General features: G+C 39.3%; 1 protein-coding gene across 1 annotated transcript; it reads right to left on the bottom strand.

The window, feature by feature from the left end:
- Positions 1–42,241: 42,241 nt before the first annotated feature.
- Positions 42,242–125,386, bottom strand: insyn1 (inhibitory synaptic factor 1). The gene is made up of 2 exons (XM_081372374.1): positions 124,899–125,386; positions 42,242–43,019 (listed from the first exon to the last, which is right to left on the bottom strand). Exons 1-2 carry the CDS (start codon positions 125,040–125,042, stop codon positions 42,255–42,257), a joined length of 909 nt encoding a protein of 302 aa, XP_081228500.1. The 5' UTR covers positions 125,043–125,386; the 3' UTR covers positions 42,242–42,254.
- Positions 125,387–144,179: the final 18,793 nt, after the last annotated feature.

Below are 144,179 nucleotides of genomic sequence, written 5' to 3'. Positions count from 1 at the left end.
CTGTCTGGACGTGCATCACAGTGGGGGACGGCGGTGTGGGAAAATAAGGATCCATGCTGTTCCTCGTTCCAGTCACTCGCGGCTGAGATGAGGAGGGTGTTTGATCGAGCGGTGGCCGGAAGAGAAGCTGCACGTCAACTAGCTGATCTTCGCCAGGGAGACCTATCGGTTACCGACTACTCGATCGAGTTCCGCACCCTCGCCGCGGAGTGTAACTGGAACGAGGAGGCGCAGTGGGATAGATTCCTGCATGGGCTGGCTGACCGTATCCAGGGAGAAATTTACGCCCTGGATCTCCCTAAGGATCTTAATGGACTTATCGAGTTGGCCCTGCGGGTGGATGCTCGACTGCAGCGAGTGGAACAACATTCCCGCAGGACCTTGGTTCCAGAGGCCTTTCCAGCACTTCGAGCCAGTGGCAGCGATACGGTCAGTCCAACCTTCGATCACGAGCCCATGCAGGTGGGTAGAGCTCGGCTCTCCCGGGAGGAGAGAGAACGACGGAGATCCCGGGGCTTGTGCCTTTACTGCGGCGGAACTGGACATTTCATCAACACCTGCCCCGTAAAAGATCGAGCTCGGCAGTAAGCAGGAGGCTACTGTCGGGCGGGATCTCCACCAGCAAGACCTCCTCCACCCTCCTCCCGGTGAGACTGCAATGGGCAACCCGGTATTACAACGGTCATGCACTTCTGGATTCTGGGGCCGAGGGAAATTTCATGGACTTGTCATTAGCACGTAAGCTGCAGATTCCCATCATACCACTCACTAACCCGATTTCTGTCAATGCACTCAACGGACAAGAACTACCTGTCATTTCATTCACCACTGATTCATTGACACTCATAACCTCAGGCAACCACACTGAAGAACTGTCATTTCTACTCCTGGACTCTCCTCATGCTCCGGTGGTCCTCGGTCATCCCTGGCTCACCCAGCACAATCCCAGGGTTGACTGGGGCCACAATTCTGTGTCTGCGTGGAGCACTAAGTGTTATGCGTCTTGTTTAATGTCTGCTTGTTCTTCGGTGTCTAGTTCTGTTTTGCAGGAGGAGTCAGTGAATTTGTCTAACGTGCCCGCGGAGTACCTCGACCTGAAGGAAGTGTTCAGTAAGTCTCGGGCTGCTTCTCTTCCTCCGCATCGTCCCTATGACTGTGCTATAGATCTTATACCAGGTACGTCTCCGCCTAAGGGCAAGTTATACTCTCTTTCTGTTCCGGAGAGGGAGGCCATGGAGAAATACATTTCTGATTCTTTAGCCTCTGAATTCATTCGCCCTTCCTCTTCTCCGGCGGGGGCGGGGTTCTTCTTTGTTGGTAAGAAAGATGGATCTCTGCGACCGTGTATTGATTACCGAGGGTTGAACAACATCACGGTAAAGAATACTTATCCTTTGCCGTTGATGTCTTCAGCCTTCGAGCGGTTGCAGGGAGCCTCTGTCTTCACAAAGTTGGACTTACGCAATGCATATCATTTGGTTCGCATCAGGAAGGGGGATGAATGGAAAACTGCTTTTAACACCCCCAGGGGCCATTTTGAATATTTGGTCATGCCCTTCGGGCTGTCCAACTCCCCAGCAGTTTTCCAGGCACTCGTCAATGACGTGCTGAGAGATATGGTTGACCAGTTCATATATGTTTACCTGGATGACATATTGATTTTTTCATCTTCTCTCCAGGAACACGTTCAGCACGTCAGACGAGTGCTTCAGAGGTTGCTAGAGAATGGGCTTTTTGTCAAGGCGGAGAAATGCGCTTTTCATGCACAGTCTGTTCCTTTCTTAGGCTACATCATCTCATCTGAGGGAATACGCATGGACCCTGACAAGGTTAAGGCTGTGATGGATTGGCCAAGTCCAGATTCCCGTAAGGCCCTACAGAGGTTTCTGGGGTTTGCCAATTTCTATCGGCGTTTTATTCGCAATTTCAGCCAACTAGCCGCACCTCTGACTGCCTTGACCTCCCCCAGAATGACGTTCAGGTGGTCCGATACAGCCGAGGCTGTATTCGCTAACCTCAAGAGCCGCTTCAGTTCTGCTCCCATCCTGATTGCCCCTGATCCTTCACGTCAGTTCGTGGTGGAGGTCGACGCGTCAGAGGTGGGGGTAGGTGCAGTTCTATCCCAACGTTCTTCCTCAGATGACAAGATGCACCCTTGCGCGTTTTTGTCCCATCGTTTATCTCCTGCCGAACGTAACTATGACATTGGTAACAGAGAGTTGTTGGCAGTCAAGTTAGCACTGGAGGAGTGGCGCCATTGGTTAGAGGGTTCGGGGGTACCTTTTATCGTTTGGACCGATCATAAGAACCTGGAATATATTAGATCTGCCAAAAGACTCAACTCCAGGCAGGCTCGATGGGCACTTTTTTTCGGACGTTTTGACTTTGTTCTATCGTACCGCCCGGGTTCCAAGAACATCAAACCCGACTCTTTATCTCGTATTTTTGATCCATCCGAACGCCCGGTGACTCCCGAGTGTATTTTACCTGAGAAAGTAGTTATCTCCACACTCACATGGGAGGTCGAATCGAAGGTCAAGACGGCCTTAGAAGGGGTAATGCCTCCGCCCGGTTGCCCACCGAGTCGTTTATTTGTGCCAGAGGGGGTTCGGTCCGACGTTATTCGATGGGGTCACTGTTCCAGTGTAGCATGTCATCCAGGTGTTAATCGCACCAGCTTTTTGGTCAAGCAACGATTCTGGTGGCCATTAATGGCTCGTGACATTCGGAGTTTTGTTTTGGCTTGCTCGGTTTGTGCCACTGGTAAGACTTCCAATCGACCCCCAGAGGGATTACTCCAACCGCTGTCTGTCCCTTCGAGACCCTGGTCCCATATAGCGCTAGATTTTATAACCGCCCTCCCACCCTCCCAGGGTAAGACGGTCGTTTTGACCGTAGTGGACCGGTTCTCGAAGGCGGCTCATTTCATCCCCTTGCCCAAATTACCTTCAGCCAAGGAGACAGCGGTGGCTGTCATAGATCACGTCTTTCGGTTACATGGCATCCCGACTGATGTGGTTTCTGACAGAGGGTCCCAATTTGTGTCCAAATTTTGGCAGGAATTTTGTAGATTACTGGGTGCGACTGTCAGTCTGTCTTCGGGTTACCATCCCCAAAGCAATGGGCAAACCGAGAGGGCCAACCAAGATCTTGAGAGAGTGTTGCGATGTTTGGTGTCCAAGAATCCTTCCTCCTGGAGTCAGCAACTGTCATTGGTGGAGTACGCCCATAACTCGTTACCAGTGTCATCCACGGGCCTATCTCCGTTTCAGTGTAGCTTAGGGTACCAGCCACCAGTTTTTTCTAGCCTGGAATCCGAAGTCGCGGTCCCCTCCGCTCACGCCTTCGTCCAGAGGTGCGTCCACACATGGACCGGAGCCCGTGAGACTCTGCTCCAGGTGAGGGCACGCACCAAGGCCAAAGCCGATCGCCACCGGTCTAGGCCTCCCGTATACGTCGTGGGTCAAAGAGTGTGGCTTTCTACTAGAAATATTCCGCTCCGCTCCGTCTCTAATAAACTTGCTCCTAAATTCATTGGCCCATTCACTGTCACCAAAATCATTAGTCCGGTGACAGTCCGCCTCAAACTTCCTCCAGCGTACAGGAGAATTCATCCCGCCTTTCATGTCTCCAAATTAAAGCCTGTTTTTCGTTCTCATCTTAATCCGCCAGTCCCGGTTCCCCCACCGCCGCGACTCGTAGATGGGGAACCTACATATTCGGTAAAACGTATTCTGGACTCGAGAAGGAGGGGACGCGGATTTCAGTATCTGGTGGACTGGGAAGGTTACGGTCCTGAGGAGAGAAGTTGGGTTCCTGCGAGAGACATTCTGGATCACTCCCTTATTGATGATTACAATCAACAGGTAGGTCCTCCTGGGAGCGCCAGGGGGCGCTCCTAGGGGGAGGGGTAATGTCACGGTTCATGAATTCACTGACTCCTTCTCGCGCTGTGTTTGTGTTGTGTGTGTGGGCGTGGTCGCTGATCAGCCGCTGATTGTCATCAGCGCCAGCTGATTCTGATCAGCGATCTCTATTTAAGCTCATGGTCTTTCGTCTTGTGTTTGTCAGATCGTTGTGGGATTTTCCCTTGTGTAGTGAGTCTTCGTTTGGTGTTCCTGATTCCCGGTGTGGTGTTCCTGTCGAGTTCGTTCTGCCTGTCGTCTTCTGTGGATCCTGTTTCGTCTCTTCACTCTGCGGACTCGTTTGGTGTTCCTGTCATCGTCTTCAAGGATATCTTCTCACCTGTTTACACCACGGGATCCGGGTTGCCCATCTGCCATCCTGCGCTACCAGGGACCATCTACTGTGTGCTTAATATCTCTGACTACGTGTTCATTCAATAAACCTTATTCTTGCATTTGCATCTTCTGTCCTTATTTTACGTGACAATATAGCATTGCACTTGTGATTATAAGCACTAAGGGCCCTATTTTAATGATCTAAGCTCATAGTTAAAGCGCACGGCGCAAGTGCACTTAAAGCATGTCCGAATCCACTTTTGCTAGTTTAACGACGGGGAAAATGGTCGGCGCTCCCGGCGCATGGTCTAAAAGGGTGTCCCTATTCTCTTAATGAGTAATGGGTGTGTTTTGGGCATAACGTGAAATAAACCAATCAGAGTCTCGTCTCCCATTCCCTTTAAAAGCCAGGTGTGCTCGCGCCATGGCGGATTCGCTATTTACATGACGGAATTTGCAAGCGGAAAAACTGAATGCGTCTCCAGAACGCAAACGGATCTGCTTGTGCTCGAGGTAAAAGTGCGCAAGCAGAACATCTACGGGACAAGCCGGATTCCACCATATCTTTATGTACACAATAATAATCTTCTACATTGTAATCCTTTTATTTTACACATTTGTCATGTTTGTGTGCTGCTGTGTGTGTAATAAGCAGAGTGTACGTGCGTTGTGGACCCGCCTATAGGCACGCATTACTAACGTGCTCTTAAAATAACATATATATATATATATATATATATATATATATATATATATATATATATATATATATATATATATATATATATATATATATATATATATTGCGCCACTGACTTTAGACCAGGTTTCAGTTGGTCAATGGCTCAGTCTATTTCAGTTCCTCAAAATAGCAACGGTCCAACAATACTCCTGAACACACACCTGGTTCTCAGACCAGCAGCTCAGGGGCCACAGATGGGCGCAAATGCATTTGCTATTTAAACAACGTGGCGCAGGACGTGAAAATGAAAACTGCGTCGGGCTGAAACTAGCAAAACACACTTGCGTCGCGCTTGGCGCTGCATTGTGCCGGGTGTAAGATAGGGCCCTAAATATCATGGTTGCTTCAGCAAATGTGTTTTATCTCATCTTTGCTTTTGTCTACACTATCGGTTAGGTCTAAGGTCGAGTTTTGTGTAGGAACCTTGTATCGCCACTCACCGAACATTTCATTGCGGAAATGCCATGATACATACAACAACCGACATCATAAAACATTTCCAGATTCATGTTCATCTGTAAACTGAACACACTTTTAGCATCATTCACTGGACTTTTCACTTTGGAAGTGTTGCACAACGTTATCATTGCAGAAATGTCGTCACATGCACATTTTTCCATAAAGCATGGCCAAAACTAAATAAGATCAGGTGGACAAAGTCTTATGTACACCATTATAAAACATGATTTGTTACAGTTCAGAATGAGATCAGAAGTCTGAATGTAGTCAGTGAGGTAATGTCCATAATGCTATCAAGACTGCCAGTGCTGTGCTTCTATACATAAATAGATTAATGAACAGATTGGGAAGTGTAAAGGTTTTGGCAGTGACTGTAAGTTTGTCCCTCAATGATTTGCCAAGAAAAGACAAGGTTCGCAGTCTGTAAGTGACTTTCATTTATCTGACTTTTCCCAAAAGCGTCACATCAGACCCTTGTTTTGGCTCTTTTAACCCATTGGAGATCCGCGTCTTCATTATCGCCCTGATTACCTTCTCAAATGTTCTTCAGTGATCAAATATCTCTTTCGAGAATGGCAGACCCATATTCAAAATAATTATCTTACTGTGCCATTAAAGTGAGAGCTAAGCCCTTGATGAAGAACGTCTCGTAAGTAAAGATGATGTTCTTGCAGTGAATACACCTTTTCATACGCTACCTAACATAAAGGAAATTGATCTAATAGCTCCTCTATTATATCTGGAGTAATAAAGATCTGTTTTAGTTAGACGAAAGGCATAGCACAGTCATAGCAAGGCTTCTTTTTTAACCAATGTAGCATGAAATGTGCATGATATCTTTTCCGTCCTGGTGTGGCAAAGAGTATTCAATGTGTAAGGACTAAATGAAATCTGCGCTAACCAGTTCTTTGTAAAGTAACACACTGACTGCAAGTGTCAGATGCTGTTATGTGTTAGCTTCTCCTCAGCCATTAGTTCAGCTGGACCCGAGCTGGGAGGAACTGGCTCTAATGGGCTCGCATGGCATTATTCTCTCGTTGTTCTCCGTTGGAGTCGGGGCACAGATGCACAGCCAGACAGAAATTGCAACACTACGCCAAATACATATGGTGCCGTTGGAACATGGCGTTTTCAGGCCTGGACTCCCGCTAATTTTAATGAGATGAAAACACGCTCTTGCTTACAAATGCTTGTTCCTGTTAAACACTAATGTGCATGTGTTTGATTTGAAGTTGGTTTATAACCTATCGTGATGTACCATGCCATTTTGCCCACTGTATTAGAGAAAAAAAGAATGTTTTGCCACCATTCCCATTGAAAACGTAATATTTGAATGTTCTCTGGACGTTCAAAACGTCCAGCTTTTTAAATGTTCTATCAACGTTTTTTCTTGGTTATTCAAAAGGTAAGTGAACATTCCATTTTATCGTTTTGCAAAAATGATGTGTACGTTCCTTTTGAATGTTCTAACAAGTAGTAAAATGTTAGACTAATTTCCAACTAAATGTTTCAGGTAAAAACATTCCATGAACGATGTATAAAAAACGTTTTAACATTGTTAGACCAGATAACTTTCTATTAATGTTACTGGGATAATGTTTGTTCATAACTTTGAGAGAACCTTGCCAGCACGTTCTGAGAACATTCCCTGTTTGCTGGATGGCAATTTCGTATGAATTCGTACGATGTGATTTGTCCGAATTTTAGAAAAAAGTGAGCATGAAGTCCCACCCCTAAACCTAACCATCAGTGGTGCGTAAGCAAACCGCACAACAACGTACAAATCCAAAGTTCTGTCATGAAACTCCAGATGGCGAAGGCTGATAGTTCCTCAATTCAATCTGCTTGTAATCACATCATTCTCTATAGGGCACAGCTGATTGGTTCCTGCTGTATAAGTAGCCAATGAGATCACTGCTCAACCTTGGTCAGCTGTTGCTGTAGCTTCCCTCCCCAGCTCCACCTGTATAGATCTGCTATTATTATCTACCTGTATAGATAGCGTAATTCACGTACGCTATATTGTACAGCAGCAGAATCTCGTATATGCTCAAACAGTAGAGTGTTGGCGCTTGCAACGCCAAGGTCATGGGTTCGATTCCCAGGGAAAGCAAGAACTGAAAAGAATGTAAATCTGTACTTGAAAATGCAATGTAAGTCGCTTTGGATAAATGTGAATGTAAATGTCATGCATGTACTGACAATAACTGACAGCAGCATCAGCGTAGCAAATCTATTCAGTCAAGATCAAACATAGCAACACTGTCCATTTCATGCCAAACGCTCAATGACTTGTCATGACTGAGATTGTACAAATTCATACGAATTGGCCACTAATTTGGCAAAAAGTGAACTGGCTGCCATGAGATTGTGTTGAAACATTAGGAACAAATATTTTCGAAAATGAATGAGATTGCCCAGCTCTTCCAGCTACTTTGTGTTTGTCTTATTTGAAGGCGGTATATTTTTATCTAGCGGCAGCAGACTTTCTATGTTAAACTGATTTAATTAGACCATCTCTGATCCAGGAAGCGCATTGTTTGCTGCGGCTAATTCTCTCCACTTAATGCCTGTCTCTTTCGCCTGCGTCAGATCTCTAGCTCTCTAATACGCGAGTCTCCCCCGTTGGGTTTCTCATCATATTTGGTAGAGCACTCAATATGTTGTCTTGACCTTCTGCGTGTGGGCCCTCGACACAAATGGATCAGATCGCTCTGGCTAAAAGCAGGCTAATTCCAAACACCATTGCATTCGTAAAAGTTTAATGAAGCTAGTGAACTGTACAATGAGAGAATAATATGAAGCTCTCAGCGAATGGAGCGCGTGTGACACGCAGCGATAGCGCGGAGTGTGACGCACATGTTTGGATAAGCGTCTAGGTGCGGGGGTCTCAGAGTAGACCTGTGTTTGCTGATGAATAAACCATAAACCCCAGTCATACATCATCTTGTAAGACACGATCAATGCTGTCTTTTGCATGGGCCTGGCTTCTGAATATTTTATACCTATCAAAGTAGCCTGGAAAAAAAGTGATGACAGTGAGGAAAATCAAAGTATCTGACATCACAGTAATTTACTGTTAGAAATGAATGTGTGGTGATGATGAGAATCGCACTGAGACTTTAGAGGATGATGATCTCATTCACATCTGTGTGTTTGTGCATGCTGAAATGTATGATATCAATATGCTCATACATGGCTTTATACATCTTTAAAAACAACTAAACTCAAATTTAATATTTCTGTATTTGAATTGCACATAAAGTTCTCGTGCGTTTACCTTACTAAGTCAATATGTTTTAAAAATAAACGATTATTGCCACAACCTTTGTAAGGATAAGCGACCAAAGTCTCATTCGTCAATAAATTATGGAGAGACTTCTTAAAAAATGACCTTTTTAAAATCCAGATGGGACTAATCAAAACAGTAATTTGCATTGCATGTCTGGATATAATTATCATCAAATAAATTAAATATATTTAATTAATCTCATGTATTATAAATATGATCAAATCAACCTTTGAATTCCAATGAATATTCTATTAGCCCCAAAGGATTTGTAGACATTTATACCAGTCTGTAAAGTTGTCTGTATGCAGAAGGTGTATGCTGTCAATCATATTGTACAGCGTCTAATCAAATGTAAAAAGTGTACTTGTGCTCGAACCCCACTTTACATATGATAACTTATGAATATTAATGAGATCCCGTTGACATGGCAGTCGATTAAAAAAAAAAAAAATATATATATATATTTTTGATTATACGTTACCCAAGCTTTCTATTTTCTTTTAAGTCATGCTTTCATTCCAAGTTGTGACCTGGAAACAACGTTTTTCATCTTGCTCTTTTGGAACGGTTTCATGCGACAGGTTCAAAGTTTTGATCTTTTAAAACGTGTCATAAAACCGTCCATTAGTGTCCACAGGGAAATCAGCGATGATGCTTTTAACTATATCGATGCGCCAGTGGAGGCTGATCCCGCACAATTAGCATGATCTCGTATTACCAGCTGACATCATTACGATGAACACAGAAGAGAACGGAGACGCAAGCTCTTGAATGCTTGCATGATATAAGCATCTTCTTTCATGACAGTCTGTCTCAAGGTCATTGCAGCATTGTGTACAGTCCTGTCTCCTTCCAAGGCTGAGGGAAATTGAAAGCATTAGGAAAGCGTTCCTCACTCTGGAGGAAATAGGCTTAGTCTGCCGGCTGTCATCGCAGGCGAGCGCAGATTGACATTTAGGTTTATTTTGGAATGGAGCGAGTCTGAGGTTATCGCAGAGAATCCATTTAGTGCTTCTACTACACCTCACTTCAGTCTCAAACGCCAGCGCTGAGCAATATTCTTCAGTAAAGAGAAACAAAACAGCATGCAGTTGTCTCAGGTTTATTCTGGGCTGCTAGTGGAGGATTTCAAATGAGTGGTGTTGATGTCTGTTTGTTCTTCTGAATGGTGCACATACTGTATGTGCATATACTGTAAACGCTGTAAGAAATGATTTTTTTGACATGGTAAATGAAACAAAGATTATTGAAATATGTTTTAGTAGAAAAAAATAGCCATTATAGACAGACCTCTGTATGGCCTGTTTCCAAAGAAGTTTAAGTACACTTTAAGTGTAACTGTAGTAAACTAGTTTACAACTGTTGTTTAATGAGAAGTACATCAAAAGTAGACTGAAAGACTACAGTATGTGAAGAGTTCAGATGCAAAAGTGTTTTACTAAAAAAAAATGACTAACCCTAAAGTTTTGAACAGTATGGTTTCAGCTGAATTGTAAGATAAATAATCAGACTCTTTTTCCTTAGTGTAAAATGTACTATCAGAAGTCACTTTTTCTTTTTCTTTTTTCAATTGTGACATTAATATGTCACAGTGTGACTTCATAACTTGCAGATGTATTTATCTCTAATTCCCTAATGCGTTGCCATGGCGCGAAATGCAGATGGAGGGCAGGAAGTGATTTGCTACATTTAGGAAGCACTATAACAAACTCAAAATGCCTATGTTTTGCGTCGTTTATGGTTGCTCAAATCGATCAAACCGAGAAACCATGAGGAGTTTTTATCGTGTACCAAAAGTTCTTGTTCATAAGGGGGAAAAATGCAAGAAATTGACCGAAATGTGCAGTGATCACTTCGTCAAAGGTGAGTTAATACAACTTATGTGGCTATGTTTGTGTAACATACCAGTTTCCGAACTTTGTAAAGTCAAAGTAATTTTTTCTTCTTCTCTTTGAGTTTGTAAGTTACCCCTGTAACTGAAGACAAACACGTAACGTTAGCAAAGCTACCTACAAAGTGTTTTGAGGGTGCAGCCTTCAGTGCTTTAGTGGTGTTTCGGCAGACCTTTGAGAGTGGTTAACCTAATAACGTAAAGTAAACAGCTGTAAAAGTAATGTCGAGAAGCGCCGCAGCGTTGAATGGTTGTTAGGGTTAAAGTTATGGATTAATCCACAGGACAAAAAAGAAATGTCACTCACCTACTGACTGACTGTCGTTTGGGCGAAAACCAAATGACAGTCATTGTGGAGCATCTTGGTACCGAGATCATCGACCCAACCACTTACAAAACAGTTGTATGCCTCCATACTTTTGTATGCTTTCATTTGTTGTCTTGAGTAGAAGGATGTCTGTAAGACAAGGTAGTTGCTGATATCTGCCGCCTCGATGACAGGCAAATCTTTCAATTCAGTTGAAAAATCACTCCTCTTCATAACGCAAGGATCACATCCAACATACAGTATGTTTAGATTTTTTGTTTATATCTCTCTCTTGTAATAGCATCTAAAGTAGTACAGTACAGACTTTCCTCCATCTTGTCCATTCCGCTCTTCACTTCCTGCCCTCCATTTGAATTTTGCGCGTCTTGAACTTATTTTTTGTAAGGGAATTAGAGATAAATACATTTGCAAGTTAATGTTAATGTCACAATTGGAAAATAAAAAGTGACTGACTCTCTCACTCTCTAAGTGAGAGTCTGATTATTTATCTTACAATTCAGCTAAAACCATACTGTTCAAAACTTTAGGGTTAGTCATTTTTTTAAAAAGAATTTAATACTTTTATCCATCAAAATGTATCAAAAGTGACAGTAAAGGCATTTATAATGTTACAAAAGATTATATTTCAAATCAATGCTGCTCTTTTCACTTTTTGTTCATCTAAGAACCCTGATAATAACAGTAAAATAAAATATATGGCGTTTTCCACTGAAATCTGAAGCAGCAGCACAATGTCACGATTTAGAGAGAGAGAACCCAGGCGCAGAATGAACAGTGAGCAAACAGTTTATTATGGACAATTCGTACAGATGAGGATACTCAGAACACCACATTTAGCAGGCGGGCGACCAGGACATCAAACAACGGAGAGGATGAGTGGTGCGAATAATGTTGAGTGGAAGCCAAACGGGAACCAGAATGAAGATAACTCCAAACGATCTCAGAGGTTGTCAATTTCTGTGGAAACTTAATGCACACATGGAACACAGACAACACACCAAAACGAACCAGCAAAGACAAGAGGAAAAGCAGCACAATATAAAGGGACTAGAACACATAAGGATCAGGTGAGCACAATTAATGAAAGGGACCAAAGCACATGAGGATCAGGTGAGCACAATTAGTGAAATGAGGGCAAGACGAGAACTAAACAATGGGGCGAGGTAACAGTACAGTACAATACAAGTACAGGAGGCAGGACAAGAGGAGCACATGGCAAACACAAACAAAGACAGAGCCATGTGCTCAGACACAAAACCAACAAGGAAACATTAAACAATGACAAAACAGACAAGACAGTAAGAGCAGGATCCTGACACACAACTGTCTTCAACACTGATAATAATCATAAAAGTTTCTGGAGCATCAAATCATATTAGAGTGATTTCTGAAGGATCATGTGACACTGAAGACTGGAGTAATGATGCTGAAAATTCAGCTTTGATCACAGGAATAATTACACTTTACTAGATATTCACATAGAGAACATCTATTTTAAACTGTAATAATATTTCACACTTTTTATTTTATTTTTGATAAAGGTAAAAATAAAATCAGCCTTGGTTAGAAGAAGATACTTCTTTTAAAAACATTAACATTTCTTACCAGCCCTAAACTTTGGAACGGTTGCGTAATATTGCATTGCTTGTTAAAGTAACTTGCCAGTAACAGTTTTATATATTGGTCGAAGCCGTTTCGAACTCACAGTTACTCGTGAGAGAGACCCATGGTATCAGCATTGTGTCTCGGTGTGAGTTATAGTAAGCTCCAACTCTATTAACCGCTCCTCTTTTAGTTAATGAATTCCATTAGTATGCACTAAGGAAGAAAACAACAAGGCAATGTTTAATCAATTATAATCGCTTCATCACGTCAGCCTCGGCGCGGCTCTTGTTTGTGCGTTTGCACGTCCGTTTGTGCTACAAACCCATTTAGCTCTTAACACACTCCACAGTTGCTCAGATGCACCGTTTGCAACTTTCTCCGCTCGTCCTGAAGAAACGAGGCCATGCATCAGCAGCCGTGATGAATAGACTCGTGAAATTACAGCACAGCAATAAACAGGATTATCTTCACAGGAGATGCACGTGTTGTATGACTGTATGCATGGGAACATACAGCACTAAAGGGGTCATAACATAAGAAATATCATTTTCTTTTTCAGCCAAGATTAGGCCTGTGGCTATATTTAGTTGAATCTTTTTTGATTCACGTGATTGGCTCAAAATCATGGTTCCAATGAGCAAAGATGGCAGATTTGTAACTGCGTACGAACACCACTTTCATTCAAGAAAATTCAAGCTTTTCAATAAAAAAAAAACTCTCATGCTAAAGTGAACGCAAAAAATGAAACACATAGCCGTGTAATAACTGTAATTGTTTCTCCCTTGAGATCGACATCTTCATGGTGAATGCTGTTTGCACACATTTCTTTATTAGCGGTTGTATTTCCCTAATTTGTTGACAAGATTTTCCCTCGTGCTCGTATTCTGTGACTTGTGTAATGTACCAACAGGCCACCGTACCCCTACTGACTTTAATTATGTGCTTATTTAGCCGCAGCTGATGTAGAACAAAAGCGAGATGACACCAAACATCACAACCCATTTCCTTAAAATTATACACGCTTCTCTGCAACTAAAGGGATTTGCCTCACAATGGCAGAGATAAAAAGGATCCATTAATATTTTTTTTGCTAAGTTAATTAAAATCAAGAGGATTAAGCACAAGAAACACTTGTTGAGCTATAAACAGCAATCATATTCCAAAAGGCTGACTTATGGAGAGGCTTTACCATGAGCATAAAGCAAACTCTGAAAAATGAAAGTTTTTCAGTTTTTTTTTTTTGCCTTAGAAGAACCATTTTTTCTCTTAGTGTGAAGAACTTTTTCAAACTCTAAAGAACCTTTTTTTTCACTGTAAATTACCTCTGGTGGAATGAAAAGGTTCTATGCATTTTAAAGGTTCTTCATGGAACTATCAATGCCATTAAAGAACCTTTTTTGAAAGATTGCAGACTTATACAGATATACTGAAGTTGCAACACGTCTACTCATTATGTAAACTTCAGACATAGACCACAATGCAACATGACTATATGATGTCACAACAGCAACTCACAGTGCTTGCATTTACTTTACCCACACACGATTAAGGACTTAAAGGGACAATGTGTAGTTTTTTTAAGTATTTTATTGTCTAAAATCAATATTTGTATTAATAAATATGTCCTCAATGGTGTACAAATACCTTTGCCAGTGATCTGACTTATCCTCGTAAACGAAGAATTTATTATCTTTATATACATGGGACGGGTAGGTCCACGGAGGCTTCCATGTTGTTCCGCCATCTTGAAAAACTAATAGCAGAGAGGGACAAAAAGTACTAGGCCAACGCGTTTCCACAAAGCGTTTTCGTTCAGAGCCAGCGTCACGTGACTGAAACCAGCTGAACCGGACAAGAAGATTTGAGAGACGCTTGTCACTGCCCCGGCAAGTTTAAAAGGCTGCACTGCACGGTTATTTATAATGGAGGACCATACTTATGCTGAGTCACAGGACCGGAGATTGGAAAAAACAAGGGGTAATGTCGGGATAGCTTTTTCCAGGTGGAAAGAGTTGATGCAGGAGAAAGCTTTCAAAAGAGACGCTGAACTTGGCTGCTTTCTTCTCAACAGGTAAGTCAATGTTACGGTCTAAATTACAAGCTTTTTTTCATTGCTTGGTCGCTTCTCTGCCTTTGAAAACTTTCAATTCTATCAAACATCCGTTTGTTCGTTGTGTCAAGTTGCAGTTTGTTTGCAATAACAAACCTGTTCACTCGAAGGAAAACTCGATGAAGTGCTATTAGAAGACATCCTGTCATAGCTTTCATAACGGCTACCGTATAGCACTATTCGTTTGAATCTAAAATACAATTTCACCGCTAGATGGGAGAAATTCCTACACATTCTCCCTTAAAGGCGTTCCATTTAAACACATTGCAAGGGTTCCGGCACTCAACGAAAGCAATGACGAGTGAATGAGAAGGAGGGAAGTTTGCTAGGGAAGGAATCTCATTGGCTCTTGTGTGTCTGGTGACCGATGACGTCATGCTAATGTTTGAGCGTGTAATGAGATATGACTGTGTGTGTTCAGCGATTAAAGCCTAAAGTTCCAACGAAAGATATCGTATCCCAGACAGCAACATACAGTAGTGTCGGCCCAGATCCGGCCCACTTCTGGTACATGTGGATTCCACACGTCACATGGCTTCAGAAGACATGGAATGCAACACAAGTTGTTTTAATACTTTTTTTTTTTTTGTCAGTTTGTGCAATAAAGACCCGTGACTGTACGTTTATTTGCCTGTTTATTAGGGTAGGGGTGGGGTTAGGTGCTCCAATCTTCACCAAACTCGGTACACATGTGTATGAGTTCAATTTGGGGTCACAGTAAAAAAAATCACGAAGATTGAACACTAGGTGGCGTAAAAACATAAAACAGCCCTAGAGGTCTGTAAGAATTTTGAAATAAATTGGCCACAAGTTGGCGCTAACGAGTTTTACAACTCTGTTATCATGTGGTGTTACACAAATCAGCACAATATGCATATCATTTGATAGATCTCCTCATCCTGAACAACTTTGCCTCAAGAACCACTGCTGTCAATTAAACCATTCATTAAATATTCGTGAATATGTTAAAATCCGATCGGAACCAAACCAGTCTAGGACGATTCTGATTCTTTTACAAATGCATGCAAACAAATTAAATGTGTGTTGATGTAATGCACTGGGAAAATAACTGAAAGGAACTGAGCACCTTGGATGTTAAAAGCATCCATGTGCGTGGAGCTGGGAGTGAGAATGTGATGTGAACATGTGCATGGGTTTTCTTATCATGGTGTGGTCTTGTCTAAAATACACAGAGCAAGTGATTGGCAGTGAGATTATACACTGCAGTGGATGATGGTCGCATGATTGCCGTTTCAAAGGCATCGATCTGCTCTTTACTCAAAGACGAGGGTGGAGGAGGAGGAAGACGAGGGTGAACGCAGGGGCGGACTTTACCATTAGGCAAAGGTCGGCAATTGCCTTGGGCCCCAAGCTACCTAGGGGCCCCCAAAATGCCCCATTAATTTATGCTTAAGTTTTTTTTTTACATTTTTTTTTTAATTTTCGCAAATTATATATTTCTGAATCTCCATTTGCGAAAAATGGCATCAAATCATTAGTCGCAGAAAGGAGGGGGCCCCCCACCTCACTACATGGGACTATTCCATTATCTCACGCATCTGCGAAAGTGACAAGGCTGTATTGCGACAAAAAACTGACAGAGAAAAAGAAGTGATTGACAGAGTGTACAGAGAAGCCTAGTAGAGTAAAAATGAAGCGAAGCTACACAAGCGGTGCTGAAAAAAGGAGAAAAAATTGCAGAATAAGGTAACAAACTTTTTTGTGATGCCCGCTGACAATGACAACAACGATACAGGAAATACACAAACAGAGCAAGATGAGTCTAAACGTGAAAATGAAAAGTTTCGAAGTTACCCAAGCGTCTCAAATAAAAGAAAAAAAGACTCAGATACTGTAAGTAGGCTATTTGGGAAAGCTGCCAAAGATGACAAACTTTTTTATGGCTAGGAACAACAAACGTCCAACGCACAGAAAGATCGTGAAGCAAAGAGGACATGGAAACCGACAGACAAAACAGAGCAGTTTAAATTACTCAGGTCTCAGATTCTGTCAATTCTATTACGAAATAATAAATACCGTTTGGAGCTTGTAATGTGACGTGACCGATCCCTAGAGGCACGTGAACTGATCATCTTCGGTAATAACTTACCAAAATGTATTCCTTTATTCATAATATCGACCAATCAGTGTTTTTCAACCGCGGAAAGAGGTAAAACAGCTGGAGAACAATCGTCACATAACATTTAGCCTAACGTTCCTCAGGAAAGCCATTTAGTTACCATAATATAGGCTATAGCATGTTAGTTGACTAGAAAAATAAGATATAAAGAGTATTTAGCTAAATAGGGCCTATGTGTAGGCCTACTATATTACTTATTTAGTATATTGTTTACTTATAATTTAATTATAATAAAAAAGCATTGTTTAATTTTAGTTATTTTTAACCTTAAATAATACCAGCTGATATGGCTCTCTGTATGTTCACAGCATTATGTGAGTTTTTTTTTCTTGAGAAAAATTAACGCCTATCTTGTGTACCTAATATGTATCCAAATGAGTCAATATTGAATCAAATCACAAGAATTGAATCGAAATGGTGAAATTTGTCAAGCAAAAAAAAAAACAAAAAAAAAACAGAGCTTACAAGAAATTGTACCATGTAAACATTGTAACGTTTCTGTTTAGGAGTGAATACGTGTATGCAAGGTTTAAAGGGGAAGTTTTATTTCTCCTCTCCAACCTTTACCTGCCTATTCACCATTCAGTCTGTAAAAAAGAGATTTCGCTCTCTTTTAAAGGTGCAGTGTGTGATTTTTAGACGTCACAATAAGTCGATCTTCATAGAAGGGGGTTCCCGCGGTTATGTAGATATAAATGACTCATTCTAAGGTAATAAGAACATAACGGTTCATTAAGTAAGGTCTTTATACACCACTGAAAACATAGTTATGGATCTTATATTGCATTTCTGTCAATAGATCCTCAGAAATATGACACATTGCACCTTTAAAGATCGGATGGGGGGCCCATACATACCTTCGCCTTGGGCCCCCAATTTGCTAAATCCGCCACTGGGTGAACGTGACGTAGCTGTGCATCATCATCCTCCGTGACTCCACAGTTCGACAGGAGAAAGTGTGTGTGTGGGCGCGGGTGTGCGTCACGGCCAGAGTGTGAGGAATGCCTCGGAAATACTGTGCATTAATAACGACATATGAGAGAGAGAGAGAGAGAGAGAGAGAGAGAGAGAGAGAGAGAGAGAGAGAGAGAGAGAGAGAGAGAGAGCTCATACCTGCACAGGTTAGATAAGGTCTGAGTGACGCTGAATAGAAATTGCTGTGTGTGTTTCATGGGAACTCATGCTTTTTGGTTGAAGAAAACTGATATCTACTTTATCATATTCTAGCATATGTCAAGTCACATTCATTTATATGGCGCTTTATACAGATTTTTTCCAAGCAGCTTCACAGTAATGAACAGGAACATTACAGAATCAAACTTATATGAGGCAAATTCAAATTCGACTATACAGTACGTTATTCAGCTTATTTCAGTTTAATGTTGATTTAATTCAGTTCAATAACAGTGTCGATGTTGCAAAATTCTTCAATTATGAAACCAATTTGATTCAGCTAATAAGCAACAGTGTCAGTGTCGATTCAGGTCAAGTTTGGCTCCCATCTGATACTGTCAGTGCAGTCAAATCTATAATATTACTAAATATTAATAGGATTTTAAAGCCCATATGTGGCATCATCTTTGGTTATCATTTCTACATGTGGCTCATTACTGTGAAAATGTGTCTCATTCACACTTTATGTCATTTCGTTATGAACACTAAAACTGTTTTTATCCGCTTCTATGGTTATTTTGTATTGAGAACATTTTAAAACTGGCTCCATTTCAATTCATGAGTGGGAATTTGAATTAAACTGGAATCACCATAGATTTAGGAGATGGCAAATTTGTATGATATCATTAGACTTGGATTGTACAAAAATGAACAATGTATAAATGTCGGCTTTCGTTTAATTTGTCCACTTATTATGGAACATTTTGTATTTCTCTACTGGTGGAACATCATTGGCACATCCCACCGGCTGCACGAAAGCACAGCGAAGGGTTAAAAGTGTGTGTGTGGTGTGTGTGTGTGTGTGTGTGTGTGTGTGTGTGACAGAGTCGTTGGGGAAAACCAGCTCCTGCTGACTGATGCACTTAATTGATTTAGCATTTGTTAACACAATGAGACACGCCGATTTAGATGATCAACACAGTGTCTTTTTATTGGCATTTGTGCAATGAAGATACTTCCAACAGTTTGTTCTATCACTTTATAGCTCTATCTGTCTGTCCCTATCCATCCATCCATCCATCCATCCATCCATCCATCCATCCATCCATCCATCCATCCATCCATCCATCCATCCATCCATCCATAGCTCTATCTGTCTGTCCCTATCCATCCATCCATCCATCCATCCATCCATCCATCCATAGCTCTATCTGTCTGTCCCTATCCATCCATCCATCCATAGCTCTATCTGTCTGTCCCTATCCATCCATCCATCCATCCATCCATCCATCCATCCATCCATCCATCCATCCATCCATCCATCCATCCATCCATCCATCCATCCATCCATCCATCCATCCATCCATCCATCCATCCATCTATCCATCCATCCATCCATAGCTCTATCTGTCTGTCCCTATCCATCCATCCATCCATAGCTCTATCTGTCTGTCCCTATCCATCCATCCATCCATCCATTTATCCATCATCCATCCATCCATCCATCCATCCATCCATAGCTCTATCTGTCTCTCCCATCCATCCATCCATCCATAGCTCTATCTGTCTGTCCCTATCCATTCATCCATCCATAGCTCTATCTGTCTGTCCCTATCCATCCATCATCCATTCACCATCCATCCATCCATCCATCCATCCATCCATCCATCGCTCTAACTGTCTGTCCCTATCCATCCATCCATCCATCCATCCATCCATCCATTTATCCATCCATCCATCTATCCATCCATCCATCCATCCATCCATCCATCCATCCATCCATCCATCCATCCATCCATCCATCCATCCATCCATCCATCCATCCATCCATCCATCCATCCATCATTCTCTTATTCTCTCTGTCCAATTCATCCATCCATTGTTATATCTATCTTTCATTCAATCATTCTCTCTGTCCAATCTATCCATCCATCCATCGTTCTCTCTATCGCTCTATCATTGTCTCTGTCCAGTCCATCCATCCATTCATAGAATGATAAATATATCCTGTTTTTCTTGTATATCATTCTATCAATCCATGACAGCGAGAAGGTTTAAAGCACAGAAACACCGATGTGAAAGGCTGTCAGGTGAAGCGTCGGATGCGCTGATCTCCTGAGAGCAGAAGCGTCGGCCATGAGGAGAACACATGGGGAATTACACTCAGCCCTACCAACTAATTGCAAGTTAGCGAAGGACAAAAGAGGCATCTGTAAAACTTTTGGCAAATGCTGGAGTTTTAGATTAGACAATGAAACGAACAAAACAGCACATTATACCAGCGGAGATTATTAATGGTGTTTCGCATGGGCGCCTCTGAATACAGGATATTTAGCAGATTGTTATTTCACAGATGGATTTCACAGTTGCCTCTATAAGACTTGCAGTTGTGTAAATGTATACTATTTGTAGTCTCTGCTCTACGGGTAGGTGCTGGAATATATTAGCAGCACAACAAAGTTCATCATTATGTGTGTAATGCTCCATTACTTTCAAGTCAAGTTGGCATGTAGGCCAGGAACACAAGCTAGTGATCTGACACTGGGGTCTTATGAGTAATTCAGGGCTTGTGTTTGATCCGTATACGTGATTCACAACAAACAGCAGCATGCATGATCATGGCGCTCCAGTCCGGGCGAAGATAGAGCTTTAGTTGCTAAAATACACAGGGTTAATAAAACTCAATTCACACTTGTGAAGTAGGTGTTGCTCTCCGCCAAAGTGGGCTTCATTTTCTGCCTGTTTGGAAACAAAGCAGAAGGGTTTTGTTTTTCAGGCTCTCAAACCGTCTGCAAACAGACACTTCTAAATACATCATTAGTTATTTTGCGTTGACTAGTCCTCACCTCGCTCCTCAGCATGTAAGAGTGTCGACACAACATCATAATAGCAGAAGAGCCTCATCAGAGAAAGCTGTTCAAACAGACGCGAGACTATCATGAGCGAATGAAACACTCCTCAACACAGACGCGTACGCCTGCTCTTGACAATTCTTCTCAAAGCTTTTAATTAGCATCCTGACCACACACTTTGATGTACGTGTCTCTTCGCTGACAGAAAGCAGATCACTCACACAGGCTGGGTCAATCAAATCAAGCAGGGATGCGTTTCACAAAAGCATCGTTATCCAACTATGTTTGCAAGTTCCGTCATTATCAGCAGTTCAACGAGTCGGTGTTTCCCGAAACCATCGTTCCAACGAACATTCGCAAACAGCATCGCAGAGTTGTGTGTTTGAGCGACAGATCTCAACCTGTGGTTAGAAGAAGGGTCTCTAGTTTGCATGACATGTGGACTCAATAAATCCTGATCTTGAGCAAAATAAGCAAGCTGACATTCAGTACAACCTGTGTCTTTTATTTAGAATACATTTAAGGAGATTTAAAGTGTCGTTTTTGAAGAGTGCGCATGTGTGAACGAGCTCTAGTGTAAGAACGAGCCTATGAGTGAATCTGGAGATAAAGCAAAATGAAAAATGAGAAATAGTCCTCAGATGCCATGTCTGTAATTTACAGCAAAACATCTAGCATTAATTAGATCTGAAACAGATTCATTAAAAGTAGTTATTACTCCAACACCTGCGTGACGTCATTAACCAACGTGGCTGAACAACCAGTTTGCGACAATATGGTTTCGGGAAACAGTCGTGACTAGAGCTGGTTGATTTCTAGCTAGTAAAGCAGTGAGTTGCGTCTCTGTACGGGAAACACACTCCAGAATGTTAGTTGCATGTAAGTAGAGTTTAATCTCTGCAGCATGTTTCCTAAAACACCGTCATCCCTAGCATGGAAAAAAACTTGTGTATTTAACGAGAGCCTCGGACAACTTGTGTGCAACTTGCAGATCTTTGTCCTTGCTTTCAGTTTATTGCAGATAAAAGACACTCCATAAAATATAAATTCATTTCATCATTGCAAACACTTGTGAAAAAGAAGTGCGCTTAATTGTACTGAATTTGCACTTGTAGTGTAGTTTTACACTTAAAAAAACTACAAAAAATATAATATTAATGAAATAAAAAGCCACTTAAAGAGAGTACACTTTCACAACTGATATTTTTAAAAAGTGTACTTATTTCTAATAATGTCAAATTAATAGGTTTACTTTAAAGTACATTTTAAAATCATTGTAATCATAAATGCTTGTCAGTACATTCAGCACTGCCCTTTAACCATATTTCTATTCATAGAGTCCTATTTAAGTGGATAAAACAGCACTCTTAAATTATTGCATTTATTATAAATGTAAATTATAATACATTTTCATTTTGTTATAAATGGCATGCAATTAAGTGTCCAAAAACATTACATTCAGTTCACACTTAATAATAATAACTCTTTAAAATAATGACTCTTAAAAAAAAAAAAAAAAGTGTGCTAAAGTGTACTTCTTAATTGCAATGAGAATCAATGTACAGTATATTTGAGAAAAAGTGTTTCTTAAAAAAAAAAAAAAAACTGCCATGATGAGACAATTTTTGTAAGACAAGTTCTATGTGAAGTGTTCACCCAAAACAGCTTCCAACCTTGAATCACATGCAATGCAGTATTAATCTTTCATCATTTTCATTTAATTAATCTATATGAAGGTGAGTATCAGTATTTCTGAATCCATATCTTATCAAAACCCTCATTTCTTTTATTAAATTCAGAATGTTTAATAACCTCAATAAGATGATGTATTTTTTCTATTATTGGCTGCATTTTAATGGGAAGTCAAACTTTTTGACATATTGGAGAAGGTTTCTGCCTGAAGTTGTGGTCGCACTAGGCTTGGAGCATACAAGATATATCAAAAAAAGTAATGCGACTTTTTATCTCATAATTCTGACTTTTTTTCTCACAATTGCGAGTTTTCATCTCAGAATTGTGTGATATAAGGTCGCAACTGTGAGTTATAAAGTCAAAATTGATTGATATAAAGTCACAATTGCAAGTTATAAATTCAGAATTGCGTAATGTAAAGTCACAATTGCAAGTTATAAAGTCAGAATTGTGTGATATAAAGTCACAACTGATTGATCTAAAGTAGTGGTTCTCAACGGGGGCGGTACCGCCCCCCAGGGGGCGTTCAGAGAACAACGGGGGGCGTTGGAAGCAATAATTTTGAAAGGGGGGCGTTCAGGTGTTAATGGGGGGTTCACGAGTTTAAATATGTAACGCAAATTTTTGTTCATTACTTTTATTCATTTTAAGCATTTAGTAATTTAGTTGTAATAAACACTTTATTTAAGTGGGCTATTTAAAAAGTGTTAGGACTATGTTTTTGTTAAATTATGTTGTAAAACATATGCGCAGAGTGTGATATCATATTGTGTGTGCACGCGCATCAATGGTGTGCGTGAAAGAATACGTCAGCAGCGCTCAAAAAAAAACAAACAAAAAAAACAAACAACATTCGTCCGCACCCGCTCTACTCACCGCAAGTCCACCGTCAGTGTTATAGGTAGGCACTAGGCAGGTTTTTTTGTATTCATTTCTATTGCATTACGATTGAAAGCATTATCAATAATGTCAAAAATATGACGTGCAGTCAAGTTCGGGTACGTGTTTGCTGTGAGAGTTCTCACCGCGCGCGCTTGTTGTGATTCGCGGAGTTTTGACGAGTTGTATTTTGACGACTTGATATTATTTCTTATTCAAAAGTTTAGAATGCCTAACATTCTAAAATCTTCCAGTTTAAAGCGACATGTAGCCTATCGTTACTTTTGCAACGACTATTATTTTTCCAGTCATAGACCAGCGCTCAAGCACTGACTAGAATTCAGCGATGAGAAGAATCAGCATTCACGTGCTCAAAAATGTGTTTCGCGCTGACAGCAATGCGGTGGTGCCTAGAATCCAGCGCTGATAGAATCACGCAGCGGAGGAATGGAAAGTTGACAAGCCATTAAAAATTATTGACTTAAGAAACACTTAGATTTTTTCAAATATTTTCAATAAATCATGTTCCCATTCACTCTGGCGAAGAATTTTAAAATGAATTAAACTACATTCCATTTATAAGGTAAAACTTTTACATTTTTAGGCATTAACTAATTCCAATGCCTAATGCCAAAATGTTTTCTTGTTCACCGAGTAATTTACTGGTCAATCATTATTGTTAACTTGCAAGACAGTAAGGAGAAAATGACAATTTGATGGATAATTTAAATATATTCTGCAATTACATTTTTGGTAAATGTATTCATTCCGCCATCACATCTGAACGCGAAACGCTGCTTGGGTAGTTTCAAGATAAAAATAATTAATAATACAATAATAATTTAATTGTTCATATGTGTTTAATCTTGTTAGAAGATTTTTTTTTTACTGATTATGAAAACAAATTAATCACGACAAACCAAATTAATTGTAATTGTATTACCATTGATGAAAACAAGTTGATACAAGGTATTTTAGGCCTAATTCTAACATAATTTTTCATGAAAAATCATGATCGTATTTATTTATTTTTCGAAAGTAATGTTAATGTAAGCAGCTTCTTGCAATACTCTCCTAAATGCGTAATAAAACCTAAGTGCAAACATTACTGCTTTAATGACCGTCCTTTATTTTTCAGTGCATTTGTTTTACAATATATGGGATTAATATTATAACTATTATTATATAGTAGTGTAATGTAGACACAACTAAAAGAGGTTTGAATTTTTTCTTTGTTTAATTTGCACACTGAATATGGGTTGGCACTTTAATTTTGAACTCTCAAAGTGCACCAGATTTATTGAATTTAACACTAAAATGCACAAAATTTTCTTACGGGGGGGCATGCCCCCGAACCCCCCTAGAGGGACCGAGGTCCACTCACTACAGATTTACCAAAAATCCTGTGAGAAACACTGGTATGGTATTGCTATGCCAATGGAGTTTATAGCTTTTTTTTTTTTTTTTTTTTTTTTTTTTTTTTTTATGAATCACTGTGGAGTATAGTTCAATTGTATTAATAAAAAACAATTTTGCACTTATTTCATCTGTTAACTCTCACTCGTACCTGACTGCTCATTAGTTTACGGGTGGGGGGGCGTTCAGGGATTTTGATATTGGATAGGGGGCGCTGGACCAAAAAAGGTTGAGAACCACTGATCTAAAGTCACAATTGCAAGTTATAAAGCCAGAATTGTGAGATATAAACTTCCAATTGCGAGCAATAACCTTGCAATTCTGACTTTATAATGTAATTAGGAGATATAAAGTCAGAATTGCATGATATAAACTCACAATTTGTGAGATAAAAAGATTTATTCTGTGGTGGAAACAAGCTTCCATAGGTTTGTGTGCTTATGCATGCACAAAGTCTCTGTTTGTTCCCATAACACTGCATTAAAGTTCTACACGTGATGCATGTGCTAATTTGTGAAACGGACCGTACTCTGATGTAAAATATCCTACAAGGTGAAGTTAAGACGGTCATACGAGCGTGCATTGCAGTGTATCGCGTCTGACAGCATCTCTCACCACTGATCTCACACTCCAGAATGCTAATGATGAGGAATGGAGTAATACCACGGTGAGACGAGCAGGACCGGTGTAAACCTGGACCCCTCCAGAGCTCTGCTGCGTTCTGGACATATCCATAAAACGTATGAAAAATGATTTGGCTGTGACTAATTGCCTGTTTAGTGTCGTAGAAAGTTGTGAAACAGACCATTGGCTTTTAAAACCTAAGTGAGGAACGGGATTAATTATGCAGAAATAGGCCATAGCCATAGTTCATAAGAAGAATATATATATGGGACAAAAGACGGATGGATGGAGGTTTATAGGAAGGTTATGAGCCACCTTCTGGGAAAAGAAGTACACTTTAGCATATTTTTAAAAATTATTTATTACGGAATTAAGTGTTTTATGAACCTTTGATTGCATTCAGTTTACAATTAAATAAAAATGTGTTATAGTTTATTTTGACATTAAATGCAATTAGTTGAACTTTAGAGTGCTTTTTCACTCACTTAAGTTATGATATTTACATGTAATTGCATAATTCTTTTGTCATTGAAAACTGTATTAAAGTTACTGCCGAATGTGACAAGGATTTATGGTAAACTAAAATATACTTTAATGGCATCCTTATTGAATCTTAAATGTCATGTATTTGATATATTAGTATTTACACATTTGTAATGATGAAGTTGCAATTTAGAACATTTAAAATATATCAACTTTAAATATCAAACAACACACTAGAGCTGAAATTATAATCAAGTGCTTCACATGTGTCAACATGTCAAAATAATGTTCACGACAAAACATTATTAAAGCACGATCATTTAAAATGAACTTTAAAGTAAACTTTTAATTTAACATTATTTTAAATTGCATTTTTTACTGATGTTTAGGTGTGTTATTAAAAGTCAGTGTGCTCTCTTATTTCGTCAATATATTATATGCAACCACAGTTTTATATATATATTAAGTTCAAATGCATTCAGTGCAATTAACCCTTTTTAATTGCATGGCATATTTGCTATTTATGTGTCTTTTTCCACAAAGGAAATATTGATTATACTGATAGAAAAATGACTTTTGGTTTAAATCATTTAAATATTGATAGAAAAGCTCATTGTCATCGTTGGGCCATTGTGAGCGATCACAGTCTTTGCTCTCTATTAAGAGCGGACAGATTTGTGGACCTGTGGACTTTTTTAAAGGACTGCTAGTAGTCCTGCACTAAAGTTCATTTTTAGCTCTCCACTTCTTCACGATGACAGAATCTTGGCATGCGCTTTTATGAATAGAACTGAAGTACTTTCCAACCGGCCAATAAACCGGGATCCCAAGCACGGCGTTAGGAAGAAACTCAGCAGCAATTCCACGGACACTCGAACGGATGCTCTCGAGCCTCAGGAGTGATTGAACAACAGGACGTCCAGGGAATCATTATTGCCTGATTTTTGAGAGTGTGTGGGACATGAAATAATATTGATTGAGTCTTCTCAACACGTGGCCTTGACTCAGACAGTAAGACTGTGATGGCGGCTCTTGAGTCGAGAGGTCAGGAGATGAGTCTTCATACTGACACTTCAGCCGAACTGTAAATATAAACCATCAAATCATGAAGAAAACTTCTGGAGTGATCATACTGGATCATACTGGACCATACTGGACCATACTGGATCATACACTCCATTTCATTTGTTCCCAAATTCCATTTTATTTTTCTTGGTTTACTTTTTTTTTTTTTTTTTTTTTTGATTCCAAATGCATGAATTCATTAAGCTTTAACAATTTAATTAATAATTTGTCATTTTTACAATAATAGGATCCTATGAACTTTTTTTGTCCAGAAATTCTGTGCTGTCTGCTTACATTTTTGTGGATTCTGTGCTTGTTTATTATCAAAAACATTTAACTTATTATTAGTTTTACTTTGAGAAGTACATTGTACTGTACGATAGAAATGTATTTCTGTAATAATTTAAATCAAACTTTTATTTTGGCATTTGAGTTTCTGTGTATATATTTGACAACAATTTTATCAAACGAAATTGTTATACAGTAAATTCTATTTTTATGACGAGATGTTTTCTGCACTGTGGGAAATCATAAAAGGACCATAAAAGTTTAACCCCTTTAAAGGGGTCATATAATATTTTTGTACAAGCTAATATGATTCTTTAGGGTCTAAATTAAAAGTTTGTAATATACTTTAATGCGTACACCGTTTGTAACACAATAACACAATAACCAGAGCCAGTCTACGGACATTCTCTGACAATGACAATAACCATAACGCGTCGTTCATTATAAACGTGGGATTATGAATTATATTGATAACGTTGTACATAGAAAACATGCCGTAATGTCCCCTGAGTGTAAAAATAGCCACATTCATCGTGAAGCGTGCAAGCTATTTGCAAAGATTAATATAAAGATTAATATAAAGGTCAATAAAACGTTACACTCACTTGTTCTTCTGGAGGTGCAGCAGGAACACGAATAGTTGGTACTGATCCTTTTTTCAGGAGCAGCTTCTTAGCAAATAACCAGCTTTATACTGACCCTCGTTTGTAAAGCAGCCTGCTGAAATAATTCGCGCAAACATGAAAGCATTGACGTTGATCGTGGGGAATATTCCCTTCGAAAACAAACTCAGCCACTGCGTCTTCAGCGGTTCGGATTTAGGGACATCAACAACATGACTGCTGTGTTCATTATTACACCCAAGAACAGAACACCACAATCGAGACGCCATTCTACTCAGCACTCCAGCTATCAGCAATGAACGCTATGATTGACAGCTCGCTCACGAGGGTGCGAGGGCGGGTCTGTGTTTGAAACACTGCTGTCAATCAGCCATCGTGGGAGGGGCGTCGATTTTGTGACGTCACAATATCGAACAGCTTGATTTGAGATAGGAGGAAACATATAAGAAGATAAAAAAAAAACACTGGATGGATTTTTATCATTTTATGCTGGTTGTGTACAGGCACTGCCAACACACATTTCAGTACAATCAACTTGTAAAAGTGCATGTACCATTATATGACCCCTTTAAGACTGAACTGCATACTGGATACAGGTTTGCTATTAAACAGTATGCACATTAACAATTATCAATAGCAATATTTTACAATATACATATATGTGGGCAAGAGTATGTGCTTATTAGGCTATACATGCAAAACAGGAGAATGATGGACTAGACAAAAAAAAAAAAAAAAGGCCAAAGGATTTCAGCAACTAAAGTAATTTGAACTAGATTAGCTTGAAAATTATTTGCTCCTGCTGAAAATCCACCGCAGGAAACGTGGGAGGATCTCGCTGATTAAACAAATTCATAGTATGGAATATAGTTCACCACATACTTTCAGGCTCATAATTAACCTGTGCCAGCGCTCAACGCCTTCCAATATCACAGCCTTTTCTTTTAGTCAGATACCAGAAAAACAACAACAGGAAACACGCACACGCACACACACACACACACACACACACACACACACACACACACACACACACACACACACACGTCTATCTGTCTTATATATGTATGTCTGTCTCTCTCTGTAACGTTTAGCAGATGAAGGAAGATAAGAAACACTGGATATGATCAAAATGAAGTTTACAGGTGACTCACATGAAGAACAGCTTTAGACAAAAACTGACAAAGAACTGAACAGAACAGGGAGTAAAAATACACAGAGTGAAATGAGATCTATCTGTCTGTCTGTCTGTCTGTCTGTCTGTCTTAGTGTGTGATACATTAACCAATAGATTTGATCTGTGCTATCAATATAATTATCTTTAAAAAAACAATCAATCAACAAAAAACAAAAATTAAAAATAAATAAATCTATAAATCTAAATCTATCTGTCTGTCCAGATGTTTCTGGCTCTCTGTATCTCTTATTTACATGTTGAAGTGATCTGTCAGCGAAAGCGAGCCCTGCTGACCCTCACCTGTGATTGCCACTGAAGTGCTGACAAGCTGACAAACTCATATACGCTTAAAAGGAAAATAATAACGTTGTGTTTTTCTTTCAACCTTATTGTGCTCTGTCAGAAAAGTGGTTTGCTAGACACATCTAGCATTAGATTTTTTCCCAAACCAACAGCTTTCCAAGCAAAAAGTGTTTCTATTCAGAGACTGTGCTTCAAGTGACCTCAATTCCCAGAAGCGAAGAGCATGAATTGACTCATTGTCATTGTGTTTGAGTCTTATTTTTTTTTTTAATCTTTGCAGCTAAATCATGCGGTATAGATTTAAGATATAGAGATTAATTTACCTGAGCTTGTCTTTCACATGTCCTTGCAATCTTTTCTGATTTTTTCTGAAGGACATCTGCCATTTTCTGATCAGCAGACTTATTATCAGTCACATAAAATCATACGAGCATTTGAGTGAAGTTTTGTTTGACCTCGTGTCCCTCTGTAGTGTTGGCAGTCACACTGTATACGTCAAACCAAGTATCTCATTACCTTTTAGTCTGGTTCAGAACCTCAAATGCTGTTGCTGGAGGGAAATCAATCAGTTACAGGGGATCATATTCCACATTGCAAGTTTCTAGCAGATTCACAATTAATGCGTTTATTGAATGTTGTCATAAACTGTATCATAATATCTACAAATATGAATTATTGTTTTAACCGGTTCTGTCAATTAAATCTTAATTTTAAATTTTAAATAAAATATTTTGCACGAAAAAGTTTTGATTATAAGCACCACTATTTTGATTTTTACATATAATTATATAAGTATGATGTTATATGTTATATGATGTTATGATATAAATTGCTATTAACACTACATGCTCTTGTTTTGCACAAGCACCAACATTTGCTCAATATGAGTGATCAAGCTGATATTATTTACATCTTCCTCAATCTCTGCATGTAGGGTTAAGTAGAATAATAAAAAAAAAATCTGTACTTTTTATACACATAAGACCATAACTAGAGCTAGAAGGAGCCTTATTTTTACATCATGCCAGCCACCATTTATTCCAGTTCCTACTGAACAGATGAATGAATGATCTTAAATATGTGAGTATTTGGTGGACTGAGTGAGATTAAGCTAATGATACATACTGTTTTACATGATGTGTAGCCGATCTCGAGACTATTCTTTGAGGGCCTCAATCTTGTCTTGGTCTCGACCGCATTTGTACTTGGTCTTGTCTCTCTCTCAGAACAAGAGGACTCCGGATTTTTTTATTTCAAGACCGGTCAAGACCACAACAGCAGGATGCATTGATACACTATAACTTTTTTTGTATTTGACAAAATATAAATAATGAGTCAGTACATCATCAGTACTTCTTCCACCATGTGTTTTTGTCTAACAAAATGAGAGAGAAAGGTTGACATGGAGCCGCTAAATCTCCAGCCTCCGGAGAATCACCCATTTTAAACAAACGCTGAACAGAGGAGAGTCTGCTGGAGAAAAGAGAACGAGACAGAGCTCATAATAAAACAAGAATCAACATCAGCTTGGCTTTTCAGAGATGACGAGAACTGAGGGATTTGAAATGTTGTAAGAGCGACATGGAGATAATGGTGATTACTCAACAGGACAGTAAAGTCTTGGTCTCAACACACACTGGTCTTGGTCTTGTCTTGCCTTGGTCTCAACACTCACTGGTCTTGTCTTGCCTTGGTCTCAACACACACTGGTCTTGGTCTTGCCTTGGTCTCAACACACGCTGGTCTTGGTCTTGTCTTGGTCTCAACACACGCTGGTCTTGGTCTTGTCTTGGTCTCAACACACGCTGGTCTTGGTCTTGTCTTGGTCTCAACACACGCTGGTCTTGGTCTTGCCTTGGTCTCAACACTCACTGGTCTTGGTCTTGCCTTGGTCTCAACACACGCTGGTCTTGGTCTTGTCTTGGTCTCAACACACGCTGGTCTTGGTCTTGTCTTGGTCTCAACACACGCTGGTCTTGGTCTTGCCTTGGTCTCAACACACACTGGTCTTGGTCTTGCCTTGGTCTCAACACACGCTGGTCTTGGTCTTGTCTTGGTCTCAACACACGCTGGTCTTGGTCTTGTCTTGGTCTCAACACACGCTGGTCTTGGTCTTGTCTTGGTCTCAACACACACTGGTCTTTGTTTTTGTCTTGGTCTCAACACACCCTGGTTTGGGTTTTGTTTTTGTTTTGGTCTCAACACACACTGGTCCTGGTTTTGTCTTGGTCTCTACACACAAATAAAACAAAACCAAAAATAAATAAAACAACCACCATCAGAGGCCTGACACACACACATCTTAACAGCTAACACTGACTGAAAAGTCTATACTTTTCTTACACAGAACAACCTCCTGGACAACAACCAGTCTGGTTTCAAAAGCGGCCACTCAGACTGCCCTGCTCTCGGTCACTGAAGCTCTGAGACAGGCAAGAGCAGCCTCCAAATCCTCAGTTCTCATCTTGCTGGATCTGCTGCGTTTGACACAGTTGACCACCAGATCCTTCTATCAATCCTAAAGACGAAGGGCATCTCAAGTACAGCACTCCAGTGGTTCAGGTCTTCCCTCTTAGCAGATCCTTTAATGTGTTGTGAAAATGTCTCCCATCATCTATCTACTGGAGTGCCTCAGGGCTCAGTGCTGGGACCGCTTCTCTTCTCCATCTACATCTCATCACTGGGATCTGTCATTCAGGAACATGGCTTTTCCCATCACTGTCAAGCTGACGACACACAACTCTACCTCTCATTCCAGCTGGATGATCTGATGGCAGGTGATCACATCTCAGCTTTCCTGACTGACATTTCTTGCTGGATGAAGGACCACCACCTTCAACTAAATATTGTGAAGACAGAGCTACTTGTAATCCCGGCCAACCCAACACTGCACCACAACTTCTCCATTCAGCTATACTAGGCTCACCAACCATAACTCCATCCAGGACAGCCAGGAACCTTGGAGTTGTGATTGATGATCAACTGAACTTCACAGACCACATTACTAGAATTGCCCTGTCCTGCAGATTTGCCTTATATAACATTAGGAGGATCAGGCCCTTCCTATGGGAGCTACACAACACCTTGTCCAAGCACTTGCTCTTTCCAGACTGGACTATTGTAATGCTCTCTTGGCAGGCCTTCCAGCATCCCTGTCAGACTTCTGCTACTGATCCAGATGCTGCAGCTAGTCAAAACCAAGACACACGCTGGTCTTGCCTTGGTCTCAACACACACTGGTCTTGCCTTGGTCTCAACACACACTGGTCTTGTTCTTGCCTTGGTCTCAACACACACTGGTCTTGGTCTTGCCTTGGTCTCAACACACACTGGTCTTGGTCTTGCCTTGGTCTCAACACACGCTGGTCTTGTTCTTGCCTTGGTCTCAACACACACTGGTCTTGGTCTTGCCTTGGTCTCAACACTCACTGGTCTTGGTCTTGCCTTGGTCTCAACACACGCTGGTCTTGGTCTTGCCTTGGTCTCAACACACACTGGTCTTGGTCTTGCCTTGGTCTCAACACACACTGGTCTTGGTTTTGTTTTGGTCACAACACACACTGGTCTTGGTCTTGCCTTGATCTCAACACACACTGGTCTTGGTCATGCCTTGGTCTCAACACACACTGGTCTTGGTTTTGTTTTGGTCTCAACACACACTGGTCTTGGTCTTGCCTTGGTCTCAACACACACTGGTCTTGGTTTTGTTTTGGTCTCAACACACACTGGTCTTGGTCTTGCCTTGGTCTCGACACACACTGGTCTTGGTCTTGCCTTGGTCTCAACACACACTTGTCTTGGTCTTGCCTTGGTCTCAACACACGCTGGTCTTGTTCTTGCCTTGGTCTCAACACACACTGGTCTTGGTCTTGCCTTGGTCTCAACACTCACTGGTCTTGGTCTTGCCTTGGTCTCAACACACGCTGGTCTTGGTCTTGCCTTGGTCTCAACACACACTGGTCTTGGTCTTGCCTTGGTCTCAACACACACTGGTCTTGGTTTTGTTTTGGTCTCAACACACACTGGTCTTGGTCTTGCCTTGGTCTCAACACACACTGGTCTTGGTCATGCCTTGGTCTCAACACACACTGGTCTTGGTTTTGTTTTGGTCTCAACACACACTGGTCTTGGTCTTGCCTTGGTCTCAACACACACTAGTCTTGGTCTTGCCTTGGTCTCAACACACACTGGTCTTGGTTTTGTTTTGGTCTCAACACACACTGGTCTTGGTCTTGCCTTGGTCTCAACACACACTGGTCTTGGTCTTGCCTTGGTCTCAACACACACTGGTCTTGGTCTTGTCTTGGTCTCAACACACACTTGTCTTGGTTTTGTTTTGGTCTCAACACACACTGGTCTTGATCATGCCTTGGTCTCAACACACACTAGTCTTGGTCTTGCCTTGGTCTCAACACACACTGGTCTTGGTCTTGCCTTGGTCTCAACACACACTGGTCTTGGTCTTGCCTTGCCTTGGTCTCAACACACACTGGTCTTGGTCTTGCCTCAGTCTCAACACACGCTGGTCTTGGTCTTGCCTTGGTCTCAACACACACTGGTCTTGGTCATGCCTTGGTCTCAACACACACTGGTCTTGGTCTTGCCTTGGTCTCAACACACACTGGTCTTGGTCTTGCCTTGGTCTCAACACACACTGGTCTTGGTCTTGCCTTGGTCTCAACACACACGGGTCTTGGTTTTTTTTTTGGTCTCAACACACACTGGTTTTGGTCTTGCCTTGGTCTCAACACACACTGGTCTTGGTTTTGTTTTGGTCTCAACACACACTGGTCTTGGTCTTGCCTTGGTCTCAACACACACTGGTCTTGGCCTTGCCTTGGTCTCAACACACACTGGTCTTGGTCTTGTCTTGGTCTCAACACACACTGGTCTTGGTTTTGTTTTGGTCTCAACACACACTGGTCTTGGTCATGCCTTGGTCTCAACACACACTGGTCTTGGTCTTGCCTTGCCTTGGTCTCAACACACACTGGTCTTGGTCTTGCCTCAGTCTCAACACACGCTGGTCTTGGTCTTGCCTTGGTCTCAACACACACTGGTCTTGGTCATGCCTTGGTCTCAACACACACTGGTCTTGGTCTTGCCTTGGTCTCAACACACACTGGTCTTGGTCTTGCCTTGGTCTCAACACACACTGGTCTTGGTCTTGCCTTGGTCTCAACACACACTGGTCTTGGTCTTGCCTTGGTCTCAACACACGCTGGTCTTGGTTTTGTTTTGGTCTCAACACACACTGGTCTTGCCTTGGTCTCAACACACACTGGTCTTGGTCTTTCCTTAGTCTCAACACACGCTGGTCTTGGTCTCAACACACACTGGTCTTGGTTTTGTTTTGGTCTCAACACACACTGGTCTTGGTCTTGCCTTGGTCTCAACACACGTTTGACAAACCACATTTTACATGTTTAATTGTACATATGATTAGCCACAGTTTTGCTGCACATTCGGTCCAAAATGTGGAAATACAGTATACAAATTGTTTTCAGGATTTTTTTTTATATATATATATTGTTTTATATTTATACTTACTATTCAAACCTGCAAAAACATTTAGATGAAATCCCCCTTGGTAAGATAGTATTGCTTATCATAAAGGAAGGATACATTATAATATGGTCCCTCTTTAATGTTCCTGCATAGTATGTAAAGGTGTGTGTGTGTGTCTTTTTTCCCCCCTGTTTAAATGTGATTTTTAATGTCCCTGCAGTAGACATAGTAAGTACTTTTTCAAATAGGAGCGATAAGACTCAGATGTTAGTCAGGGGTCAGTGCTGCATTGTCTATTTAGTCGCCTTCTCTGGAACATCAAAGATGTTTCCACAGACAGAAATCACACATGAATAAAAATCACACCAACCACTTTGTAGAGAGAAAATATTAGAAAGGCTGAGGGAAGAGAAATAGTTTGTTCTGGCTGCGGCAGGAAGTAAATGACAGAGATGAAACAAATCAAGTCTGAGTAGCTTCTCTGAGTGAGCCGATTCTTAGTAATCAGTGTGACTGTATTGAGCTCTCTTCTGTACGGACCCTGATTTGCCACCAGAACACACAACTGTCTGCATTCACTACAGCGCCCTTGTTTTGTAACATCACTTGCATTTAAAAACAAAAAGTATAAGAATAAGCACAAAAGTGTGAAGTGATTTTGGGTATCGAGATGATGGGTGAAGATTTGGATTTTGTCAAAATGAAGGTCTGGTCGTCTTTAATATGTGTGGTCGTTGATCGGATCACTCAAACCACAACTACACAAGTAATATGGTATAATGCAGAGGTTGTACTGCAAATAATTATCCATCACTTTGATGAGATGTAATCTTTTTGTATCATGCTTTATTGTTTGTATCATATCCATGGAAGAAGACATCCATACAGTCTCATAAAAAACTTCTGTGTCAAGTTCTGTGTAATTTTTGTGTATGTTTTTTTTTTACTAATATGAAAAAAATAACAGAGTGTGGTTAAGCAATCTAGTCACCCGCTTTATTAATTAATATCTCATTCATTTTCCCACTGAACAGCATTTATAATCTGTACTTTCTCTCCTCCAATCCTCGCTCACGTCTCTCGCTGGGTTTATATTCACAAGAGTGCTTAAAATATTAGATTTTTTTTGCCTTTTTACTTCAAATCCTCCTTTACTGTTTCTTAACCCTAAAAAGCTGCAGTACTATATCATATTTGATAGATGAATTTCCAAGGCCTCTAAATGATCAAAACTTTGCTGATAAACCTGTCGCACACAATCTACTCCATTCCTTATAATTGCATAGTTATAGTATAATTGCACAAAAATCCACCTTCACGTGTCTTTCTGCTGTGACATCTTTTCTGATTTGTATTAAGTAAACGCAACAATATCTTTTATATTGTTAGTAATATTTCAGGATGAACACTTACTAGACTGAAGCAACTGACATTTACTTGATTATCCATAAAAAAGAGAGTATCAATTATGATCCTTCAGGCTTTTGAGAAACATTTATTTGTTCATCTCTCAATAATCAGTGTATTGCATTGCATTCTCATTTATAACTACAGACTATCAGAATTTTCATCTTACTTTTTGGCCTCATAAATATCAGCATCTGCACCAAATTGCATATTTTTGCTTGAGCCTCTTCGTGTGAGCTTCGTCTTCTCACTCTTTTTCTAAAGGTTCAATAAACTGTTTCATTTAAAAATATTATTTTATATGTCAGGCTGTACAGGGTTGAGTAGGAAGGACTTTTGTATTTTTCATCTGTCCAAACGACAGAAAGCACGTTAAAATATTCATCAAAGCTTTTAAAATCCAGTAAATGACCAAAACTGTTTTATTATGGCAAGCCTCGGAGACTGTCCAGAGCGCATGCATGTGGACGTCGAGCGTATCAGAGAGTTTTCCCCTGACACACACAGAAATACACATCTAACAAAAGTCTTCACACTAATGAAATGTCCCTGTTCTGTTTAGGGATGAAGTAATGATGGCCTGGAGGCAGTGCAATGCTCTCGTTTGAAAGCCTGTCTGCTAGTAGTTAAAAATGTTCTCCACTTTTCTGCTACCCTCTCAGATTGAAGGCTTATTAGTTCCCGTCTCTTGGACTGCAGTCTCCAATAAGACTGTATCAGCAAATCCACTTCATTATCCTCTTTAATTGGCTAAATAATCCCTCTCGCTCCCCACTGAACTTGTTTGTTGGTGGGCAGACTGGCGCTTTATGGCTGACTGGAGAAGATCTAGTCCATTTTTACACACACACACACACACACACACACACACACACACAAATTTAAAAAAGATACACACTGTCATACAAACTCATCCACATTTCACTTCGGGGAGCTAAAGCTCTGTAGTCGTTGGAGTGCTTCAATTACCAGCCCGAGCTCGTTCATTAAAAGGCAAAGCTGTCGATGCCGATCTGATCAGCTAATGGCATGTTAGCAAAAACAGAGAGGGAACTTCACTCGCAGCGTTTTAGCCCGTTGAAAAAAGCAAAGCGGGATCAGCTGTAAAGGTGCAGCTCTTGGTTAGTTTTTCTCCTGATAGATGGCTTCTTCTCGCCGCCGTGCTTTGCTTGTTTATGTTAATGTGTCTGATGACCTGTTGGTCTTCAATCTAACTGGAGGAAATGGCAGATGGAGCAGCGGGGTGTGATCCTTTGATTGTTATTCAATGCGTCCTTCGCCGCAAAGCCTCACCAACATTAAACACACAAGATGAATGGAAATGTGCACAAAACGCCGAGCTCGGTTTGCCAGCGTGAGCCCAGACGTGAGCCGTGTCTATTTACTGCCATTGCTTGATGATTATTTGACTTCAGTGTCTCGACTGCAATCCACAAATCTATACTGATTCTTTCATACTAATGTGCCTTACATTAATTAAATCACAAAGTCTACCAAAAATACCACAGCTAATGCAAATTAAACACAGTTCATGATGTCAGTGGTGGTGAATAGCAAGTTACTGCAGTTTTTGGTAACACTTTACAGAGTCTTTATATATGGTGCATTATATAAAAAAAAAAACACATTTTAATGCTTTAATAATTATATGACCTCATGAATTGTTACCACAGTTATAATACATTAACCCTTATCTATGTATTGGTACACGTTTACTTATAAGTAAAATGCATTAAAACGCACAACCAATGTCATATGTAACAAGGAATCTTATTATAATGCATTTTAACTTTGGTTGCACTTTTTTTCTGAAAATATATAATGCATTATAATGTACAGTTCATCGGCCCCTGGACCTTTAAAGAAGCCGTTTTAAGTGACTTCAGAGAGCTTCATAGGGATGGAACGATTCACTCAACTCACCATGCAATAGGATTCACAATACTGGTTTCTCGATACGACTTTCTCACAACAAAATGAGATTTAAGACATATTATAAATGAAAAAGTTTCCTTTTATTATTTCTCAGTATAATAAAACAATGCTGCAACTTTCTTTTCTTTTATGCCAAATAAAATAGATAAAACTAAATTGAAATTTCAAATCCACTGGCACTTTCTTCACGCTCTTCTTGCTCAGAGGAATAGCAGAAATAAAAAAGTCTACGTAAATTCTACGTACAGCAGTGACAGGGGTTTCACATTGTTATATAAAGGCAATATTTTAATATTATTGGTTATCATTTGTATCATTACACTTGCAAGAGTTAGAAAAATGGAACACATTTAGAAAAATATGCCATATTAATCAACAAATTATTTAAAAACAATTCCATGTACACATTTAGAGAAAGAGATGGTACATTAAATACGGTACCTGGTTCTCGCAACAGCACAGCACAGCTTTCTCCTTTCTCCGCTGGTCTTTCTCTTACGGAGATCCCAAAGGGACATTGTGAAAAAAAAAAGAAAAAAAAAGAAAAAAGAGATCGGAGGAAAATTTATTTGGCAATGCTTTTGCGTTCCCCCATGAAACTTTAGGCTCACTTTCTCAGGGGAACACAAAAGTCTGTGAACGACCGCAAAGTTTCTTGGGGGAACACACAAAACATTTGCTAGAGAACGCAAAAGCATTGGCTTATTTTTCCTCACATTTCATATTTTTTTTCATATTCAGCACCATGTCCCCTGCGTATCCTCCAGATGAGGATTCATTTTCTACACGACATGAAAACACCAATGCACTTTGTGATCTCAGTGGCTCCGGTCAGTGTGGTTTGGCCTGTTAACATCTTCTACGTGCAGACGGAGGAGACTGGGGCTTTGGTGATGGTTTAGACGCTGCATCATGTTTGTTGTGCTATTAGTGTGTATTAACATCTTCTTGCAGTATCTTCGCACAGCTTGTGTTCAGTCTGTTACCACCTCGTCGCTTTCATTTTTAGTCTTCGGAAAGTCAAAATGCCGCCACACCTCAGATTCGAACGATCTACGCTTGTTTGCCATGTTGGAGGTCCCAGCTTCAGCTTCAGCGCCCCTGCTGGTCAAAACACGTATCGCCATTCCTTTAACATCTCAATCGACTTGAATCGTCACATATTTTTATTGATTTGAAATGCATTTATTACCTTTATAAAGGCAAAGTTTTTCTATTAAATGTATGTCATGTTTTATGTCAAATTATTAAAACTCCATTAATTTAATTATTAATAAAATAAAACAATGCGTTAAACTAAATCAATAATTTCAATCAAATGAATCATCTTTGCACTAGAGGCATTTAATCCTGCTCATGAATGCAATTACAATGGCATAAATAATGTCATGAGATAATGTGTTAAATAAAAAATATTCAACAGAGAAATATGAAATGATGGTAAAAACAAAGTGATACTTTTTAAATATTAAACTAAAACTGCCAGTAGGTGGCGGCATGTCTCTGTCTTAATGAGTGAGCCATCGAGTCATTCATTCATTCATTCAGTAACGAATGAGTCAATGAATCATTGACTCTCCTGTTTCGTTCAAAGCCGCAGATTTGCTCACTGACGAAACACCGCTGTGTGTTTATCGGAGACACACAACACTTCTGCTCTGGCTTTCGTTTGAACTATTATTTCATGGCAAAATAGAGAAAATAGATACTGTTTTAAATGAACATCACTTAAAATTACCTTTTTGTTTGTTTGAACTGTTGCATAAAATCAATGTCACATTTGCAATCATGTGAATATTCGGGAAAATTGCATTCTTGCTCGTATTAAATCAAGAACTCACACAGGGTCGTTTTCTGTGTCGAAGAGAGTTTGTTTTCAACCGATCTCTATGTGTCAGTCTGTGTCTACTTCTGTTCTTTATGCTTGTAAAAACACTTTTATATACAGTACATATCTGCACGCAATCTTTCATACACACGCTGCTTGTGTAGATGCAGTCAGTTTTGACCGCAAAAGATGAGGTGATTTGATTGGACGTCATGTATTTGACCTTTTACGCCACTAACATGTTTCTGTTTTAACCTAGAAGTGACGTTTTGCCTGTTGGAAATACATACTCGGCTTGAATGCTATTTTTAAGGTGGGATAGAATTAAATGAAACTAAGCTTATTATTGTGTTCACATACCCCAGTTTGGGAAGCACTGGCCTACAGAATCCCCTTTGATTTACACCAGTTGTCATCAGTCAGCGAGCTTGATATCACTCCACAATCTGACCTCGTGACCCGCCTTCAGGATTCACAAGATGAACGTCTTGTCTTGGAAAAGGAAGAAGTGTGTTTGGAAGGCCATTAGACGGAGGTTTTCAGAGCAAGCCGGTCGTTCGGGATCTATCGGCCTGACCGTCTCGACTCCCACGGGAGATGAATCCGAGTAAATGATTACGCTGAGGGGGTAATTAAGAACAATCTGTCTTCAAACACTCATTTTGCTGGGCTACTTTGCCCTTCATTTGCCTTTCCATTTTCTCTAATGTATAATTTCACTCTCTTTTCTCTCTCTCTCTCTCTCTCTCTCTCTCTCTCTCTCTCTCTCTCTCTCTCTCTCTCTCTCTCTCTCTCTCTCTCTCCCACCCACTCACACATTTCTTCCCACCACAGGATTGTTTTGCACTGTAGAGTAAATACCAAAAGCTCTAACAGAGAGGCAGGTTTTTGTTAAAGACCCTCAAACCCGGGAGACGAGGACTCGAACGAACGCCCTCCTCGCGAGGATCGATCAGCTGTGCTATTGGCAACATCCCTTTGAATAAAACACAGCACTATTGAGTTCACAATCCCCACTGGGCACAAGAATGGGGAGACATAACCTTTCGCATCTGGGCTTTGTGCGCCGGGATTCAAGTCGTCCCCCCCGACGACCCCGACCTCCCCGCCGAGAGGAGAGAGGCGAGAGAAGCAGAGTAAATGTCAGAGAGGAAAGCAGGCTCTTCGAAATACGCCTGTTGCTATCTCTTCCCTCATCCGTCCAAACCAAACGAGGGAACGATCCTCGAATACGCCAGATTTAGCTGACTAACATCTGTAGAGAATCACACTTCCATTCAAATGCTTGGAATAATTAAGAGTTTTTTTAATGTAAGAAGTCTAGGCTACATTTGTTTGATCAAAAATACATTAAAAACAGTTGTGCTGCTTCATATTTTTATGGAAACCATCATACAGTGTTTTCAGGATTCTTTGATGAATCGACAGCGTTTATTTGAAATAGAAATCTTTACATTGTAACATTTTAAATGTCTTTACTGTCACTTTTTAGCAATTGCTGAATGGAATTTTTACAAGAATAACATTCTTCTTTATTGCTATTTACAATAAGGTCTCATTTGTTAACATTAGTTAATGTATTAACTAACACTAACCATGAGCAATACGTGTGTTACTGTATTTGTTAATGTTAGTTCAAATCCAGCTGGTCATTGTTCGTTCATGTTAATTCACAGTGCATAAACAACTTTTGATTTTATTAGTGTTATTAGTAAATGTTGAGATTAACATTAACAAAGATTAATAAATTCCGTAGAAGTGAAGTTCATGTAGTGAACTAATGCTAGCTAATGAAACCTTATTGTAAAGTGTTACCGAATAAAGTTACGAATTTTCTGTATTCCTAAAAATTCCCATTTTAACTTCCATTGAAATTGTAATATTATTTGACAATATTTCTGTTTTTGCTGTATTTTTGATCAAATAAATGCAGCCTTGGTCAATAGTGTAGTTTTGAAACTTTCCTAACTACTCAAGTTGTCGTATGAACACTTTTAAGAGCTAGTTATTAATACATCTTAAGCTGAATAACGCTCAAAGGAAACAAATCTCTGATAATGTATTAAGAAAGAGACGAGAGCGTTTCATGCAGGACAAAAGTCTTGAAATTTTCCCATATATAATTTATTTAGTAATTCATTAGTGTTTTTTTTTTAATCTATTATCTATGTATTTAATATTAAATAGTATATAGTTCTTTGTAATCCTGTCTCAGTTCCTTCTTGTTTCGTATATGCAAAGTTGGCTGTTCTCTCAGAGGTCCTTGCTCTTCTGTTTGGCGGGGACGTATGGCAGTACAGTCTGAGTGCTCTTATCCGAAACCGTCTGTGTGCTGCTGTTGCGTAACAGTTTTTTCCGGCAGCCCGGGTTTAGAAGACCTTTCCTCGGGAGCGTATGAGAGCCAATCATTGACACCTTCACTGGCGACGGGCCCGCGGACGCCGTTTCCCGACAATTGTAGAGATCGGAGGAGGATAGCGGCGGGATCGGAGAACTGGCTAACGGACTCGGCTCGCTGTCCGTATCCGGGGTCCCGCACTCGCCTTTATCGTCCTCCTCGCCACCGTCCTCCTCCTCGTCTTCATCATCGTCGCAGCACAAGGCGTGGTAGAGGATCTTGTCGCTGAAGCGGACCCGTTCTCTGGTCCCGGAGGTTCGGGAGGTTTTCTGGCTGTGCGTTGAGCTAGACGCCTCTTCGCTGGAGGAGTCCGGTGTGATGATTAAAGGTCCGTTTGGGACGGGGAGACCCCCGTTCATCTGCGAGTAAACGCTGGCGGTTGTGGGCCTCGTCTGGGCCTCGTCTGGCTCATCCCTGTGTGCTTTCCGGTTCGCCGACTCCAGGAAGTTGCAGAAGTCCCAGCTGTCCGAGAGCATGTCCTGGCCGAGGAAGTCCAGTCTGAAGGCCTCGCCCAAACCTCGCTCGCTACTCGAAGTGCTGCTCGCCGTCGCCACCGTCCAGTCGTCCGGCTCCAGGTCCAAGTCAAAATCCGATGTGAGTTTGTCGATCTGACCCACCACCTGCGTTAGAGAGAGAGAATGATGAAATAATGGCTTTTCCTTCCTTGATCATCAAACATGCATTAGCATCACCTCGAAGGTCAGTCTAATTTAACTTTGGTCAACTTCAGTTGCTCTCGGAGAGCGCTGAAGTGATCCTAGGATCATGATTCATTTTATTAAACTGTTTGAACAAAAATTGAATTGAGTTGACTTGCAGGGCCCTCGTTGTCCAACACAATATTCGATGGAAGTGTCAGTATATGAAATTAATTTTCACAATTGTTTTGTGATTCCCAGCGTGGGCTTTTATGATTCGCCCAGCGATCTATCTACACACACACACTGCACATTTATGATCTTTTCATTATTGAATATTTTTCCCTTTAAAAAAAAAACTAAAAAAACTAAAAAATATATATAATGGTGTTTAAATTGTGTTCAGTTTCAGAACCTTAGATAACATTATTGCATATACTGACAAAGCAATTATTATATTTATGTAATGGCAGATTACCAATGAACTTTGTTTTTTTTTTTTTTTGCAAAATTTGAATAGATCACAATTAAATGCATCAATAAATCAATACATAAATAAATAAATAAATACAAGTGAGTTTAGGCATCACATATTTGTTCAGATATGCTCAGTATGAAAAATAGATTATTAATTTTAAGATTTGCAAAAGATTACAGTATTATGAAATGATTAACTTTAGATAACCGTGCACAATACATATCCAATCAAATATGAGCTGAAAAACGAGAAACTCTGTAATATCGGTCCAAATGGTTCTGATTTGAATGCTAAAATCATGCTGTTGATTTAGTAAGAAAAAACAACAACGAAAAAAACCTCCCAATTACCTAAATAACCTGTACGTTTATTTCCCAACATTCTTTTCCAGTGTTGGTCTCAGTAGTTAGTCCAGTTAAGATCTGAATAAAGACTAACCCTTTAACCCTTTGTGGCCTTAAGAATGAGGAGAATTGGATCTAAATGTTCTTCAGACCCGTGTCACAAGGTTTCTTGGTTTAGGTGTGTTTTTCTCCTGTCACTTTGTGGCATAAACACAGAAGGATCAGATGAAAATGCCCTGCTGGCATGAGGGATTAAAAATCTAATTCATTTATCCGGCACAATGACTCCAAAGGAGCAATTAGGAGCTCTAAATCCCTGATTACACCGCAGCGAAAGCCAGAGGAGGGCTGTGTTTCCGTGATCCGCTCACTGATTTAACAGATGAGTTGCCTGAGACACTTTTTCTCATCTCTATCTGTAATCACTGACTGAACGGGTGATACTATATTTAAGCCGGTTGTTGAGTTTTCTCAGGCGCTTATGGACTATGACAGCTTGACTTCATGAAATTGCTTCGTTTACTGTATGTTATTTGCATTGTGTATATAGAGTTCATTTATGACTGGACCTCCCATTGTTTTAAGATGTTTTCCCACCCATATTGTGCATGAATGGCACTGCATCATCAGATAGCTGGAGAAACATGACGTCCTGCATGATTGAAACCCCTCACAAAACCTCTTTAGAGAGAGATGTCACATTTATTAGGCCAATCAAATGATAAATTGGCTCGGAAACAACTTTTAGGTAAAGGGCAATTGGATTGGATTGAGTGACAGATTTTTAATAATGTCCCCATCATCACTGCCACCCAATAGTTGTCCAACCCTGTCTGTCATTGTCCAATTAAATCATAGAACTACCAGTTATGGTCATTTCCATAAAACCACAGCTGTTTTTAACATTGATATTAATCAGAAATGTTTCTTGACCATCAAATCATCATGTCAGAATGATTTATGAAGGATCATTCAAGACTACAATGCTTTGTCCCTCTTTTATTATTTATTTATTATTATACCTCCTTGGTTTTCAGTCTATGCTTCTAATTTCTGGTTCATGATGCTCATGTCATTGCCTGAGCAGTGTAAGGTATGCGATGGCGTCTCTGGATGAAGGGTAGGACGCTTAAAAACACACACTGAGGTGCTGAGGATGTGAGATGAATTGCTGGCCCAAGGGCGGATGAGATAGCTTTGTTTACTAGATTACTCGTCCCGCAAAAGCAGGATTTAATTCAATCAATGTTTTCCGGATAGTCTGGCACCGTTAGACACATTTCACAAACCCCTGTCATCCAAGAGAGGAGCATAATTTTATCTATATTAGGTCCGTTATGACTCATGCCATTTTTAATATTAATTGGAACTGCAGCACATCCTCACAGGAACAAGTGCACTGTCAGTAAGTTATTTCCAATTCCAATTGAAAGGTGAAGTGTGTAATTTCTGAGCCTCTAGAGGCACCAGACGTACACTCATAAAATATAAAGTTTCCAAAAGAGTTTTTTTTTTTTTCTCGCAGTGATGCCATAGAAGAACATTTTTGGCTCCGGAAAGAATCCTTTAGTGAACAGTTCTTAAAGATGACCTATTGTGCTTTTTGTGCATCTTTCTTTAGTGTGTAATGTTGCTGTTTGATCATGAAGAAGCTCCAGTTCTTCTCTATATCAGTGTCAGTGTTTCTGAACTCCTGAAATGCCTCCATTGTAGTCTTGAGTTTCTTCCTGGAACGAACACGTCACAATATTCCTCATTATAATAATTAATACGCAGAATAAAGGGGCGGGGCCTGGTTGAGTTAGTTAGTAGTGTGTTAAACTGGTGGTTATGGTAAGGGGCGGGACATTTCCCAAACACACTTGAAGCGCTCGACCAATCACAACACACTGCTCCAGCCGACCAATCAGAGCACAGTGTGCTTTTCAGAAGGAGGGGCTTCATAGACACAGGAAGTAAACAGAGCGTTACTGACAGACTGGGAAGAGAGGAGCCGCAACAATGGAGAATATGAGGAAAATGATCAACATTCAAGCAGGAAAACCTGTTCTAGCAGAGACCAAAAACAAAACCAAGGTTTTTAATAATCTGATGGACCTTTTTCCACTATAAAGAACCTTTTGTACATTAGAAAGGTTCCATAGATGTCGAAGGTCCTTCATAGAACCATAATGACAAATAATGAACCTTTATTTTTAAAGGGTAACTAAACCCCTGGTCAGAGCCTGACTCCACCCACTGGCAATATTTGAAAAATGTTAGAATAGTGGGCAGACCCCAGCGGAGATAGAGGGGACGAACCGTGAGCGGGGGGGCGTGCACCTGAGACCTGCTGTCAGACTCTCTAAAATGGAGAATGACTCACAGGGTCGCAAGATGACGTAAAGTACATGCATCTGATGAGTTTTATGTGTTGATGTCAATAGCGCGCGCTCTCTGTAGGCATATTCATATTTTGCCGCTATGTGAAAAAATCCAGCAAAATGCGCCGGCGCGTTTGTCGACCCCAGAGGTTTAACTTTAGCCTAACCATAAATTGTGATTATATATATGCTCACTCACATCAAGACGCCGCTGCGGTGGTGGAGTCCTCGCAGGAGGAGCAGCGTTTGTCACTGCGTCGCTTTTCAGCGCGAGCTGCGTGGAGAAGCCCATGTCCACCTCTATTGCGTTTCAAAAGCAATCCCGCGTAAAATGCAGGTTTCACACTCACGGTCTTCCAGGCCAAGTGCATGCAACCACTGGCGCCTAATTTCCAAGTCTGCTGGAAAGCTATGCAGTCCAGCAGTGCTTTTGCACCCAGCAACACTTAACCTACCGCTGTACTAAATACAGATAAATCTACGCTAGCTCATCCAAGGGCGTGCTAGCTCATACCACCGTGGTGAGCTGGAATCTGCTTACGTCACGTAGTACCGCAAACATCCAGTAGGAAAATTCATCTGTAGTAGCCACTGTTCAACCTGAAGAGGGCAGCACTCAGACGTTTTTACACCATATATTGTAGAATTAAAACACTTTATACCCAAATGTCAAAAAAGTTACTCGAATCAATGAACAGCACTAATAAGGCCCCATTCTTACAGATCATTAACTAAAAAAAGTTGGTTTAGGTTTTAGTTTACCCTTCAAGAGTTTCTCGAACACTCCCCGTCTGCTATTGGTCATCGACCAGTGCTTCTTCTGATAACTTCTAAATTAACATGTTTAAAAATGGTATGCAATCGAGCAGAAGTCATTTTATAGGTCAGATTTTCTAAAAAATAAATCTTGATTTATTGCTTCCATGCTGGGAAATGTACAGTTTATTTTGGTCGTTAGCACTTGACTTTTTATTTTTTTTTATTGCATAATAAACACTGCATTAGCTATTGACTGATATTACTTTTACATTGTTTGGCTCATATTTGAGTTATATGTGCGCATAATTGTATGCATGCTTATTTCACATATTTTTTTTACAGCATAGTCCCATTTTAAGCCATCTAAATCCGTTGTTTGAGCCCACCTGCTGTGTCGGGCCGGATGTCTCTCTACATTTAACACAGGCAGAAGGAAGTATGTTAACACTGCACAAATTATACCTTTCCACCTCCCCCCTCACAAACTGCTAACAGAAACAGAAAACGTCTAATTTGGCTGATAATGTCCGTTGTGCGGCGTAATCACGGAAGCAGCCGCCTCCATTCCCGCGGCTCGCTCGAAGAACGCAGGCATTCCTCGGGGGAAACAAAATCATTCAAATGAGCCTAGGCGATGCCCTCACCCCACAACAGCTCCTGAAGCAATTTAACTAGATAGCAGCGCAAGCTTAAAGGGTCTGCGAAACCTTTCTAGGTCACAGATGGGCTCGACGCAGCCACAATGAGCAGTAATCCCTGCGCCTTTCCTCCGAGATGCAGAAAGAGTGAGTGGGCTATGGAGTAAATTATTGGGTAAACAGATTGCCTAAGTGTAAAGGATGAATGAACACATCAGGAAGAAGTCATTAGCGTTGGGACACGTTGCGTTTTAACTGGAAGGAGCACAATGAGAACCTGCAATAGTAATTACAGTCTATAGGGTAAAAATCACATCCTTTTGTCGGCCTCGGCCCTCGTAATGGCAGAGATTGCAGCTGGATTATTCAACGCAGAACAGATTCCTCTTCCCACTCCGGCGCTTTCAGCTGACGCTCGTCTCACTGTAGCTAAATTACACATCAGCAACATCCAGGAAAACTGCACACTGTGGGCTGCAAGACCTGCCGTTTGGAGCGATTATATCTGGTGTTGCAAATGACACCAAACTGGCCTTTCTGCATTTCTGAAAACGTGTGAAAACAATACGTTCATAATAAGCAAGTCAATATTGAGTTACATTTTAGATACAATATGACCAGATACTTTGTAACAAAGATAGTCTCTTTCTGCAGTTACATTGCAAGTGAATCACGGAATCATTCATTAATCTGATTACTTCAAACACACCAATTGATTCAATAAAAAAACAGATGAGAGATTCTTTACGAGGGAGTCATTGAATCATTCACTCAATAGTCTATTATACAGTGTTTCCAATAGATTATACTACAATATATTGCCACATAAAAATCAAATAATGGCACAATCACAAATGATTTGTCACAACTGAATGTCTAGAGTATTTTTACAGTGTGTGTTTACTGCCAAACTACAACTTATATAAATTCCAGAAACGCTATTCTATAAATTCTGCATTTTTAAATCATTCACAGATTAACCGTTGGGAAATGTTGATGCAAAAACAGTAAAGGCATTAATAAAAGCATACCTGTTTAATAAATTGCTGAGATGGGATTTAGTGACCCCTGATCGAGAGGAAAGTTCCTTGTACATCAACACAGCTGTGATATTAAATATCTAAAAATAACACATTCACTGTGACATCATGTAAATGTGTCTATGGAGTGTAGATCAATGCCCGGGACGTTATCTCTATCGACACACTCATGTTCCTGACGTCTTTTGGTCTACCTCCGGAGAGCTGCGAGGGATAAGCGAAAGACTTGCAGGTTTAGCGGGAGCTAGCATACAGAGGTTAGCATTCCTACGAGTGACAGCTGACTCCCCGCCAGAACCTCCTGCTAAATGTCATCTGTGGCGCTGGTCCGTGAATAACACGTGCTGGAAAAGGCATAAAAACACACGCTGCTGTTGTTCTGTGCTTTAGCTGAACTCGGCCCTGCGTTGGGGTCACTTTCATTTGTATTGAACATGTTTACTGCAGGACAATTCCCTTGCTGTGTTCATACTAACTAAATAGATCACTTTAATTGTGAATAATAAATATATAAATGCAACTGTATAAAAATCTATGCATAATTTATTAAATACAGTATATATATCAGCAAGTAAACCACCAAAATCCCTTCTCAACAATATATTATGATTTATCAATACGTAAAATGACAACATTTGCTGACACTCAACAGTTAATTTGTGAATAATTTAAAATATACAATTGATAGAATAGAGTTTGTAAAATTTTAGAATCTATATATGTATGTTGCAATTTAGCAGTAAACACACACTGTTTATAAGAAACACAAAGCAAACACAATCTTTTTTCTGTGATTTGGTCGTGACGAACCATTCGTGATTGTGCCATTATTTGATTGTTTATTTGCCAATATATTGTGGTATAATCTATCAGACACACGTCTCAGTGTTTCATTCTAGAGGGAATCCATTTTTTATAACAATTTATGACTCACTAAATCATTAAATCATAAATAATAAATATATTACAAACAGTTTAGCATATACATAATCATAGTCTACATATACCCCCAGTTTCACAGACAAGGCTCACGCTAGTCCCAGACTAAAATGCTTGAGCTGTTTTAACTGAAAGCATATCTTAAAATATGTCACTGTCTTTGTTTTGTCTCAAGATTCACACAGTAATGTTTTTGTTTTCTAAGGCATGTTTATTAAAGCTACTTAAATGCCCTAATTGACCTGTAAAGCCTAATCCTGTCTTAATCTAAACCCTCTCTGTGAAACCAGGCCATAGTCATTTGTTCATCCCTCATATTTAAATGTTGACCTCATATTTTGGTTGTTTTATTGAACTTGTAGGGTCTTTATACCCTCTGGGCATAATTTTGGCCACTACTGTATATATAAAATATAAAAGTATATATATTTAAATGTATATGATTTTGGTTGACTATTAATTTTTCACAGTTGTTGTTGTGTAGCATTTGTGCTTCTCATTTCATCTGAAAAGCTTCTGAAATAAAGGCAGATGTAAGTTGTGAATGTGTTTCTCCAATACTGTCCTGCTGAGAGATATTACAGTAAAACTGCTGTCCTACTTAAACTTCTGCTGAATCCTGCAATCCTGCGCATTGATAATTGTGGGCATTTATAAAGTTCTTCAGTACAAAGTCTTTGAGTGTTGTTTTCATGCTGTCTATGTCTCAAACAACCAGCACAATCAGTCGACTTTACGTAACAGTATACACAGCAAAAAGAACAAATAATAATAATAATAATTTCCATCAACTCTAAATAGCTATTGGAAAAACAGAAAAAGTTTGTCAGGCAAAACTTTTCAGGCCCCCTGAATGATCCATTATATAATATTCAGCCTCTAGCATGAGTTTCCCCAAGAATCTGATTGAAATGTGAGCACTATGGGAACAGAGAGCTATTAAAACCGCCTCTCCATAGTTAGAGGCCGAATTTGATGATTAGGAACTGCAAACAATTACTGCAACAGCGTCACATGCTGATTTCAAAGTGAACCGTTGGTAAATATTTCCTTAATGTATTTCGCTCATGCAGCGATTCAGACTTTCAAGCACACAGAAATCAATTCATCGTCCGCTCTGTTTAAGTTCACTTTGGGACGCATGCGGGACGTGTTATCCTGCTCCGGCCTTTTTATTACATTCTGCTGGCGGATTCATCATCGTCCTTATCATTATGAAATTTGCTTAAGAAAAAAAAAAAAATTTCAGCAAAGGCTTCAGACACTCAGTCCAGCTGATACTGTAAATGAATATTAAAGGTGACGTCATAGAGCAAAAAAAAGGTAGAGACAACGAGGAAATAATCACAGCTCCTGCAGCGCTCGCCACGGGACATCGGTTTACAGGTTACCGGGAGTCTTGTGGAGTCGCGGACAAAAATAAAGCCCTCACTGCAGCTTTTAGGGGCTGAAAACAGTTTATCTGAAGTAGATAACACAATATTTTGGTGTCTAAAAAGAAAATGAAACCAAATAATGGTAGTCATGAATGGTTTGTCAAAATCAAATCATGCACAAATTATACAATGTATATATATATATATATATATATATATATATATATTATTTAAGTTATATTATTATGCAAGTTATTTTTTATACAAACTAGGCCTACATATATTTTAAAATTGAATTAAAAAAAAAAATTCTTCACAAATATCTGTTCACAAATATTGATGTTTTTTTTTTTTCTTTTTTTTAATAAACATTAATAACAACAAAAGCACCGCACCACAAATTGGTTATAAAAAATAAAAAAAATAAATACAAAATAAATGAGTATAGCCCTTCTGTCCCTTGGTAATCCAATTGATTTTATAATTGGCATTTCAAATGTTTCACAGATTAATTGTTCACAAATGTTGATGTTTAGATTAATTAGAGGATAACCAATCAATAAAATGTTGAGATGAGATTTAGTGACCTCTATGGTCAAGATGTATTTCCTAAAAAAAGTGCATCAAATGAAACTCAATGCAATACAAACCTGTGTGTCTTTACTATTGAAAGAAACCAGGGATTTTCGGTCAGAGCTTGTAAAGTATCGGCTGTACTGTATATGTGAGAGAACAAGTGAATCCTTTGTCACGCAGTAAGATTTCAAACGCGAGCATGTTTTTTTCTCTTCTTCTTTTTTGCACGGATCCGCGTGAGAGCTTTAACGGATGATCTGGGTCACGCAGACCAGATTGGTACGATGTGTCACTCATCCCGTGCTGAGTGTGTGAAGTGTGTGTTTGAAGTGCTCCCCCCGACCGTTAGCGGCTAATTATCCCGTCATACATGGGAGCATGGGCTCCGGCGTTCATTAAGCACACAACACCCTCCTTTTTATCAAGACTCCGAAATAACACTTCAAGCAGACCTTAGCACATGCTGCATATTCACACACACACACACCACGAGTGGGGCGACGAGGCTCTCAACAGCTGGATGATCAGACGCATGAACACACAGCTGTATAATGGGTGTCAGTCAGCGGCTCCTGTGATCTGACGCACACTTTCCTCTGCTCCTAATTGCAGTGGAATTGTCAAAAGCGGTCATTATTTTTCCTCTCTTCTTACAGAAGCTTGGCTGTAGTCTTTTCAAACTCTCAGAGTAAGGCAGAGCTGAAGAATTATGTGGGCCACGGCTATAGATATGCTAAGGCTATCTTTAGATATAGGCTTGGCTAACTTTGGATGTGGGTTTGCTGGCTATTAACGGCACTGAGCAGTTCTGTGATACTGGGCCGCTCTGTGGATCCCCGTTACATAACTCGCCGACTGCTTTACCTGAGGCGTACGGCCAGATCCACATATAAGCACGTATTCATCACTGTTTGAAATGGGGTTAATTTACTTTAATTGATGTCATTTTCGCTGTGTTATTACCAGGTGGCTTGCACAGGTTCTTTAGGCTATACATGAATTATTCATTGCAAACAAGTCACACGTTAATTGTTGAACATAAGAATTACTTACAGCACATCAAAGTCTCTGAGAACTGCCAGCAATTCAGTTAGTGTTAAACGCTGTTGTTGCATCTGTTTTTTAAATGAATGAAATAAATAAAATAAATAAATAAATAAATAAAAATTAAAAACGAAATAATCATGCGCTTTTGCATTCCTGACAGTATAATGTTATTCATGTGTTATAAATGTGTTATAAGCAGTGCATTGCTAAAAAAGAGATAAAGCATCTACTATGACGATTATGTAACACAGCTATTTCTGTCCATGAGTACAGCCAGTAATTCACAATGAAATTCTAATGCACTGTTGCATTTCTGACCGTATAATAATGGCATACATGTGTAGTGTACAATAAACAGTAAAATTGCTTAAATAGATATAAAACATCCACTTTACAGATTATGCAACATAATCGTCTTTCAGTTTCTATGAGTATTGAGTCATTACAATGGAAAAAATCATGCATTTTTGCATTTTTGAGAGTGTAAATGTTATACATGCGTTATAATTGTGTTATAAGCAATAACACAGATTATATAGCAATAACTTGATGATTATGTAACGTAACTGTTTGCCCCTGATTACTGACACTTATTAATGACATCCTCCTGCATCTCTGACATTATAATAATGTTATATATATATGTTATAAGTGTATTATAAATGTGTTTTGGATGTGTGTATGTAGAGATAAAACATCTGTGAAGATTATGTAACAACTCTTGTTCTGCCAGTCGTTTGCAATGAAATAATCACGTATTTATTTCTGACCATATAATAATGTTATACTGGTGTTATAAATGTGTTATAAGCAATAATAAAAAAAAAAAAAAATGCAGAGGGAAAACATCTACTATGAAGATAATGTAACATAGCTATTCATGTCCATGAGTGCAGCCAGTAATTTAAAATGAAATAATCATGCGCTGTTGCATTTCTGACTCTATAATAATGTTATACATGTCCTATAAATGGGTTATAAGCAATACATTTGCTTATGCAGGGAGTCTACTATGAAGATTATGTAAAACTATCTTTCTATCTCTATAAATGATGTGTTTAGGTGCGTATGATGATTTCCATGTGTTGTGGGTAATCTAGCAAAGTCTCTGAGAAGGATTTGTGGAGATACTCGTGACGAGGGCCTGAAACAAGATGCATATAGTTGCGTTTTTGCAATACACTATTTGTTTGTGGTTTCCTCGTCCCAGGACCTTGTTTTTCACCAAGAGAAATACAGCCCTCTATCAAATCAGTTCATAATGTCTGAGACAGTGTGCACCACTATTCAGAAATGAATCAGAAGGTACAGTATACAATGAATCAGCTCTGCCCATTAAAAAACACACACTGTAGATCATATTTGCCGTGAATGAGGACGACAAAACGCTCACCAAAGAAAGATTTAAGCAAAGAGAGATGACTGTCGAAAGTCAAAAATTGGGTTTTCTTGCCTACACTATATCGCCTATATCTCAGTGGTTGGAGACATCTTAACACTGTCAGCATGTACTGTAGTTTCTTCCCTTGCATTGAACCTCATGATTATATAATGAAGTCATTTCACCAGTGAAATAAGTGTTCACTGAACAGATCTGGAGCATGCACTCTATTGGCTGATGCATTTGCTTATGGCAGTCTCTGGAGAAAGAACAGAGTAATCTGAATTTCACTTGCATCTCATAACTTATGTTCTCTGTATTTTCCAAAAGATTTTCTAATGCTTCAAAATTTGAATATTTTTCACATTGACTTCATGATACAGCTCGCAATATACTAAATCCTCCGTAACTACCACGTTTTTATTACCGACTTTTTCATCTGTTTGAAGAAACAGTCGGGAGTTTATTTAGAATACCTGATGGTGGCTTAAAGAGAGTAATTTGTGCATTACAGTGATGAAACCCACAGCCTGCTCTCCGTGGCTGACAGTATAATTGGAAGTTAGACAGGGAAGCACATTTGAAAAGACATAATAGAAGTATATTAGTCACTAATTAAGTCACATGCATTTTTCTCTTCCCCTGACACATTCATCATCTTTAAATCCCTGCATGTGTTACTCTGTGAGTAAGTGTGAAGCTGTGTTTATACGTGTGAATGTGTATGGATTGGAGACGGAAAGAGAAAGCGTACACAAAGGGCACATGGGTAGCAATTATCTCTCAGCATGTATAACCTGAATGACGTACTGGAAATGGCCAACAAATTGTAACCCGAGCAATAGAAAGTTGGATTTTCACACTGTTTCTGGAGGCAATGCAATTACAGATGCTCAAAGAGATCTGTGTGATTTCCTACATTGAAATAGACCATTCCTTCAACCCGATGTCATAAAATACATAATGGCAGGGAGATCTCTGACTGGCTCATAAAAAAAACTGAACAAAACAAATCCTTATTTACATTAATTATATTTTTGCATAGTTACATTTTACTTCAATATTGACTATTATATCGATATTTGAAGGCTTGCAACAGGGACTGTATAATGTTGAGATCCAGCTTTTGACATATTTAATGAGGGATTCGTTAAAATTCAGATCTTTTCCACTCTTGTTGCATCGTTTCCTTCTTGTTGTCCAACGAAAAACAAAATCATTGATGCTCAAGAAGGAAACGATGCAACAAGAGTGGAAAAGATTTGAATGCGATGATCAAGGTAACATACTCAGTTTGTCCTTGGATAAACTTGTAAGTATCTTATTTAGCTTCTGTACTTAATAATAATAATAATAATAAAAAAGAAATAATAATAATAATTACATGTCTTCATTAAACGTTTACACCCAGCTATTAATAAATTGTGTTGTCTTCTTGAGCATTAATTAATGTTTGCACCTTTACAAACCTATGCAAATTGCGAGAACCATACGTCCGATAACTAATGAAAGATACAGGTGTGAAATCTCAGTAGTGGAGAGCATGATACTGAGCGTCATCCAGAAATCATATTCAGAGTCTTGGATAGAATAGAGAAATTATCAGTCTCTTAATTTTGTCTGCATTGCTTGTCGTTTTCTTTTTTTAAAGGAAATGTTTGTGTGCGTCCTGCTGCAGTTTTCTGCCATACTTCATATTTTGCCAGACTGTGGTTTGCCCTTCGTCACTCGTAGGGCAAAATCAGGAATTAAAATAGCATTGGGCGGGAGACTGTGAGGAAGTCTCTCTCTCTCTCTCTCTCTCTCTCTCTCTCTCTCTCTCTCTCTCTCTCTCTCTCTCTCTCTCTCTCTCTCTCTCTCTCTGTCTTGCTCATAGACTCTCATTCTCTCGCTGATACCGCCGGCCGTCAGATCGATGTCTCTCTGGCGCTCCGCTTTGTTTCTCTGGCCCACACTGCATCTGTTTAAATAGCTTCCGTTTTCTCATTTGGAAAAATCCCATATATCATTACCCAACAAATGTAACTTGCTCTCCCATACTGAAGTGAAAACTCCAGCATTCTGAATAAATAAGGACAAAAAGAAAGCCAGTGATTTATTTTATTCTGCTCTCAGAGCTGCTTTTATACGGCATGAAGCAAAGCAGCAGCAAATCTATTTCCATTCCTCAATCCTTTTTGTTTTGGACTTTTTCAAGGCCTCGATCATCAGAATTACCTTGACGCGGCCAGGTAACGCTTCACAATCAGCGATGCAGTGATCTGATGTATGGCGTGGCAGGAACCAGGCGTCCAGATGGGACAAAAACATCGACTCAATTGCTTGAATTGAGAAACATGAGCCACGCTGTTCAGTTTGCTTAATCAAGAGAACAAAGCTTTTTGATTTTGTGTATTATTATTCAGATAAATCACAGGGGGTGTTGCAATTTAAAATCAGCTGGGTTGTGGAACATTATTCACAGTTTATGTTATGAATTTTTATGCATGTTTGAAAGGATGTTAAAAGACTTAAGAGGGAGATTAAAGGATTCTTAACCCTCAGAAACACCAGCCTTGATATTGATGATGTATTTTCTTTTTAGAGTCATTGGTTATTAAAATCACATGCATATGTTTGCATATTTTGCTTCGGGTGAATTTTTGAGGGGAAAAAAACACAAAAACAAACAAACATTGCAATATTTCTATGTTGGGTTTTCAAGGCTGCAACATTTCAGAATGAAGGATGGAACTGGAAATATTCGGACATTCTGGGCTAGACTTTCATGAGAAACATGAAGGCTGAAATTTCAATATGTTTTTGTACAAGTTCATATACAGATATATCACGATTAATCACATTTTGTAAAAATAACAAATAAAAGTTTGTGTTTACATAATATATGTGTGTGTATAATTTGTAACAACGTAATATAATTAGTATATATTATAAATATTATAAAAATACATATATTTAAGAATATTATATTTCTATTTCAAATATTTCTATTTAAATATAATTTAAATTATAAATATATTTACAGTATATATACATGGAAATATTTCTTAAGTATATACATGCATGAATGTGTAATTATCTATACAAAATAATTATACACAGTACACATACAAATATTATGTAAACACAAACTTTTATTTTGAATGCGATTATCTTTGCCCAGCACTAATTCACACACTCACTCACACACACACACACACACACACACACACACACACACACACACACACACACACACACACACCCACCCACACACACACACACACACACACACACACATACACACAAATATATATGTACACGAACTTTCAGTTGGCAGTGAACTACATAATCCTGGCAAAGTTAATAATCAAATAATAAAAAATAAAAAAAGATCCAATAAACATTTCCCTGCCAAAGCCGTAGTGAGCTGCTGCTATGTGTAGTTTCAACACATATGTAGTGAAAGATTTCTATTATTTAATAGTTTTAAATAACTTGTAATTTTGCTACAGTGTGTCTCTGGAGGTTTGAGATTTAACAGTTTAGACTAGCGGTGCCTCAGTTATTCCTCTCAAGAAGAAATTAACCAAAAATAACAAATAGTTGCATCTAAAAGCCTCAGGTCAGATAATACAGCTGTTGAATATGGAGACAATACTCATCCGTCACAACCGCTCATCAGTGTTCCCACATCACTCGTCGCACTCACCATTACACACACACACACACACATATCCTCTCTCTTTCCCCTCCATCCTCCTCTCCCTTTCAATTTCTGTCTTCCGATCCATTCCTTCCCTTTCCTCTTTAGCAAGACCTCGGAGAGCCTGTGACACCTTTATCAGACTTGTTAGTTTGCTGAATCAATGGTTGCGGTGTAATCTGAATGGAGGAGCGGAAGCAAAGGTGAGTCTATTTGCAAACACAATCACAACAATATATCCAGCAGTCCCTGGGGAACCTTCTGCCCGCTTAACCTCCTAAAACACACACTAAATCTACAACCAGGGTCTATTCAGCAGCAGATGCTGACAGGTTATTAGCATCATAGGATTTATTCAGTCATTTACTGTCAGGAGTTTCCGAGTCAATGGTTAATTTTCGTCATGGTTTCAAACGAAAGAATCACTCATTGCGCTGGCATGTTTTCAACTGGGCTCAGATCCACTAACGCAACTGGAGAAGCTCGGCTTGTGTGTACATTTGTGATTTATGATTATCCTTCTGTGACTAGTTTTGGGTCAACGTCACCAGGAACACTTCCCTGTAAAATACTGGGGATATTCAGTAATATTAAACTTTTAACGTGACAAATAAAGTATCTGAATTCATTTTAAACCCAACAGGGACAATGCTGTACATATGCTATTCATTCATTCACAGATTAATTGATTCATTCATTGATTCATTTAATTGATTTGTTGATTCATTAATTGATTTATTGATTCATTGATTCATTCATTGATTCATTTAGAATTTGTATATTTGTGCCAGAAGATTAGCTGATTATTAAACTTTTAACGTGACAAATGAAATATCTGAATGAATTTAAAACCCAACATGGACAAATGACAATATATGCTGTATGCTATTCATTCATTCACAGATTCATTGATTCATTAATTGATTCGTTGATTCATTGATTGGTTCATTGGTTGGTTGGTTGATTGATTGATTGATTCATTGATTCATTCATTCATTCATAATTTGTATATTTCTGCCAGAAGATTAGCTGATTCAATAGCCTAATTCATTTAACATTATTCAGCTAGCACGAAATGCTTTAGTGGGTGATTTTGTCTGGTTGCACTGCAATACTAGAAAGTCAGATTCAGTTTGTAATATTGTACAGAGCCAATAAATGTTGCTGATAGAGTTGGATTCAGAGCGGCTTGGCTCTGCAATAACAACGGAAACTCATTCTGACTCGAGCAGACCTCGGTGTGACAGCACAAACAGTGCAGCAATTATATCAACAGCATTAATTATTAGCCTTGTCCACTTTTTTCAGACAGAGATGTCATGTCAGATGAAGTTTAATTGGTTAGAAGTGGGCTATTAGTTTAGAATGTGGGCTGGTTACAGATGGTGAAAAACTCATAATGATTTGTGGTGAATTATGAAGAACATTCAGATTAATTGACAATAATTTTACTGTCACTTGTCAGTCCGGCAAGCATTTGATGATTCGCTAAGCTCCGCCCCCTCTTGGTTACAGTAGATCCATATATAGGGCTATTTCCATAACACTAATTTCGCTAAAATCTGCTTGCTGGAGTAAGTAAATATTTAATGTTTATTATTCATATATGGACTCGAATTAATTGTGGGATTGCAAATAATTCTTCTCAGTTACACTTTATTTAGATATTCTACTAACTATAAGTAACTTTGCAACTACATTTCAACTAACTCTCATTATATCTCATTATATAAAACTCTCGTTTTATTAGAGTGTTATGTTAGGGTTAGTAGAATTAGCTGACTTGCAAAGTTACTTATAGTTAGTAGAATGTATAAAGTGGACCACTGAAATAAAGTGGACCATTGAAATTAAGTGTAACAGGAGAAGCCGTAACAGAATTGGGGGCTCGTCCGGGATGAGAACCCTATACCTCTTGCACCCCAGACATGAATCATACACCTTTCTCTGACATTTTTCAGTAAAATATATACAATGATTAAAAAACTGCAATTAATTAGATTTAAGACAACTGAAAAACAGAAAAAAGCATATTTTGAAAAAAAAAAAAAAAATATATAAATAAACTGAGCTGTTTATCATGTTTAAATAAATGCTTTCACAAAATAGTGTACAATACAAACTACAATGCACACTTTTGTAACGAATCATTCAAAAGTCATTTATTTACTTGTTTATTTTCACATGCCGTCAGATGCTGTTGAAATGACGCGTTGCTATGGGTTGCATCTTGCTTCGGACTTGACTGACAAATGGCATTCAGACACATGCTTTCTATCCTTAAATCCACTTTTTTGTACATATAAAATACAATAAGTTTAAGTCAATAGTCCCCTATTCATAACTGTGAACACACAGTCTGTTTACAATGTCTTTATACAGTGTGTGTGTAATATATATTCCTTCCTTCCTTCTTTCCTTCCGGAAAGGTTGAGATTTGCTTCAAAAATAACAAATGATCACTAATATAAGATCAGTTTTATAAAGCTGAACATCTGCTCCCTGCTTTCACAGTTAGTTATCACCCCTGAAAATCTTCAATGGCATCGGCATTCTGCCAAACATGCTTTCAGTGCCGTTATTAGAGTGACTTTTAGAGCCGACTATTAGAGCTGAGAGATGTGAAATATGACACGTCTATATGATAGATCTGCATCTCACGTCTCACAATGCCTCTGGAACATGGACAACTTAAAATTCATGTACATTTAATAGTCATATTTTCAGAGTAATTGCAATAATTATCTGTATCCCTGAATCATGGTATAAAGAAAATGAAAAAGATGTGAAAAAGACGTTTAAATAAAACCATAAATGTGCTGTATGTGCTTCACCATTGCAGTAGAAACTATTCTGCACAACAGACGTCTACTCATGAATGCTTGGTTATATATTTACACAACTTAAACAACACTTCAGAGGGTAGGTAGTAATGGTTTGTCATTAAAGGCACAGTATGTAAGTTTGGCCACTAGAGGTCACTTATTCAAAACAATAGCAGGCGTAGCTTGATGACGCTGTGAGTGAATGTGGAATCATGGGAGTTGTCGTCTACACTTTCACCATGGAAAACAATCTGACGGGACTCAAGTAGAAATCATGTTCATTGATGAGCTAATGTTTTCAAGTTTTATTAATGTTACTGTGGTAAAAAGGGCGGGGCCGAGAGCTTTACTCACGTTACGCAGCTGTTTTTATAATTCTGACATGCTGCAGCTCCTTTCCTTATGCTGTTTATGCCTATTTACAATTAAAATGACGATTACGTTTAACATTCACCTCATTCTTCCCTGAACTTGAACTTTGCTACAGTTATGTTGATCACTTAAATTCACATTATTTTATTTCATTCTAATGAAAGAACCTTTACAGGTCACTTTATCTGATGAGTTCAAATTGATGAGTTCAAAGTGTTTTACTTGATCAGAACAAACATACTAAAATATACATTTATGTAAGTTTGCTGAAAGTTGTTATTAATCTGTGCGTTTGCTTAGCGGCTGGTATGAGACACTTGTTGCACATATCAGTATTGAAATTAGAATATAATATTACAGTTTTTCTCAGTCGCTTTGGTGCATTTCACAGATCAGAAATGCAATTCTCAAAACTACTTGTTCAACCTCCACATCATCTAGCCACTTGTGCACATCATAAAAGCAGTTTCTCATTCTTTTGAACAAGTTGCGATTGCTTTGTACCATTCATGCAATGGTGGGTGATTGGATGAATGGTTGGATGGATGGGTGGGTGGATGGGTGGATGGATGGATGGATGGATGGATGGATGGATGGATGGATGGATGGATGCGTGGGTGATTGGATGGATGGATGGATGGATGGGTGGGTGATTGGATGGATGGATGGATGGGTGGGTGATTGGATGGATGGATGGGTGGGTGATTGGATGGATGGGTGGATGGATGGATGGATGGATGGGTGGGTGATTGGATGGATGGATGGATGGATGGATGGATGGGTGGGTGGGTGGGTGGGTGATTGGATGGATGGATGGATGGATGGATGGATGGGTGGGTGGGTGATTGGATGGATGGATGGGTGGGTGATTGGATGGATGGATGGATGGATGGATGGATGGATGGGTGGATGGATGGATGGATGGGTGGGTGGGTGTATGGATGGATGGATGGATGGATGGGTGGGTGATTGGATGGATGGATGGATGGGTGGGTGATTGGATGGATGGATGGGTGGGTGATTGGATGGATGGGTGGATGGATGGATGGATGGATGGGTGGGTGATTGGATGGATGGATGGATGGATGGATGGATGGATGGATGGATGGATGGGTGGATGGATGGATTTGGGTGATTGGATAGATGGATGGATGGATGGATGGGTGGGTGGTTTATTGGATGGATGGATGGATGGATGGGTGGGTGATTGGATGGATGGATGGATGGATGGATGGATGGATGGATGGATGGGTGGATGGATGGATGGATGGATGGGTGGATGGATGGATGGATGGATGGATGGGTGGGTGGGTGGGTGGATGGATGGATGGATGGATGGATGGGTGGATGGATGGATGGATGGATGGGTGGGTGGGTGGGTGTATGGATGGATGGAAGGCAGCCATGAAGTTTATCATCTATTCATCAGTTAACACTGTTAAGATTAAGTTTGATTAATGATTCTCTATTTAAATCTCTCTTCAGTAATACAGTTGTTTTGGCGGCTGATCCTAGGCCTGTCGTCCTGAACGCGGTGTGAAATCCTCCCAGTTAGAGGTGAATGACTCTGTGTGTGTGTGTGTGTGTGTGTGTGTGTGTGTGTGTGTGTGTGTGTGTGTGTGTGTGTGTGTGTGTGTGTGTGAACATGTACAGGACGAGCTCCTGCATGACGCTGGTCCTCAGCGCTCTTAGAAAGGCTTTATGAATAATGAATAGCTCTGTGTCTGTGTCTGTGTCTGAGCTCGGTGTCTCTGCCGGCTGCTGCAATACTCTGACACCTCGTGCCATCGTCGGCTCGGGCACTTTCAGACCCAGATGGAGGAAAACAAAGGGAAGAGAAGAGAGATCTATCCTTCCGGGAAAGGGATGGAGAGAAGGAGATAAGTGACTAGTGCTGATGAGTCAATGGATGGGATGGGCCTGTTCCTGACAGACGAAAAATAGAGAGAGAGAGAGAGAGAGAGAGAGAGAGAGAGAGAGAGAGAGAGAGAGAGAGAGAGACAGAGAGAGAAACAGAGGGCAGACAAGGAGAGAAAAGGAGAGCAGGGAATCGGAGAGAGACTGTGGATGAGTCGAAGAGAAAGCCAGGCCTGACAGAGGAAAATACAGTGTCATGGGCAAAAGATATGATAAGCACAGAAAGCTGAGACAGACAATGAAGAGAGATTTATACTCAATTACTAATTAAAGGGACAGTACACCCAAAAATAAAAAATGCAGTCATCAGAAAAGATGCTAAAGCACCACAGGCCCTCTTTACACCTGCTATTATGATGCATTTTGGTTGATTGCTCACAAGTAGACGAGGGAGACACATTTTTAATCCGTCTCTTTTGTCTACTTTCATCCACTTCTGTCCTGATTTCTTCGAGGCGAGGGTGTATGGGCAGGTAAATGTATCGGCTTTTTCAGATTTTTCGATCTTATGGACAAAATATGGGCATAATGTGAACACATTAGGTCATTAGGCGGTCTTTTGTGGCTGTTCGATCACATGAGCATCTAAACTACGAAAGCAATCCGGTCGAATGCGTTTTCGACTACCTCTGGAAGTGTTCGGAAGTGGACAAGCTCAACATGTTTTAGACCCCGTTTACACCTGTATTAGCATCGTCCACGTGTGATCTGATCGACCAGAATGCTTGTTAATACCAGGTGTAAACAGGACCATAAAGTCACATGACTCTCGCACTATGTTCCAGGTGTTTTAAAGTGAGCAACTGACCAAAACTGTAATATTCACCTGTAAACCACTGCGACTGGATTGAGTCAGTGAGTTAGTGTATGAATCATTCAGACAGAATCAACAGATTCATTGAACAGATCAAGCTTTGAAGAATGATTAATTATTCGCTATGTTTCTTATGAACTCGAACGGCATGAGAATAATCACTGTACATTAAGACAGTTGTAGTGTATTACAAGATTTCGGAGAAGTTGTTTAAATATGCAGATGAGACATTATCTAATGCCATATGCTCAAATTTGCATACATTTCCAGGACAGAAATCTGAACATTGGATAACTGGATAAACTGTGAAGTTTAGTGTATTTAGGTGTTTCTGAATTTTGAGAATTTAAATATATCTTTAAATGTCTTTAAATATATGTGCTGTATTGTAAGTGAAATAGATATAAAATGCAATAACATAAACACTTAAATGTGCATTTGGGATGTTTTCTTTCGACAAGTCTGAAAAAAAGGAAACAAAACAGCCCAAAATCTTAAGATTGACCAGTGCATAAAAACAAGTTTTTTTGTTTTTTTTTGTTTGTTCTTTTTTTCGTCTAGTGTCTTGCCTTTGACACTGGACTGAACCCTCAAAATTATTCTAAACAATATTTTTCTTCGTGCACGGAATACACAAGTCACTTTTGAAATTGTTGAAAGATTTTTTGTTTCAAGTCAGGACACACACATGTTTTCTAGCACTTTTCAAAAGACAGTGACGTCACTACATTAACAAGTTGCTCCGTTTGGTTCTGCACACACTATGCAGATTTAATGTAAAAGCGGTCTTCACTTTCATTAATATGCATGCAGCCAGTGTGAAGCTTATGCCTTCATCCAACCAATCAGTGATGAGCAGTTAGGTGACATCATAAGCATGGCTGAATGCCACACAATAAGACTGAACGGTCAAATCAACCCACCGAAACACACACTAACATGCACACACTATATACGTGCGAAGTCCAATGTTATTAATATAAAACATCCATGCATGTATGGCTTTCATGATTCCATGCCCACAACATTCACAAACGACACTTCCCAGTCCTGACCAGGCAGCGGATAGAAAACCACTGCCTTAACTCATATTTGCTGTCTGAGGTCATTTAATTGTGAATGAGACTGAAGTTAAGTGAGGTATAGTGATGCTATTTTACGGTACATGCTTTTTGCACAAGGTAAGAAGGATGATCTCATGCATGTCATCCGACGCTCTGGGATGCCCATGGAAACATGATTCATCTTTTAACTTATTGCAGAAACAACACTTGACAAGACTCTAGTCAACATGAAATCAAAATATACCACGTTTTGCATGTTGCTGGAGTTATTGAGAACAATTCATCAGTGCACGTTATTCCAAAGTTTCTTTGCCAATGAGGTTGAGGAAAAATATTGTTATTCATTAGCCAAACAGATATTGTTTGAGGCCGCTGTTGCAATGCAGCCTTTTTAAAATAGTGCAAATAGTTAATGCATTCATTTTATGCAGGTTAACAATAATGCAATAAAGGTTACGGCAATAATGGTAAATAATGATAGACTGGAAAAATAAGTGTTACCCTTGGGATCCGTCAAGAAGACACTCTAAAGGTGAACGTGATGTTCAGCCTCCACGTTCCCCAGAGAGAAATGGACAATCAAACCCGGAGGAAAATGTTATTGCTCCGAGGATTCTCTCAGGAGTTATGAAGATCTATATCTCTCTGAAGGATCAACTCTTTCTGTCATGTTATCACTAGTTATGTTATGTTAATGTTATATGTTTATTATGTAATGTAATGTTAATGTTATGTTACAATATGTTTTGTTATATATATATATATATATATATATATATATATATATATATATATATATATATATATATATATAATGTAATGTTTTGTTAATGTTACTGTTTAATATATTTGTTGTTATGCTTCTGTAGTTTTTTTACAGTGTTTTTTTTTGCATATGTTATAAGGTTGTTATGTTGTATGTTATATGGTATGTTATTGTAATGTTTATGGTATATTATGCTACAGTATATGTTTATGTAATGTTAATGTTATGTAATAGCATGTTGTGTTATAATATGTGTGTTATACACACACAAGACACTGGGGTTCTTTTCCTCAAGAGACGATTATCTGAGGAACATTAGGCTTCAGTAAACATCTAATGTTGCTGCCTGTTTAATCTCAGTGTTTTTGTCTAATAACTTAAAATAATTGGGACATGAAAGAGATCTCATTTGGGATTTTTTTTTAAATCAATTACTCACTGACTAGCATGAACACTCATGAATATATCACAGAAGTAAAGTTAATGCTGTCTTGTGTTGACTGTCAAATCACTGTCAGCATATTTTCATATTCGTTCTATGTTGATGCAGGAAAATATTCAATATGTGAGTTTATCTGTTCTAAGCCGACTGTGTCTGAAGATCTCTGTGAGTGTTCATTCTGTGTGTTTATTTGTATGTATGAGGGAAATGTATGTTTTGCATGCTGGTCTTCTTTAAATGGCCCTTGATTTTAATCTCCTGACAGAACATTCTTGACAGCTGCGGCCTGTTTACCTCTCTCTCTCTCTCTCTCTCTCTCTCTCTCTCTCTCTCTCTCTCTCTCTCTCTCTCTCTCTCTCTCTCTCTCTCTCTCACACACACACATAGTCTATCTCTATTTCCCTCTCTCTAGTATTCTGACCGTTGCTCTCTGGCCCCTAAAGCCGTTGTCTCTTCTGCTCTGCGTCTGCATCTGAAAACCCAGTGGATTTACAGGGTTTACTGTCACCCCCACCCCCCCCCCCTCTCTCTCTCCCTCTCTCTCTCTCTATTTCCTGCTCACGCTCATCTTTCTCTTTCTCTCTCTCCCTTCACCACATGCAATTCCATTTTTCATGCCATTCCTTTCCGTCTGGTGACACTGTCGTTATTCTCATTATGATCTCTGTGCTTCCGTTGTCTTAGTTCGCTGGAGCGAAAGTGACCGCCAAGGTTTAGATGGGTTGTTTACTTTCTTCTTTTCTACTTTTCTAATATATATATATATATAAATGTAAAAGTCTGTGTACACATGATCTGGATGTATTCTGCATGTGATCGGGGCTGTTTACTGTAAGAAAATGGATTCAGTGCCTATTTCAAGAAATGATGAATGAAATAAGTCACAGTACAAATATAAAATGAAAAATACTGCAAAATATGAGTTAAGACTCTGATAAGTTTCAGATGGAGGCAGTGTCACTTTCCTTCAGCTCATCGTGTTCTCAATCACAACTCTTACAGCACTTACAGTTACAACTGCAGATAGAGATATTTTACTCATTCCCGCAGATTTTGAGCTCTCACCCAAAGTGCGCACACATAAAGCAACCTCTCAAAACTAAACTGAGTTATTTTTCACTTCTTATTGCGCTTAAACAGTCAAATAAACACAAAATAATGTCAAAATGCCAGTCTTGGCGAGTCTTCATGTAAAGTTAAGATATGTTTTAAGTGAACGTAAACAGTTGAGAAAGAAAACACATGTGTAACAGTATAATGGATCCATGCCTCAGGTCTTAAAGTGACAGTACTGGTTTCTTGATGAAGTAAAATGGTTTTCCATATGCCTCCAATCCGGAAACAGAGTAAACATAAAAAGGACTGGATGATGAATTTACATAAAACCCAAACACAGAGACGAGACCAAGAACGACTGGTTCTGACACTGTTTGCCCCCATGATGTGCTTAGAAAGAAGGCCAAGGGTGAAATCTGTACATTCATCATGTGCTTGCACAAAGTCAACATGTCTTTTAAGTGTACTTAGATAAATATGTCTGCTGTGTGTGTGTTAGTGTGGGAGAATGAGTGTGTATCTATGATTTTGCGTCATCCTGCAGCGCCCCGAGAGCAGGGATCAGAAGTGAGCATCTTTCACATGCCGCGTGCGCACAAACAGTGTCAACAGTCGGTGCCAAGCTTCTGCGAAACACGAGACATGAATCTGAGGAAGGCTCTTGAACACAGCTGTGCTCTCGCCTCAGACGCAGAGGAAAGCTTGACTGAGAGACCGTGAGTCACACTCACCTGCCTCAGGCCTAATTTAGCTCATATTAGCAAACAAGGTACTTACACACGGATAAACGTCTTTCACGCACACGATGTCCTTCATCGGCACTGCAATATATACAGAATCGACAGCAGGACAGAGCAAAAGTCTCTTAACATTCCTCCTGTCTCTGGCTATGTTTACATGCACAACTTTTGTTTCAATCGGACTGAATTCATTCCGATTAATGAATCTGAATGTAGTTTTTACATGGACGATAAACAAGTGATCGGGTTTATGTGGCGTTTATAAGATTAAAACTGGAATATATTCTTTGACATGCGCACACTGCATGAATATACAGAGTTTCCAGCTGTTTGCGCATAATAACCATTCTCCTACATTGGTTCTTTATTTGTTTTAAACAGCTAACATTTATCCATTTCTGGTCATAATTTGGAGACAATGAGCATATGAACCGTTGTGCCACTGCTTATATTGATCACGCAGTAAAAATGCCCAAAACCAGCTTCACTTCACAGACGCAGTGAAAGGAGGATTATAGAATGACGGGACACTCATTTACACGACACTTTATTCATCAGGAAGAATTGCTTATTCCATGTGTCATACGTCATTACGCTATATCAATGTCATTGCACATGTGCAGTCCTTTCAGTTTCGGTTTTCAATCCGACCAAGTGTTTACATGTTTTCTCGATCGGATTAGAAAAGGAATAAACCAGCTCTTTCAATCGGATCGAGCTCAATCGGATTGATTAAAGTGTTTTACATGCAGGGTTTTCAGTCCGATTGAGTCGTCAATCTGATTACTAATGGGGTTGCATTACTGAATACATTTGGTTGCATGTAAACATAGACTGCAGTCATTATTAAAAAAATACAATATAATGGTATTACAACAGCTATACACAACAGCAAATATAATATACAGTATATATATAGTTGATTAAAAATACATTTTTGGTGGTGTCACGGCTTTTGTATGTTGGGGGTAATAGAAACTGATTGTGAGAAACTGCTTTATTAACGTATCCATTTTGGAGACTTTGAGGGCAGGAGCTAAAGGGAATATGTGTGCTAACTGTGTAAGCCTGAGATATTTTAGTCCGTGTGTACGAGGAAGAGCTCAGCACGGACGTTTGAGAAGCTGACCTTTCCTCGACACTCGAAGGTGTGTGAGTCTGTGAAGCAGCTCGAAGCACAATCCCCATCCGTACTCAATGGCCTATTCAACATGACACGCACTCTCACACCGACAACAGTTCTTCCCTTTTTCCTGTCATATCTTTTTGAATCATGTAATTCCTCACTCTCAGAGCCCATAATTTGCCCACCGTGACCATATGCCAGGCATTTCTATTCTGAATGGGTCAGCCATCACCAAAGTGCTCACACAATACTCCTGTGTTTCCAAACAGTCCTCGTTTTTTACAACTCCATGACAGTGGAGAGAGCGGCTACATCGGATTTATTAATGGACGAGGTACATAATGACAGAACACACATACACACACATTTACTTAGCTTTCTAAATAGGACATGCCACAGACGTAATGGTTTTTATACTGTACAAACTTACACTGAACAAAATTATAAACGCATTAATTTTTGCCCCCATTTTTCATGAGCTGAACTCAAAGATCTAAGACTTTTTTTATGTACACAAAAGGCCTATCTCTCTCAAATATTGTTCACAAATCTGTCTAAATCTGTGTTAGTGAGCACTTCTCCTTTGCCGAGATAATCCATCAACCTCACAGGTGTGGCATATCAAGATGCTGATTAGACAGCATGATTATTGCACAGGTGTGCCTTAGGCTGGCCACAATAAAAGGCCACTCTAAAATGTGCAGTTTTACTGTATTGGGGGGGGGTCCGAAAACCAGTCAGTATCTGGTGTGACCACCATTTGCCTCACAAAGTGCAACACATCTCCTTCGCATAGAGTTTATCAGGTTGTTGACCAATTCTGACCTGTGGAATGTTGGTCCACGGCTCTTCAATGGCTGTGCAGAGTTGCTGGATATTGGCAGGACCTGGAGCACGCTGTCGTATATGCCGATCCAGAGGATCCTAATATGCCCTTGATTGTGGCCTGTGGAATGTTGGTCCCCCCCAATACAGTAAAACTGCACATTTTAGAGTGGCCTTTTATTGTGGACAGCCTAAGGCACACCTGTGCAATGATCATACTGTATAATCAGCATCTTGATATGCCACACCTATTTGCCACTAATATTTGAGAGAGAAAGGCCTTTTGTGTACACAGAAAAAGTCTTAGATCTTTGAGTTCAGCTCATGAAAAATGGGGGCAAAAACAAAAGTGTTGCGTTTACAACCCTACATCAGATTTATACATAAGGACGTCCCTAAAGGGAGGTTTTTGGAGATTTGTCAGGTTTTGGTAATTTCTGGGTACAAATTTGTCCCCAAAATATAGTTAAGTAGGTACACACACACACACACACACACACACACACACAATTTGACATAATTCAGCTGCTCAGCTCCTTCGAATATTACCAGTTGCTGTTTGCAAACACATAAGCCCACATAAACCAAATACATTTCAATGACGTGAGTGCAAAAAGACACAAACAATGCATAAAATCATTCGTTTGCTTCTTTCTGTACAACAGAGTTTGTTAGATTGTCTCCCTTCAGGCATATTTCATTATCTTGTAGCTCACACATGATTTTTGTGGGTTTAGCCTTCTGCCAACATTGACAAACAAGCTCTACTCCAGCTAAAAGGGAACGTTCTGGCAAGGTTCAGTCAAGGTTATGAACAAATGTTCTTCCAGTAACATTAATTGAATGTTTGTTCAAAGTTTTCTGGAAATAGTGTTCTCAATATGTTAACACTAAAATGTTATTTATATATATTTTTTCTGAAATATTTCAGTTGGACGTTGATTTTTCAAATGTTACTTCTTGTTTCAGAACGTTCCGAGAATATTAACAAATAAAGTTCCCACAATGTTTGAAGGATATGAAATGAACAAATACTGATTGTTATGTGCTTTCTGACTTATAAGTTTGTGACACTTGTTGCTGAAAATGAGAAATTAAAGAAAAACTGGGAGTTCTCAATGACAATACAAAGTATAAAAAAATTATTTTGCCATGGTTAAAGAGAGGAAAGGTGGGTCAATTTGATGTACCAGCCACCAAGTAAAAATCCAATTTTTTTCTCAATAGGGGATTGATTTGTAACAACAAATTATAAACCGCTAAAGACAGACGTACTGTGAGCGAGCTACGAGGATGTTAATCAGTGGTATATGCTTCAGTTGAAGCCATCAGACCACATTATTTCATCTTGTTTTTTACATTTTTATCATTTGTACATTTTTTTTTTTATAGCAGAATTCCTGGTGAAAATTGCATTATGATTTCGAAAAGAAATCTTCATGAATCAGATAATGAAGCACTGCGAATAATCAAGTGCATAATATGCATATTTTGTATTAAACATAAAATATTTTCAATATACATAATCAACATCATTAAATCAATCATTTTATATTTATAGTTTTTATTTCATTTTTATTATGTCATTTGAAATACTTCGTAGCATTGTAGTTATCCCTTCATTAAAGCCTGCTTGTGTTGTTGATACTTTTTAGCTTCAAATTAAAGCTTGTAAAGTTGTGTATGGAAGTAAAATAATCTCAAATGTTTTTGAAACAAAAAGCCTGTTGAATTGCACTACTTGAAAAATAATAGGCATTGCATTAACCATGCTTGCATTTTAATGCATTGTATTTTTAGGGTTTGCATTTTTATGGGCTGAAATTCAACATGGTTGAATATTTAAGCTGTGAATATTTCAATTAAAAACATTTCAAACACATTTTCATTATTAAAAATTCCATAATCCATATTCACCTTTCATATTTCACTTCCAAAATATTCAAACTGTTTAAAAATACAACCTATAATATTCAACAGGCAATTTTCGGTCCATTTTATTTCGCTTCCACAAATTCGCTTCCACAAATTCAGTGGTTCAAATTCGACAGTAAATTCAACGGAACTGCAGGAAAAACAATAGATTATCGAGCATACTCTCCATCTGCTGTTAGTCAACCTCACCAGCAGGTGGTGCAAAAGCACGTGTTGTTGACGAAGACCAGCAACAGTTAGAGCAAGCCATTCATTCATAAAATGAAAATGATTAGTATATGCGGAAAAGATGATAAAGACACAAAAGCTGTGTTTATGTTTCATTCAATAACTTCATTGTTACATTTTGTAGCCTACATGTTATCAGCTTTCTCTACCTACATGAACAGGATTATAATCAGTTTCCCTCAATACCTCACACTCAAGGATTCCCCTTCTGTCGGGGCAAAACGCTATGGACTAATACAGTGATATGAAAGACCAAACTCGCACCTTTATGGGGATGTAGGCTACTATGGACTAAGAATATGAACGTAACGCGCAAAGTTTCATGCAGAGCGTTTCGTGATATACTGGCATAAAATCAACACTTGATCAATAACACTTTCTTTTCTCTTCTCTCTCTCTCTCTCCACACACACACACACACACACACACACACACAAACAGGCGCACACATCTTTGTGGGGACTCTCCATAGACGTAATGGTTTTTATACAGTACAAACTGTATATTCTGTCCCCTTACACTAACCCTACCCCTAAACCTACCCATCACAGGAAACTTTCTGCATTTTTACATTTTCAAAAAAATATCATTTAGTATGTTTATTAACCCATTCCCCTCATGGGGACCGCTGGCTGGTCCCCACAATGGAGGTGATCTCAGGTTTTACTATCCTTGTGGGGCCATTTGGTTCCCACAATGTAATATGTGTGTGTGTGTGGAGAGAGAGAGAGAGAGAGAGTAGTACGTTGCATTAGCTTAAACTGTGAAGAGTCATAGTACTTGCATATTGTTGTCCTCCTATTGTTAGTTTAACTGTAAATCGCTTTGGATAAAAGCGTCTGCTAAATAAATGACTAAATGTAGCCTAATAAATGTAAAATTGGCTTGACATTTGGACATTCGCACATTTAGGGACCGTCTCAAAAGTTGCATACAACATTGGCATACACGTTTCTAACTTCAATAGCAAACTTTAATTTATTTGAATACATATCAAAAATCCAAAGGGTGCGCATTATGGCTGGCACCACATGAACACTTTACAGTTGGTTTTATGACTGTAAGTCGTTCTATTCAAATGATATTGAAGTTAGAAACGTGTATACCAAAGTAGTATACACTTTAGAGACGGTCCCTAAATGTGTGAATGTCAAACGTCAATGCCAGTCTATCACTGGGAAACGCTCAGCATTAAACTTTGTGCGTTATTCTGAGTCAATCTGCTTGCCTGCGAGTTTGGTCTTTTATATCACTGTAATTAGTCCATTAAGCTACGTTAAGCGTTTTATATGTCCAGCAGGGGAATCCTGACGTTTTGAGGGAAACCCTAATAGCTTGCATGCAGCACATCGCCACAATATAAAGTTAAGGCAACTAAACAACCAAGAGAAATATACGTCAACCTCAAAAATGTAACATTGGATCTGCGTATCCGCATCGGGGAATAACATTATAATCTTGTTCACGGTAGAGAAAGATGATTGTAGGCTACACAGGGAAAGTAACCGTGAAGACACTGAATTTAACATAAAACCGCCGTCATAATAATCACAAATACACTTACATTGCTGTTAACTGAGTTTAATGAATGAATGGCTTGCTCTAACAGTTGCTGGTCTTCGTCAACAACACGTGCTTTTGCACCTCCTGCTGGTGAGGTTGACTAACAGCAGATGGATAGTATGCTCGATAATCTATTGGTTTTCCTGCAGTTCCGTTGAATTTACTGTCGAATTTGAACCACTGAATTTGTGGAAGCGAATTTGTGGAAGCGAAATAAAATGGACCGAAAATTGCCTGTTGAATATTATAGGTTGTATTTTTAAACAGTTTGAATATTTTGGAAGTGAAATATGAAAGGTGAATATGGATTATTGAATTTTTAATAATGAAAATGTGTTTGAAATGTTTTTAATTGAAATATTCACAGCTTAAATATTCAACCATGTTGAATTTCAGCCCATAAAAATGCAAGCCCTAAAAATACAATGCATTAAAATGCAAGCATGGTTAATGCAATGCCTATTATTTTTCAAGAAGTGCAATTCAACAGGCTTTTTGTTTCAAAAACATTTGAGATTATTTTACTTCCATAGTTGTGATTCACCTCGTTTCTGGTTGGTTTGGTTCATGACCCCTAAATGAAGACGTTTTATTTACTTCTGCTGAAAAAGAGGACGGCACTGTTGCAACGCATTGGCAACCTCCTCTGGCATTGTTGCATTTTAGCATTAGCAAGACATAATCAAGCTGTATTTCTTAATTTGCTAAAACTTTTGTCACTGATAGCCCAGGGCAAGACATCTGAAACTTTTCTATTAACATCCAGCAGAGTGGTTTCCCTCTCTTTGACAAGCAACAATCATTTATTCGTAATGAAAATAGATTGAAGCTCCCCTTAGTTTCTAACCAAAAGCGACTCTAAAGGGTTCTACCGAAGCTGCTGAGTTTACAGAGCTTTCAAAAAGATTTTATTGCTTTGCACAGAATTACTGTGTATTTAAGTGAATATTTTTGTAAGATTTCAAATGACAATCCATCTATCTTTGTGTGTTTCAGTCACAGAGATGACGCTGCCATCACAATGTGTTAGTTTTGCACTAAACAAAGCACTTATAGCACTGAGGCTTGAAGTTCAATTTTGGTCTCATCCAGCCACAGACTCTTCTTACAAATTGGCGAGTCTCGCGCGCCTTGGGCAGACTAGATGCGATATGAGATCTTTCAGCAAAGGGTCCCTTCATGCTTCCCTTTCCCAGCAAGATTCATGAAGTGTATGTTCTGCTGTTGGACAGTTTCTCCTATCTTTGTCATACGAGACGCTTTAGGCCTTTCCTACTGACTGCTGTCCCACATCTTCTCAACTTTCAATGACAATGTGCTTGAAGACATACTGGATAATCTTTATATTCAGACCCCTTTTTTACAAACCTCACCCCAGACATGCTAGAAAAATTCTCAATGCTTCCTAATGGTCACTGGTGTATTGTTCTATAATCACAAGCATGTAAAGTAGTATTGTCAACCTGAAATCAGATATTAAAGCTGTATCATTTCTCAACATTGTCGCTTAAGTGTCTGTTAATGAAATTGTAAACTCACAAACTGACGTCACAAACTACCTTGTAACCAATCAGATCAACGTGTGATTGTCAACGAGTGGATCTCAGAGCTGCTGTGAGTGGGTGGAGGCGGGGCTCATTTGCATATTTATAGAACCGTATACTAAATGAGGCAGGGGTGTCGAGTTACATACAAGCTATTTTAAAGGCACAATATGTTTGTTTTTTTTGCTTTAAAAATATAAAAAATCATTATATCTATGTTATATATTTTTTAAAGTTGTGTATTTACATTATCCCGACAGTTCCAATTAACTTCTAAATCCAGAGAAATTAATATTTTAATTCGAAGACACGGACCGTGTCTTTATTTCCGTTATGTCGCAGTCAATGGCGTCATATCCGCGTTGTCTCTGGTTTCCGCCTATGGTCCCATGGTAACCAGAGCTATGAGCAGAGCCCTCTGATTAACCAAAGCGACAGACGCAGACATCTGTGGAGTTCGCAATGTCTATTTACACACTGTTGTTGTTTTGTTCAAACATTATGGACCATGGCAAGCAGACTTTGGATAAAAAAGGAGAACTAAAACGAGAATCAATATCAGCGCGGTGTTTTCGAGATGCCGAGAGCTCCCATAGACAAACAAGAGCTCCACGTCCGAGACTTCGACAGCTTCTACATGTACTTTATTAAACAGGTGAGCACATTTACATAAAACTAATCAATGTTATATAACGTTAGTTCAACAATGATAAAATGTTAGAATATGATCTGTATGTTATTCTAATGTTGATCTAGCTTACTGCTAAGTTAGTCTCATACAGACAAACTAACACATACTTTTCAACACATTCAAATGCAGTTTAGTGTGCTAGTGTAATGTTAGACCAAGTGAAACAGCGCTGCGTTACCTCACAAGTTTAATTTGTCTAATAAACTGACCTGTGAGTAGTAATTCTGCGTGTAAGTTAGTTCGGTAGAATGAAATGTCCATATTCCTTTTATATCCGCGGGAGCTCGCGTCGCGTTTGGAGCTGATAGCTGTCTCTTAGCAATCCCGAACTGCTTCATATCACAGTCATGATAAAAGCATCGATGTATTCAGTCATTCATAAACATTATTAGATCGGTCGGCTTGACGTTGACGACAACATCCATAATTCTTAGCATGTGTTGCGTCATCAAACTACGCCTTTGTTATTGTAAAGAGGTTAGCGACCCCTAGTGGCGAAAAATGCCATACTGTACGTTTAAGGCATGAAGAATTTCTCTTTTTTTCAAGGAAAAAACACTTAAATATAACATTTTGGTGATCAAAGATGAGTTTTAAGGGATACAACTTTACAACAACTGGTCATATCTTTACTGGTTTTATAATTGTACACCCTCAATCAGAACAATACTGAAAAACATTAAAATCTCTTAATGGAACAAAACTGACCGACATTCAAATCTCTTAATTGTCTTTGAATGCTCAGACGTGAACCCAAGTATAACCGTTATACTGTATATCAATATATCGCCCAGCCCTAAAACCTGCTCTCTGGTAAAGTGGCATGTAGACATAACGGTATGACTTTCTACCTATTGTGAAAGCGCAATACAAAGAACTAACTCAAATAACTCTCATTCATTTGCAACTGCATGCCAATTAACTCTCATTAAAGTATTAGTAGACTGTTAGGTTAGGGTTCAGGTTAGTAGAATAAGTTGCAAAGTTACTTATAGTCAGTAGAATGTATGTTGGTGGACCATCAAAATAAAGTGTTACCCTAAATTTGACTGAACTTGTATCAAGTACAGACAGGTGGGTTTTATATAATTATTTGAAAGTAAGTTCAAGGATAATTAATCTTTTGGGTGCATTTATGTGCATCTATTATTTTCTATTGTTTATCTCTAATTAATTCAGAAAAAATATCTAGATTTTATTCACTATTTGAATTCAGTGACATTTTAATGCATATATTATAAAATGTGTAAAAAGGGGCCAGATTTACTAACAGCTTGCACCAGTGTAAACCCTCTTTTGGTGTATTAAAAAACCTGTCTGGATTTAATAAAGACGCAGTGAGAAATTGGCGACAAAAAGGCATTTATTTTTACGGCTGAACACGTTCATTTGAAAGAGTTTCCCTTTCAGACGCAAAAGTTATAAGAGGAGGGGTTTTAAAATAAATCATGCAACATAATGTACTAAGATTTGCGGTAGTCAATTTACTTGTACTAGCGCCATTATTTAACTCCCGGCCGACACACTGCGATTGCATTGGTTATAATGGAGACAAGCTGCTGCATCTGTGCTCTTAAGCGGCCCGCAGGTACCCGACGATTACCCGCATAAAAGTTGCTAAAACGGGTGGATTGTGACATTCCTAAAATTCACGGGCGGGGATGCGGGCGGATAATGAACTCCTTGAGGGCGGGTAGCGGATGAAAAATATGTGCAATATTTGTATGTCTTTAGTCATATGTGTTTATATGTGTTTTAGTCAGGCCATCCTATTGTTTGCCGTAACCCGACCGACCCTGTCAATTTAGGACCGACCCAATTCATTTTTTTCCCCTTTTAGTCCGACCGACTTGCCGGTTGTAAACTTGCGTTAAGACCGACCAATTTTTTTATTTTACTCTCAAACAACTAATACAAATGCAATAAAATGATATTAATTATATTTTAGTAAGTATTGTGTAAATAAATTGCCCATATATAGGCCTACATACAAACGTAGGCTACGCTCTTTCTTTTAAATAAAAACCGTGGCGTCATCTATGATTATAAGGGCTATATGCGAAATGAAACCGAAATCGCGACACTCATGGCCACGAACCTACAATTAAAACTTTCACAGAGATCTCAAACAGGCATTTAAAACACCAAATATTAAGAATTTGCATATCAAGCAAAATAATATTCGATGATTGATCGAAAATTATATCTCTCCCCCCACATGCTCACCGGCAACGCTCCGACATTAAATTTCTCTGCCAGGCTAATAGGCCTATATGTTGTAGCCCAGTCATTAAAAAACGATTTAGTTTCATATTCATGTTTAAATAAAATAATATATTTTTTAAAACTTCATGTTGATTATACGAAAAGTGAAAAGCATGAATAAGATAAGATGATCCCGAATATCGTGAGACCAATGGAGTGGGCAGACAAAATTTTGACCACTTTATTAAGTTTTTGTAGAAAGCCTTTCTTTAAAGTGAATTTCGTTTTGTATTAATTGTATCTTAATTTTAATCAATGTTTCATCAACCAATTACCTGGATTTAATAAATAAGAGCTACATATAGCAGGCAATATAATCAGGATACGGAGGCGCCGGCGCGTGAACTTGAGGTAGCCTATTTAGGTGCCGATTGAAGGCTACTTGAATGGCGCAAAACAAAGCGCACTTTAGCCTGTTTCATTAGCCCATTCATGAGGCTATTGCGATGTTGAGAGAGGTGCGAGATAAAAAATAAAGCAGTTTAATTGTAATGATTTTAGCTTGTGTGTGTTTTATCGCGGGCACGGGTCAGGTAACGTGCCAAATATTAACGGGTCTGGGCGGGTGCGAATTTAATTTTGATATTATCACGGGTGACTGGTCGGATCTGGTGCTGAACTTTGCGGGTACGGGTACGGGTACGGGCGGGGACGGGTCTCCAAAAATGGACCTGTGCAGGACTCTGTCCCCATCTACTGGCCTGGCATGCATAATAAAGTGTGTTTAGTTGTTTTCATGGATGTTGTCGTCTAAATTTGAAAAAAGCCAAGGAAATGTGTTTCCGTTATTAGTACATCGTCGTTGCGTAAACATACCCTTAATGTGCGCATTGTCAGTATCAACCCGCAAAGTTTTGGATTTGAGGGATTTATAGTGTCAGCCGCCTCCAGATGGCTAATGTTCCTACAGTGACACGGATGAGGGCTGGAGAAACGTTTGTGAGGATGAATGCGGATGATTACCTCTAAGCTAAATGAAAGTCACAGGTTAGAAGGACAGAATGGCTTTAGTTCTCAGGGTGGCGTCGTCCACTTCTACACTTCTACTGGTCGTCGCAGGAGCCAGACAGTGGGAATGGATCGTGTTCAGAGATGAAGTCTGGACGGTCTCCAATGCTGGGGGGAATATGGGTCTCGGCCAGACAGCGGTGAGGTGACCGCCGGACATGTTGCTCCAACACACACATACACACACTCGCTGTGCACTTGTCATTTGAATGATGAAGCACCTGGACCCTCCTCGTGTCTCTCGTTTTCTCTCTCTCCTTCATGAAATCCTGTTACACTTCACTTGTATATGCCAGTTCTACTCTCTGAAGCAAAGCTCTCTTTCTTTAGCCTGTCTTTCTCTCTCTCTCTCTGAGACTAAACAGTGTGCTCTGATTTTTGTGTTGTTTTAGCACCTAATTCACTAAATTCATGAGCTAAATCAGTCACAAAATCTGCACAATTTCGGAACTTGTGAGTTAGTTTTAGATTGCATAGAGCTGCACAATTAATCGTTAAAAGATTGCGATCCAGATTCAAACATCCACGCGATCTTATTCCTAAATGACAACGATTCTATTAAACCTTTGACAAGTACGATCACAGCGAATACACACAGCGAATACGAACCACACAGTATGATATTTGTCTTACAATAATTCACAGAATCACTGAGATAAAAGTTTATAGTTCAGATATAAACACTGATGTCTACTGTAGCAATCAAAATAGAGTAAATCATCTTTTGAAAGTAACATGGTGCTTAAAATAAAGATTGTGTCAATTACACCGTTACACCAGTAGGTGGCGGCAAGTGACTGTTAAAAAAATGTATGTGTCATTGAATCATTCACTTAAGAGATTTGTTGTTTTGAAAAAGTGCTGATTCATCCAGTAATGAATCAAGTGAAGTTGAAGTGATTCATTGAATCATTCAATAAAATTGATTTATTTTTTTATTTTTTATAATTCATTCAAATAAATAAAAAAGTGTTTAACAGCCTGCAGATGACCTGGGTCTGTGGTGGAGTAGTGAGTTTGATGTGTAAATTAAACTGGAGGTCCTGTGGGGTGCGGACTGGATCCACTCCATTCATAGAGCTCTGAACAAATTTGGTCCTTAACAGAGTTTTGGGGTTTGGACTGATGGGGCAGTGAACCTGAGGTCAGTCCTAGAGCTCCTCCTGTCCGGTTTTAGGGAAAAATCGGGTCTATTGGAGACGTCAAATAGATTGTTTTTATGCGTATCGAAAGATCACCACAGACACAGTACAATCCACATGGGACAATCTCACAGTATAATAAGCAGCTGTACAAAATATGATACACCGGTGTTTTGACAGTTTATCTCTTTTGATTCTCTTTATAACTGTATCCACTGTATGTCCGTCCGACTGACTGCATTCTTCCTTTGATTCTAAACTGAACTCAAATGACACTGAGAATTGGGTAAGAGAGAAACATAAACCACTTAATTGGGGAAATTGAGAGATGCAAAATAAGATACAGATGAGAAGTTTATTCTATGTATTATCTTTGTACTACTTTAATTAATTTACTCTAATTCATTTTTTAACTGTATCTCTTTTAATTCCTTTTATAACTGTTTTAATTTCCCTTGCTTTTATTTTTAGCTCATTCTCTAAGCAAAGCACTTTGAATTGCCATAGTGTGATATTTTAATTCCTTTCTATGTAAAGCATTTTGAATAACTGTTTTAATCTTCCTTGCTTTTATTTTGTGATTATTTTTATTCTTTTCTATGTAAAGCACTTTGAATTGCCATAGTGTATGACATGTGCTATATAAATAAACTTGCCTTGCCTTGCAGCAATTATGTTATTTTGTTATGTGTAATTGTCTATTCAGAATCGTGATATCTGTTTTAGACTAAATTAAAGCAATTATCGTTAATGTATCCAGCTCTACTGCACAGGATAACGCATTTCACTGCAATCTGACTCACTTCACTTCGACTTTACAATTTCACTGCATCACTGTAACGCAGGAAAACCTGAAGCTCTGAAACGCCCGGAAGCGTTCCCCGCTCTCCATCATTTGAAGAATAACTGCTGTCATGATCAATGGAAAATGTAAAGATCCCTTTTAAACGAAATTCTGTTTCTGATTTCGGTTTAATAACGGCACCTTTATTTGCCCCAGAAGTTTTGAAAATAACGCGCAATTTGAATAATGAGTCTAATTTATAAAGAAACAATAGAAACTAAATTACATACACAATGAATTTTTGGTTACACTTTATTTCAATGGTCCACTTTAGATATTCTACTAACTATAAGTAACTGTGCAACTACATGTCCACTAGCTCTCATTAGAGTATTAGTAGACTGTTAGGTTCAGGGTAGGAGAATAACTTGACCTGTAGTTGTAAAGTTACTTCTAGTCAGTAGAATATCTGTAGAGGAGCATCAGAATAAAGAGTTATCAGAGATTAATCAGACAGTCTACTAATACTCTAATGGGAGTTATCTGACATGCATTTGCAAAGTTACTTATATCTAATGTGGACCATCGAAATAAAGTGTTATACCAACTTTTTTATATATACTGTATGTGAAATATGCAAATACTCACCTGTTCATTCATTAGCACCTGGTTAAACAGAAATGCAGGCAGTGCTCTTTTAGTAATATTTACATGTTATTATAAAACGGATAGTTCCGGTCCTTGATTCTGATTGGTTGAGAAAAAGCCGTTGTAAATGACTACGCGTTTGTGATGCTTTGTTGCTGCATGTGTTGCTTAGCAACCTCTTTGGAACTACATTGCTTGGCGGAGGAAAAAATGTGTCATAACGTTATATTTTTTGTTGCTGGTGTTGATTTTATGAATAGAATAAATATTAAAATGAATATTTTCATGGAGTAACCGTTTTATAAAAGCAATAAGCCCCTTGAAGCCGTGTTTTACAGTGGATTTAGAACAGTTGAGGGGGTTTTAGGCACTCCACTCCGCTATATCCACTGTAAAACACGGCTTCACAGGGCTTATTGCTTTATTATAGCATATTAATATCTAGAATTAGCTTGTGTGTGTGTGTGTGTGTGTGTGTGTGTGTGTGTGTGTGTGTATGTGTGTGTGTGTGTGTGTTTGTGTGTGTCTGTGTGTGTGTGTGTGTTGAATGTGTGAGTGAGCAAGTGTGTGTGCGTTTATTAATTGTGTGTACGGGTGATTTGAGGTCTCATCGAGTGCCAGTGCCAGTGCTGTAGCAGTATGAGAGAGAGAGAGAGAGAGAGAGAGAGAGAGAGAGAGAGAGAGAGAGAGAGAGAGAGAGAGAGAGAGAGAGAGAGAGAGAGAGAGAGAGAGAGAGAGAGAGAGAGAGAGAGAGAGAGAGAGAGAGAGAGAGAGAGAGATCAAAGGCCACAATACTCTCCATCCATACAAGCTGTCACCGCTTCCCCTCGATCTCACCCCTCCATCCCTCAACCAGACTCCTATTAAAGTGCACAACACTGACGGACAGATGCAGAGATCACTGCAACGCCTGATGGATCTCCACTTTGAAGTTATGCGATATTACATTTTTTAAGTAAATCAGTTTGTTTAGATGGTTCATTTAAATCAAAAGGTCCCACAATTTCCACTGATTCAGTCCCAGTTCAGCATTTAGACAATATTTAGTGGCTTATTCATGATGCTTTGTTTTCAAAAATGAAATTAGAATATAATTGGTAATATTATATGGAATATAATTATAATATGGTTACAGTTTATCTTAAGGTGTCATTATTACAGTGTAAGTATAAATTAAATACTTAGTAATATTAACTAACAACATGTACATGTATAGGGTTAGGGTAGGACTAGAGTTTGGTTGAGGGTTAATTGCATGTAATTATGCATAATTTACTGTTATTACTATTGCAAGTACATGTAACATATCTGCAAAATAAAGTGTAAACTTATCATTTAGATAATACTTAACATGAACTAACAATGAAAAAACATTCATTCATCTTAGCTGGTTTAATTTTAACATGTACTAATGCATTATTAAAATCAAAAGTTGTATCTGTTAATATTATTTAATTGATCAGAACAGTTGTATATTTATTACCTAACATTAACAAAAAATATTACGTACTCTAACAAATGCATTGCAATAAACATCATTAACTAATATTAACTAATGGAACCTTTGTAGTGTAAATGTCTCTGTTGGTTTCATGTTGTCGCTCTAATTGAGTTAAAAGGCTCAAAATAGTTTCTAAATTGTTGATGCAAAAATCTTTAGAAGACCTTGAGGAAAAACTAAAATAATGTTACACTTTATTTCGATGGTCCACTTTAGACATTCTACTAACTATAAATAACTTTGCAACTACATGTCAACTATCAGTCATTAGAGTATTAGTAGACTGATGTTAATATCTGATAACTCTTTATTCTGATGCTCCTCTACAGATATTCTACTGACTAGAAGTAACTTTACAACTACATGTAAACTCATTCTCCTACCCTGAACCTAACAGTCTACTAACACTCTAATGAGAGCTAGTTGACATGTAGTTGCAAAGTTACTTATAGTTAGCAGAATATCTAAAGTGGACCATTGAAATAAAGTGTAACTGCAAATACTAATAATAGAAAGTACAGGGTGGGCCATTTATATGGATACACCGTAATAACATGGGAATGGTTGGTGATATTAAAGTCCTGTTTGTGGCACATTAGTATATGTGAGGGGGCAAACTCCTCAAGATGGGTGGTGACCATGACATATACTAATGTGCCACAAACAGGACTTTAATATCACCAACCATTCCCATGTTATTACGGTGTATCCATATAAATGGCCCACCCTGTATACCACGACCCCTCTAATATCAGCGTTTTCAACACCAGAATCCAGATGTGTTGCAGGCCAGACTCGGAAATGTGTTGTAAATCTTTTTTTATCGTGTCCCCATTTAATCAGTTACTACTACACACATCAAGCATGGCCGTGCTCGAACCCGCCAGGAGACAGGACAGATGTGCATGTACGTTCATCTTTATACAGATGTGCATGTACGCTCATCTCAATGCCTGTGAATAATTGTGCAGTTTGGCCTGTGCTACAGTCGTCCACCAGAGAAGAGGAGGAGAAAGAGACACGGGGGTGTAGAGATGGACAGAGAAACAGGGAGGATGCCGAAGGGAAAGAGAGACGTGGAGGACGGATGTAAATAAAGACGTAAGAAATAACAACAAACACATTTGAAAGAAAAGGAAATGGAGTGCTCCTTCTGTTTACGTGTTTCATATCTGTCCATTAAATGTCTCAGTGCTGTTATGCAAACATTAACTCTATTGAAAAAAATAAGGAGTCTTGTGGAAAATGATATTTCTAGGCAATCATTTCCCCTAATCAGATAGTTTGATGGTGATCATGACCAGATCAGGCGTTAGAGCTGAAGTGTCTGCATGAGATTTACTGTGCAGAGACTCTTCCTCTTCCTCGCCGAGGTTTGCAGTGTCCTGATTAGTATTCTGCAGAGGAGCAGGCCATGGGCTAAATATAGCCAATGAAAACAAGACCAGTAGCATCACACCGCTAGCACTGGAACACTGACTGCTCACCAGTCAGACACCGGCACAATCAGGAGAAATAACACACGTCCGCTCAAAAGACACTGTCTATTCAGTATTTAAAAGTGATGCCGTTTTTTTTATGCAAAATGCCTTCTCTTATCCCACATTAATATGCAGAGACGACTATAAATAGACAATCGTAGGCCGATTCACCTGACGTGTGAAACTGTGCAGCTTTTAAAACATATCTGTGCTCTGTTTGACAGAAGAACTGGCTCAGCCAGTGGCGTGAGTTTGGGGGCGGGGCTATTTATTTTTCTGACCAATGGCTAAATGAGTAGAGGGTTCAGGAGATTTAAAGTTACTTTTGCAATTTCAATGCAAGTCTACACACTTCACCTCTGCAATCAGGTCAAATTCTTCTCTCCGACCATTTTGAAATCCAAATCTCTTAAGCTGCATTAAAATAATCAATAGGATAAACAAAACATGCTATGTTGCAGAATATTTAATGCATCCTAATGCATTTAATGCATCCTGATATTACAATTGGTATATATATATATATATATATATATATATATATATCATGCATGCTCTACATCTCCCCATTGGCCTTTTACATGTCCATTAATGCTACCTGAAAAAAAAAATAAATAAAAAAAATAATAAAATAAATAAATAGCCTAAAATAAAATAAAATAAAACAAAACAAAATAAAATAAATGACATAAGATCACATAAAATAATTAAAACCATTTAACTGAATGAAGTCTCTCTTTAATGGCTGTTTCAGTGGATTTTAAATAAATAAATAAATAAGATAAAAAATAAAAATAAAAAATCTAAAAAAAAAAGTCTCTCTCGTGGCTGTTTTTGTGTATTTTTAAAATAAAATCCTTAAACAAGTATTTGGCCATTTGGAAAAAAAATCATTTTCATCTCGATGTAAATAATTCATTTATTAACACTTCTTCAGTCTAGATCCCCCCTCCCCAAAGTTTGCATAGAAACATAATGACTGAAACCCTGTTACTGTTGGCACACAAGAGCATTTTCCTGAGAAGAAGCATCTCTAAAGCCTCCTCTTTAAGACAGTGTGAGCAGCGTCCAGTCAGTCTATAAACACCATCAGTGAGGACGGAGGATTCGGATTCACTCGTATTCACTGGACTATTTACAATTGGTAAGGTGACCTGAAAGTGGACAAACCCTCCCTCTCTTTCCAGACCACCATCAGCTGTCTCCCATATGAACAGAGGACGCATCAGTAACGTCCTCGCATGGCACGGACAGATGCTAGCAAACACACACACACACACACACACACACACACACACACACACACACACACACACACACACACACACACGCTAAATTACAGCCTCAAAACTCAATGTTCCCGTCAGCCGCTGCACACAGCTCAAACTAGGGCACAGTTAATCTGTTGAAGAGATGGTAGAGGTGTCCTAGTTTATTTGACACACTGCAGTTACTACACACCACGCTTCGGAGGTTGAAGGTTTACAGAAGTGCAGTGTACAGAAGGAGAGGTACACACACACAACAAGAGGTAGATTTGTGTTTTGGTTATTCAAGCTACAAACAGAAAATTGCCCTAAGAGCCCTAGATTATAGAAAGCACTCGACTTGAACAAGTATGAACAGATCTTTTTAACTGAACCAAGTCTCTCTTAGTTTTGTGGATTTTCCTGCTCTCAAGACTAGCATTAGCGTCGACTGAACTACTGAGCCAATCCAGCACTTTGACTGAATGTGCCTTAACAAGTTTCAGAGTGCCACTGAATGAGATCTTTAGTTTGTGAATAAACAAATCAAAACTCAACACACTGGCAAAGTATTGGTTCATCTAATTAAATGATTCTCGTGAATTAACTGTACAGACTTTCCATGTGTCTTGTCATTGGTTAATCGTCTGATCATTGTTCACATGTGTCCCTTGTCTTGTAATTAGTTTGTGTATTTAATCCCTCATGTTTGCCATGTGTCTTGGCCAAGTATTGTTTTCTGTAGTCCACTGTTGTGCAAGTCTATGTTCCCGTTTATATCCACGGTTTTTGTTTCTTGCCATGCCGTTGTTTTATGTTTAATCTTGTTTTGTTTAAATAAACTGCATTTGGGTTCTCAATAAGCTTGCCTCCAGTGGATCCCTTACAGTGAACAAGGAATCTTGTTCATAGATGAAGTGAATCAACTAGGATGTTTCTTTCATGATGAAACTAGGCATCTCGTTTAGATATTTAAATAAAATAAAATCCTAATTTGCATCATGGTGTTCCAGCATTTTTTGTCCCCAAATTTGTATGAAATATGTTGACTGAAACACTGTTACAGTAGGAACAATAAAGCACTGCACGCAAAAGTCTCTCTCATGACTGTTTCTGTGGATTTTAAAATATAATATAGTATTATAAAATTCAAGCTACAAACAGACCATAGCCCTAAAAGCCCCCATATTAAAGTAAACAATCATGTGACTTGAACAAATACAAACAAATGTGTAAATCTTTTAACTGAATGATATCTCTCATTTAATAAAATGTAGGATTGAGTGCGAAACAAACACAAATGAATCTTCCAGGTGAATTGTTCAAACATAGTTTCTCACAGAACTGAACATTCCAGACACCAAATCACCAACCCCAGAGCCATAAAAGAAGGCTCCAGCCAGCCAGTCTCCGCTGACCAACGAAAACCCCCAGCTAAGAACTTTATGGCCATGCAAGCTTCAAAGAAGATGAGCCCAACTAAAGAAAGAACTGGTCAATGTAAGATAGCTTGGAAAAGAATGATTGGCTCAGAGATAGCACAATTCAGCCCGATCAAGATAACAGCAGAAGCTGCTCGAGCCCACAACATTCCAGACTCCCCCCCCCCGTAAGGACCTCGGATAGACCTCAGGGTGTAAAATCGTTTCAAACCACAGAGCTGAGATTTTACCTATAACATAAATAAAATCATTCAAGAACAATTTTCAATGGACTTATAGATCAAGCATCATGCAACGACATGATTCTATATTGTTCCTACAATAGATGGGTGTATCTGATATGCTTAGATGCCATACAATTCATGTAATTGTAATAATTGATAGATTTTTGAATGAAAATGTGTTGTGTTTCATATCGATATGATCTTATGTTCTTAATTCAAAGGATGGCTTGATTGAAATCTGTGGAAAATGTTTCGGATTCTTATAATAGTAATAATGTCTTAGCTGTGGCCTCTGTACTCTTTGCTAGAGCTTAGAGAGTAAGGAGAGCACAGATAAGCTTGATTTATGATAAGAAGTGAAGAGAACGCCACCTCCTAAACAAAGACAGTGTCTAATTGGTTAGAACTGATCCAGGAGGCTGGGTGGACATTTGAGTTTAAAATCTTAACACCAGAACAAAGTAGAGTTTCAGTGCAGAACCAAAAATGCAGCGGGAGATGAAGATCTAAGACAGACAAGTAACCATGTAAAACGCGCAGACGAAATAACCCAAATCAAGATCTGAAGAACATGGGTTAAACAGCTTCATTCAAGCCATCATCTACTCTTCTCAATTTCCTTTCTTTTCTTAGTTTCCTTTCTTTTCCGTTGTGAGTCTCGGTTCTAAGTTAAGTTTTGCGATAAGATTTCGAGCCACGTTTCTTCTGCAAAGCCAGCTTCAAACAAAGACTTTCATCCCGCCAGCACACCACGTGACTGACCACGTGACCCAGACATCAGGCACGCGAGACCAGCCAACGAACGGACCGGGAAAACCCCTTTACACGCAACAAAAAGGGAATCCCCAAAAGCAAAGACAAGCAAGTACTGCCTCCAGACTCTTAGCTAAACTGGTGTATTTGATACTGATTTAATAACCTAGGAAACGACAAAAGGGTTAAACTAATGATTGATGGTTCATTCAGGTTGTGTCTTATAAGTGCATAGAAAACTGGGATTACATCATCTCACTCTTACTCTCACTCTTAAAACTTAATCTTTCCTTACTCTCTTCTTTCTGCAACGCGTATGAATGTGTATGTGTGTGTTTGTGTTAGATATTAGTTTTATGTGTTAGAATAATCAATAAAGTCTCGTTTGTATTTTAAAGAGAAATATTACTTGTGTTATTGTGCTTACAAATTTAATGTCTTAAACTTCTGATCTAAGTTACCTTGCTAACTATATAGTGTTTCACTATAGTTCGGATATTTATATCCGTTGCAGAGTGGATAGTTACAGCCAGTTCAAATGAACCGCGAACGAGTCATTTGCTCGGTTGTAATAAGTGACTCTTTTGAATTCCCTATAAATTAATTAATAATTCCTTTGAGCTAAATTGTAATCACTACAGAATACATAATATCTTACATATTGGTGGAGAATGCGGGCAGTTTAACCTAAAATTGTAAGCATATACGAAGTAATTATATTGTCATAGTAGCCTATGCGGAGAGATCCGAACCTCCGAGTCTGTGTGTGTGACGTATGCAGCGCGCGCCGCGCGCTCTGTTTGAATGAATGACCTGCTGCTTGAGCTGTTACTCTAGTCTAGTCTGCCTCCCCATTTTATTCTTTTTATTTGTTATTTTATTCAAACTGCAGTAAAATAACCCAAGATATAAGATCCCACGCAACGATAAGGTAACAATTGAGCGTGTCCCTCGATTCTGAAATACTTTATTTATAGCTTAAGACATCTGCGTGTTCCAGAGTCTTTCAAATAGCTATAACGTTATGTGTGTTTGTATCAGTCAGAGAGATGAATTAAATTAAAACTGCAGTAATTAAAATAACCATGTAAAGGACGGACGAGCGTGTCCCTCGTCTAACGTGAACGTTAGTCCTTATTTATCTGATCGTCACTCAGTGCGTGTTCCACTGGGACAACATTCTCCTCACAGAGCGATGAGCGTGTTTCTAACGTTATTTGTTTGATTCACCGTGCGTGTTCCACGGCGATTCGTGATAAACTTAGAAGCCTATATTTGTGACTGGCAGTGCGAGTTCCACTGCTAGGACGAATATTCTCAGTTAAGTTTTAGTTTTTCCCAGGTTGTCAGTGCGTGTCCCACTACAATCCCCGTGATAAATAAGCTTATCTGTGTCTGTTCAATTAATTTTCGTATAAACACTGCGTATGTCCGAGTGTAATTGAATAGGAGTTATTTAAAGTTGTGTTCAAGTAAAGCTTGACGTTGAAACTCAACCAACAGTTAAGAACCCTGTTGTTTTCGTGTGCTCAGATAAAATTGCACAGAGACGATCCACAGAGATCGCTATAGCGATATATTGTTCCATCTATTACAGCACAAAGCTGTCCTTTAAAGTTAATCACTCTTAAACAACTGAGTGAAGCCCCACGTCGTAAAAACAGCTACGAGTGGTGTCCTTTATTTGTATTTTTGAAATGCGCCGACATTTCACGTAAGATGATCGACGTGTATATTCTTTGAACATTGTTGAAATGCGCCGACATTTCATGTAACATGCGTAACTGTTTACAAACTGTTGCAATTCACATGTTTGCCCACTAGCGTTGTTTTGTCGCCATAGTTACAATCGTGACACGGAAGTCTTAACCAACGCTTCCGGGTGAACTCTGACCAACGCCAAAGTGTAAACAAACTGAAACAAAACCCAGTTGTGGCTAAGCTAAGGCTAAAGCTAAGCTAAGTAGTTGTTTACAATTGAGGCCTAATATTAAATGCTAAAGCCTAAGCATTATTTCCGGTTATCAGTAGTAAAATCAGTGGTTAAATACAGTGTCTGTTTGAACAACGTTAAAGTGATTTAACCATTTAAACACCTTGACTTTTATACCTGTTGGTTCTTTTCTTCTTTCCTCTTTTACCTGTCTCATACTTTATTTTTCTGTGAAAAGGAAACTTCGGTTCACAATTATTAATTTCATTTACCTGCATTTTACTTGAAAATAAAAGACTGGTTTATGATTATTAATTGCCAAATTCTAATTTGATTTAAAAAAGGAAATATTAAATCAAGATTGAAGTTTTATTTTTCTAAACAGGTAATCTCTAACGATTTCTAGATTTATTTTTAATAAATCTAATTTCTTAATTCTCATAATTTCTAAATTTATCTTTTAGATTTAATCACTTCAGGTGAATAAGTCTTAAACTTTGAAAGTTAAGTAAACTTATTCAACCAACATTTCCCTATTACAAATATTGTTAGACTCATACTTGCTCCTGTATTGTTAGTGCGTTGTATCCTCCGTTTCTCCTTTCTTTTTGTTACGGTTATAAACCTAACTATTCTATCTGATTTAGTCATTTACCTCTTTATTTTAATTTCCCTTTTGCTTATTTCGTCCATTACATTATTACTTTCTTTCATCTTTTTATTACCTTTTTCTTTTCTTTTTACTCTAGCTTGGGAGTAACACACCTGAGCCTCAATAGGAGACATTGGTATCTCACTACAAGTGTCAAATAAATCAGAGATAACCCTCTCCTACAAAGTTTTATTTTTGAATGTTTAGTTGTTGGCAACTAGCAATTCTGCACTCGTAGTTCGACAAAGGCTCCAGAGCCATTTGTGGATCCAATCTCCTTCCCTCCTTTCCTTCTTACATCCTTCCTGTTCTGTCCTGCTTTCCCATTCTTCACATTTGTAGGGAACAAACCTGGAAGAACCATAAATCGAGTCTAAAGAAAGAGAAAGATAATTTTTCCAAAGAAAACAATTATTAGGTATTTGATTTTTGATCAAACCCTCTCTGTTCTCCATACTCTCCCTGCATCTGTAAACGCAATTTACAATTTGACATCTTATCCAAGATCAATTAACAGAGACAAGTGTTGAGCAACCGTCGCCTTCAAAGCATCCCATCAGAGCTGTAAGCGGTCCAAACTGAAGGTGTGTCAATCCTGTCAAACTTAGAAAAGAGGTATCAGCATTATTATTGTATTATTTTTCGTTGGAAAACAAACAATTATATTGTTTACCTTTCTGGAAACAGATTCTCTTTGATAGGAAACGTTTACGAGAAAAATATTTCTCATAGTTAAGAACTTTCTTTCTTTTTGTTATTGAATTTGTTTTAACCTTTTTCTCTATTTTTCCCTCACTTAGTTGAGTGACAAAGTTTCCACATCACTAACCTACCTGTCTACACTGAGACCAACACTTAGACATTGCAACACTTCACTATTGTTGTACAGTCACTGAAACGACACTTAGTGTTCAACCACATATACTGTAGCTCATACCCCTCACAGATCTGTGTCAGTCTCTTCACTCCAGCGTGCCAACATGCCGTGGACGACAAACCCCACTGACGACGTGGACGTCTGGCTCAGAGGCATCACAGACTGCCTCACACCAAAGACAATTGAACTGTTATTATTTTTAATAATAATCATAACGCTGAGAAGATTCCTGACAAATGATTCAAGCCAAAACCACAACCACGTGGAACTAACCAAGATCATCTGTTCCCTAAGCAATGCCTTTACAGCCCAGCTGACACTAAGCGACAAGCACATCACCCACCTTCAGGAGGAGCTGACACGTGCCCAGAGCCGCATAGACAAGCTGGAAGTGAAAGTCCAGGACGACTTCAAGCGTCAGACCACTGAGTTCTTGAGAGAGCTGATGCACACTCAGCGCTGCACAGACCAGCTCAAAATGAAAGCTCAAGACAAACTCATGCCTGATGTAGTGGAGCAAGAAACAAAGAAACAAGTTGACAAGCTCCAAGAAGCCCTTGCAGTCACTGAACGTGACAAACAAGAATTAAAGACTGTCCAGAAGCACCTGGTAAACCAACTCCAGGCTGCTGAACATCAGCTAGAGAAAGCTAAAGCTGACATTAAAGACAAGAACTCTAAAATTAATGCTCTGAAAGACCACCTGGAAAGGTGCAGTGCTGACATTGACCATCTGACCCAACAGCGAGATGACGCCAACGACGAGCTCTACGCGGTCAGAGGTGAACTCCAGCACATTTTCCAACAGAAACCAGAGCCAAGAAGGGAGAGACCTCCCTCAGCATCACCACTGCTGAGCAGAACAGAGTCCTCCATCCAAGAACTGCCATACAACAGAAAAGGTGAATGGCCGCAACCCAAAACATCACCAGCCTTCACTACAGAACTGTTCACTGCCAACAAGCAACGAGAGCTCATCCAGGCAGACTCCAAAGCTGCGCAGGCGATGACCTTTAAAGATCTCAACAAGCTGGTTAAGAATATCACTCAGTTCAACCCGAACTCCACAGAGGGCCAAGACATTGAAGCCTACATCCGAGATATCAACTTCCACCTAGAGGTGAGACCACATGTGACTGACAGAGACAGGTTCTACCTCCTCCGATCCACCTGCAGTCCAGAGGTACGAAGCTTCCTAGACCGACAACCTGCTCATGTCAAGTCAAACTACCAGCTGCTATGTGAGACACTGATTAAGGAATTCACAGGCCCAGAGTCGGAACATGGTGTGTTAATCGCCTTGGAAACCAAACAAGGTCGACACGAGACTCCCCAAGCCTACTACCACCGTTTTCGACAAGCCTTCTTTGGTGCACATAACTCACCTGAACATGAAGAGGATGTGAATTTCAAAACCCTCTTCCTGAGAAACCTGCACCCTGGATTGAGTCATCATCTTTATCTCATGGCCAGCCCAGACACAATGACAATTCAACAGCTACGTGACCTGACACACAAGGCCCACATCAAACAGAAGATGTCCTCAAAGAAAGGTTTGAAAACATCCACAGTGTCAAACTCCTTCAGCCAAGACACAAGCTATGCACTGGAAGACACCCAGTGGCATGACAACACCACAGTCCTTCGCAAGGTGCACAGAGAACGTGACCCCCAGGCCAATGACGGCTACCACACCAACCGCATGGAAAAGCCATGGGACCAGCCACGCTTCTCAATGAACCCACAAGAAGGAAACAACTGGAATCCTAACTGGATATCCAAAGGCTGTCAACCAACGCATCCAAAAGCATTCAATGTGAGTAATCGACGACGAAACTCACCTCGGCACCACTCAGTCAAACACAACACTGAGTGTGCCCAAGAACAAGACAGTTTACCCTCAGAAGACATGGAGCAACTAATGAGGCAAATGAAAGTGTTCATAGAAAACAAGCTGAACACGAATGACCAACAAGATGAGTCAAATTCACTATGACTAGCGATGGAACGGAAGACCAATGATCATCTGGTACACCTTCATAATGAAGATGACGACCACCTGTTCTACAACAACACAGAACAGAGGGGTCTCTCACAGCCAACCACTGACAAACACCCAGAGGTACCAGAAAACACCACACTGGCTTCCCATTACTCACAAAGAAACCATCACACAAGCTCCAAACTCAAGAACCACGTGTGTGCTACAGTAACCACAGTAAGCACAGAAGGTCAGAAAGTCTGTCACAACCAGAAGGCATCACAAGAGGAGTGCAACAACGGAGACAAAGTTTTGCACCACAGCTTCACGCATCCATGCCAAACTGCCTCCCAATGTCTGCCAGAGAACTTCCTGCCTTACTGGACTGACCCCCAGCAGATCATAGAAGATCCCTTTCCTAAGGCAATGATGCAACAAGCCAACCTTCATCTAAGCTCATCAAAGCTAAGCCAAGAAGCACGTGGGCAAGCCTTCAAGAAAAGGGGGGGAGCCAAACAGACTGAGACAGATCTGACCATACATACATACATACATGCATTACCCTACGCCACTAACATGCTCACTAACACGTAGAGGTTAACCACATCTACCATGGAAAACATTCAACAAACATGTTTTCCCCACAGGTAGAAAACTAACTTCAGAAACTAGCTTAACGACTTAGCTACACTTACCATAGGAAACATACTAGCTATCCATCCAACAAGTAGAACACCTCTCATTACCCTGTGATACCTGACACCTTAGCTGCACAACAGTAGTTATAAGCCATACTAGGAACACTCAATTGTTTTGTTTTACCTCTTCCTTAACTTTCCTTCTTCTTGTATTAGGTAAAATGCATGTCTACCCCCCCTAAGGGTCAAGGTCACGGTAATAGGATTGACGCACCACGCCTGACACTTGTAAGCCGCCTTAAAACGAATGTGAGCCAGAGAGCTCCATGCATGATGGGTCACATAATTGTTACCACAAATTATTTCACCAGAAAATAAAAGGTAAAACGTCTTAACGTGAAACAACTTAGAAGAGAAGATAACAAACAAACGTAATCACAGAATTTGATCAAAGAATCACCGTACCGAAACAAATTAGAATAACAATCCCAAAATTTAAACTCTACTCAATATAATAGACCATATTGAGAGAATGAACTTGAACTTTTAATACTTAAGTAATCTAATGCCCTGCACCAGTACAGTGACCAGTCATGGAGGTGTTGTCTTGTTGTTTGCTTTGTATGTGTCTGTTTCTTCTACCCGTGTTTCTCCAGCGTTCACCGATGTCTTCATCTTAACACATCGCCGTACGAAGAGGGGATATGTAGGATTGAGTGCGAAACAAACACAAATGAATCTTCCAGGTGAATTGTTCAAACATAGTTTCTCACAGAACTGAACATTCCAGACACCAAATCACCAACCCCAGAGCCATAAAAGAAGGCTCCAGCCAGCCAGTCTCCGCTGACCAACGAAAACCCCCAGCTAAGAACTTTATGGCCATGCAAGCTTCAAAGAAGATGAGCCCAACTAAAGAAAGAACTGGTCAATGTAAGATAGCTTGGAAAAGAATGATTGGCTCAGAGATAGCACAATTCAGCCCGATCAAGATAACAGCAGAAGCTGCTCGAGCCCACAACATTCCAGACTCCCCCCCCCCGTAAGGACCTCGGATAGACCTCAGGGTGTAAAATCGTTTCAAACCACAGAGCTGAGATTTTACCTATAACATAAATAAAATCATTCAAGAACAATTTTCAATGGACTTATAGATCAAGCATCATGCAACGACATGATTCTATATTGTTCCTACAATAGATGGGTGTATCTGATATGCTTAGATGCCATACAATTCATGTAATTGTAATAATTGATAGATTTTTGAATGAAAATGTGTTGTGTTTCATATCGATATGATCTTATGTTCTTAATTCAAAGGATGGCTTGATTGAAATCTGTGGAAAATGTTTCGGATTCTTATAATAGTAATAATGTCTTAGCTGTGGCCTCTGTACTCTTTGCTAGAGCTTAGAGAGTAAGGAGAGCACAGATAAGCTTGATTTATGATAAGAAGTGAAGAGAACGCCACCTCCTAAACAAAGACAGTGTCTAATTGGTTAGAACTGATCCAGGAGGCTGGGTGGACATTTGAGTTTAAAATCTTAACACCAGAACAAAGTAGAGTTTCAGTGCAGAACCAAAAATGCAGCGGGAGATGAAGATCTAAGACAGACAAGTAACCATGTAAAACGCGCAGACGAAATAACCCAAATCAAGATCTGAAGAACATGGGTTAAACAGCTTCATTCAAGCCATCATCTACTCTTCTCAATTTCCTTTCTTTTCTTAGTTTCCTTTCTTTTCCGTTGTGAGTCTCGGTTCTAAGTTAAGTTTTGCGATAAGATTTCGAGCCACGTTTCTTCTGCAAAGCCAGCTTCAAACAAAGACTTTCATCCCGCCAGCACACCACGTGACTGACCACGTGACCCAGACATCAGGCACGCGAGACCAGCCAACGAACGGACCGGGAAAACCCCTTTACACGCAACAAAAAGGGAATCCCCAAAAGCAAAGACAAGCAAGTACTGCCTCCAGACTCTTAGCTAAACTGGTGTATTTGATACTGATTTAATAACCTAGGAAACGACAAAAGGGTTAAACTAATGATTGATGGTTCATTCAGGTTGTGTCTTATAAGTGCATAGAAAACTGGGATTACATCATCTCACTCTTACTCTCACTCTTAAAACTTAATCTTTCCTTACTCTCTTCTTTCTGCAACGCGTATGAATGTGTATGTGTGTGTTTGTGTTAGATATTAGTTTTATGTGTTAGAATAATCAATAAAGTCTCGTTTGTATTTTAAAGAGAAATATTACTTGTGTTATTGTGCTTACAAATTTAATGTCTTAAACTTCTGATCTAAGTTACCTTGCTAACTATATAGTGTTTCACTATAGTTCGGATATTTATATCCGTTGCAGAGTGGATAGTTACAGCCAGTTCAAATGAACCGCGAACGAGTCATTTGCTCGGTTGTAATAAGTGACTCTTTTGAATTCCCTATAAATTAATTAATAATTCCTTTGAGCTAAATTGTAATCACTACAGAATACATAATATCTTACAAAAATAATAAATAAATAATCGCCGAATAAATAATCGACCTGTTACTGTTGCCACAATAAATCACAGCCTGCATAAATCCTAGGCATCTTGTGTATGAATGAACAGATTGAGCTGTGACATCTCATATTATTTTGAATTAATCGGTTGAGTGAATCATTCAATGACTCATAACACACAAAAAGACACTCGCTTGTCGCCACCTACTGGTGTATCGATGTGAGCGCCACTGAGCGAATCTTTCTGGTGAACATAGATTCGAGTTACCACTGGCATGCATCTGTATTTTCCAGCCCAGGCTCATTCGGAAAGCATACCTGTGGCAACACTTTTGCAAAACGCAAAATACGTTTTGATTCGCGACAGTTTCAAAGTGAAATTAGTGCTTAGTTTTGTTTACAGAACCAATGACCGTGAATATGGCAATGTTTTATTACGTCTGTGTTTGTACGTATCACTGCATTTCTGAACTGAAATGTCCGGTGAGTGGCGCTAAAAGATTAATGCTCATAATAATCATGTTTTAAAATAACGTACACCTACACTATACCTTAAACCTACACTATACCCTAAACCTACACTATACCTTAAACCTACACTATACCCTAAACCTACACTATACCTTAAACCTACACTATACCCTATGCACTATACCATAAACCTGCACTATACCCTATGCACTATACCATAAACCTGCACTATACCCTAAAGCTGCACTATACCCTATGCACTATACCGTAAACCTACACTATACCCTATGCACTATACCATAAACCTGCACTATACCCTAAAGCTGCACTATACCCTATGCACTATACCGTAAACCTACACTATACCCTAAACCTGCACTATACCCTATGCACTATACCCTAAACTTGCACTATACCCTAATCCTGCACTATGCTGTAAACCTGCACTAAACCCTAAACCTACACTATACCGTGAACCTGCACTACACCCTAAACCTGCTCTATACTATACTCTTGCTGCAGGTGATTCTTTGATCCACCTATATGCAGACGACACCATCCTTTATACGTCTGGCCCGTCGTTGGACACTGTGTTAAAAAATCTTCAAGAGAGTTTTAATAATATACAGCATTCATTACGTTCCCTTCAACTGCTTTTAAATTCGACCAAAACTAAATGTATGTTTTTTAACCGATCTCGTACTGTACCTACCTGCCCATTAAGCATCACCACACTAGATGGGTCTGTTATAGAACAGGTAGACAAGTACAAATACCTAGGGGTTTGGTTAGACTCCTCTCTCTCTTTCCAGACCCACATTAATCAGCTTCAAACTAAAATTAAATCCAGAATTGGCTTCTTATTCCGTAATAAAGCCTCTCTTACTTTTCCAGCAAAACTCGCTCTCGTGAAAATGACCATCCTTTCAATTATTGACTATGGTGATATTATTTACAGAACTGCTTCAAACTCTCTCCTTAGTAAACTAGATGTTGTATATCATACTGCCATCCGTTTTGTCACCAATGCTCCATATAATACCCACCACTGCGACCTCTATAGTTTAATCGGCTGGCCTTCATTACAGACCCGACGTCAAAAACATTGGTATCATTTCATCTATAAATGCCTACTGTGTAAAACCCCACCTTATCTAAGATCACTAATCTCTAGAGCTACCCCCTTTATGAACCTTCGTTCAAGCAGGTATATCACTTTGACTGCTACTAAAGCCCGTACCTCCTTTGGCCGTCTTTCTTTCAAGTTCTCCGCTGTTAACGACTGGAATACACTTCAAAAATCTCTGAAGCTTGAATCCATTGTCCCGTTATCCACATTCAAATTATTATTAGCAAACACATTGTCAGACCATTGTACATGCTAATCCCAGCTCACACTTTAGTTATTAATATATGTGTTTGTACATTTTTATATATACCATGGCAGTCTTTGTCTGTTTAATCTGATGTTTGTTCTGTTTTGTCTTGTAATTTCATGTGTAACTTTTGTACCTCGACGCTTTTATCTTGGCCAGGTCGCCATTGTAAATGAGAAAGTGTTCTCAATGTGCTTACCTGGGTAAATAAAGGTTAAATATACCCTAAACCTGCACTATACCCTAAGCCTGCACTATACCCTAAACCTGCACTATACCCTAAACCTGCACTATACCCTAATCCTACACTATACCCTAAACCTACACTATACCTTAAACCTATACTATACCCTATGCACTATACCATAAACCTGCACTATACCCTAAAGCTGCACTATACCCTATGCACTATACCGTAAACCTACACTATACCCTATGCACTATACCCTAAAGCTGCACTATACCCTAAAGCTGCACTATACCCTATGCACTATACCGTAAACCTACACTATACCCTAAACCTGCACTATACCCTATGCACTATACCCTAAACTTGCACTATACCCTAATCCTGCACTATGCTGTAAACCTGCACTAAACCCTAAACCTGCACTATACCGTAAACCTGCACTAAACCCTAAACCTACACTATACCGTAAACCTGCACTAAACCCTAAACCTGCTCTATACCCTAAACCTGCACTATACCCTGAGCCTGCACTATACCCTAAACCTGCACTATACCCTAAACCTGCACTATACCCTAATCCTACACTATACCCTAAACCTGCACTATACCGTAAACCTGCACTAAACCCTAAACCTACACTATACCGTAAACCTGCACTAAACCCTAAACCTGCACTATACCGTAAACCTGCACTAAACCGTAAACCTACACTATACCGTAAACCTGCACTAAACCCTAAACCTGCACTATACCGTAAACCTGCACTAAACCGTAAACCTACACTATACCGTAAACCTACACTATACCGTAAACCTGCACTAAACCCTAAACCTGCACTATACCCTAAGCCTGCACTATACCCTAAACCTGCACTATACCCTAATCCTACACTATACCCTACACCAGGGGTCGGCAAATAACTTTGGCCGCGGGCAAATATTTTTTTTAGCCAGTAGATGGCGGGCCAGCTACACAGAGTAGGCCTATGGATACAAATTAAATACTCAATAGGCCTATAATCGCGGAATATGATGGGTCCGTCACCGTCCGTGGATCATTCGTTCAATCATTTTTTCAAATTAAAACCAAAAATAAAAAGATGAAAAACGACTTGTTTTTCCATTATTTATTTCCTGAACTAAAATGAAAAAAAAAAAACGAATAACGACGGGTTTTCTGATTTTCTGATTGTGCTCAGATCAAAAATAGAAAAAAATAATTACTGGATTAGACCAATTTTAATTTTGATTTTTAATTTTTAATTTATCTTAGGCATATATCAAGGAAATCATTTTAAACAGATCAAGTAGGCCTAGCCTACTGTGGTAACAGATTATAGCCATTTTAATAAAGGTGTGAATAGCAATCATGCCTCATTCGTTTACAGTCCGACTTTTGTTTTTATTATTATTTTTTCAGGACACACACATACACACCTAAGGTTTAAGGAGGTCTGCGCGGGACTGTTTCCCCCGTCCCGCTCCCACGAGGTTCTATTCAGCAACCGCTTAAAATACACTCTGTGTTCACCCGCTTTATTTCCCGACCTGACGGTCCGCAAAATTTAGATCTAGTTTCCATAATCTCACATTCAAATGTCTCTAACGGAAAGGAGATTAAGTATAATAATTATAAATGCTATACAAGAATTGTGTTTGTGTCAATATAAATATTAGGCTATTTTAACATTGTAGCCTACTGTCAGCAGAGAAAAAAAATGCCACAGAAAAAATTTATGAAATATAAATAGCATAAATTAAATAGGACAAAGCCTATCACTCAAATTTCTAAGCAACATAAACGAAAATCATATTGCCCTACTGACAAATGAAGTAGGCCTAAGATATTTTCTGCCGATTCCGAACTATTTCAAACATCCTTGCAAAAAAAGAATGTTGTTCAAGTTGACTGACAATGGTTTCAGTACCAAACAGCTCCTCAGAGGTGTACAGGTGGTCAGAATTAAGTGCGGATACGCTGTCAAAAGATGTCGGGAGTGGGCTATTGTTAGTCAGACCGCACGCTCCGTCCAAAGTACACCAGAGTTCTGACCGCTACCGTCTTTTGATGCGCGAATGGACACAGAGTGGTCAAGCGTATAACTAGACGCGGCAGGCTTGAATTTGACACGCTATTCGCGTCCGGTGTAAAAGCACAGTTATAGGCGACTTTAAAATGTAATCCCGCGCCGCATGATTCCCTATGGGCGTTTCACACAGTATGCGGCGGTGAAATCGCCGTGCGACAACGGCTTTTCTCAAGTCGTGGAAGAGTTTTGTGCAGCATTTAGGACTTCCAAAATAATCCGGCGGGCCAAGAAAATATTGCTGGCGGGCCAGTTTTGGCCCGCGGGCCACCAGTTGTCCTTCCCTGCCCTATACCCTAAACCTACACTATACCCTGAACCTACACTACACTATACTATACCCTAAACCTACACTATACCCTATACCCTAAACCTACACTACACTATACTATACCCTAAACCTACACTATACCTTAAACCTACACCATACTATACCCTAAACCTACACTATACCCTAAACCTACACTATACCCTAAACCTACACCATACTATACCCTAAACCTACACTATACCCTAAACCTACACTATACTATACCCTAAACCTACACTATACCCTAAACCTACACCATACTATACCCTAAACCTACACTATACCCTAAACCTACACCATACTATACCCTAAACCTACACTATACCCTAAACCTACACTATACTATACCCTAAACCTACACTATACCCTAAACCTACACTATACCCTATACCCTAAACCTACACTACACTATACTATACCCTAAACCTACACTATACCTTAAACCTACACCATACTATACCCTAAACCTACACTATACCCTAAACCTACACTATACCCTAAACCTACACCATACTATACCCTAAACCTACACTATACCCTAAACCTACACTATACTATACCCTAAACCTACACTATACCTTAAACCTACACCATACTATACCCTAAACCTACACTATACCCTAAACCTACACCATACTATACCCTAAACCTACACTATACCCTAAACCTACACCATACTATACCCTAAACCTACACTATACCCTAAACCTACACCATACTATACCCTAAACCTACACTATACCCTAAACCTACACTATACTATACCCTAAACCTACACTATACCCGAAACCTAACCGTTCGTGTTAACAAAAACAAGTGCGACATAAAAACACAATCGTAACCGTGACATTTTAGCTTGTTTTTTATCTTTGAGCTCTCATACTTTATATTGTGCCTCGTCTTTCATGAGGTTTGTACCGGATCTCTCTGCATCACAAGTACAGTTCTGTCCCAGCTGAGCTATCCAGCAAGCTTAATGCATCAGTAAAACTGAACATATCGAGCTGGTTAACTGATTCAAACTCCAAAATATATTCATTTACAAATCATGCACAATGGTAAAAAGTGTTTTGAGGTCATAACATAATTGTGCAAGGAGCCGCGTAAGAGCAAGTCTTTATTAATCCATAATCTTCCCCTGTAATCATAATTGTGTGTGAAAATGATTAAAAGTGTTTGCTGTTTTACTGCCTCTAGTGTTCATTTCTGTTAGAAACTGCAGTGATATGTATGTATTGGTGTGTATTTTGCGTTTTGCAAAAAATGTTGGCACAGGAAAGTTTTTCCAATGAGCCTGTGTTGGTGTTTTCTCTCATGCGTTCTCAGAATGTGTGTTACTTTTCAGTTTGGTGTGTTTGTTCAGCTGTTCTCAGTCAGACATACGAGTCGCTGTGATTCAGCAGTCTCAGTATCCAGGGCTCTTTTCATCGGCTCTTAAAGCAACGCCCCATTACCCGGTCCGCTGTATTTGTTCCTTTTGAACTCTCAGCTTCCCATTAGTCATTTTCTCAGCACTGGGAGACATTACTGACAGATATTCTGACAATCTCACAAATGTTTGGCTTGTCCTTTCAAGCATTTGTGTGCCATTTATCTAAAACCTTTTTCTGTGTTTAATAGCTTAATAGCTTAATGCCTCTTACTGAGATGATGCCTTGGGCAGAAGCCTTCTTTTTTCCCCAGCTTTGACCAGTATTTTTCTCTCCCAGAATGTTTGTCTCTTCAAGTGAACCTGCTGAGAGGAACCAAACTGGCTTCCCTTGAATTAGGGACAGTATAAAAGAGAGTCACAATGCTGAAAGCCACGCGGATTAGAGCGATCCACAGCAAACGCAATTAAAGAAGCGCATTAAAAATGTTAAATATAAAAAAGCATGGGCTCAGACTCAGCATGGTCCACATCCAAAGGCTGTGTCTCACATATTGGCTGAGCTGGCATTGATCATTTTACAGTTGGCTGGAGGTTTGCGGACAACAGACGTGCAAAACAAATTCCCTCAGTCGGAGCCGCTCGCCTCGCTGGCCTTTATAGCAGTGCTAACACACTGGCTGTGGTCTCTAGGTCCAGTAATCGCACAACGGCTGTCAGAAAACACTGCCGAGTGAACCTGTTCACGCTACTCGTTTCCTCACGTGTGCGCGAGCTGTCTGTTAAAGTGATTGTCTTGTGCTTGTGTCAGATACGCTCTCTAAAGGAAATGTTCTATATTGAACCTTAAAGGGTTCTGTCAGGCGTTTCACATATAGAAACACATTCACCAAGTTACAACGTCATTGTTGATCCTGGAACAACATTAGCCTGGAAATCCAGACCTAAATCTGAAAGATTAATGGTCTGGCATCGACTAATGAAGATCGGCCAGTTCGAGGGGCGGCACCAAGCATGCATTTGAAAATCTGAAAATTGGATAACACTACGACCAATCACAACAAGCCCCATACGCATAGCTACCAGCGGAGCTAACTGGGAGATTAGACTCTTGCCCTATCCAGTCGGCAAAACAGCAAAAACGTCCTTCTTGCAAAGGAAGGATTCGAGCGCCGTCTTCTGTTCCTCTTTTAGATAAAAAGCCAAGTCTAACTCGTTCATTGTAGCGGCCAAAGCCGTTTCAAACAACTGGTGTTCATCCATAGCCATCTTGCAAAGTTTACTAATGACTTCGACGTCACAGCGCTGTCGTCATCTCGCCTCTGGGCCGCCTATATCAGATAACCCGATGTGATTGGTGCAGCTCAGATCGAGGGGCATATTTAATGAGCATCATTACTCGACGCCAGACTAAACTCGCTGAGCAAATTCAACTTGTGCTTTCGTGAGAACTCTGGACTTCCAGGTTTAGAACAACATTTCAATCAATCAATCAATCAAATTTGAGGGACATGTTTACAGTTTATGTCAAGTTTAGGTGTTTTTGCATCAGTGTTATTCACATATCACTTCCCTCTGATTTTAATATATTGATCAAGGAACATGTCTTACTTGTAGAGGTTTCACAATATATCGCAATACAAAAATGCAACAATATGTATCGTGGATAGTGACAATTTGCATTGTGTATAATTCACCCAAAATGAAAATGAAATGAAAGATTACAGAGTTTTAGTGGCAGTACTACATTAAAGCACTATATATATAATGTTGAATATAATGTATAATAATGCAATGGGGGAATATCTGTGGATTCTGATAATGCCAAATGGCGGATGTTCTTAGTAAAAAAGTGTCCTACATTATTTTAAATATATCTTGTCAGTGAAAGAGTGCAAGCATATTCATCTTAAATAATTCTGTTTTCATCAATCATTGTTATTCTGGTGTCTCTGTATTGTCCTGTTCTTTGGGTTTCCAGCACCAAGTCCAAGCCTATTAATTTACACATTCAATGTAATACCAAATTTAGCATATTAATCACCAGTTCATTTTTGTTAACCTTTTACCATATGTCTTGGAGTATCGCAATAATATCAAATCGTGAGTTCAGTATTGTGATATGTATAGAATTGTGACATGAGGGAATCGTTACACCTTACTGCAAAATTGCACCCAGACAGCAACAGTGTCGGCCCAGATCCGGCCCACATCCGGTACCACACCACATGCACCAGATGTGGACCGGATCTGGGCCAACACTGTGTTGCTTTCCAGGCAGTGACTCCAAGGTCTAAAAAAAAAAAAAATGATCGGGTTGAGGAAAAAAAAACCTTATCCAGTAAATCACAAAAAACTTGCAAAGTCATGGGTATATCAAAGTACTGTGCAATCATTTAAGACATTTCACCTTATAATGAGCCTTTTTGGCATAAAGTGTTCTTTAAAATGGAGTCAAGAACCCTAGAGTCCTATATAGAACCCCATTGAGAGTATTCGGGCAAGATGGACTGTTCAACGTATACGGGCAAGGCAGTTTAATTGGCTCCCATTCCAATGCTCGTAGTCTATATTCATCAAACTTCAGACAGGATCTCCGATTGTGTTAACAAAAGGTTCAGCGGGATCTAAAGCAACGTAATGTTTTTTAACAACAGAGATCGTTGAGCAGCTCTTGGCATCCCTAGAAAGTTTGTTATTTTCCCCGCTCAAGGTTATTCAGCAGTGTTGTTCAGTCAAAGATCAATACTATAGCCTTTGCTTGCCCAAGGTTTCCATAAAAGAGGTTCTTTGTGAATGGAATAGCAGCTCATATTGATTTGCTTGTTTTATGTGTGTGAAAAAAGTCTTGCTATTTACAAAAAAGCTATAGATTCATGTGACAAGTCTGACTGTCACTCAAAAAAAAATATCTCTGGGCGCAATGACACATCCGTGACGGAAAAACAATATAGTTTTGTGGCAGGAATACCACTTTTAGTGTGGAAGTGGGTGATGTTTTCCAACAAGCCATACATATTCATTAAACTCGGAGACAGGTTTTGGTGGAAAAATTAGGATAGGTTGTGCATGGCGCTGTGTTTACCTAATTGCATGACTTGTAGATATTGCATCATACAGACTCAGTTCCCTGCAGCGACACCTCAATCTTTCGCCCTGCCGTTGCTAAACAAATATCCACAACACCATAAACTCAAAGTCAAAGCAACCTTGAGGACGCTGCTGGCCGATATTGCCACCTGTCAATCAGATCTTGCAGCATTAGTGGTGCGGTGTCACTGCGCTCGAGGAGCCCATCAGCTCCTTTGGTTGGCCAACAATGACAAATGGATGTATGTCGCCACATCTGATTGTTTTTATTACAATTTTGGGGCTTTACTATAGATACTACAGCAGTGACATGATGCTTCCTTCCTCATATATAGAGTCAAACCAAAATGTATTCAGACACCTTCAACATTTCTCATATTATCACAGTTTATTCGCTATAGTTTAGGAAATGGGCTGTCAAATCAGTTGATGTTTCTCTGGTTTTGTCCGTCCTTAGCATTAGCAATTAAAGACAACACACTTCAGCAAAACATGATCAGCTCAAAGTGTCCGAATCATTTTTGGTCCCAAATTGTTATAAATGTCACTGGTAGAGTCTCTGTATGAAGAGTTTTGGTATAATATGTCACAGTTTACTTTATTTTGCTCTCCTCACTCACATTAATGAACTATAGTGTCCTGATCACACTAGCAAAAAAATATATATAAAAAAATATATCTGGTGTCTAACTAATTTTTGGTTTGACTGTATATATTTTTAAACTCATTTATTTAAACATGACACTATAAAGAAAACCTTTTAACTTGGTTAAGGTATTTATTTGATTAATTATTTGGCAAAAAAATAAATAAATACAGCTACAAGTTTTCTATTTTTCAATGCAAAACATCTATAGAAAAACATAAAGTGCTTTATTTTATTAATATTTCGTTGGTTTTCTCTTGTTTTTGCTTTAATTTATTCGTATGACAATCCTGGCCTAAAATTATGGTGGCACAATTTGGTATCGTTCATTGCGTTATCACAAATAAAACAATCAACTATTTAAATAAAGGGTGAAGATCTCAAAAAGGCCAGACATCACTTTTGGCCACTTTTGTATGCATACCCACATTATATAATATTTGTTTATATTATTTGTGTGCGTACATGAATTCTATAAATAAACAGTAGTAATGAAATACATTACTGTGTTAAACAATTACTTTAGTTAATAAACCTTAATACTGTTACACAATTTCTCCAAACATGCTCTTGCTTTAACAGTTCGGCCCTGAATCCAACACCATACTGCGAACACACTGGAAAGCGTGGTAATTTGGTGTATTTATAGTCTGCTGTCCAGCTCTTCTTACACAGGGAACATGTATTTGCTCTCATACAGTTACAGTAAACAAGGCCATTATACTCCAGCCGAGTAATTCAGCGAGTGTTTCTCGTGTGCCGCTTCAGGTGCCCTGCTGTCCCGGGCCTGTCCGGTCCGGCTAAATCATCTGTCCGTGTGAAACTCGCCGCAGGTTCATCTTGAAGAGCACGAGGGCTCTTACTGAGCTGTCACACACACACACATTTAGTTTTCCTCTGCCGGAGGCATCAATTAGTGCCGGTGCAGAAAAGTGTTGGAGACACATCCACAACCCGGTGGTGTTCAGGCGGGTTTATGTCGAGGTACAGCACTGTATGAACGACGTCCTCAATCAGACTCATTACGGTGCTTGATAATTCCCTTATAGTACATCAGAACAGCAGATACAGATTCCCAGCATGCATCTGGACCATTATGACTTCCTAGAGAGATTCAATGAACATGTTACGTTTCACTATAATCTAATTATTGTTTAACTCAATTTTCATTTTACTTTTGTTGCTTCAGTATATTAGTTGAGATAAATACTTTTTAAAGCAGCACTCAGTAGCTTCGGGATTTCTTCGCTGTATTCTCGCTTTTTGCTCGCAGGTTTCTCTCTAGAGCTCCCCCCACAGCTTCGGAATAGATATTTGACAACACTGTTGTAAAAACTCGTTGGTGATTCTCAGACACCAGAGGCTATAGATCAACGACATCAAAGCAGATGGGACATTCTTTAAAACGTCTTCTTCATTCGGGTTCGGACAGCGTGAGGGAGCGCAATAATGACAGCATTTTAGCAGATTTCTTTTGGCCGTAAAGCAATTGTTTACATCGCGAGACCTGATATCACGCGATACTTCCTGCCGCGGCTGCCGGCGGCCCGCCGTCTCAAAGTTGCAAGTGCGAATTTTCCGCTCACGGGCACCAGGGGGGTGCGAAACGACCACCATTCAACCCGAAATAAGTAATATAACCATTCCAATGACTCCGAAGCTGTTCAGTTAAGGTAAAAAAGTTACTTAGTTCACCTTTAAGGCTGCCAAAGTTAACTTCTGAAATGAAAGAAATGTTGTAATGCCCACTTTTCACAATCCAATCCATTCTAGATGAATAAGTCCCAGTTTACATTTGATTAAGGAATATTTTTTGTTACAGATTTTTTTTTATGAATATGTGATGTAATGCATATAACTCGAGTTATTTTTTCTAGTTGTACTGTATTTTTTTAACACCTTTTTGTTCATTCATGTTTATTTGGTGCTATAACTAGTAGTAAAGCGGAAGAGATGATGGGTTCACGTGCCGCTTCAACCACAAACCCACATTTATTGCTTAAATTTCCTTATAAATTTGACTGAATTTGAAAGCTGAGACTTTGTTTCAAATCAAAAGTAATAAAGCACGAAGCTTATTGTTGTTATGCTTGTCTTGCGTGGACTTGTCATTTCCTGTCCTGTGCCATGTTTTGTAGTCCTTTGTAGTTTTTCTTGTTTATTAGTCTCCCCAGGTGTTTCTAATTAGCCACGCACCCTTGTTATCTTGTTTAGCTTGTTTGCCTGTGTATTTAAGCCCTGTGTCTTGATGTTGTATGTTGCTTGTTCTTTTCCCTAGTCTGAGTCTGTCTTTGTCAAGTTTTCAGTTTGTTTAAATAAAGTGTGCTGCACGTGGATCCTTCCTCCTATGTTTCAACCGCAACGTTACAATTGTGATAATTGGATGGACCATCAATACGCCAGCGATCTCACCATCAATACACCAGCAATCACAAGCCACTAATGAGGCTGTGGTGTGTGCATACTTCCTGAAACAAATGAAACATTTAAGATAAAAAATCCAGTTTGCCTCAGATAATAGACATGACATGTCTAGTCCATATCTGTACTAAACAAGAGTGTGCAGTTTTCCCTGTTTTTATTTCAGCTCAGCGAATAGAGAGCACACTTGGAGACATTGATCTTTTTGGACTGATATGTGAAGTATCAAGACGTTTCTGTAATTCACATAGCGATTGGGAGAGATAATGTTGTGGCATATACATCAAAGCTTATTAAGGCAGACTTTAATTAATTGGCAAATGTAAGCACATCATCACACGATGCATAATTCTCCATAGGAGAGTGTGTTCGCCGCACAAAAAAAATCATGTTCTAGCCGTGCTTTTGTTGTAAGCGGCACGTCATGATTCACTCATTCAAGTTCACAAACCATTACTGACAAACAGCAATAAAGCTCATGCTTTAATAGGGATGAAATTCTGTGATAATAACAGAATATACAGCAGTTTACACAGCCGAACCGCTGATGACAAATACACAGTAGCAAGATAAAATCACTGGATAGAAATAATTTTTGTGTTGTGATTATGGAACCAAAGAATAAATATAATAATACACCAATCTTCCTAAAACTACATAGATATGGTTTAACAGTGTAAACTAGTAGTTTGTTAATATTTAGACGTTTAAATCCATCAACCTTGGGATTTTACCCGAAGGTCGCAGTCATCCGCCATTTCATTTATTGTTCCAGCCTAGGCTTTTAGTCAAACGAGCTCAGGAATTAGTGGCTTTTCCCATTAGTCGTTTAATTGCCTCTGGACGAGTGACATGCATGCAGAATTACAGACTGACTGAGGGTCAGAGGGGAGGACTTTACAGCAATTAATGAGATTGTGGCTTGTTCACTGCGTCAAATAGCAATGCTTTAAACAATATTCTTCCTAAAATCTTTCTTTCTGAAACTCTTGAACTACAGCAGCTGAAGAAGCTGAAGCTCTTTCCATCACTGAATTCAGTTCATTCCCTGCGAGTCGAACCCATGACCTTGTACTGAAACATTCGAGCTGCTTTCGAGCTGATTTCAATAAAACAGCAAAAACTGTCCAGCAGTTAATCGCATCCAAAATAAAAGTTTGAGTATAATTATTTTTATGTATAAATACACACATATGCATGTATATATTTAAGAAATATTTGCATGCATATATGAAGAGTTCAGATGTAAAATCCTCTAAGTGCCATCTGAAATGTTCTTCTAGAATGATCATTTTTATCAAGCTTGTATATTTAAGTTCAGTAACTGAAGTTTAGTAATACTGAACTTAAATATACGAGCTTGATAAAAATGATCATTCTTGAAGAAAATTTCAGATGGCACTTAGAGGCTTTTGCATCTGAACTCTTCATACATCATTTATATATATATATATATATATATATATATATATACATAAAAAATCTTAAATATATAAATGCATGTGTGTGTATTTATATATACAAAATAATTATACACAGTACACACACACACATATATTATATAAACATAAACTTTTATTTCGGATGTGATTAATCATTGCCCAGCATTAAAAATAACATATATTTTTTAAGCAATGCAATAATATTAATATGCAATAATATTTAAAGCAAAGTATTACTGCATTCAATTACTCAAATGTAAAATAAAATGCATAAATCAGCTATAATAGTCTACAGTTATGGAACTGAAAAAGCCAATAATTCTACAAGCTCTGCTAATAAACAGAGCGTTTGACTTCATCTCTCCTCTGTCCTGGAGATACAGTGGTTTCGTAACAGATGCACATCTGTGGTAGTTTTGACTGTGTATTCGTAACAGATGCACGTCAGTATTTCTGCAGTTTACTGTGTGTGTTCAGACTCGGCTCGTCAGAAGTCGTGCAAACCTCACAGGATGTTTCGCAGTCAAGTTCAGAAATGATTCTGTGCCATTCTCAGTAAATCAGCATGCTGTCAGAAACTGTCCACCGATGACTGACGTGTGTGTGTGTGTGTGTGTGTGTGTGTGTGTGTGTGTGTGTGTGTGTGTGTGTGTGTGTGTGTGTTTGTGTGTGTGTGTCACAGTTGAGTCGAGGATGGTAAAGCATCGAGAGAGAGAAGAGTTGCTGTGGTGAAAACACCAGAAGTTAAATCTGAAAAACACGTACAGTTAAACACAGATGTCAGAACAGGTGCAGGTATTTAGACACATTTACTCTTGACATATTCTAATGTCAATATATGTATGCATATATATATATATATATATATATATATATATATATATATATATATATATATATATATATATATATATATATATATTTTTTTTTTTTTTTATATATTTTTTTTTTTTCAGGATTTGAGTGTTGCTCGGTTCATGCAGGCTTCCGTCTATGTCTTTGTCAGTGAACAATTTATCCATTTATTATTATTAATATTTTCATTTAATATTTTTCAAATATATTTAAATTGTAATGTCATTTTGTCTTTTTCATTTCCTTTAAATAAATGGCAAAAAAAATATATATATATATATTATTTTTTTTTGCTTTTTATTTGCAATTTTTAACGTTGTAAAAAGCACATTAATGTTCAATCTGACCACTCAAATCAGCATCTGCTTTTTACTGTAAAACACTGTACTTCATCAATAAATCATTACATTCAAGCATTTATTACCATTTTTTAATGAATATTTATTCTTTAATCTTATCTCTTTTTTTGTTACTTTATAATTTTTTTAAAAATTGTGTGATTTTGTCTTTTTTTCCTTTTAATAAAAAGGCAAATAGTAAAACAAAACTGTCTAAAAACATGCAGCTCACTGGTAAATGTTTAAGTAGAAAGTCTAATATTTTGATGACACTGTCAGCCTCTCTCTCTCTCTCTCTCTCTCTCTCTCTCTCTCTCTCTCTCTCTCTCTCTCTCTCTCTCTCTCTCTCTCTCTCTCACTCTCTCTCACTCTCATGATGCAGCTTGAATAATGAATCTTGGCCGTGGTCAGCATCTCTTTGATCACGGTGTGCCTGAAGCTGACACCTGCGATGGGAAACGAGGACAGTCACACACACACACACACACACACACACACACACACACACACACACACACACACACACACACACACACACTCGCAGGGCCAGCTGGTCACTCACACACGCTGACTTCGATCAGTTACAGGTGAGGGCCGTCAGAAGGACATCTGAGTGGAGATTTATTACAAACGATTATTGAAGACCTGTTTCTTATAATATAATATTATTTTATAACAAATAGAATTATAATAATAAATTTTTTGTTATGCAATAATATGCAATAATAATAATAATAACAAATGACAATATAATTATTACGTATAACAAGTAAAGCAATGTTACGATAATGCTAATAATAATGATGATAATAACATCGGCCAGCTGCAGTGCCGGTGTTCTCCAGCAGAGGGCACTCTGTCCGTCTGCTTCACCTCAACATGAACTCCAGTTCCCATAAACCCCCTCACCTGGACTCATTATTGTGTGATTACTTCCACCTGTGTGTCAGTGTCTGGTTCAACTCTGCCCATAACATCCCTGTGTTTTCAATTCTTTGCAAAGTCGTGCATGTGTTACACTGCATTTCTGTGCGTTATCCTGGTTTCCAATGTCTTGGTTTTTGATTCTCTGCTTGTTTTATGCTTTTTACTTATACATAATCATGTTATTCATTAATTATTATTGTCATTATTATTAATACATAATAATGTTATTAATGTATTATTATTATCATTATTATTATTAGTATGCACAATGTCATAAGTAAATCTCTTAATATTGACTTATTATTGCATTGAGCACAATAATAATAATTGTTATTTCTTCCTCTATTTATTTTTATTGAATATCCAGCTAAATGAACCAGTGACAAAACAAAGCACATCCTACCGTTATGCTTGGAAACAAGTATATCAGACCTTTTATGTCACCATAAAATCTGAAGTATTTCTTGTGCATTATGTCATAATGTCCCTTTGATTTAAGTTCTTCACAATCCTAAAAAGTTCTGTTCATTTTCAGTTTGAAATGCGATTTCGGATCCTAACGTTTTTCCATGCTTTTTCAAACCAATGTCTTCGGTTTAAAATTCACTTCAGATCTGTTCTACATAAATATGAAACTGTTTCACGATTCAACCTCCCATGACCACAAATTGGTCCAAAACGTCCGTGTCTGGCACGCTAATCTCGACCACCTCTTTCCATCCGCACAGATGTAATAAAGACTGAAGCGGCCGATCGAGAGGCTTTAAAGGTTAAAGGCTGCCTCTGCCCTGTTGCTTAAGCTCTGGCTATAACAGTTCATGCTATCAGCAGAAACATTACCAGATCATTGCAAACTGGGTCACACTGAAATATTGCTGTCCTGAGATGCTGTGGTTGTTTTAAGAATGAGCGTTATTTATTTTCAAGGACATCGCATGGAGTCGAGGACACGCACATCGCACATACAGTCGTCCGTCGCTCGTGATGTACGCTCAGAGATTACGCTCTGAAAAATGTGTTTGCTCTCCGGATCCCATTACGCATTCAGTCCCTGTTGTAGTTAAGGCTGATAAAAGCATTTGTGCCTCTCCGTGTGCTAAGCATGCTTGAAAAACAATTAGCCCATGTAAAGAGTCAGTCTGCCATTTCTCACCCCATTAAGTTCAGCCCAGTGGTTTAATTCATGGCGTAAAGACGCGCCAGGACCCGTCCCGTGCGTGTCCATCAGAGCAAACCAACAGAGCCGTAAAGAGAGGAAGAGCGATGACGAGGAAAAGAGGACAGAAGAGCAGGAGGCCGATAGCCTGAGAGACGAGGTGTTTTCGCTCTGCTTTCTCAATGCAACAACCTCAGAAAATGGAGAAAATGTGTCTCATACTGTGCAATGAATGCAATACCTCTCTAACGGATTGTGTGTGTTTGAGGTCCTGTTTAATAAGGCACAAAATGAAAACATATTTTGCAGACATTTTGCAGGCATATTTTCCATCCGTCCATCCATCCATCCATCCATCCATCCATCCATCCATCCATCCATCCATCCATCCATCCATCCATCCATCCATCCATCCATCCATCCATCCATCCATCTATCTATCTATCTGTCTTCTCAATACAACATCCTCATCCTCCCTGCTGGAGAAAATGTGTCTCATACTGTGCAAGGAATGCAATACCTCTCTAACGGATTGTGTGTGTTTGAGGTCCTGTTTAATAAGGCACAAAATGAAAACATATTTTGCAGACATTTTGCAGGCATATTTTCCATCCGTCCATCCATCCGTCCATCCATCCGTCCATCCATCCATCCATCCATCCATCCATCCATCCATCCATCCATCCATCCATCCATCCATCTATCTATCTATCTGTCTGTCTTCTCAATACAACATCCTCATCCTCCCTGCTGGAGAAAATGTGTCTCATACTGTGCAAGGAATGCAATACCTCTCTAACGGATTGTGTGTGTTTGAGGTCCTGTTTAATAAGGCAAAAAATGAAAACATATTTTGCAGGCTTATTTTTATAAGCACTCAAGTAAAATAAGACTTTCAGAAAACGAACCTTGAAATCTCAGTGAAAGGATTGCATCACATCACAAGTCAACAAACTTCACCATGAATATAATAAAAAGGATGATGTTAAAAATGGCATTCTGTTCAACATTGCACCTACATGTCTACTAACTCTCATCACAGAGTGTTAGTAGAGTGTTAGTAGACTGGTAGGGTTAGAATAAGTTGACATGTAGTTGCAAAGTAACTTAGTCAATAGATTGTCTGTCCGAGGAGCATCAATATAAAGAGTTAGCAGATATTAAGCATCAGTCTACTAATACTGTAATGAGAGTTAGCTGACACATTGGATCAAAGGGGACCTTCAAAATGAAGAGTTACCATTTATTCATAAAGTTCAATGGCCGATGGCTATGAAGCTCCAAATAGGACAAAAACACAATAAAAGCGCCATAAAACGAGTCCATACTTCAATACAAGTTACACTTAATCAAAATAATTTGTGGCATAATGCAATAATTTGCAGCCACAAACAATAAACTTCAGCAGTGTCTCTCTCTCTCTCTCTCTCTCTCTCTCTCTCTCTCTCTATCTATCTATCTAAGGAGTTCTTTTGTACTAATCAACACTGACAAATCCTCTCGATTGAGTTTAATTTGTACTGAAGCTGAAGCTATTGAACATTTAGAATAAAGTGCGTGAGTCATATGGACCACTTACAGTATCTGTTTTTGCTGTTTTTGCTGTTTTTAGGGCTTTTTGTTTCTTTAAAATGTGTTATACTGAAGAAAACAAAGTGCCTACGGGCTTAGAATTGACATGAGAGTGAGTAAATGGTGGCAGAATTTTCATTTTTAGGTGAACTATTCCTTTAAGTCAAGTGGAAATCTTTGCCTCGGTGTCCAGGAAGCCTCTAATGGCCACTAGAGATGGAGGACCCGGTGCGAGCCGAAGTGGGAGCTAATCCATGGCTTTTACCAGCATGATGAGGCGGTCAATACCACCCTGAACGAGTCTGGAGAAGCTGTAATGAAGCTGGAAGCTCACAGGGTTTCGTGGCTGCGGGCTTGTTTGCTGTTGGCCTTCAGTTATCACAGCAAAAAGCCTTTTGAAAGGTTTTTTTGAAGTCAAGGGGTTGTTGATATCTTATAATCGTCATGTTATCACACACGGCTGATGCTAACGTTATCCAGCGCAACGTTGTCAGGCCTCTCTGAAGACTGACTCGTTCCTAAGGTGACACTCGTTAATTTAAGAAATTAATTTGAGCAAAGGAAACGAGGTCAAGAGAAAATGGAAATGGGTCTTTGAAAGAGGGTAGAGACGGAGCCGGGTTTGGCGGCTGGTTTCTCTTCTAGGCGTGCGTTTCCCAAAAGCATCGTTAGCCGACTGTGGTCGCAAGTTCCGTCGTTATCAGCAGTTCAACGAGTCGGTGTTTCCCGAAACCATCGTTCATTCGCAAACAGCATCGCAGGGTTGTGTGTTTGAGCGACAGATCTCGACCTGTGGTTAGAAGAAGAGTTTCTAGTTTGCATGACATGTGGACTCAATAAATCCTGATCTTGAGCAAAATAAGCAAGCTGACATTCAGTACAACCTGTGTCTTTAATTTAGAATACATACAAATGTCATTTACGTCTTTTAGTTTGTCGAGATTTAAAGCACTGTTTTTGAAGAGTGCACATGTGTGAACGAGCTCTAGTGTAAGAACGAGTCTATGAGTGAATCTGGAAATAAAGCGAAATAACTGAGAAAAATGAGAAATAGTCCTCAGATGACATGGCTGTAATTTATAGCAAAACATCTAGCGTTAATTCGACCTCAAACAGATTCATTAAAAGTTATTCATTATTACTCCAACGTGTGTGACATCATTAACCAACGTGGTTGAACGAACACTTTGCGACATTATGGTTTCGGGAAACAGTCGTGACTAGAGCTAGTTGATTTCTTCAACGATGCATCGCACTATGGTAGTGAAGCAGCGAGTTACGGCGTTGTACGGGAAACACACACAGGCCGGAGCGAGAGACGAACGGTTAACAGGTCCCTGGATCCACCAAAGCCTCCACATAATCTCCAGCAAATTGAGTCTCCAGCTGCGGGACGGATGGAGGCGCAGCTTTGGATCAAAGAGGGAATCGATGCACTGGCCAGTCGACGAGAAAGAGCAAACCCGTCCAGTTTTTAAAAGTAACAGGTTTTAGCATTTAGGAGTTAGCATGTGTTTTTTGTTGATCGTATTTTATACATAAGACTTTTATGCCTCAAATAGTATGATAATAATGAGAAAATGGGGGAAACATCACCTCAATTTTATTCAGAGGCCCAAACTGAGGAAAAATATGCAATTTGGTGCAGATGCTGATATTTATATGGACAAAAATAAATGAGAAAATCAATGAGATCTGTATAACAGAACAGCAAATACTGACATAAAATGCATATAAATATCAATATCTGCCAATAATATGTCTTAATTTTATGATCAAAGTAGTTTTAAAACATATAATGCAATACATTGATGACTGAGAGATGAACAAATAAACCTTCATCAAAAGCCCGATGATCATATTTGATCCTCACCATTTTTCTACAAAAAAATATGTATGGATAATCAAGTAAACCTGAGTTGCTTCAGTCCAGTAAGTGTTCATCTTGAAATTTTACTAACAATATAAAACTTATACAGTAAGTCAGTAAAAATTTCAAAGCGAAAAGACACGTAAAGCATAATTATACTAAAATACTTCAGTCTATCAATCAGACGACAGAACGCAGTAGATTGTGTGTGACAGGTTTATCAGCAAATGTTTGATCAAGTTTATCGTTTAGAGGTCTTAGAGATATGCAAATCAATTAATACAGTAAGCATTATAAGTTAAAATCTCTTTAATATCTCAAAATATATAAATATACGTGGAGACTTCATCTTCTCAGGTTTCTCCTCAATTATCAGGGCTGTAAATGTGAGAAGACTGAGTTCAGGCGGTGCATTTCAAGGGTCGGCGGCGTTCAGGTTCAGACTGGTTAATGTTTTCAGGGAAATCACAAGTATTTCTGTCCTTTATCCACTTAAATATGAGAAATGGCAGTTTCAGGTCGATGCAGATAGCAGAAAACAGACTGTTACGTTGAATTAGTTTGTGTGTCTTGGATATGTCAACAAGAAGATTAGTCAGAGCCCAAGTCACCCGCAGCTGATGCCCACCATTTACAGTCAAAAGAAATCTGAAACATGCTTGTTAGTAATGCTTATATCATTTCAATTATGTTTAAACATATTTTCTGACAGCACAGATCTGACCTTAAATGGTTGTAATTGAAAGGCGCTTTGAATACAGACCTAAGATTGGTCTCTTTTTAAAAAAGGACACTCAACATAATATTGCTGAAGTGAAAGAACTTCAACTAAATGAAAGTGTAAAGAAAGTGTAATATATATTTTACAATAAATTTGGCCTCAAAATTGCTATAAAATCAAAGCCATATGTCCAACCAAGTTGTGTTCCAAAAACTTTAAGGTTTTAACGCACCGTTTTCCAATGTCCAATTTAAAACTTTTTCACTGAATGAATTTTGGATGTGTAAGCTTTTGCAAAGCTTTCCTAATTTATGATGATTGCTAAAAGATGAGGAAAAAGGCAATAAAGAAGCGTGCCAAGTTAACAGGCTATAAACTGAAAATCATATTTATATTTCTTCAATATTGTGCACTGAAAAAAAATCGTTGTACATGTTCACTCAGAAATTGCTAGAAAATGTCATGCATTATTACAAAGAAATGGCAAGTAACATTGAATCAAATATGAAATTTTGAAGTAGAAAGATTGAAATAGTGTTTAAAGCAAACGCCAATAAGCGTTGCTTTATTTACATCTTTTGACAGTGTAGTTTGGGCTATGATTAGATGTTGACCAGGAACATCTACTTTTGCTTCTGAATCAGTCTAAGCTTGGCTTCTGAACAAACCACTGTTGGATCTGATGAATCGGCATGAAAGAATCTCTGCATTCGCATTATTATTATTATTAGTAGTAGTAGTAACAGTACTAGTAGTAATGTAATAGGGGGCCCAACCTAATTTTCTTTCATAGGGCCCAAAATTGCTAGCGGCGCTATTCTTCTGGTGAATAGCGTGCAGCATAGCGGACGGCGTGCAGAAGGAATCTAAGACGGAGTAAACAGTCTTTGATTCGGGGTTTAATCCCCCCGTGCCGAGAGACGCTCCGGTCACACACTCGCTCTGTCTGTCGTGGGACTGAGACTTTATCCTCATCACTTGCTACTATCTCTCCTCCCATCACTCATCTCTCTCTTTTCCACTCTCTCCGTCTCCATCTATCTAATGCTGTGTGTGTGTGTGTGTGTCTGTTTTCAGATGTTCAGCCCCACTGGAATAGAAAAACATTTTTCTGGACTCAAAATGTGCCTCATGTGGTCACATCTAAATTCACAGCTTTTGTTGCAGCCGAGAAGCCCAGCCTGAAGCTCAGGTGAAGAGAGCACAAGAAATAACTAATAGATATCACCATACTTCCCCAGTTTATTGATCACATTTGGAATTGCAAACATTTATTTTGTATTACAGGTTTTCTCAAATGCTATGTTTGAATATGCAAATTAGGCAACATCTAAGTAAATATTCACTAATGCGCAGAGCAGAAATCTGAAGCTTAGGTAAAGACAGGTTCAAAATGTGGTTACACTTTAATAGTTACATTGTACTTGTACTTACATTGATAAATACTGAGTAATATTAGTTAACTAGATGTACTATAGAGTTATGGTTCAGGTTAGGGTTAATTATGCATAATTTACTGTTATTACTATAGTAAGTACATGTAGTAACGTGTAACTATGTCACATTAAAATAAAGTGTTACCCAAAACTCTTGTTTCATTTTGTTGATATATTAGAGAAAGTTTTTTTTTTATAAAGTGGATTTTGCATTTCTTTTTTTCTTTTTTTCACTCCATAAATACTGAAAATACTGAAAAAACAAACACATTTCCACCATGTTTTTGGGAATAAAATGCTCTATAAATCAGGCGATGATATATATATAGAACAAACCTTCAGAATATAGATAGAAATAAAACTGTAAAGTTTGGTGTGTGTAAAGCTGCTGAAGTGGAGAATACTGACTTTAAAGATATATACGCAAATAGATAAAGTGCAATAAAATAAACACATAAAACTGTATTTTGGACGCTTTAGTTCCACAACTCTGAAACAACACAATACGAAAAGCCAAATAGCCCAAAATCTCTAAATGAAAAACCGATGTTATTAGTGTCTTGCCTGAAGGTCACAACCACATTTTCACACTTTTGACTTTACATTATCTACATCAACATAAGAGTAAACATAAAATCAAAACTCGATTTACCTTATCTTCATCAAAACACACTATCTTCAACTATCAAAAAGTAATAACTTGCGATGTCTCTGAAATGACTTTCCGTTCCAGCTGACATCAGAAATCCTGCTTGTTACGTCAACTTTTCACAATCCAATCAATTCCGGATGGATAAAATCAAATCCTGTCCTAAATCTTTTCTCGTTGAATATCCTGTATCGTATATATGGGTTGAGAACAGTGTTTCATTTTGACTTTAAGCGCTGACATGCTGTTACTGTAAAGGCCACTTTTCAACGGTACAGGCTTTGTGTGGTATTGAAAAGACACGAGCCTGCGGCACAGTCTGATGTTATTTGATCAGAGCTGCTCAAGTGAAGTCATTCTGCCTCCTTTGGCTTGATTGAGCCTTAAAAGTGCTAGATCTCTGAAAGCATCCAACATGACTGTTGCATGGGAACACAGATGTGATGGATATATGCAACGTAATCATGTTGGAAGGAGTCGTTCAACCAAAAACGAAAATTCTGCCATCATTTAATCACACTTATGTTGATCCAAACTCATACAATTTTGAATAATCCACAAGCCAGGTTTTTTTTTTTTTTTTCAAGCAATTACAATTAATGATGACGGGAGCTTTCAAGCATCGAAAAGGATAAATAATAGTTCAAAAGTTTGGGGTCGGTACGATTTTATAATGTTTTCAAATATTTTCTGCTCACCAAGGCTGCATTTATTTAATCAAATATATTGTAGAACAGTTACATTTAAAAAAAAAAACGTATTCCAATGTAAAATAGCTGTGAATATATTGTAAAATGTAATTTATTCCTGTGATCATTACTCCAGTCTTTAGTGTCACATGATCCTTCAGAAATCATGCAGAAACACACACACACACAAACGCAACCTTTTAGAATATATGGTGTTTTTGCCTCATTTTTGAGAATAAAAAAAAAAACACACATTCTTGAAAATCCCAAATTTTCTGTTTCAAAGAAGAAAGAACATTGACCGACTCAAGTGTGAATGGATGAAGACAAAATGTCCATTTTGGAGCATCCGATTCCTTTAATGAGTCGTCTCATTATTATTTTAGCGAGGACATTAAAACACACCAAGCGTTCGGTCTGAAATCTGGACTGTCAGGAAGCCATGTTTGCTGTTGCATCACCGGCTCTGCTTCTGTGTGATAAACCAGTCTCTCAAATTACTGCGCTCAGGCAGAGACACTTAACCAAGCGTTAGACACTGCACTGGAGCAAAGATAAGTACTCTTTGTCCAAATGACACTCGTCCCTCTCATTACATGCTGCGAGACACACTCTCCTCTCCGTATTGTGTCTTTCTGTCTCTGTCTACTTACTCTCTCTCTTGTGCTCTTCCCTAGAAAGAATTTCCACTCTCTTCTGACACTTAATTTCAAGCACTTGTGTTTTATGACAATCCATAGGCAGCTCGTGTGGGCCTTTAACCGGAGCCGTAATGGGACTGTTTATGTTATCGATGGCTTTTGCATGTTGTGCTCCGTCCCGTAGAGAATTCAGACGGGATTGGGCTCGCTGAGGGCAGAGCCAGTGAATCGACTCATTAATGAAATATATTGATCATCAAATTCAGTGCAACTACTAGCGGACTCCAGTGGGAGCGTTGTCTGTTTCAATCAGCATGATAATGCAACGCTTAAACAAAGGCAAATAAAAGCGACTGCATATGATCTTCTAACAATATTATGAATAATATAATGTGCTTAATACATATAGATGTTTTACTCCAAATCAATTTACAGTAGGGCAATTGCACCGAGTCCCTTTGGAGCAGCGATGGGTTAAGTGTTCAGCTCCAGAACACAATGGTGGTAGGACAGAAACAGGGTCTGTGTTTAATGGATCATCTCTAAGTGGGATCAAACCTGCCGCTTTACAGTTAAAAGCCTTCAGCAAACTGAATGAGGATACCGGTAATTGCCCAAATGTACCAAGGTAAGCATCAGAAGTGGCATTTCTATTCAAAGTGAGTGTGTATGAGTGGAAACCAAGTGGATTTTGTATGCAAAATGCTAAAAAAACAAACCAAAAAAACAACAACACACACTCACAAGCACACACACACTGCATTAATAACAAAAATATTGCAATAAGTAAGAATAAGAACTACCAACATTTTAACAGCATTTATTAATCAGTCAGTAAATGTAAAATTATTCATTCATAATGCATGAATGTTAAAGGTTGGATTTTTCCTCATTTTTTTAATTAAGGCATTAATTTCCAATTTTTTTCTTCCTCTTTTTAGTCAACTTTAGCATGGGTGTCTAAACTTATGCATAGCACTGTATTTATATAAAGCGTTTGTCTGAAACACTGTCGAAATCAATTAATGTCTAAATTTAGTCAGTTCATTAAGTCATCGTCTGCCGACCCTCATGTCGCTCCAAACTCGCATGACCTTTTCAAAGTTATTAGCTATTATCAAAATGTCAAATGGTGATCACTAGCTGTCAAGTTTGTCTCTAATTTAAGTTCAGTTGTAATTTAAGAATTTTTAATTCATGCTCCCTCCAAAAAAACCTGCCCATGGTAAAGGGTTGTCTTTATTATTAATGAAACCCATCACAGAATTGCCTAAACCACTCTCCTCGTTCTCCTACTTGAACATCGGAGGGAGAGAACGACAGCATTTCCCTCAGCGTTTGTTTGCAAGGATGATCTCAGCCTGCGGCGGTTAGCATTAATTAAAAAGTGCGGCAGCAAAAGCTTGAGGGGTTGGATTTGAGTTTGAGTGAATGGGAGGAGATGTGAAAAGATCTCAGACTCGTGTGAGATGCGAAATTCCTGCAGATTGACAGAACTGATGACTAATTCAGAGCTGTTTGTGCTGTTTTATGTAAGTTACTGGTAGAGTTACATAAGTCTTTTCCATCTCAGCACAAACTTGCAGCACTTTGAAGTCAAACAGGGTTAAAGGGTACAAACACACACGTACTCGAGCTCACACACACACACACATATGCTCTCAAACACCAGGAGCATTCGTTCTCTGTGGCCTGTGAGGGGTAGAGATGGTTTAACTGTAACGCTTTTGATCTAACGCTCCCAAACGGGAAGAAAAGCAAATGTTTCTACAAGCAAAACTACTTGCTGATGTGTCAATACAACAAACACACACAGTAGGGACTTTCCATTGACTTTTAACACAGAGCTTATGATATTTTCCTTCCGGCTAAATCTCATGGAAACCTTTTTACATTTTAATAGTTCAATGAAGATATTATTCTGTATGTTTACTAAGCCATTTTCCTCTTAACGGCCAATGACTAGCCTCAAAATGTATGTGACCTCAGCTTTTACTGTCCTTATGGGAACATTCAGTCCTTACAATGTAGGCGAAACCTCTCTCTCTCTCTCTCTCTCTCTCTCTCTCTCTCTCTCTCTCTCTCTCTCTCTCTCTCTCTCTCTCTCTCTCTCTCACACACACACACACACTCAGGCAGAGTCTGCAGTCTCATTACGTGCGATGTGACCCCATTATTGCGCATCCCTGAAGTATCATCCAGCATTGAGTGTCATCCATCAGGCAGTCCTCTAAAACAGCCAAAAGAATTAAAGATTTTATCCAACATTCACCATCTACACATCTTCCCCTGGACTGATCATCAATACTCCTTAACGTAAACCTCTACAGACATCCCATATACTCAAACACACACACACACACACACACCCGTCAGCTTTTAAACATTTGACTTTATTTTTAGCCTGATCCATATGTAGTGTGGGCGTAGAGCCGTTTACGGGCTACTCCGAGTCCTGGTGTTTATAAATAGCCGGAGCGAACATTATTCCCACATCATCAATCACATTCGGGAGCGAGGGAGAGACTCGAGGGTGTAGTTCTGCTGTAGTCTGGGCTTCATGAGCGGGACGGGCTAATCTGGAGGGGAACAGATGCCGGTGCCTCCAAAGATGAGCGATGATTCGGGAAGGGCGAATTTCTAACTGGTGTACGAGCCTAGAAATATTCAGAGTCCAAATGGAGCGAGAGAGAAACGAGTCTCATGATTGTAGCAGAAAGCAGAATTCATTATTTTCTCTCATACATGCGCAATTCTCATCACTTTCATTTCTAAACAAATTATTGCCCATTTCTGTTCCAAGTACATTTCTCACACACACAGATCTATTCAGCTGAAATGTGACATTGACGCAGACACACACTTGTCTTTTTTTCAATGCAGTCAGCTCACTCCTAAACACTGAGAGAGGAACACACACACACACACACACACACACACACACACACACACACACACACAGAGGAATCTTTTCATCTTGTAACCATGGCAGTTGGTAGAATACAGTAGGAATCCAGCCGATAACAAAGTGCTTACATAACTATAGCATTGCCAAGCCCGACTCCTACCTTGCACACCTCTTTCCCTTTTTCTTCTGCCTCTCACTTTCCCTTTCTATTTTCCAGCATGATCACTTTGTAGCAGTTCCATCATTAGGCATTGCATCCCGACATGTGTCACGTCATTGTCACGGGAAAAGTGCGCTACTGTATCTTCTGGGTAAAGCAGCTACACATCTCTCTTTCATTCCCAAATTCTCCTTTGGTTTTCAGGACAATGAAATTCGTAAATCGATGTGTACAGCCGTCTGTCGGAAGCTAGTGATTATAGTTTAGAAAGTTTTAAATATGGATATTTTTCTTAAACAAATGCATGGCTTCGCTTCAAAAGGCCTTTAGTAACCCCCCGGAGCAGTATGGATTACTTATATGATGGATGGATGCACTTTTTTGGGGTTGAATTTTTCTCCAGCCATTCACTCTCAACATGAAGCTTGGAAGAGCCAGGACATTTTTAATATAACTCCAATTGTATTTGTCATACACACCTAAGATGGCTTCTGGGTGAGTAAATCATGGGCTAATTTTCATTTTCGGGTGAACTATCTCTTTTAAGGCCATTGCTCGCTTTGTTTTTCAGTGCAATGAAGCGACATTCACGCCTGGTACTCCTTCAACCTGGAAAGCATTGATTATTTATCACTGCAACTGTTCTATCATTTGGCATTGCAAAGGATCCCGGACATGTGTCACGTCATTGTCACGGGAAAAGGCAATCTTCTGTATCTTCTGGATAAAGCAGCTACACCCCTTTCTTTCATTCCCACATTCTCTGGTTAAGGCTTTGGTTTTCAGTGCAATGAAGCTACATTTATGCCTGGAAACCTGGAAAGCATTGATTATTGATCTCGTCTTCAGGATAACACTCGAATCTCCTCGTCTCCCTCAATAGTAGAACCGAAATGAGATGAAATGAGTAGCGATCCTTACCTCCCGCAGTTCATGTGCCACATCTTTCAGCTCTTTGAGGATTCCTTCCAGCTGCTCGATCACCATCTTCATGTGGCTGCGGATCTGTTCTCTCTGACTGCGGGTCTCAGAGGGTTCCCGGGCTTGAGCTCCGCTCTGGGACATCCTTCACAGGCTTCTCACGGGCCGGGGAACGGAGCGCTGAGGGCAGGGCCGAGCCGAGCCACGATCCATGTCTGGGGCCTCCGGGAGCCGCAGTGCTACTGATCCGATCTGGGGCTCGGGACACACGGGAAGGGTTCAACATCTTAAATACGCCTGGGCAGCCGAGAGACCTCGCTGGGTCTGGGGTCAAGCCTCCTCTTGAGGTGTACGAAGGGGCATCTCGGGGTTCGGGAGACTGACACGGATGGAACGGGAGATGCCGGAATCATTGAAGGATGCTATATCCGAGAAATACACACTCCAGCGGGAAGAAACAAAATGTGGTTCATTTCATTATAGCTTGTGTGGAAGAGTCCTTATGGGTGATTCTGGATGGAAAGCTGGTGTCTATGACGCAGAATTCTTCTTTTCCATGAAGACATGCTCGTATTCAGCAACTGATCCACGGCAAACTCTCATAAAATCCAATTTAGGAAGAAAAAGGAAACTCCCAAAGTTGCATTTCTTTCAGAGAATGATTGAAGTGCTTCTTTAAAAAAAAAAAAAAAAGTTTTGTCTTTTCTGCTTGGGTTTGAAGTAAAAAAGTCAAACCAAAAGATGAAATATTCCAACTTTCATTTTCCTTGAACTGGATCTGGAATAAAAGGAGAGAGAGAGAGAGAGAGAGAGAGAGAGAGAGAGAGAGAGAGAGAGAGAGAGAGAGAGAGAGAGAGAGAGAGAGAGAGAGAGAGAGAGAGAGAGAGAGAGAGTTCAGTCAAAAACAGACAGTGTGCTTCTATATAATGTGTGTACATACGTATGTTTGTCCTTGCGCATTTGTGAATGTCTGAAACGATAAACCAAGGCAACCGACTTAATGCTGTCAGAGCAGTCGGCGAAATTAAAACTACACTTACAAATAAGTGTTGTGATGATGTTTCACACGTAATCCCCCACAGGGTGTCAGACGAAACGGTGCATCCTTCGCTCCGGGTCAGAGAAGCATTTCTCACACGTTTCCTTAAATGGAGACGGATCGCAATCTTTCATGCCCTTTTTGAATAGCGCTTTGTTCTTCAAAAAAAATAAAAATCATCAGAGGAGGTAAATTCCATGTCTTTTTGCTCCAGGAGGATTGGAAGGGAAAGAAATAGGACAACTTGACCCTTCAAAACCTCTGCTGCTGACAAAATTGGCAGGAGGCAATTTTTCACAACACCTGGAAAGACAGGAATAAGAGCAATTTCTCTGTGTATCTGGTAACGTCTCTCTCCCGGTCATTTTTTATTTCCCTCTCCCCCACTTTCTATTCTCTCAGACACACATCTTGATTTTCTCTTTTAACCGTGCTCAAGCTTCAATTTACTACACAAAATCAATTACAGACAGCAAAGAGAGACCAAGAAGAACAGATACAAATGAACACGCTCACCAAATTGAATCGCACCAGCCCCAGTGGAAAGACTCTTCATAACACAGTGTTCTCTCTCACTCCTTCCCGTTCCCGTTTCTCCGCTGGTCAGTGATGTGCAGGTTTGCCTTTCCTTCCTCCTGAGAAGGAACAGCAGGAACACAGTTTTCGGATCGGCTGAGACCGGATCATCCTGTCGGTTTTGTTGCCACGTCAGTCACCATCAACTGACTGTCTCCCTCCCACCTCTCTCTCTCTTTCCCACACACAATCCCACTCTTTAATGTCTTTCCTTTCACTTGTCCGTCCAGCCACACTCGCCCACCGTCAGAAGGAGGGTTCGTTCAGATCTGTCCTTCAGTGGGAGGAGGAGGAGGAGGAGGAGGAGGAAAGATTGGCCCCAGTCCCTCTCTCTTCTGGAGCCCTGGCTTCTTCAATCCTGCGTGGAATCCTGGAACTCCTCGAATGCGCTTGTTGCCGCGGCGACCACTAGATTCCGTCTCGCATTCCGTCTCCCCGGTGATGCTGACACCTCCTGTCGCCGTGACGATGGAGGGATGCTGCCTTTGCCTCCGATTTGAAACCCTGTGGATTCACACGCACTCTGGTCCTCTCTCTCTTTCTCTCTCTCTCTCTCTCTCTCTCTCTCTCTCTCTCTCCCTCTCTCTCTCTCTCTCTCTGTCCCTCCTGCCAGATGGAGGGAGGAAGAGGCTGGAGTTTATGGACAGGCTTTGGCTGCTAGTGGAGACGGCTCTCTCACTGCCTCTAAAGGATGGGGGGGGGGGGGTGAGAGGAGGGACCAGTTTAAAGAGACAGTAGCGAGATTCACATTGTAATTCTATCTCTTCGTCTATTCATAGCCCTCCATTTTATTTATGGGTGCCTATATTTATGGGTTCTCTCTTCTAGTGTATGCTATACATCCCTTTTTACACAGTACACATTTTCTGGTTTGTCATGAAAATATCATCATCTAACATCTTTAATATTTTAAACTCTAAGAAATGCTGGGTTGTTTCAACCCAATTTTGGGTCAAATATGGACAAACCCAAACACTGGGTTAAAAATGCAATTAAAAAGATTAACACAATGGCTGGGTTTGTCCATATTTGACCCAAAATTGGGACAACCCAGCATTTTTTTGTGTGTGTGTGTGTGTGTGTGTGTGTGTGTGTTTTTGAGACATAATAAACATGTTTGCTGTTTTGAATATTTGTTCTAGTTTATAATAAGCACAAATCTGGGAGGGTTTCTGTAGTTTTGTGTTCTTTCACCACTCACAGGCACCAACAAATTGAGAAAATGATGCTGAGTAAAAGATTCCCTTTTGTTTCTTCCTCTTTGATCAATAAAACATTTCCCCCTTCATAAACTCCGCACATTAACACAATGTGCACACTTGGCATCAAACATATGTTTAGAGTCGGCACACTGTGTTTTTAGAGCGCTGTATTGGCTTTCTCTGTATTTGTTCTTCTCCACACACACATTTCTGTAGTCATTTCAACTGAAACCACTTCACGCAACGACTCAATTCAAACTGTGTTTTGTAGATCATTTCAGCTAATTTGGGGATTTTTTAAAACTTTCTAGTTGATAATGTAACTGTCAATCATCATATTTTCATTTGCATTCCAATTAGCCTACACTTTTCCTTAGAGCAATTTGCATACAGAATTCTAATTGGTCTTTCTTTCTTGTATCCATTTAACCATTCCAGCCAGCAACGGCTAAATCGCAGAACAAAAGCTTGAAACCTAAACTTACCTTTTAAAACGTACCTCATTTGCCGCATGAAATTCTCTTCAGGAAATTCAAATCTAGTTATGACGAGTGTAATATGTGGGTTAATTAAGGGGCTATTATTGATCTACAGCTATGAAGAGTGTGATGGGTGAATTCTCCGTTTCCAAAAGCAAATGCGTCCCAAAGGCTCTACGTATCTGTGAAATAAGATTATCTATAATGCTTCGGGTGCTTGAATTCGCTTATACGTAAAGCCAAAGTGTGTAGCTGTGTGTGTGTGTGTTCACATGTAGGGTCAGAGTGAGTGTGTGTGTGTAGGAGGAGGCTGATGTGGCATTATTCTCACAGATCTATGTGGAAGTGAGTAGGCTTTGAGAAGCAGTCGTTCTGCTGGATGACAGAGAGATGTCCTTGCGATCCTTTTAAAAGTCACAGATCATTTCAAACTCTCTTAAACACCTTTACAGCCATCCATAATCCTGTTTAGCATAATTTGGTGTCTAATGAACATTGATAACGGAGTCTGCTGTTGCACATTTGTAATCGTTGAGGAATCATCGACACACACACACACACACACATCGTATCGGCGTTTGACTGCCTTCGTCGCCCCTCTCCTGCCGGTATGATATTTCTTCAACGCTAAGGTCATTCTGACTGCTGGTTTTTACTAGCAGAGCTGGAGCGAGGCCAAGGAAATATCAGCCCCACTTAATATTTCTGTCCTGGATTTATTGCACCTGGCCCGATTATGGGGAAGTTTTATAGAACGCAATATTTTTCTAGCAGGGCCTCACGCTGGTGCTTTCACAGGTGTACCTCCAGAGGAAATCACTCGGGTAATGTGGTACTACAGAGAGAGGGCAAGGGAATAAAGAGAGAGAGAGAGGGGAATAAAGAAAGTGTTGGAGGAGAAGAAAGCGAGAGTCTAGTGGGAGTTTATTTGACCACTTCTGTTTACACAGTATTGAGCAATCATAGCCCAGTTATTTGATACTTCAAGATCAAGTATCTTTTTATTAGACGAGTCAGTGTTTGGCTGGCTTGCCGCGCGCCGAGATACAGCCGACGTGTCTCAGTGTGTGTGTGTGAAGATTTATTTTTTCTCATAAACCAAAACTTGAGGGACCCGGCCGGTCGATGGAGGTGTTCTAACCCTGCTCCTGTTTCTTTGTCAAAATATAGCCTCTCGTCCATCACAGCCAGAGCTTAGTATTGGTCAGAAACTTCATGCTTCACACGGCTATTTTAAGACGCATTTGAAACACACATCATTTTTTTCTTACTGCAAACCTGTGATTCTCCTCTCCACAAGGTGGCGCAGTGGTGTAGTGAAGTCCCTGAAACTCACAAAAGAGCAACACAGAGAACACTGGACCTGTGGCATCAGGATCTGCTGTTCATTTACAAGAATGTTTTGGAAATAAATTTGGAATTTCTGTTTTTAAAGATGCACTGTTTGGTTATTACTTCATTATTAATTTAATAAAATATTTATGTGAAGTATGAAGACGTGAGTATCCTTTCAGAACTCTCCCTGCATTTGAGAATTATCCTATTTGGTGTTTTATTTTATTTTAATTTCACACGTGAGGTCAACAAAAATATATATATATACATTATTTGTATTTATTTTTTGTTACTGGAAATTAAAATCAAGTTAACTGATAAAATAAAATAAACTTTTTTTTTCAACTAGTCAGCAACTTTTTTTTAATTTAGTGATGTGCTAAAAGTACAAATATATATATATATATATAAAATTAATAAAAACTACATCGATATTTGATTAAATTAAATTATTAAGGCTTTAAGTAAAATTAAAAATGAACACTAATTCAATATATTAATAAAAAACAACTTCTCGATTCTAAAATAACACTGAATTAAAGAAAATGACACTAACATTGTATATTTCCTTCATTCAAACACGTTTATACACAGAAATTAGACTTCATAGTCACACTTTATATTAGGCATCTTACATTAAATAATAATAATAATTGTTAGCTACAATGCACTTATTCATGAACTTCTTGATGTTGTTTTGCAAAACACTTGTGGGATCCGGGTAAGGTTAGGGACAGGTTTGGTGGTATGGGTTGGTTTAAGGGTTGCTTAAGATGTAAGGGAATGTCAGAAATGAATTTATCATGCATTGTTTTATCATGTTTCTTGGGATGCACTTATAATGTTAGTATGATTTTTACATCAAAAATTGTCATAAGAAATAAAAGGCATTTTAGCCTCTGATTTGAACACTCTGTTTGAAGGGGTGTGTCTGTGTGAGACTTCAGTGTAAACGCCCACTGCTGTGATTGGCTGTGAGACTTCAATGTAAACGCCCACTGCTGTAATTGGCTGTGAGACTTCAGTGTAAATGCCCTCTGCTGTGATTGGCTGTGAGACTTCAGTGTAAACGCCAACTGCTGTGATTGGCTGTGAGACTTCAGTGTAAACTCCCTCTGCTGTGATTGGCTGTGAGACTTCAGTGTAAACGCCCACTGCTGTGATTGGCTGTGAGACTTCAGTGTAAACTCCCTCTGCTGTGATTGGCTGTGAGACTTCAGTGTAAACGTCCTCTGCTGTGATTGGCTGACATATTTGCATATGAAATAAGTATTACATGTGGAACTCTCTCGAAAACCTTTAGCACGTTTTTACTATTACAGCTCTCAAGGTTAACTAATCGTGAAAAGTGTTAGCCTTATTTTTAGATCGGTTGCAGTGATGAGCATGCAGCCGATCACAGACATGTTGAGCGCATGAATGCAGTGATCTCATCATTGCAACTCGATTTCTGCTCACTAACGAATGCTTTCATCATAACTAACAGTGCAAACATGTAAGAAAGAGATTTGTTGATTAATACTGTATGTGAGTTTTGGCGCGAGTCCAGAACTCAGTCACTGATAAACTCAGTGATAAACGCGCTGTTTGATTGACAGCTCCAGATATTGTAAAGGGAGCGTTCTTTAATCGATTTTAAATAACAGATTATTTTCATCCTACTAAGAGAAACAATGTCAAGTTGGCTTGGTTTGATTTACTGACACGTCTGACTGTACATGAATCACTACATATCAGAAATCACCGGTCACAGATCAGGCATTAGAATTAACACACATGTTGTGGCATTACTGTCTATTCCATGTCGTAAAAGTCTGTTTGCAAAGCCTGCGCCGAAATTGCGACTGATTTACCAAAGAATCCACAGTGAAATGTACCAAATACTAATAAATAATGCTCAACTGAGACATTCACATTGTTGAAAATAAATAACCACATTCCGAGCATTAGGATCCTTTGAAAGGTATGTTGTGTTTAGTTCAGTGATCCTGTATTGCTCTTCTCTCTTCTTCATCTCACTAACATGCCAGTGGGCGGGGCCAAACAAAATTGCGATGATGAAGTAGGCGTTGATCTTCTTCTGCAGAGGCGGTCTTTCACCGACCCATGACAGGCACATTCCACAACGAGTCGTTCGCTGGCCTTGGTTTCATTAAAGCTGATTTTGGACTAACAAGGAAGTTTTTAGTTCTGAAACTTACAGGATATTTTTATAGTATGATGACCTCTTATATGTCAAAAGCTCAAGGAAAATTTGATCTCTCAATTTCAATTCATGACCCCTTTAAAATATTAGTACAATGTAAAAAAAAACATGTATGTACACAATAAGTGCACTGTTTCAAATATAACATTGGGACTATAATATTTCACTATTTATTGCACAATAAGGCGCGGCCATATGCATTACAGTGACTTTACCACAATTATGTTTTTTTTTACAGAACTAAGAATAGCTCACGCAATGATAAAATCATTATAACACACATCCTCGAGTCGCTTATTGCTTCCTCCCCACATTTATAGACCTGAACTTCACAGTTTACATTTTTTCCCTTATTTGTCAGATGCATAAATGTGTGTGTGAGCGAGTAGCTTGCCATGATGTTATTCCAGTGCATCTGCAGGACGGTTAAAAATGTAAGTGATAATTTGTGAGCATTTACTGCCAAGTGAGAGAGAGAAAGAGAGGTCATCCAGCCCATCATTTCATTTACCCGCTCACTCTTCGTCCTTATTTGGGGAGTTGGGGACATTTAATATTCAACAATATTACTGATCTGCCTTACTTCAGGTGGACGATGACGCAATTTTCTTCTAGAAACAAACTTTGTTGCATTATTTTCCTGTTATCACTGTGAAGCTGCTTTGATACAATCTGTATTGTAAAAAGCGTTATATAAATAAAGGTGACTTGACTTGACCTTATGGATGATCAGTGTGTCCTCCAGTCGTCCTGTCTCTCTCACACACATCTTCTCATGGTCCTCGGGTCGGTGTGTTTTGCTGATTGCCGATGGCCCTGATGCCGTGAAGCTCGAGGACGAACTGCGCATCACCAATCATCATCCTTATTCCTCATTCAGCAGGAGTCCCACCAATACAGATCCTCACATTTCCCTCCTCGTTTAGAGCTGCGCGCCTTTCAGGAAACTCAACGTTACGCCAGTTATGCAATGCTTAAGAAACCGGACTGCATTGGAAATGTCAGCGCGCAGCCATGATGAGGAATGGGATGTGATGTGGAGATTGACACGCAGGGTGTTTGACTGAGAAGTGCAGATTACTGGTGCCGGCATCTTTTGATTCACTCGCAGCTCGAGCAAACACAATCAAGGCCGAGGTGTCACTCAATATCATCGCTATGGAGACGAGTGCGGATGCTGTGCCATTCTAGCACTTTCCGCTTAGATAACGTCTCATTTTACTATGCTTGGCTTCAGTAAATAAAGGAAACATACGAGCTAGCTCTGCTTTTGACTGAAGCTGCCATTGGTGTCACAGCAACTTAACACAGATTTCTAGGAATAGCGGCAGTGGGGATTGTTGAATGCTTTGTGCATGTTCTTTGTGCATGCTTTATGCACTATATTCCTGTTTCTTCACAATGCATACGATAGCTTTGTGTGACGATGAAAATACAGATATTAAACTATTAATATATTAATAGTTCAATATCTAGTGATGTTAATAACTGGAAATCTTGTCGTCCTCTGAAGCTCTTAAATTGAATATGCCACTTTTAGACGATAATAAAGATCATTAAAGATCATTAAGATCAATAAAGATCATTAAGCTCTTTCAATGCGTCTAAAGGCTCATTCAAAATGTTTTTTTTTTTTGGTTCATGGGTTCAAAAAATATTCTTTATTCTATACTTGAACCCATTTAAGCCCACCGGCAACTATAGTTGCCGCAGTGTATAGTTGTCATTTTCTTTTTTTTTTAAATAAAAAAAATAAAAAAATAAAAAAAGTTATTCACTTCCTTCCTGTCACATGAGGCTTTTTTTTGTATACTTATTCAAAAGTCCAAGCGGCAACTATAGTTGCCGGTGGGCAAATGCCTTGTAAGTACATATATCATGGGAAAAAGGGGTATACTGTGTTAATAAATAAAGGTTATTGGTCTTGTTTAGTGCATAAACATAACTTAACCCTTTAAATTACATCTCTACTGTTCATAAATTCTCTGTATGTACTTTTATTTTTGTTATTTGCCTTTTTTGTTTTTGTTATATAGATTTTTTTTTTCTTGATTCTATTTATTTGTATTTATTTATTTTCATTTAACTTTTTGATACACAATGCCCTGTTATGGCTGCACTTGTTCAGCACTATGTTCCACCACTTTAAGACAAATGGATTTGTTGTTTGTTGTGTTTTCATATTCAAGAGATTAATATAAGCTATATAAGATAAGCAAGGTTTTTTTTTTTGGGTTCGCATCAAATGTTCTTCAACTTTTATACATACTAAATTTGTTTATGAATAAAGATTGATCTGTTGAAAGCAGTTATTTTGAGATAGATGCCAAATGTTCTCCTCCTATTCATATATGACATTGAGGGGGTGCATACAACATACTTTATTTGCCTACTGGCAACTATAGTTGCCACACATTCAAATACGATTTTCAAGAAAGAAAGAAAAAACCTGGGGAATTTTACTGAATTAAGAGCCAAAAATATGCCAACGCATTTTCAATTAATTTAACTTGATGTTTAAAATTACTAAAATTTTAGTAATATAAAATAATATAATCTCATTCAAAAAAGTTTTACAAACTATAATAATAACATAATTACATGTTCCACTGAAGATAGAATTCATATGGGTTAGAAACCACATTTATTGGTGAACTATACCTTTAATAACTTAAGATGACTCCATTCTGACCTTTCAAATTTGACCCTTTTCAATTAACTAGTATTAAATCTCATTTTCTTTATACTCCTATTTTCTTTCTAGAACTTAAATTAAATGAATGAATGTTGGCCTTGGAGTTTGCCTCTGTGAATCAATATGGAATAACAGAAATGCAAAACAGAATTTAATACTTAATATCTAGAAATAAATGCATGCAGGTGGTTGCACATTGAGTCTGCCTTAGCGGATCGATATAAATAACAAATCCAAAACGTACCTAATATCTGGTGAATAATATCTTGCGAAAAGTTTGAATAAAAGTTTTACTTTCAGTTTGCCGCTGGAAATCCAATAGCAGTGCTCTGAAACAAATCAGATTCCAAATTATAGAGGTTCACGATGTTACAGAGAAAATCCTGTGTGTGAAATACCAGTGGTCACACATAACAATAGTGGTTCCAGAGGTTTATTCTGCAGTTTTGCCCCCTAGGATATTCCTGGTAATGCAGGCTGAAGGAAGGGGAAGCCATCCCACTTATCACAGAGCAAAGTGTTCAGTAGGCGTCCCTTCAGCGCTTCTCCAAGCCTGTCATCGCGGCTACAGGCATGCATCTGTTCGCTCACAGTCAGTTCTGTCCGTAGCCTTGAGCATCAGCTTAGGTGCTCACAAGCACACACACACACACACACACGCGGGAAAATCCTTCCTCGTAACAGAGCACATAATGCCCTGCTGTCGTTCCTCTGTGAAACTGAGTGCTCTATTTAGGGTGCAGTCAGAGGGTTGTGCGAGCTAAGGTGAAAAACACAGCAAAACACAAGCACTGATCCTCACGAGAACAACCCATTTGTCTTACTGACCTCTGCACACAGAAAACGCCTCGTGCACACGAGTCAGAGGACTGGAAACCTGAACTGGGGAATAATAACCAGCCAGCATGGCCTTCACTATCACCAAAGACACTGTAAGGGGAAGAAGGACTAAAATATCTTGGGTTATTTTTTCTACTCAAATCCTGGGTTGAGCCTTTTGGGTCAATTTGTGGGCTTATTTTTATAGTGTTTGTGTAGTTTTTGTGTTACCCAGATCCTGGGTCAGATGTAACAACCCAGTGTTTGGGTAGTTTTTGTGTTACACAGATCCTGGGTCAGACGTAACAACCCAGTGTTTGGGTAGTTTTTGTGTTACCCAGATCCTGGGTCAGACGTAACAACCCAATATTTGTGTAGTTTTTGTGTCACCCAGATCCTGGGTCAGACGTAACAACCCAATATTTGTGTAGTTTTTGTGATACCCAGATCCTGGGTCAGACGTAACAACCCAATATTTCTGTAGTTTTTGTGTCACCCAGATCCTGGGTCAGACGTAACAACCCAATATTTGTGTAGTTTTTGTGTCACCCAGATCCTGGGTCAGACGTAACAACCCAATATTTGTGTAGTTTTTGTGTTACCCAGATCCTGGGTCAGACGTAACAACCCAATATTTGGGTAGTTTTTGTGTTACGCAGATCCTGGGTCAGACGTAACAACCCAGTGTTTGGGTAGTTTTTGTGTTACCCAGATCCTGGGTCAGACGTAACAACCCAATATTTGGGTAGTTTTTGTGTTACCAAGATCCTGGGTCAGACATAACAACCCAATATTTGTGTAGTTTTTGTGATACCCAGATCCTGGGTCAGAATTAACAACCCAATATTTGAGTAGTTTTTGTGTCACCCAGATCCTGGGTCAGATGTAACAACCCAATATTTGTGTAGTTTTTGTGTCACCCTGATCCTGGGTCAGACGTAACAACCCAATATTTGGGTAGTTTTTGTGTTACGCAGATCCTGGGTCAGACGTAACAACCCAGTGTTTGGGTAGTTTTTGTGTTACCCAGATCCTGGGTCAGACGTAACAACCCAATATTTGTGTAGTTTTTGTGTCACCCAGATCCTGGGTCAGACGTAACAAACCAATATTTGGGTAGTTTTTGTGTCACCCAGATCCTGGGTCAGACGTAACAACCCAATATTTGGGTAGTTTTTGTGTTACGCAGATCCTGGGTCAGACGTAACAACCCAGTGCTTGGGTAGTTTTTGTGTCACCCAGATCCTGGGTCAGACGTTACATCCCAGTGTTTGTGTAGTTTTTGTGTCACCCAGATCCTGGGTCAGACGTAACAACCCAATATTTGTGTAGTTTTTGTGTCACCCAGATCCTGGGTCAGACGTAACAAACCAATATTTGGGTAGTTTTTGTGTCACCCAGATCCTGGGTCAGACGTAACAACCCAATATTTGGGTAGTTTTTGTGTTACGCAGATCCTGGGTCAGACGTAACAACCCAGTGCTTGGGTAGTTTTTGTGTCACCCAGATCCTGGGTCAGACGTTACATCCCAGTGTTTGGGTAGTTTTTGTGTTACCCAGATCCTGGGTCAGACGTAACAACCCAATATTTGTTTAGTTTTTGTGTTACCAAGATCCTGGGTCAGACATAACAACCCAATATTTGTGTAGTTTTTGTGTCACCCAGATCCTGGGTCAGACGTACAGTAACAACGTAATATTTCTGTAGTTTTTGTGTCACCCAGATCCTGGGTCAGACGTAACAACCCAATATTTGTGTAGTTTTTGTGATACCCAGATCCTGGGTCAGTTTTTGTGTCACCCAGATCCTGGGTCAGACGTAACAACCCAATATTTGTGTAGTTTTTGTGTCACCCAGATCCTGGGTCAGACGTAACAACCCAATATTTGGGTAGTTTTTGTGTTACCCAGATCCTGGGTCAGACGTAACAACCCAATATTTGGGTAGTTTTTGTGTTACCCAGATCCTGGGTCAGACGTAACAACCCAATATTTGGGTAGTTTTTGTGTTACGCAGATCCTGGGTCAGACGTAACAACCCAGTGTTTGGGTAGTTTTTGTGTTACCCAGATCCTGGGTCAGACGTAACAACCCAATATTTGGGTAGTTTTTGTGTTACCAAGATCCTGGGTCAGACATAACAAACCAATATTTGTGTAGTTTTTGTGATACCCAGATCCTGGGTCAGACGTAACAACCCAATATTTGCGTAGTTTTTGTGTCACCCAGATCCTGGGTCAGACGTAACAACCCAATATTTGTGTAGTTTTTGTGTCACCCAGATCCTGGGTCAGACGTAACAACCCAATATTTGGGTAGTTTTTGTGTTACGCAGATCCTGGGTCAGACGTAACAACCCAATATTTGTGTAGTTTTTGTGTTACCCAGATCCTGGGTCAGACGTAACAACCCAATATTTGTGTAGTTTTTGTGTCACCCAGATCCTGGGTCAGACGTAACAACCCAATATTTGTGTAGTTTTTGTGTCACCCAGATCCTGGGTCAGACGTAACAACCCAATATTTGGGTAGTTTTTGTGTTACGCAGATCCTGGGTCAGACGTAACAACCCAATATTTGTGTAGTTTTTGTGTTACCCAGATCCTGGGTCAGACGTAACAACCCAATATTTGTGTAGTTTTTGTGTCACCCAGATCCTGGGTCAGACGTAACAACCCAATATTTGGGTAGTTTTTGTGTTACCCAGCTCCTGGGTCAGACGTAACAAATCAATATTTGGGTAGTTTTTGTGTCACCCAGATCCTGGGTCAGACGTAATAACCCAATATTTGGGTAGTTTTTGTGTCACCCAGATCCTGGGTCAGACGTAACAACCCAATATTTGGGTAGTTTTTGTGTCACCCAGATCCTGGGTCAGACGTAACAACCCAATATTTGGGTAGTTTTTGTGTTACGCAGATCCTGGGTCAGACGTAACAACCCAGTGTTTGGGTAGTTTTTGTGTCACCCAGATCCTGGGTCAGACGTAACAACCCAATATTTGGGTAGTTTTTGTGTCACCCAGATCCTGGGTCAGACGTAACAAACTAATATTTGTTTAGTTTTTGTGTCACCCAGATCCTGGGTCAGACGTAACAACCCAATATTTGGGTAGTTTTTGTGTCACCCAGATCCTGGGTCAGACGTAACAACCCAGTGTTTGGGTAGTTTTTGTGTCACCCAGATCCTGGGTCAGACGTAACAACCCAGTGTTTGAGTAGTTTTTGTGTCACCCAGATCCTGGGTCAGACGTAACAACCCAGTGTTTGGGTAGTGTTCTTGTGTTACCCAGATCCTGGGTCAGACGTAACAACCCAGTGTTTGGGTAGTTTTTGTGTTACCAAGATCCTGGGTCAGACGTAACAACCCAGTGTTTGGGTAGTTTTTGTGTTACCCAGATCCTGGGTCAGATGTAACAACCCAATATTTGTGTAGTTTTTGTGTCACCCAGATCCTGGGTCAGACGTAACAACCCAATATTTGTGTAGTTTTTGTGATACCCAGATCCTGGGTCAGACGTAACAACCCAATATTTCTGTAGTTTTTGTGTCACCCAGATCCTGGGTCAGACGTAACAACCCAATATTTGTGTAGTTTTTGTGTCACCCAGATCCTGGGTCAGACGTAACAACCCAATATTTGTGTAGTTTTTGTGTTACCCAGATCCTGGGTCAGACGTAACAACCCAATATTTGGGTAGTTTTTGTGTTACGCAGATCCTGGGTCAGACGTAACAACCCAGTGTTTGGGTAGTTTTTGTGTTACCCAGATCCTGGGTCAGACGTAACAACCCAATATTTGGGTAGTTTTTGTGTTACCAAGATCCTGGGTCAGACATAACAACCCAATATTTGTGTAGTTTTTGTGATACCCAGATCCTGGGTCAGAATTAACAACCCAATATTTGAGTAGTTTTTGTGTCACCCAGATCCTGGGTCAGACGTAACAACCCAATATTTGGGTAGTTTTTGTGTTACGCAGATCCTGGGTCAGACGTAACAACCCAGTGTTTGGGTAGTTTTTGTGTTACCCAGATCCTGGGTCAGACGTAACAACCCAATATTTGTGTAGTTTTTGTGTCACCCAGATCCTGGGTCAGACGTAACAAACCAATATTTGGGTAGTTTTTGTGTCACCCAGATCCTGGGTCAGACGTAACAACCCAATATTTGGGTAGTTTTTGTGTTACGCAGATCCTGGGTCAGACGTAACAACCCAGTGCTTGGGTAGTTTTTGTGTCACCCAGATCCTGGGTCAGACGTTACATCCCAGTGTTTGTGTAGTTTTTGTGTCACCCAGATCCTGGGTCAGACGTAACAACCCAATATTTGTGTAGTTTTTGTGTCACCCAGATCCTGGGTCAGACGTAACAAACCAATATTTGGGTAGTTTTTGTGTCACCCAGATCCTGGGTCAGACGTAACAACCCAATATTTGGGTAGTTTTTGTGTTACGCAGATCCTGGGTCAGACGTAACAACCCAGTGCTTGTGTAGTTTTTGTGTCACCCAGATCCTGGGTCAGACGTAACAACCCAATATTTGTGTAGTTTTTGTGATACCCAGATCCTGGGTCAGACGTAACAACCCAATATTTCTGTAGTTTTTGTGTCACCCAGATCCTGGGTCAGACGTAACAACCCAATATTTGTGTAGTTTTTGTGTCACCCAGATCCTGGGTCAGACGTAACAACCCAATATTTGTGTAGTTTTTGTGTTACCCAGATCCTGGGTCAGACGTAACAACCCAATATTTGGGTAGTTTTTGTGTTACGCAGATCCTGGGTCAGACGTAACAACCCAGTGTTTGGGTAGTTTTTGTGTTACCCAGATCCTGGGTCAGACGTAACAACCCAATATTTGGGTAGTTTTTGTGTTACCAAGATCCTGGGTCAGACATAACAACCCAATATTTGTGTAGTTTTTGTGATACCCAGATCCTGGGTCAGAATTAACAACCCAATATTTGAGTAGTTTTTGTGTCACCCAGATCCTGGGTCAGACGTAACAACCCAATATTTGGGTAGTTTTTGTGTTACGCAGATCCTGGGTCAGACGTAACAACCCAGTGTTTGGGTAGTTTTTGTGTTACCCAGATCCTGGGTCAGACGTAACAACCCAATATTTGTGTAGTTTTTGTGTCACCCAGATCCTGGGTCAGACGTAACAAACCAATATTTGGGTAGTTTTTGTGTCACCCAGATCCTGGGTCAGACGTAACAACCCAATATTTGGGTAGTTTTTGTGTTACGCAGATCCTGGGTCAGACGTAACAACCCAGTGCTTGGGTAGTTTTTGTGTCACCCAGATCCTGGGTCAGACGTTACATCCCAGTGTTTGTGTAGTTTTTGTGTCACCCAGATCCTGGGTCAGACGTAACAACCCAATATTTGTGTAGTTTTTGTGTCACCCAGATCCTGGGTCAGACGTAACAAACCAATATTTGGGTAGTTTTTGTGTCACCCAGATCCTGGGTCAGACGTAACAACCCAATATTTGGGTAGTTTTTGTGTTACGCAGATCCTGGGTCAGACGTAACAACCCAGTGCTTGGGTAGTTTTTGTGTCACCCAGATCCTGGGTCAGACGTTACATCCCAGTGTTTGGGTAGTTTTTGTGTTACCCAGATCCTGGGTCAGACGTAACAACCCAATATTTGTTTAGTTTTTGTGTTACCAAGATCCTGGGTCAGACATAACAACCCAATATTTGTGTAGTTTTTGTGTCACCCAGATCCTGGGTCAGACGTACAGTAACAACGTAATATTTCTGTAGTTTTTGTGTCACCCAGATCCTGGGTCAGACGTAACAACCCAATATTTGTGTAGTTTTTGTGATACCCAGATCCTGGGTCAGTTTTTGTGTCACCCAGATCCTGGGTCAGACGTAACAACCCAATATTTGTGTAGTTTTTGTGTCACCCAGATCCTGGGTCAGACGTAACAACCCAATATTTGGGTAGTTTTTGTGTTACCCAGATCCTGGGTCAGACGTAACAACCCAATATTTGGGTAGTTTTTGTGTTACGCAGATCCTGGGTCAGACGTAACAACCCAGTGTTTGGGTAGTTTTTGTGTTACCCAGATCCTGGGTCAGACGTAACAACCCAATATTTGGGTAGTTTTTGTGTTACCAAGATCCTGGGTCAGACATAACAAACCAATATTTGTGTAGTTTTTGTGATACCCAGATCCTGGGTCAGACGTAACAACCCAATATTTGCGTAGTTTTTGTGTCACCCAGATCCTGGGTCAGACGTAACAACCCAATATTTGTGTAGTTTTTGTGTCACCCAGATCCTGGGTCAGACGTAACAACCCAATATTTGGGTAGTTTTTGTGTTACGCAGATCCTGGGTCAGACGTAACAACCCAATATTTGTGTAGTTTTTGTGTTACCCAGATCCTGGGTCAGACGTAACAACCCAATATTTGTGTAGTTTTTGTGTCACCCAGATCCTGGGTCAGACGTAACAACCCAATATTTGGGTAGTTTTTGTGTTACCCAGCTCCTGGGTCAGACGTAACAAATCAATATTTGGGTAGTTTTTGTGTTACCCAGATCCTGGGTCAGACGTAACAACCCAATATTTGGGTAGTTTTTGTGTCACCCAGATCCTGGGTCAGACGTAACAACCCAATATTTGGGTAGTTTTTGTGTCACCCAGATCCTGGGTCAGACGTAACAACCCAATATTTGGGTAGTTTTTGTGTTACGCAGATCCTGGGTCAGACGTAACAACCCAGTGTTTGGGTAGTTTTTGTGTCACCCAGATCCTGGGTCAGACGTAACAACCCAATATTTGGGTAGTTTTTGTGTCACCCAGATCCTGGGTCAGACGTAACAAACCAATATTTGTTTAGTTTTTGTGTCACCCAGATCCTGGGTCAGACGTAACAACCCAATATTTGGGTAGTTTTTGTGTCACCCAGATCCTGGGTCAGACGTAACAACCCAATATTTGGGTAGTTTTTGTGTCACCCAGATCCTGGGTCAGACGTAACAACCCAATATTTGGGTAGTTTTTGTGTTACGCAGATCCTGGGTCAGACGTAACAACCCAGTGTTTGGGTAGTTTTTGTGTCACCCAGATCCTGGGTCAGACGTAACAACCCAATATTTGGGTAGTTTTTGTGTCACCCAGATCCTGGGTCAGACGTAACAAACCAATATTTGTTTAGTTTTTGTGTCACCCAGATCCTGGGTCAGACGTAACAACCCAATATTTGGGTAGTTTTTGTGTCACCCAGATCCTGGGTCAGACGTAACAACCCAGTGTTTGGGTAGTTTTTGTGTCACCCAGATCCTGGGTCAGACGTAACAACCCAGTGTTTGAGTAGATTTTGTGTCACCCAGATCCTGGGTCAGACGTAACAACCCAGTGTTTGGGTAGTTTTTGTGTTACCCAGATCCTGGGTCAGACGTAACAACCCAATATTTGGGTAGTTTTTGTGTCACCCAGATCCTGGGTCAGACGTAACAACCCAGTGTTTGGGTAGTTTTTGTGTCACCCAGATCCTTGTGAAAAAAAAAAAAAGAAAAGCTAGGACTATAGCTTAGTAAATAATTTAACCATTTTTTAAAAGATGTATTAGGGTCATAAAAAGTGGGTCAAATTATTTTTTAAAAGTATGCTAAAGTTTCATTCTTTTTCACAACAATCATCCGTTTATAAACAATGCCAGAGTAACATGTGCATTAAAAGCCAGAGCAAAGCAAACGACTCTGCTACAGTATCATTTACTGTAACTGCAACCGCACGTGTCGGATCAGATTTCAGCTCTGGGAAAGTTAGATCAGCTTCACGAAAACAATAAAAGCTTGATATATTTATGGGAAAAGCCACATATCACAGTTACTTTAAATCATATCTACTTTAATATTGTTTGTCAGACGGTGACACACAATGATGAAGATAAAGTTCCAACAGAGTCTTTAATACTCATTCCCAGGGTAAACGAGCAGAAGGAACAGATTAAAACGCAACACACTCCGACGAGACCGGACACTGAACACTGACAACACAGGAGCTTAAGGACTACTACAAACAAGGTTGATTAATAATACACCGCGGAACTAATGACTAATCATATCAGTAACCATGACAACTAACGAATGGCGGGAAAACTAAAAGGCAAACTAAAGAATACAAACTAAAAGTCCATGAAAATGACAGAACAGACACAAAAATAACAGACAGTGACAATGTCATATTGACTAAATGTAAAGGCCCACTGAAATGACTTGAAAAGTGCAGCTTTATTCATTGTGTAAATGTAATGAAATGCATGAGGGTGAGTAAATGATGACAGAATTTTCCTTTTGAAGTGAATTTATCCTTTAAAGGACACTTTCAAAAGTGTCAAAATCAAATCAAAAGACAAAAACTACAACAGAAAACTGTGTAAATTGCATCCGATGCACGGTACAGCCACAGTGCTTTTGTGCAAGCGTTCCGACTGGCTTGACTAAAACAATATGATTTTAACAAAATGTGAATCCTCTAATCAGCTTAAACGGGTCGAATCTCATGGCACACCGTGGAGCCCGTGATGCATCTCCCATTCACCTGGAAACTAAAGAGGGATTTTCTCTGTGATCTGCACACCCGCGGGGAAGCGGGTGACAGAGATTCCCTCCAATTCGACGTGGCTCCTCAGCTGAACCTGCCACATCGGTGCGATGCGACAGGTAGAGGAACGAGAGGAATCCTCGCTCGCCCGGGATAATTCATCTCCTCGCGCTGCTCAGTCTACTCTCTTTACTTCACCTGTCCTCTCCACTCACCCTTCCTGCTTGTTTTCCTCCTATTTTTTCATTATCTCCCTCCTCCTTGGTTAACTTCAATCAGATTCCCTGGTTTAATTTGCATCTCACGCCTCACGTGTGCACTCACCCGTCTTATCCAGGGACAGATTTAGTGATTTGGAGGCC

This window comes from Scardinius erythrophthalmus, assembly GCF_964197995.2.
Source record: "Scardinius erythrophthalmus genome assembly, chromosome: 8".
In the NCBI taxonomy this organism is placed as follows: domain Eukaryota; kingdom Metazoa; phylum Chordata; class Actinopteri; order Cypriniformes; family Leuciscidae; genus Scardinius; species Scardinius erythrophthalmus.
This window is presented reverse-complemented; position numbering and strand designations above follow the sequence as displayed.

Bases quoted from the DNA above. Each gene is read 5' to 3' on its own strand.
- insyn1 (XM_081372374.1), bottom strand. From the start codon at position 125,042: ATGTCCCAGAGCGGAGCTCAAGCCCGGGAACCCTCTGAGACCCGCAGT. The intron at 43,020-124,898 runs GTAAGGATCGCT...TCTCTAACGCAG, and splicing joins TGGCACATGAACTGCGGGAG to GTGGTGGGTCAGATCGACAA.